The sequence below is a fragment of the Tenrec ecaudatus genome, chromosome 1 (genome assembly GCF_050624435.1).
Source record: "Tenrec ecaudatus isolate mTenEca1 chromosome 1, mTenEca1.hap1, whole genome shotgun sequence".
NCBI lineage: Eukaryota > Metazoa > Chordata > Mammalia > Afrosoricida > Tenrecidae > Tenrec > Tenrec ecaudatus.
In genome coordinates, this window is record NC_134530.1 from 151,167,042 (window position 1) to 151,311,220 (window position 144,179).

At 47.9% G+C, this 144,179-nt stretch overlaps 1 protein-coding gene across 2 annotated transcripts; it reads right to left on the bottom strand.

Moving 5' to 3' along the window:
- Positions 1–1,495: 1,495 nt before the first annotated feature.
- Positions 1,496–76,933, bottom strand: CASQ2 (calsequestrin 2). Of its 2 annotated transcripts, XM_075559787.1 has the most exons (11): positions 76,491–76,928; positions 46,247–46,331; positions 42,995–43,095; positions 41,503–41,614; positions 34,223–34,296; positions 28,596–28,726; positions 27,415–27,460; positions 18,875–18,929; positions 5,655–5,755; positions 3,993–4,067; positions 1,496–2,889 (listed from the first exon to the last, which is right to left on the bottom strand). In XM_075559787.1, the coding sequence occupies exons 1-11, from the start codon at positions 76,722–76,724 to the stop codon at positions 2,665–2,667; spliced, it is 1,239 nt and encodes a 412-aa protein (XP_075415902.1). In that variant the 5' UTR covers positions 76,725–76,928; the 3' UTR covers positions 1,496–2,664. The 2 variants fall into 2 exon arrangements, with proteins under 2 accessions (XP_075415902.1, XP_075415912.1); XM_075559797.1 differs by lacking the exons at positions 1,496–2,889; positions 3,993–4,067; positions 5,655–5,755 and adding an exon at positions 12,867–13,147 and having other exon boundaries at positions 76,491–76,933.
- Positions 76,934–144,179: the final 67,246 nt, after the last annotated feature.

Here is a 144,179-nt window from a genome sequence, read left to right on the forward strand (position 1 = left end):
GCAGAGTTAGAAACAACAGTGCCCTGCTCCACTGTGAGGTCTGGTCATGTCACGCTGAACGTACGTCATTCTCAATGGTGCTGGCAATAATGCAATACCTTCATTGCATTGCTCTCTGGGATCTCAACCTTCCGAATGTCGCCACCCTTTAATCCAGTTCCTCGTGTGGTGGTGACCCCTCCAATCATAAAATTATTGTCCTTGCTACCTCATCACTGTCATTTTGATACCATTATGAATCGGGTGACACCTGTAAAAGGGTCATTTGTCCCCCAAAGGGGTCACGAACCGCTGGTCTAAAGGGTTCACTACACCTTTTCCAAGTCTCCCATTTCAGGGGTTTGAACTTTAATTTTTCATGTTCCAGTTTCATTCCACTTCACCCACAATTTTAAAAGTCAGGTCTGTCCTGACTTTGCTTCAGTGGCCAAGACTGAACCAATTTTAACTAACTAAAGCCCTGTTTCTAACTAGTCTTACAATATGAGTTAGATAGGATGTGTCTTTTGGAGGCCCCTGATAAGGAGGGAATGTTCTCATTTTCATGATGGACCGCCTTCCTTGGCCAGCTGTAAGATTAATTTCAAAATTGCTTTGAAAGTTTCCTTCCCAAAGGACTTCTTTAAGGTGCGGCTGGGCTTGGCTAGCTGACGGTGCAGCCCAGCTTGAGAGCATCTGCCTCGTTTCAGGAAGGGAAGAAATGTGTCAGGGGGGACGGTAAGCTCTGTTGCCCGGCAGTACAGGGGGTTGTAGATACGCTGGTGAAGCAGCTGTTCATGCTCAATACATGAACATCTAGCCAAGCAGCTAGGAGTCTACACTGCATCCAAGTATGTGCTGCAATGCTGAGTACCGCCATGCAGGTTATACGCAAAATGTCATAGGTAAAAGGGTACCTATGGGGACCTTAGGCACCTGGGTAGATCATGATATCACTCATCCAAACTGGGGCCCACGAAGAGGGAAAGAGCGAGCGGGGAGTGTTTGAATTGTTGTGCGGTATGAAAGCCAATACACCCTGAGGCAGTTGAGTCGCTGTTCTAAACTCAAGGAGCCAGGTCGGGATGAGAGACCCAGAGTTGGAGGTCACTAACATGGAGGTAAGAGCCCTAGTTGCATTGTGGGTTATGTGTCGGGCTCCTTACCACAAGGTCAGCAGTTTGAAACCACCATCTGGCCTGTGAGAGAAAGACAGGCTTTCTGGTCCTGTAAAGATTAGAAACCCAGTGGGGCTGTTCTGTTCGGCTCTGTAGGGTCCCAATGAGTCAGAATTGACTCCATGGCCATGGATTGTGAGCACTTAGGTGGTGGTTGGTGGGTGTGGAAGATACTGCTGTAGACGTGTGTGCAGAGCTGACGGAGCAATGGAAACACCAGCATTCCAAGGGCGGGCAAAGGAAGGTGGGTCGGGAAGGAAAGCAGAGAGGGAGGTCAGGAAGCAGGATCCTGCTGAGTGAGCAGGAGCAGAAGAATCAAGATTGGAGTTTCAAGAGACTCTGTCTTCAAAATGAGTTCAATGGTAAAATTGTCAGCCACTGTTCCAAAAACAGGACTGCCCTCCTCTCAGAGAATTTGCACAAAGTCTTACACATGCGTTAAAAGAATGAGAGAATAAATTAGGACATAGTGCACACCTAACACGAAGACTGCTGAGCACACGATAGCTTTTATGACAGCTTAGAAGGCACTTGGGGATTTTTGCTTAGCACCTCAGGGCATGATTATGAACTCCAATTAGTGTTGCATTGGCCAGCGGTGGGGAGCTGGGAAGTGGAGAGTCAATTGACCTCTGAATAAACCAACGTGTACTCTCACTAGCAAAGGCGGAAGGGACAACCAGACCCCAACCCTGGCTAGGAACTCCACTGACCCAGCCAAAGACAGGAACTCATTGGCAAAAGGAGGAAGCTTTCATCCTTTCAGCTGGAGCCCCCTCGTGTGTATATGTGAGACGAGTCACCCAGAGAGAAACCCAGAGAGTAAATCAAGTCCCCACTCCAGCATCTGCCTCTGCTAGACATGAAGGTGACACCCATACATCTACATTTCAAAGACCTTCCTTAGCCACCCAAAGGCTTGGATCTGGGCTCTCCATGGTCTGGCCCACAGGATAAGTAATGAGTTGAATAAAGCTAGGAGAAGCGGGTTTACAAATTGTACCAAGAAGGATCAGAACCCCTTGGCTTGAGATGGGATCCTAAAGGAGATTCTGGGTGCGGGTGTGAAATGGATTAATTGTGTCTCTTCCCTGGACTCTGAAGAGAGTCACAGCATTTGTATTTGTGAGTTAGTGAGCTTTCAATTCTCTTATGGTCTTCGTGAGAAGCAAGTCAACTTGAGTGAGTGGAGGTGTTAGGGGACTCCCCTGCTCCCACTCCCAGACTGCCATGCCCTGGGATGGTCTGGGAATGACCAGAGCTGTTCATGGGAGTCAAGACAGTCAACATTCGGGATAATTCCTTTCTGGCCCCTGCTAGGTGGGATTCCTGCATTCAGCAGGTACTACTTATGGAATTGTACTGCTCCTCGGGCCTAGAGAGTGGGAAAGGAGAAGGGAGAGTTGCTGGCTGAGTGGGGGCATGGCTGCCTGCTGCTACCCATTGCTATCTGTGTGACAGTGGGCAGATGGGGCTGTGTTCTCCTCAGAATCATTGGCAAGTGGGGCTATTCCTCATCATCGCTGTCATCCTCATCCTCGTCAGAATTATCATTGTCATCGTCGTCGTCATCATCATCATCATTGCTGTCCTCCTCTTCCTCATCATCATCTTCATTGTCATCATCCTCAGTGTTTATCTTCCCGGAGAGCACATCCTCAATCCAGTCCTCCAGTTCCTCGGCTGTGGGCAGGTCGTCGTCATCTGGAATCTCCATCCAGACACTGTCAGCCTGCGGTGAGGGAGAGCGAGGGAGGGAGGGAGGGAGGGAGGGAGGGAGGGAGGGAGGATAAGTACTTGTGCTCAGTGGACCCTATGGTCACTTATATTTATTAGGAAGGCCTGCACATTGTTAAATGGAAATGTCAAGTTGCAAACTGGAATGCATAGCATTCTGCTTGTGCCATGTAAACCAAAATGTGCATTCTATTTATCTGCATGAAACGTTGGGTAAATACCCAGGGAGCTACCACAGTGAGGCCTTCGGGAGATGGGACTATGATGGGGTCAGGATAGTCGGGCATCATTTTTCTTTTCATCTTACAGCCTACAGTTCTAAAATGTTTTCTCTTGAGCACATTTTCTTGTTGTTATTATTTTTTATTAATTGAAACAGTTGAAAAAATAAATGAATGGAGAGTCCTTAAGATGACCTAATAAAAAGGCCAAAGGAATGATAATAGTAACTGGGCTCCATTCACAAAAAATGATGGCTTTGGGGACTTTCTGTACCATCATTTGCGATCCATCCTTTGCCTGCTTGTATCTGCCATGCTCTTGTCTGGTTATCATGGAGCTGGATCAACTGTGTGGACTGACATCTACAATTCTGCTCCCTCTGCCAGTCTACCGCTCTAGCCTCTTCCACACTCTGTTCAATGGTGCCGGGAAAGTGACCCTATTCTGACTCTCACATAAGGCTCTTCCTCCCTTCGGGCATGAGGTAGGGTCTGCTCTCCTGGCTGACCTTCTGACTGGGATGGTTGTCTGAGTGGGGCTTATGCACCCCAACTGACCCCAGTACCCCAGGGAAATGGCAGCTCCCAGAACATTTGTTTCAGAAGAAAGTTCCAAATGCTGGGTCAGGCTGGACAGGCTGAGTAAGTTAGGAATAGTACACATGGGAGAGAGAGGGGCAGGGAACCAGTAGGGGACTGGGAGAGAGAGAGAGACCAGGCCTGGGTCTCACTGGCAACTTTCCTCAGCTCCAGCAGGGCCAAGCATCCTGTTGGTGTCCCAGCGACTTGACTCTCCCGCACGCTCTCACAGTGAGCTAGGGGGCAGGCAGCAGGACAGGCGGAGGGGGCCCGTGCAACTCCCACGGGGCATACTCACATCCGTCACATTCACCACCCCAATCTGGGGCTTGAACAGGTCAATCTTGAAAGTCTTTTCCCAATAGGCAACAAGCTGCAGCGACAAAGGCGAAGGTTAGAAGACAAGCAGCGAACCTTTCTTGCCCTCCCATAGATCACCTGCCATCGCATCACAGGAGCGAGGTCATCCTTGGTTGTAGGTTTGCCAAGTCACCACTGGCACTCGGGAAATTGATGACTTGATCCCAACCCGTGAGCACTTTGAACAAGCCTTCAAGCAAAGATGTCAGAACCCAAACATGGAAGACATGGAACACAAACGCTTCCTCACAGAGCCCAGTCAGTTTCATGGCTTAGATTCCTGGTGCCTCTGATCGTCTGTGGATGGCCAAGGAGACATCTTCCTCCGCCTCTTTTAGAATACCCTGTTCCAAAGTCTTTACTTTGCACCACCTTGCTGATGAGGTGGCTGGGCAAGCAACTTTGTGCCATAAATTGGCACATGAGTAAGTTTGAAGAGGGCTCAGAATGCTCATTGGAGTTGGACTAAAGGGGCAAGGGCTCCGGGACTCAGAGGACAGAGATCTTAAGTGGTAGAACATCTCCTAAGGACAGATACCCACTGATGGTACATTCAGGAATATGTGAACCAGAGCGTTCTGAAGATTGGTCCTTGTGAAACTAAGGCAAACCCGATTTGGAAAACTGCGGACCATTTGTGAGCTTGCCTACCAAAATAGGTCAGTGAAACTGGCCACACAAGCAAGCAGAACTGTCCTCCAGGTGGCTTCATGGCCACGGCCTTGTTAGGATGCGCCCGAATGAGAACAGCGGCCTCCGGGGTCACGGGAGGACCCACCTTTGATCCACCATCCTCTACCGAGGACGGCATGTCCGGGTCCCCGACATCCCTTACTAGTTGCTGTTGAATAGATTGCAGCTCAAGGAGCCCTGTGTGTCAGAGTAGAGCAGAGTCCCGCAGGGTTTTCACTGACTGATGTGGGGAAGTACACCAGTAGGACCTTCTGGGAGGACCTGGACTGCCGATCTTCTGACCGACCATTTGTACCTCCCAGGGACTCCAAGAATCACTAAACACGCCCCCCCACCCCCTGCCCTCCGTTCTAGTATGAACAGCCGAAATGAATGCAACCAATGATCGTTCCGGAGTGAGGATAAAGTTGTCATTGACAACCTAATGGTGACAATCTTGTACTGATCACCTGCTGCTAACTTTTCCCTAAAGCAGGCAACCGACGGAGCCTTGGCATCATCCAGAGCGAGGTGAGAACAGCGCGACCAGGGCGGCGTCACTTTAGTCGAGATCATCTTCCTACTAAGGTGAAGGTTAGAACAGCCCCTACGGCAGAGGGCGGTTGTGAAGGTGAAGGGCAACAAGGCCTGTGGAGTGCCTGCTTCCGCTCCAGATGCCAAGGGCACAGCTTCCCCCACTGTCCGAAAGAAAGAAACTGTCCCTCTGAAGCCTTTCATACAGGACAATGGCACAAAGCGACTGAACGATGGCCATGGATTTACATAGGAAAAAGGTGTGCTGGCTCCCAAATCATACGAAATCGCTCAGAAAGCCGAAAAGAACACTGACATCCGATACAAGCGCACTGAACACCAGCGCAGGCCTGTGCAGAGGACCGCGGCTGGAGCCCTGGCCCGAGCTTCTCACCAGAGGAAAGTCATCCGGGTCGATCCACACGATGCTCAGGTCCGGGTTGTCGGTATTGTCCCGGGCAACCTGTTTCAGGATCTCCAGGAACTCGTAGCCATCTGCAAGAGAGAGGAGAAGACCAAGGTACTCCCAAATCCGCACCACTTCTAACTAGGCAAGCACAGCCCATCTGCTCCCCGGTCCCCTGCTGCCCCTGCAGTGCCACCTCTTTCTGTCCCGGGTCCCGGAAGTGCAGCGCGGGGATGATGGCATCTGAAACAGAACCATCTGCATCTCTAGCTCCTTCCAAGAACAGAACAGACCTCCCTTCTTCAGAAGGCAGCATGGCGTGGCCATTGAATGCAGGGCCTCTGGGACCACGTGACCTTGATCCATAGCCTGCCACTCCTAGTGAGACTTAACAGCAGATTGTTAAGCATCTTGTTTCCCAGTCTGAAAAAGGGGGATGATGGCAATTGTACCCACCACGTTGTGTTGTAGAATTAAATGACTTACTGTCTTGAAAATGCCTGGCAAGTATAAATCCTAATGGGTAGACTTTAATTTCCCTCAGTGACTTAACACTTTTATGCCTGAAGACAAGGAGCTGTGTGAACGCCTCTACAACTGGCCGGTCATGTGGTCAGTATCTCCTCTGGAGTAGGTCCAGTGGCCTGGGCACAAGGGTTGACTAGATACAGCAGTCCTAGACCCTCCAGGGAGAGAAGATATAGACATGAGAAAAAAATCACAAGATAGTCTAACCTGGAGTGGTTCCTACTGGCTATTCCTGATTCGTGGCGGATTGCTGGCTTCCAGAATGGTGTGCCAGTTGACGTGTCTCCATCTATGGGCTAGATCAAGGCTTCCTCCATTTGTCTTTAAGCCATTACACTGACTTGGATATTCCTGATCTAAGCTTCCTAGTTTCTACCCTCTCCAGTTGCTAAGCAGAAAAGCAGACAAAAACAAAACAAACAAAAAAAGTAACAACAAAACACAGAAACACCACACCATAAAGTAGAAAATATTAAAAACCAGAACAAATTTTAGATGGGTCAAAAGGGAGATCAAATGCTACAGTGTTAGATTTTCAACCTAACTGTCAACTTTCCGTCGCCCTCTGCATAACTGCACGGCGATTCACACCCCTGGTCTGTGGTCAGAGAAGATTCACTGGAGCCTCAAGCCACATGCATTTCCTCTAGACTTTTTAAAAAATTGAAATAACTCTTAAAGGGAGATCCAATAAGATATTCCATTTTTCACCCCTCTATATCTAACATAATAGACGGTACAGCGCTCTCTATCTGATAACAAGGCAATTCACATTCCTTGTTCACTGGATTCATTGGAGGCTTGGTCTCTGTGTGGACCCTGCAAATCCCGGGCTTCCACTGTCATCCGTACCCTTTTGCAAACAAGGCATCCACAATTTACACTCTGATATCATTTCCTATTCAGACTTAGATTATATTATTCACAATCCTTGGATCACACAGGCTGCCGTGCTTCTGCCATGTGCACTTTATTGATGCCTCACTTAGATGGCTGTTCGGTTGAAGACAAGCCTTTAAGACTACAGACATTATTCTTTCTGGTAGCAGGGCACCATCTAATTCCTTCACCACACATTGGCATAGCACCCATATATGGTGTGATCTCTCCATAAGGGTTAGTGTCAATCAGAGTCATGTAATATGAATGAATTGTTCTTAGATTGGGATTAGATTTAAGCGCAAGCCCCAAATCCATACATATATCCATGGTGTGCATATGAATATGGCTCACCTTAGAGACACCATTGTCATTTTCTGTTAGAGAACATTATCTATCAGCTTCCTGTGTCATAAGGTAGTTCTATTGATAGTGTCATTAGTTTAGCCGATAGTATAGAATTTAGAACACAGTTGAGAAAATGGAATTATACAAGTATAGGTCAGATATGAGCCACAACACATGATTTGTTGGCTGGTACAGATTAAACTCTTGAGGGACTGCTCAAACAACAGGTGTTGGCGGTAGGGCACGACTGGCAGTAATTTCATGGAAAGTGGTGGAACCACTCCTACCAGATTAATATATGTCATAATAAACCAAAGAGGGTATTAAAATAATAAGTATATGGTTGTTCCAGCCCACCATTCCTTGGGCACCCTCAAGGCAAGATATCCAAACCAAAGTCGCATGACTGCCAGTTCTAGACCATTCGGATAGCAGTCACGTGCTTCTCCTCACCCTGGGGGTTCAGCCTCAAGTCCAAGGGCTGTAGGTGAGTTTGAGGTCGTGCCCAGTTGACTGGTAGCAACTAGAGGACTACCAGAGGCCTTCCAAAGGTTCAATGGGAAGAATGGAATTAAAAGATTATAGAATTTCTCTACAAACTTTAAAAGCCCTTTTATGTTCTCTGTAGTTATTTGTCAGTGAAGCAGCAACCCTCAAAGCCAGAGGGAACTGAAAAGCATCCCCAGTACATGGGCAGGTGACTGGCTCCCCATCCAAGACAGTGGCTCACCTTTGCTCTGGAACATTTCATTTCCAGGGCTGAGACTCTGACCTTCCTAAAGGCCCATTGCTGTTCGTTGTTGCTGCATTGTTACTTATTCATGATGACCCTGCATACAACAGAAGGGCCCATTGCCTGGTCCTACACCATCTTCAGGGTGACCAGTGTGCTCTAATGACTAGAGGCTAGTTCATGGGTGAGGCCATTGTGTATACTGACTGTCTTCCCACTTGGGGGGCTCATCTTCCAGTAGCATATTGACAATATTCTGTTGGGATCCATTGGGTTTTCATTGGAAACAAATCCATTGAATAAGTCTTCTTATCCTCTGAAATTTCTCCATCGTGGGGATGTGAGGTGATCTGGTTGCAACATCTGCCACCCATTGATCACCAGGGCTAATTTAACCTATCTGGTTGGTTGGCTCAATGGATGTCCAGTTCCTTCCTCACAGCTCCATGTGTGTCCTTCTTGAAGCTGTGTACTTATTGAAAATGGCCACCTTTCCTGATCAAGGACCATCCTTCAGTCAAGGGTGTATACGTAGCTGTGCTCTGCTGCTAGACCCTCCAACGTTTTCTGAAGGTCATTTGTAGAAGGGTTGTCTAGGGAAACAAATCCGGTGGCACTTATGTGTCTATAGAAAGGGATTTCATATCAAGAAATGGCCCCCGCAGTTGTAGATGTGGATAATTCAGTCTGGTCTAATCCATGCTTCAAATGTCAGCTGAAGTCTTTTCTTCGCTCTTCCAGCTGCAGGGGTTGATGAACAGGAAGCAGAACAATGAATCAGGAAGACCACAGGCTGGTGGATACTGAGTTGAATGAATCCAAGTTAGGCCAAATGAATCCAACCAAGGTCACCCGTCTGCTGATGGGTCCCGAGATCAGTGGGTGGTACAAGAGGCAGTTGACAAAGCAGATCCAAGATCTAAATCCAGCAGTAGGAGTGAGCTAGCTGTGAGTTTACACCAAGAGTAGGCCACATCTTGAATGGTACCTTTTTCAGTTCTATCCAGGCTGTGACAAATTTAGGAGGTCTATCCTCCCCTCAACTGTTTGGCTGCTTCGCAAAGATCCCAACACCTAGTTGACCACGTTATGTTAGATCGTATCGTGGCAGAATCCTGTCCACTCAAGTTGACATAAAATGTAACTATCACAGATAGCATAGGGCAATCAAGCTTCTGAGACTCCAAACCCAAAACCAAACACTGCTACTGAACCAAATCTATCTTAGAGCAATCCTATAGGACTGAGTAGAACTACCCCTATGGGTTTCCAGGACCAAAAATCTTATGGGAACTGAAAGCCTCATCTTTGTCCTGCATAGCAGCTGGTGTTTTTGAATTACTGACCTGGTAGTTATCAACCCAAATCATTACCCACTATGCCACCATGTCTTTTGCCACCTTCCCAAACTCCAGGCATATCCAAATGATGTGTTGCAGATGGCCTTTCTTAAAACAAACAAAATAGCCTTGTCCACAGTGAGTGACTCTGCTTGAATTTGAAATACCAGTGGCATAGCTTCCAGCATTGTAGCCACATGCGAGCCACGACAGCGTGACAAACTGACAGATGGGCAGTGGCAAAGCCCATTGAAGAGGCAAGTCATGAATCCTTTAACTGTAGTCAACGGAATCTTCTTTTCCATAAGAAGTTAGTTTCCCATGTGTGTTCCTTGTGGGCACAGGTTTGTCCTTTATGCATGATCTATAATCATGCCTCCCCCAGCTTGTATGGAGCACTGATTGAACATGGACCGAGCACCAGCTACCTTTGCTTTGAATCTTCATATCTACTGTGGATGGAAATAAGAAACATTTCATTATCTTCATTGTCAAGGGGTTGGCATTTAGACAATTCCAGAAAGGATAGGTAAAGAGAGCCTTGGGGGCAGCATAAGTAATGTGCTGAGCATTCATCACAGAGGCAACAGTTCGAACCCACCAGGAGCTATGAGGGAGGAAGATGAGGCTTTCTGATCCCACAAAGACTTACACTCTTGGAAACCCAAAGAGTGGCCCTACTCTGTTCTGCAGGGTCACTACGGGTTGGAAGTGACTCAAGTTTGACTATTAGTTTTGAGCGTCAATGACTTGCCCAGCATCATGTGGTAACGAACGGTGGAACCAGGAGGACAACTCAGGTCTTCTGACTTCACTACTAGTGTCGTTTCCACTATCCCTCCTCCTTCGGAAGTCTCCTCATTCCTACCAATGGTGCTGCCACCTTCTGTATTTTAGTTTGTGCATGCAATCCCCAAGCCTAGTGTGAAAGGTTCACCATCGAGGAAGCTGGGATGTGGTCTCCAAGGAACCCTCCCTAGATGTAGTCGGTGCTGGGTATGCTAGGCTGCTGCCTCCCCGCGGAACAGGCAGTGTGGAGCCCCTTCCCCGGACTCTAGCCATGCTCACAGGCCCTCTCCTCCCCACAGCTACGGTGGGCTGGGTTGGCTGGCTCACTGCTGGTCTGAATGGAGTCTCAGAGACTTAGAGACCCAGAGACTAACCTAAATTAAGAACCATGCTTCCTTCTCTGCCTCAAAGACTTTGAATCCGGAGACTCCGTTACCAAGGCTGAGGGATGCACGTTCAACGAAAAGGTTTCCCACAGCAAGAGAGGCCTCTGGGAATCACATCTCTGTGGGAGGGCAAACCGGTGATTATGCTGCCTATGTTCTCACCAGCTCCTGCCTGGGAACAAGCCGACACCGGGCCCTAAGGGACTACTTCCTGGCCAGTCCCCACTACAACAGGAGCCAAAAGCTTGCACGGCAGAGACACAGACATCTCAGACCAGGCAGTGGCCAGGAGCAAGGCTGCCCCTTGCCCTTGCCTTGTGACCCCATCCTCAGGGAACTGGGTGTGCTTATTTCAGAGAGGTGTTGCAAGGAGCCCGCCTTGACCTCACCCCATCTGGTGCTGAGAGCTTCGGTGCCACTCACCCTGGGTGTGAGCAGCCCGGCTATGGCTGGTGTGGTCAAGCCGGGCAGTGGGGACCACCATTCAGTCGGTGGCTTTGTCTGGAGAAGCCCTGGGTTTGAAGTTTAAAGGCCCTGCATAAACCATGTAACCTCTCTGGCACCTCCTTTTCCTTGTCTGAAAATAGAGAGACTACTTACCTGGCTTACTTCGCAGTCTCATCATTAATATTAAAGAATCTTGGAGGCAGAGTGGTTAGCACATGGCTGCAAACCGAAAGGTCGGAGGTTCGAGCCCACCAGATGCTTCAGGGGAGAAAGAAGTGGCAATTGGCTCTCATGACTCTATGCGGCACTTCTGCTTTGTCTGACAGGGTCACAATGAGTCGGAGTCAACCTATTGTTCCCTGTGATCCTGTTCGCATTTGTTTGGCTAGTACTGTTACTAAAGACTGAGACATGGGCAGGAAGGTTTGCAAAGATTTCCTCTAGTTCTTTCCCCCTCATTTACCTCTATGATACAGTAAATTACTGAACAGCGTCCTTCAAACCATAATCTTAGCGATTCCTATACAATGATAGGGTGGGACCATGAAAATACGGTGTTTGTGGCCTATCAGGGGGATGGGCAGCTTGCTGCGAATGTAAATAAGGTGCATGGGACCTGTGATGGTTGAGGTTTTGTGTCAGCTGGGCTGGGTCCTAATTTTCAGTGGTCTAGCAGTTGTGCGGTAATGTGATTTGGCAATTACATGACGATGTAGTCATCCTTCATTGTGTGATACATTACGTTATGCCTGTGATCACGTTCCCATTTGGGAGTGACTTGTCCAGTGCACTAATGAGGGAGGATTAGGAGGAGCTGTACCTCGCATCACTGCCTCACTAGCGGGTGTGACTTAAGTCCACATCCTTTGCCCTTTGTTCAGTGCACACCCTTGTACTTCCTCCAGGGAATTTCACTGAGGGTATGGTCTGCATCCAGCATATACACAAATCCTCTGGGAACATTGTCTTTTTTTCTGTACCCTGCGTCTGACTTGTCATCATCCGACCTCTAGTTCTTGAGTCAGCAGCCTATTGTTTCACCTGCTTTGCCAGCTTATACAGGCTTGTGAGCCAGCAGCCTGTCATCTGACTTGCTGATTGAGGTTCATCAGCCACTGCAAACACAGGAGTCAGCAAAAGCCTTCAGCCTCGCTAGCCTGCACCACCGTGCAAGCCATTTCTTTGATGGTTCCTGGGTTCTGTGAGACACTGCAGTGAATTACAGAACCCCAAACTGGAAAGAAGAGTGCTGAGCAGAGGAGGAGGAGAGGATGTTAGAAAAGATTGTGTAGAAAAATATGGACAAAAGAAACATTTGAGACATCTTTAACCTTCATCTCATTGACACCAGCTTAGTGCTGATCCTGATTTAAAAAAACTATCCCTCCCTCTACCCAGTTTTCATTCATTTAAAATGTTTTCCAAGACTAGCCTTGCTCATCGATGCACATGGTTTATTTTTCCATCAGCAGGTAGGTTTTAAGGGCCCACCATTTAACAGCTTAGGACCAGGTGCGGAGACACAGTGGAATGTAGGGGAAGGTCCCTCTCAGAAAGATGCAGTTGATCTTCTGGTCCGAGCCCACCCAGTCAATGTGAAATTCCCAGACAGGAGCATGATGACACCTGACTTGGAAGCCTCGGGGCTGCATGGCTGTAAGTTGTCCCCTGACACTGTCCAATATCTCAGAGGCCCCCTGTGAGACCGAGGTGACCATTTCAACTAAGGAGACCCTGTGTGCGCTCCGTGATCCTGAGGCGACACTCACATCTGATCTCCCCACCCCACCTCCCCATAACCCCCTCCTTGAATTTCTCTTCTTCTATTTGTTGGACCCCAGAGTTGGGGGCGGTGGTGGTGAAGGCAGCCTATATGGTTAAGGAGCCTGGGCTTGAAGCTGGACTGCCTGGGTTTGGGAAATCGCTGGGCTGCTCTGTGCCTGTGATTCACCCTTGTACACAGGAGATGATGATGATGATGATGGTGATGATGATGGTGATGATGATGATGATAGCAGCACACACATCCGACTGTTAGGAAGATTAGAGGCTTTGGTACCCGGCACACGTTGGGAACAACATTTAGCACTTGATAAATGGTAACCTGCAGAAGCGTAGTAAGCGCTAAACTGAATAAATCAAATGTAAACTGGGAAGCTCAGGTAGGCAGTTAGCCTTTCCTGTGTGAGTCTTTAAAACCCCGGGCAGCTGCCGTTCGGGGGGCATAGGGCTTGGAGCCGTTCACCCCGGGGCCTGTCACTAATTCTGTTCCACACGCACAGACACGGCAGCCCGGCCTGGCACTCCAGCTCGTTAGCACTAATATCCCCTGTACCCTTGGAGGATAGGCGTCCAGCGCGCACTCATGTAGAAACACCGCTTTGCCAACCCTTCATCAAGCCTTATAAAGAAGATGTCAGCCCGGTGCAGGCACATCTGGGGGTGGCAGGGAAGAGAGCCACTCATTTTCAAACCTGTCAACCGGGCCGTTACCGAGCCGTTCCTTAGGCCGACATTCTGGGCCCAAGAGCGGAGGACAGGCGGCACCATCGGATCAGGCGAGGGCAGAGAGCAGGGGCCACAGCCAGAGCTACCTGCCCCACAGAATGCTCACAGCAGGCGAGCAGGATGAACATGGATCTGGGATCAGGGCCTTTCTGAGAGAGGAGGCACTGCCCCCTCCCAGCTGTCAGCAATCGATGACTAGCTCTCGGCTGTGAATGTTGGAGGCGCAAAGGAGAAAAGAGACTGTGGGGACCAGGTCACTGGGACAGCCTGTCGTTATACAATCTTAGATTCCATCATCTGAAAGCGTCAGGGTGCCGTGGGGAGGAAGTTTGATTTTTCTCCAGTAATTGTACTCCCAGCCTTCCAGGTGGCTCTGCTTTCTGCTCACCTCCCTCCTCCCTCATCCCTCCTCCCTCCTCCCACTTTCTCTGCTTCCTTCACCACAGCAGTGAGGCACATGTTCAGAGCCTACAGCTGGCAGGGTCGGCAGAAAGGTCCCACGACTGTGTGGAAGGTGCCCAGAAGCTGAGCTCTCGCTTCTGCAGTGCATGTCACCAACAGAGTGACCACGAGCACTCATGGAACACGTGTGGGTCTTGGTGCTCCGGCCTCCCTCGTTGGAGGTGTAGCGTGGTGGAGACAGCGAGAGGAGGGTGGACAGGCTGGAAGGTCAGTGGGTTGGAGTCAGGGCGAGTGGCTCTCCGCGGTACATGAACGCACAGCAGCGATTGGCAGGTAAGGGACTGGGCTAGGAAACTGGACAGTCCTCGACTTAATTCTGGTGCCACAAGCCAACCTCTCAGAGCCCCAGTTTCCTCAGGTATAAAATGGGCATGACAGCAGGACCCTCCTCTTGGGGACTTTATGTCACCTCAGTCCGCAAGGAGTGAGGAGCATCCTCTCGGTCGTGAGGGCTTTGGCGGTCTGGGGAGTCCGCTTGATCGTGAGTCTTGATTTGGGTACAGAGAATGACTTGGGCATGTCTCTCAGTTGACATTGGGTTATGACCCCAATGTGCTTGGTAGTTGGTTGCTGGCTAGTCATTCCCAACTCTTAAGGAACCCACGTTCAACAGAGAAAAGCAGGTTGGGTGTGGATCTGATCACTGTGGCCCGTGGGGCTTTCTCTGGCCGATTTTCAGAAGTAAATAATCAGGTCTTTCTTCCTCATCACGGTGGGTCTGGGGGCCCTAATGAAACCTGTTCAGTCTCATGCACAGCCTGGCACATGCCTTCGATGACGGACGGGTGGTAGCTACAGCAGCTGTGCATCTGTTGGCGATGGATTCAGGCCTCGCACGCAGAAGGGGAGGATTCTAACCCCGAATCGCCAGTGCCTCACTTTGTTGCTGTGGTTTGTAGGTGCCCTCAAGTCCACCGGCTGTTCTGACTCACAGCAACCCTTGAACGACAGAAGGGCACACTGCCCTGGCCTGTGCCACCCTCACAGTGGATTTGAGCCCATTGCTGCAGCCTCGGTGCCAATCCATCTTGTCAAGGGCCTTCCTCTTTTCATGGCCCCTCCACTTTACTAAGCATGACGTCCTTCTCCAGGGACTGGTCTCTCCTGATAACATGTCCACCATCCTTGAAGTCTCACCATCCTTGCGTCTAAGGAGCATTCAGGCTGTACTTCTTCCAAGACAGATCTGTTTGATTCTGTTTTGTAGTCCATGGTACTTTCAAAATTCTTCACCAGCATTATAGTTCAGGTGCCCCCTAGTGTAAGAGGAATCATGTATGCATCCAAGTGGCTTTAGAGAATCAACGTGATCGCCGTGTCAAGCTCCATATGTACCATACAGTACAGCTTCTCAGAGACAGCTCTCTCTGGGAGGGGCCCTCTTTTCTTTTCCTGAATGTGGGTGGGGCCTCCCTGTATTGGTGGCTGGGCAGGAGTTGGACTTGGGCAAGAGGCAATGCACCATGTGAATCATGAGTTAGCAGGAACCAAGGGAGGGAGGAGCTCTTGTCTGTGAGGAATGCAATTCCTCCTCCCACAGGCAGCTGGCCGCCCTCTGCCACAAGTTACCCACCAGACTGGAAAATGACTGACTAGCCTCAGAGTCAGGTCCTTCCACTTCTTTCTCTTTCCCCACCCTGTGCTGGCACGGCCCTCCCCCACTTGGTGGGGGAAATGTTTCAAGCTCCTGCTCTTTCCACCCCATTTCAGAACCTTCCTTCAAGCTTGGAGGTCCCAGGCCCTAGCTCGGGCTCCTGGGAAAAGCCACAGCTTCAGGTGCAGGGATGTTTGTGCAGGGAGGAGGCGGCAGCGGTTTCAGGAGCTCCATTCATCACAGCAGTAATCTCGGTCAAACAGGTTCCTGCAGCTTCAGGGAGGCCCCTTTGTCCTATTGTTCCAGATGCCAGACAGGCCTCCCCACAATCCTAGAAGGGGGCAGGCCGGCCAGGCGTGTTGGGGTCAGGAGGAAGTCCCCTGGAGTCTGGCCAGCAGGCTGCTGGAATGGCATTTTCACCTCTGTTCACACAACACAAGGGACCGATTCTGTTTCATTCTAGCTTGTAAACCGTGGGCAGCTGAGTTCCCCTGCTCCTTTCTCCACCAGTCGAGGGCAGAGTGTGTGGGAAGAAGTTGAAACCACACTAGCAGCTTTTGGACAAAGACTAGACATCCTTCAGGGATTTCCCCAGCTCTGCAAGTCTGTCGTGAAGCATCTGGACTGTCAATGGCTATTGGAAAGAGTGAAGACAAGACTCGGGGCTCAGAGGGTGCTCTTGGATCCTTTGGAACATGCATGTAGGCTTGATACAAAGACTGAAGTGCTAAGTCATGCTACAGCGTGGATGAAACTGGAAAGCATGCTACATGGAGGAAGCCAACCGCAAAAGGTCACACGTGGAATATGCAAATCCATAAGCACTGGAGGTAGCTGAATGGCTGTCAGGGGCAGCTGAAATGGGCGTGACTATTAGTGATGGGGGAGGGGGTGCTCTTTGGGGGTGATGTAAATGCTCTGGAATTAGCTCATAGGGATGGCTGCAGCCTTTTATGAGTGCCCTAAAAACTACTGGCTTCTATACTTTAAGGGGGTGACCTTTATTGTATCTAATTATGCCTCAATAAAAAAATTATAGGAGAGAAAAATGTTGGGTTTGAATCTGTAAGGGACTTGGGAAGCTGCCTAAACCATTCCCAGCTTAAAAACTAAATTCATAAAACTGAAAAAGCTGATCTGAGAGTAAAAGGTTTGGCTTAGTCTTGAGCGTATGACCCATCCAGTAGATAAGAATCTGGCCACCTAGTCCTTCAAAGAGCTTATTGATCACCTACTGTGTGTTAAAGGCACCCTGGTGGCCCAGTAGAGGACACAAAGGTGGGCAGTTTGAACTCGCCAGTGTCTCCGAGGGAGAAAGATCAGGTTGTTTGTTTCCTAAAGGATTTTAAGTCTTGGAAACCCAAGGAGGCAGTTCTGCGCTGTCCTGTGGGGTGGCTATCAGCTGGGTGCCACTCAATGGAAGTGACTATGTAAAAGCACCCTAATGGTGAACACCACAATCTGTCCCTCCCTGATGGTCTCCCACTGTGTACTCGTGGGCAGCATGTTTAATAACTCTGAGCCTCAGTTTCCTCACTGGTCCAATAGAGGTCATCTAGATTCCTCCCCTCTAGCTAATGGAAAAAGTACAGCCAGAGTGTTCTTTAGAGGCAAGGGGAGTGAGATTCCCTCTGGCATGCTTTGGACGTGTTGTCAGGAGAGACAGGCATGTTTGGTGAACGACGTCACATTTGATAAAGCAGAGGGGCAGCAAAAAGTGAAAGGCTGCCCAGGAGATTCGTTGACACCGGGGACGACAGTCAGGCTGCCGCAGGCCCAGCAGTGTTTCCTTCTGCTGTGCAGCAGAACCAACTCCGTGGCACCTAGCAACAATGACAACCGCTAGAGGATGAGGTCCTAGGAGATACTCTGCGTTCTGTAGGGCTTGGGGCAGCGGCTCTCAAACCTGGTGATGAGGCAGACCTTGCCTCGGAGCTCCGTGAAAGGACAGGCTCCCGAGATTCCCTCCGGTAGTTCTCACTCCATCGGCCTGCGGTGGCTCTGACCATGCTGGGGTGCTGGAAAGTTCTAGAACCCAGGAACCTCGTGGTCCAAAGCGTGGCTGCTCACCACTCCTGCTTCCCTGGCTGCATTCTGGTTAGACCCCACCCACTGCCTCTGGGTGGGTGCCAGCTCATGACAACTCAGTTGGACACAGCAGAACTGTCCCCCTGGCTGCCCAGGTGAACCATTATTAGGAAAGCAGCTTGCGTCTTGCTCGCACAGAGCAATGGCCGGGAGCAAACCACCCACCCTGTGGTTAGCATCCAAGCACTTTAAACACTGCATCATGAGGGATCCTCCTGATGGCTCAACCCTTCCCGGAGGCCCTCTAGCCTCCTGGCTTCATGTTCACCCCAGGGACCAACATTGCCCACTGACAAAGTTCACTTTCCCAGGGCTTTCGTCCCCACTGGGGGTGCCAGGGACTAGAAGGAGACAAACGGAAGGCGTTGTCCGAGTTCCAGAAAGAAAAGAAAGTTCCTTGCCCGTGTCTGCAGTCATCGGGTGCTTCAGAAACAAGCTGCTTGTGGGGTGCTCCCCGCTGGGTGGGTGTCCACTGTTGAGCTTCCGGAGCCCTGGAGCTGTGTATGCTCCACGTCAGGGCTCCTTTGTTTCCGTTGCTGTCCAGTTTGAGAGATAGGAGCGCTGGCCACTGATTCAGAAGGTTCTCAATGGCTGATTTTTTAGAAGTCGATCACCAGGCCTTTCTTGGGAGGTGCCTCTGTGTGGACACAGACTTCCAGCCCGGCAGTTGCTAGCTTATCATGTAAACATTTGCACCACCCAGTGACTCCAGAGCCCAAAGTGGACTTGTTATTTTAAGATAAGGACAGCGTTTGGTTTGACAAGACAACAAAATCGGCAAATTGCCTTTTAATTTAGAAAAAAACGTTCACACGCTTGCGGGCACACCCACGCGCACATCCAGGAAGGCTGGGGTGTTACTTTAACCCCTTGCTGGTGCTCAGCGCTTCTTCCTTGTTTGGGCAGCTAACTGGATTGTTTTGAGGTTCTGTGATTTCCACACCTCCTTTCCCTTGGCTGTCCTGCCCAACTGAAAGTGACTAGATGCCTACCAGGCGACCACCAGGGGGTGCCCAATATCTGGCGGCCGCATAGAAAGGGGGAGGGATGGCAGAGGGGAAGAGGGGGCTCTTGCTCCCCTGAGAGAGTGGAGGCGGGTTTCCTACCTGGGTCGCTCTTCTCTGCAAAGGCCACAATGTGGATCCCCTTCAAATCGTCTTCCTGTGGTAGAAAGGAATCAAAGGTTACCCTCCCAGGTGGAGGAGAGCGCCGGGCTGGGGTAGGGGGCACAGGACCAGCAGGCGAGGGTGGAATGGAAGTGAGGGCGGGGAGCAGTGTGGCAGGCAGAGTGGACACCGAGGCATACAGAGTCAGCGGCCGTATCGGGGAAGAAAATGCTGCAGAGTGTGACTGGGGGGCCGAGGGGTGCATGGAGCTGCGCCGGGGAATTTGGATAAATGGGTTTGAAAGACAAATGTACAAGAACCGCCACATGCCAGACATTAGTACTACACAGGTCTCACTCCCTCGGTCCGCAGGGTCCCGGGAAGCAGCAGGAAACGGCAGAATGAGGAAGAAGCCCGAGTCTGGCTTCTCAGGGTTTTCTAAGACCTTGAGCCAGGGGGCAGTGGCTGCAGTTGTCATCCAGCTGTTGGGGGAACGCATCACTAGCCTAAGGACTCGGGGTTGACATTCTCCTTGCACCGGGTTCTGAACGCTGACAGCTGATCCTGAAACCTTCCCCCGAGGGACAGCAGACGGGAATCTTGGGGGTAAGTTAGGATGTGCAGTCTGTTTTGTTCGTACAAGAATCAGTTACAAGCCCACCTCTTGCTGAATATACAGAGCCTGTGGGGGTCCTGGTGGCATAGTGGGCTATGAGTTGGGCCACTAACCTGAAGGTCAAAATTACCGACTGCTCCTTGGGAGAAAGATGAGGCTTTCTACTCCCATAAAGAGTTGCGGTCTTGAAGACTCACCAGGGCGGTTCTACCCTGTCCTATAGGGTCGCTATGAGCTGGAATGGATCGACGGCGGTGAGTTCGTTTGGGGTATGAGGCACGATGTGCCGTTGGTGCTCAGCGATGGAATCCTTGCCTTCTGCGTAGGAGTGGCCGTGGTTGCTGTTGGGTGCTGTGGAGCCGGTTCCGACTCATGGAGGCCCAATGCACAATGGAAGGAAACACTGCTGGTCCCGCACCATCCTCACAATTGTCCTCTTTGAGCCCACGGGAGCACCCACTGTGTCCCAGTCCCAGCCAAGGCACAGCTAACACCGTTCTCTCAGTGGAGGCTCACGAGTGGCTATGACATGGCTCAGGCTTCAGTGGAGCTTCCAGATTAAGATGGAATGGGAAGAAAGGCCTGGCAATCAACTTCCGAAAACCAGTCAGTGAAAGCCTTAGGGCTCACAGCCACCTGGCTCTCCAGTCCATGGGGGTACAAGTTTCCTTGCATAGTTGATGGCAGCCAGCAACAGCAAGAGCATGTGGTTTGCAGGGGACAACTTGTGGCTGGGACCTCCGTGCTACGCTCTCTAGCAGGCTTCATCGCTGGGTGCCCGTCGTGAGCACATTTGGAAATCAGTTTCAGAATAAAGAAGCCACGCTTGCTTTCTTGACATCCTTCTGCCTTTAGACCCAAAGCTTGCGGAAGCAGGTGGGTCTGTAAGGTGTTGCCATGAGTGTTGGAGGCTCCTTCCCAAACCAAAGGCACTGCCATCAAGTCAGTACTGATTCACAGTGACCCTCTACGTCAGGGTGGATCTGCCTCTACAGGAGTAGGAAACCTCATCTTTTTCCTGCGGAGCAGCTTGTGATTTTGAACTGCTAACCTTGCAGTTAGCAGCCCGATGAGTAACCACTGTGCCGCCAAGGTTCCTGCCCAGTGGAAGGCTCCTGGACAAACCTAAAGCATGGGCCTGGAGAAAGCTGGGGGGGGGGGGGTGAGGTAGGGGAAAGTGGTACCGCTGTGGGTATTGAGGGAGGGAGGCCAGGACAAACCAGGCTAGAGGAGTATTTGGGACACATGGTGCCAAGCGTGCAGCACTTCCTGTTTCTCCCTCCTGGACCAGCCGGGAGATGCATGTGCTTTATGTCTCCACGGCATGCACTGATGCTGCGGGGAGAAGGCAGCAGCGAGCTTGGCGGGGCCTGTTACAGGCACCGGGATCCTCAGAGACTTGGGAAGGACGAAGGGTGAGACAGAGGCGGTGGGGACAAGCGAACACTGATTTGTGGCTGACACGGGAGAGGGATTCATTCCCCGAGCACTGTGACTGTCATCCAGCAATTATCCTATGGAGAAAAAAAAAAGCCCACAAAACTCCAGGCTCACCCTCCCAGGGTCTCAGTTTCCATTTCAATTGATTTTAATGCTGGTGCAATTCTATCTAAATGCTAATTTTTTTTATCCTTTGAGTTTGGAAAGGACAAGACCTCCAAAAATTCTAAGAGAGATTAAATGGGAAATATTATTATTAAAAACAAGAGAGTGGGCATCGCCTTTGTCAGTCTCTGGGAAATTGGATTTTACATACATATGGGGGTGTGTGTGTGCACTCGCGGCCGGTTTATTACGCAAATCAGACTGCAAACAGAAGGGGCATTGGAGGTTTCACTGTTTTACATTGGCTATTATCTCCAGACGGACTCTTCCGCTCAGTTCTCATTAGGCTGCCCCGTGTCTGTCTCCTGCCATCAGTTGGAAGTGAGCCGTGCCAGCTCTGCAAAGCAGGCTTCATTCTGGTGTGTGCACGTCTAGGACACATTTGGAAATTGGTTTCAGAATAAAGAATCCATATTTGTTTTCTGAGTCTGTCACTCTGTAGGCCTGCAATAACCCCAGTGTGGAGAGAGAGAGAGAGAGAGAGAGAGAGAGAGAGAGAGAGAGAGAGAGAGAGAGAGAGAGAGAGAGAGAGAGAGAGAGAGAACCCCAGGGAAAGTCTTTCTCTCTCTTTGTGTGTCTGGATGATCCAACCCACAAATATTTACTGAATACTCACTAAGAACCGGTTCTTGTTGGAAACCATATATTTTCAGGTAGGAAATGCAAGGAACAAGAGTTCACGGACCAGCCCCCAAGTGGAGGCTGCTCCGTCAGAATGCAAGGACCTGAGGTAAGGAAGAGCCGAGCTGAGGGCCACCGGACTGAACGCCACAGATCACCCATGTGGTCTTCAGTGCACATTACCTTGGACATGACCTGGTAGCCGGCATGATTCTTGCCATCTCGACTAATAGTAAGTTCTCTGAGGGACGGGATTGCACCTTCAAGTTACAGTGGTGATAACAATTGCCTGCCAAGATCGAAGTGCTTTGTAAACACATGATCTCAGAATCTGAAAGGACTCTTATTTCCATTTATTGCTGAAGACATGGAAGGGACTTACTCAATGCCACAGAGTCAGTAATCAAGCCAACTCTATCTGGCCCCAAACTCATGTTCTTTCTTCTTCACCCACAGCCACTGCCGTTGCGTCAATTCCGACTCATGGCAACCCGATAGGAGAGACAGGGTGATTTGACTCTGTGGGTTCCCAAGACTGCAGTCTTTACAGGAGCAGGTAGCCCTGTTTATCATCCGAGGAGTGGCTGGGAGTGTCGAACAGCTGACCTTGCAGCCCACCGCCCCACCAGGGGTCCTTCCTCCCCAAGAGCAGCAACTGCACTCTCACTCGGCGGGCTGTGCAGAGGTGTTGCATGCTGCTTCAGTGGCTCTGACTTGAGTTGAAATGTACTCGAAAGGTCTCGATGCCAAGTGACCAGGCGCTAACTGTCAACCCCTGGTGATTGGGGAGCTAATCTGGACATATCTCCTGGAATCGCCAGTCGTCAGTCACAGTGAGGCGCGTGCTAGACTTGGTGATGCTGTCATTTGGTTTCAAGTGGGTTTCATTTACTCAGCCCCAAACTTCTAAGGACAGAACGGCAACATTCCTGTTTAGAACCGCGGCGCTTAGCATAATGTCGCAGACTCTCAGTTCAACTCTCTGCCATCGAGCCAGTGCTGCCTCAGAGCAGCCCAATGGGACAGATAGACCTGCTCCTGTGGGGTTCTGCGACGGAATCTGTCTACAGGAGTAGAAACCCTTGTCTTTCTCCCAGTGAGAACCTGGTGATTTTGAACTGCTGAACGTTTGGGCCCTAGCCCAATGAGTAGCCCACGACACCACCAGGTCTCTTACTTATTAAGTATGAATGCTTATTGGGTTTTCATAAACACCACGTGATGACCAGCATCTTGCACATTCGCTGAAGAAAAGTGGAGAAGGTCAAGAGCACGAAGGAGGCGCGCAACATCGCAGGGATGCAGCTAGGAGCGTGGCCACTGGTGCGCGTGGTGCTCTGCTCCTGTCAGGCTCATGGAATGCTGACCGCCAAGAGTGAGCTGGAAGGAAGAAACGCTCTTAGAATGAGCAAGCACCCCGGGAGAGGACAAGGAAAGAGCGCCCTGCAAGCCTCTGGCCCACGGGGCCTATGGCAGAGTTTGCTGTTCTAACAGTCAGGGGATTTTTTTAGGCCAGGGAATTGCTGACTCCCACACTCCGTGCTCTACGCAGGCCCCGGCTGACTGCTGGGAGGGAGAGGTGGTTTGGAGAAAGGAGCCTCCAAGGGGAATGAAAGGTCAAGACTGGGCCTGGATTGTCTGCCCACTCTTGCATTCTTTGAATAGTCTGGTGGGGGCGGGGAGCTAGTCCATGTGTCACATAGCTAATCTGACTAGGCATTGTCTTTTCTATGGCTTGGCGCTTTAAGAAAGAATATGCCTGGGCATTAAAAAAGGCAAACAGTTCTTTTAGCCCTAGCGACCTTCCTATCTTTCCTAAGTATTTGGCCTTGTCTGGCCGTGGATGCAGCTAGAGGTAAATGCATTACTGGTGAGGCCCTGACATCTGTGGTCGCAGCAGCAGTGAACACACTGCGCTCCTCCCGGCTGGGGAGCGGCTCACAGAGGGTCTTCTCATGGACTGGGTCCTGCTGCTGCGTTTGACGGCTGTGGAGAGGACCCAGAGGCCCTGTTCTATCTTCTCTCCCGTGTGGGAGGCTTGGACACTTGGACTTGGGGCTCATCAGGCCTGATTAGATCTCTTGGGGAGTCATGTGGCTATCCCAGAATCGGGGGTTGGGGAGGTGCATACCATTCCAGTTACCTTTTCCTCTCCTTCGTTAAATTCACCGTATGTCCCTTCCTCCACTGTGTACTAATGAAAGAGATACGCCCTCTCGGTTGTTTCCTATGACAGTGGAAAGTGGGAACATCTTATTCAAGGAGTGAGAGAGCAAGCAGAGGGTAAGTTCGAATGAGGCCCGGCATTGAGCTTCTGCTGTGACTGTGTTCATGGTAATTGCAGCCGGGGCCAGAGAGGACCAGAGGGACCGTGTCTGCAGCACTGTGAGGGCACTGTGTGGTGTCCGGGGACGGGCGAGACGCTGGCTAGACTTTGCAGCTATCGAACCTGCTGCATCCGTGAGAAAACCCTGGGCGAATGGGTCCACAGTTGTTGACCATCTCCCTTCCACTAAGTCATCAAAATCCACCGCCACCGAGTCGATTCTGGCGCACAGTAACCCCTTAGGACAGGCTAGAAGTACCCCATTGGGCTTCCAAGGCTAACTGGTTACAGGAATTGAAAGCCCTTCTTTCTCCTGCAGAGCGGCTTGTGATTTCAAACTGCTGAACTTATGGGTCACAGTCTCCTTGCAGCCACTACTCTGACCCACATACTTGGGAGTTCTCTCTCTCTCTCTCTCTCTCTCTCTCTCTCTCTCTCTTGCTTTTATTTATTTATTTAAATCTTTTTATTGGGGGCTCGTACAACTCCTATCAGAATCCATACATACATCAGTTGTGTAAAGCACATTTGTACATTCATTGCCCTCATCACTCTCAAAACATTTGCTCTCCCCATAAGCCCCTGGCATCAGCTCCTCATTTTCCCCCTGCCTCCCTGCTCCCCTTCCCTCATGAACCATTGATAATTTATAAATTATTAGTTTGTCATATCTTATACTGTCCGACATCTCCCTTCACTCACTTTTCTGTTGTCCATCCCCCAGGGAGGAGGTCACATGTAGATTCCTGTAATCGGTTCCCCCTCTCTACCCAACCCTCCCTCTACCACTCTCACCACTGGTCCTGAAGGGATCATCCGTCCTGGGGAGTTGTCTCTAAAAGTGCAAAATACCTACAGGACTAAGGATAAAGGCACGGCAGAGCAGAACACTGCAATTCCTCTCAGTTTAAAATGCTATGGAAGAAAATGTCGGGGGCGGGATTTCATGACGGATGTGGCATCAGGCTGGGTGGGAAGACAATTGCAGTGGGAAAATGTGCAAAAGACTTCTTAAACATGTCATGAAGCAAGGATGTCACTTTTGAGGACTCGTGTGTGCCTGACTCAAGTCATGGTGTTTCCAAACCCTTCATATGTACACGGAAACTGGGTAATGGATCAGGAACACGGAAGAAGAAATGATATCGCTGAATCATGGTGTGGGCGAGGAATAGTCAGTGGACCGATACGACAATGAACAAAACGGTCTGATCCTTCGCAGTGAGGACTGTCCCCCTTACTGTGGACATATCACTAAGACAGACCCATCCCTGGAGAAGGACATCACACTTGCTATAGCAGAGGGCCAGGGAAACGAGGAAGACGGACAGGAGATGGATTGATACAGTGGCTGCAGCCAGGGGCTCAAGCAGAGCAACACTTGACGATGGCTCCGGACCGGCCGTGTCTCACTCTGCTCAACACAGGGCCGCTATGGGGTGGAACTGACTCTGTGGCCCCTGACAACAATAACGACATTTAGCGTTAGAGTGGAATTATGTCCGCGACTTACTCTCAAACAGTCGAGGGGAAAATATACATACATCTATAAATAGTATATATAGAGGGACCGGGTAGCCAGTCAGCAAAGGTCATATAATGAACATCATGTGGAGAAATCTGGGTAAAGATATAGTGACGTCTTCATTGTATGTGACCATTCATTACAAACAATGAGATGATTTGTACTGTTTTTCTAAGTCTGAAATTTTTTCAACGTGGAAAAAAGTGAAAGGGAATATTATTTTTAGGGGGTATTATTTTTAAAGCACTGTTATAACCTTAAAAAAAGTATTGCTTAAAATCCAAGACAAGCTCTGAAACCTTTGAATTTTTCCAATGGTTTAAATGTGAAGAAAATATGTTTATTTTATGCTGGGTTGTTGTCAAATAGTTTCTTTCTCTAGTTTGTATGATTTGTTCTGCAGGGTCTTGTGAAATGTTTGTCCTGCCTTCAGACATCCAACTAAGTTACATGCCAAGAACAAAGCAAGAATCAAGTTACTCCATGTATCCTGGCACCCCTCACTTCAGACTGAGTTAAAGAATGCTTCCCTGTCAGTCCCGTTTGCTCCTACCCCACCCCCCTCCAAATGGTGCCCCGCAGCAACATGACCCAATATAGGCATAAACCACATGAGCTTTTGTGCTAAGTGACCTTAATTTAAGTCTCGAAAAAAATGCTTGTACCCTGGAGTAATTAACTGAGTTCACATGATAGTCAAGGAGCCTGAATGGAACTGTCAGGTCAGTGTTGGGCTGCCAACCCCAAGGTCAGCAGGTCAAATCCACCAGCCCCTCTATGAGGGAAAGATGAGGCAATCTGCCCCCGTGAAGCCTTACAGTGTGGCATTCCCTATGGAGTGTCTCTATGAAACAGAGTTGACTCAGTGGCATTGGGTCTGGTCTGTTATACGATAGTCAGTTTCCCCATCTATCAGATGGGATGAAAACACTCCGTGTTCAAGATGGCTTGCTAGAGGGATTGAAAAATGCAAGCAGAAGGATGAATGGAATGCTTTGGAAACTCCCCCCACAGATTTATATTATTATTTATGTGATTTTGTATGAAGTGTGTAGGAGGTGGGGGTGAGGGTATCGTGAGTTATCTTTACAGCCTTTTTTCTAAGAGCGTTGGACTCTCTGGACATACTGCGCAGTGACAGAACTGCAAGCCCACATTCAGTGCCTTGAGCTGATATTCTTGAAAGCAGCTACCATCCACTAGGTGACTACCCCCCATGCGTTCCAAAGCCAACCCAAAGTCAAATTCAAAGTCGCGTCAATGCTGACTCATAGCAACTCTATAGGACAGAGTAGCACTACCCCTCGGGATGTCCGAGACTGTCACTCTTTACAGGAGTTGAAAGCCTCGTCTTTCTCCCATGGAATGGCTGATGCTTTCAAACTGCTGGCTCTCGACTATCAGCCCATGGGCAGCCACTAAGTGACCAAATGCTTGTGCTCTTTAAAAAGCTCTAGTCTCGGGGGAGGGGGGGATATTAAAGCTCAGACCATGCACTTACTGCAGGACAGAGCTGACAACGTGGCAGATTTCAGGCACCCGGAGCTCCTTGTAGTATGTGGCCTTGGGTCACTGGTGGTCAGTGAGTGGAAGCCGGTAGTCACTTTGGAAAATGACCTCAGGGACGGAATAATTTTGTTTGTGGGTATGATCAAAGAGGCTTAAGCTGAAACCATGCTAACTGGCTCTTAATGGAGTACGATGCTGTCCACGTTTCGGACTGTCCCATTCCAACATTCGCCCCGACAGAATAAGACTTACTTGAACATAGGACTTAGTCAAAAGGGCACCTCTCCTGGGGAACATACGCACCTCCCTAAAGCAGAACGGGCTTGCTATCTCCTTACCCATGTTTCGAACATATCCTCTGGGCGCAGGCGACGCAGCGTAGGTCTGCAAATGAACAAGAGAATTGTCTTTAGCAGGCACCACCGCATGGCAGACCCTGCAGCCTGAGTGCACGGGGACATGGTAAAAAATGAGACGGTGCTTTGTTTCGAGGAACATGCGTTGCTTGGAACCGCTTCTCCCCCAGGGAGATGAAGGTGCTGTACCCTATTTCTCACACAAAGACCTGCGCCAGCAACCAGGCCAGCCTATGGCTTTCCATCCTTGGGTACTTTCATAGGCCAAGGATTATAAAGTCTGTAACAAACAATGGGTAGGAGATCGTACAACAAAACTCGCTTTGGGGGCCAAATGCCATTTCCTTCCTTCTAAGGACCCTCTCGCGAGTCCAGAGCAGGTCTATGATGTGGAGACTGCGGAGATAGGGGAGCCTTGGAGATTTGGTGCTTTGACCCCCAAACTTCAGAAGTGCATCATTCAGGTCATCCACTGGGTTCCCCCATTCCTTAGAGCCACTGTAAGTAGTTTCAAATACCCCCTTTCCTTTAGGAAGTTCTCGGTAGAGAATGTTTGTCTTTGTATAAGTGACTTAACTTCTCTGAGACTAATTCCTTAATCTGTAAAATTGGGATAAAAATAAAACAAAAACAAACTCAAAGGGGACAAGGAAGGTGGAGTGCGACATATTTCTAAGGAGAGCTTGCCAGGCAGGGCCTTCTTGGTGGCTTCGGTATTGGAGCAGGAGGATGGCAACCATAACACTCAAAGTCACTGCCGTGGAGTTGACGTCGACCCTCGTGCACAGTAGAACTGCCCCTGCGAGTTTCTGAGGCTGATCATAGCAATTACCCAATAAACTTAAAGATCAGATAAAACACTTCATATGGTATTTGGCATACGGAGGCTGTTACTAAATCGTTAACATTATGATTGCAGAAATCTACCTCTACCTGGCTATGACTTTGATGGGATTTGTTGATGCGGGTAAAGTGTTTTAGCCATGGCTGCAAGCAAAAGGTCAGAAAATTTAGTAACCTTCACGGTCGGTTTATCACTGAGCACAAAGACCTACTGTTGGCATCAATTCTGCTGTGATGCTAACTCCCGACTGCAGACTGAGAGCATCGCCTCCATCCCCAGGCCCCAGTCGCCGCTAACCCATGCACGCCATGTCCGGCACCTTTGATGGTCTCTCACGAACTCCACGAGCTCCTCTTCGCTGTGAGGTTTGTCAGGAATGACAATGGGTTCGTCCATAAATGGCTCGTAGAAGTCAACCTCGTTCATCTTCAACGACAGTTTCTTGGCGACCTGTAAGAATTAGATATTGAATATGCTAATGTAGAGAGACAATCCCAGAGCTTTGTGTGTGTGTGTGTGTGTGTGTGTGTGTTCCAGAATGACTGTGAGAATGCATGAACAGCTCCAACGTCAATATTGAGGTGAGTTCATCACATTAGGCCTGGGCTGGAGTGGCCTCTCTTGTGATCAAAGAATGACAGAAGGAGGGAAACAATGTATCTGGTAGATGGGGGCCAAGCAAGAGCAGGGAGCAGCTGAACTGCAAAGTGGGACCTTTAATTCTATCGTCACCACGATCCCATGGTATTTGGCAGGGCTGAAGAGGGAAGCACATCCCAAAAAATGTGTGAATTTAAACCAATTTATAGAACAAGTACTCAAAATCAGAGGCTAAGCCATGCTCCTGTCCTTGATCAGCTCATAAACGCTAATTGTTCTTTAGGTTGAAGCTCTGGCCCTGGGGTCAAATGTTCCCATGCTGGGTTTGCTCGGTGGTTTGTCAGCTGGTGGCGACTGCCCAATTTGCAGCTAAACAACTCTTACTATTCATCATAAGGTGCCCAACAGCCATAACTGGCCCCGAACCGAGGGTGTCCTGGGACACAGGACCCTCAGTGCTAAACCCAAGCAAGTCTCAGGCAAAGCAGTCACAGAAGGAAGGCACTGCTTCTCTTGATAAAGTGACCTCAAAGCCAGTTGTCACGGAAGAATTGTTGCTGTTTGCCTGCGGGACCTCTCTTGGTGACATGATGCGAGAGGCCAGGAATGTGCAAAGCGCGGTAGAAAAGCAGATGCTATTCTTTCCTAGTTCGGAGCTGCGGTCCAAGAGAGCACAGGCATGAACAGTGGGTCCCTTGAAACTAAAGAGGGATTGCCTAAGCGCAGATACTTTGTGGTTGTAACCAAGGGTGCCCTGGCCCAGGGCACCGTGGCGAATGGGGAAAGGGAGGAGCGCAAGTTACACAAGCAGTTGCACAAAGAGGTCTAGCCGAGGAAAGTGCTGTGCGCTGGTGCCAGCTTGCGATCACGGGCTGTGAATTCCATGCCACGATGCTAACTGGTTGAGCCCACCAGCCCACTCTGTGGGAGAAAGACCAGGCAGCCTGCTTCCAGAAGGATTTGCAGCCTTGGAAACCCTATGGGGAGAGTTCTACTCTGTCCTATCAGGGTTACCGTGGGTTTGAATCAACTGTTTGTCGCCTTATTCCATACAGTGCTTTAAGGGGAAAAAACACTCCGGCATCCGACAGAGCAGACTAGTCAGACGAGACAGAGTTTGATGTCTTACTAACTATGTTTTGAGAGGCATGGAAGCATTCTTTTTTCCACTTGTACCGGGGTGGGAAGGAGACCCAGTGGCGTAGTGGATTACACATTAGACCTTCTGACCATCTCCAGCTCCAAGTGCTCATTACAGAGCGGGCCCTTGTGTGGGTTGACCTAGGATCAGGAACAGTAGATTTCTCCTGTGCCCAGGAATATCACCCGGGAGGTTTTGTTGAAAATGCAGATTCCTAGGCCACGGGACACCCTAAGAAGCCAAATTTCTAGGGATGGGGGCCTGAAACCCATCGTTTCATAAGCTCCTTTGGGTAGGCCAGCATCCAAAACTGCCTCCCAAATGGATACAGCAACTCTGACTTCTCTTTTCGTTCTCTTTACATTTCTCCAACCCAGATACTCATTGGTTTGCTAACTTATTTGCTCTAAATTCTACAAGAGCAGGAATCTGCTTTGCTCTGTGCTGCGTCCCACCACGCAGACCAGTGGCCAGCATGTGAACGCCTCTCTGTAAACTTTTGGTGAGAGAATGAAGGAATAACAGAGCCTCCGGCTGGATGTCTCCCAAGCCGCAGAAAACAGGACCCGTCCCCACACTCTGTGCCATGTTTTGGCAGCTTCACAGTCTGTGGTGCCTTGAAGCTGAGGCCTGGAACCTAAACGATTTCCAAGTCTTCTCTCTGCGTTCATCTCATCAGTGGCCGGGCTTCTACGAGCGTGTCCTCTGCTGGCCTGCCCCCATCTCTGACCCCAGCTTTCTGACTGCAGCTAGTCCCTTCTCGACCCTTGTCTCGCCAGATTACAAACTTCTACACAGCACTTCCCCCTCCCAGGCCCCTCCAGGGTCCCCTAGGAAGTGTCCCACAGATGATCTCCACCGTTCAGCACCACGTGACAGCACCTCTCGCACCTCTTACTGGACACCACGGAGGCTTTCACCAGATGCAGCCTTGCCTTCAGGATGCCACCTCTCCCATAGAGCCTTGTTGACTATGCCCCACTCTGGGTGCACGTTCTCAAGTCTCAAAGGGCACTGGAGTGCTCTCAGTGCCACGGGCCCTCCATCTACATGCATAGGAACGGCACTTATGATTCAGTGTCTTGCAGAGTTCTAAGTGAGGGCGGCTTTAGAGTCTTAATTATAGCCTGACCTCATCTTCTTCACGAGCCATAGACATGAAGCCGTACGGTTGGGTTGGGAGGCGCTTCTGAGGATAGACGCCACCCTAAATTCAGAAGTGGGCCGTCCCTCTAAGAACTAAGGCTTTGCTGATTGACAAAGCTTGGCTGCCTGGCTCTCTTCAGCGGAATTCCTACCCTGGAGCCCCCTTAGGCATTGCTGGCCCTCATGACTAAATGCCCGTGATGGATTCACTTTAGACTTCATCTTACCTCCCCCTTCCACTGACACTGTACCCAACCTCTCTCCCCCGACTACAGAAGACTGACTTCTTATTGACAATATTAATAACTAGCAAACGTTTACTGTGCCCAGTACTTGCTGAGCATTTTATGTATATGATTATATCCTTTCTCTGAAAGGTTGTAATTCAGAACGCTGGCTTGGTAGTCAAGGTAAGCTGTGATTAAATCAAGCTTCGATACTCACTAGCTAGGTGGTCCTGAGCAAGGCTTTCAACTCCAAGTGCCTCAGTTCTATCCTCTGTAGAAGGTGAGTACTAATCCTTTTCAATGCCACGAGGAAACGTATACAAAATTTTTAGCACGGAGCCGGGCATATAGTATGTGCTTAATAAATAAGAGTTATCACTCTTTGGGATTCTGGCTCAAGATTTCACCGGACTCAAATACAACCAGTTAGCGTAAATGTTCTTCAGCACCACTTAAATGCACCTGTGGTAGTTACATAATCTGGTGTCAATTTGGGACTTGAGAGGATTAAGAGTGAAGAGTGGAGTCTACTCTGTCAATCAGATCATAGCCAATAAGGCCTCTGTGTGGTCACGGCCTTCTCTTGAGAATTCTGGGAAATCCTGGTTTTCCTCTTGGAGGCAGGAGACACTGCTCTCTCTGTTCAGTTCCCGAGACGATGCTCTACTGACAAGACCTGACGAGACACATGGCACTAAGATGATAGACCCCATGCCCTGGGAACTGGGGAAGCCATGCGGAGACCCCTGCCAGCGAGAAGATGCTTACAACGCCACTGGATCCAAAGACTTTCTAACCACTGGCCTGTGATCATCCTGTATTCAGTGTCACTGCATGTGTTTCATGACTCTGAAGAGGACTTTATAGAATGGTATCAGACATATGGGCTAATATCGGACTTATGGGCTTGGACTGGAGTATATTGGGATGTTTTCTGAATGTACAATTACCCTTTATATAAAACTGTCTCTTATACACATATGAGTCTCTCTGGATTTGTTTCTCTAGTCAGTCCAGACAAATACACACCCCTCTAAATTATAGGCTTGAAGACAGGGGCCTTACTCACTGAAGAGGCTCAAGGGTTATATGAACTGAACCTGAGTTCACTCATCAAGTTCCTCCCTGTGCCAGCACCTGGAGGCTTCTTCTTCCTTTGCACACAGTATCCGGATCTTCACAGTGTATGGCCCCTGAGCACTGCTAGTCATGGGCTTACTCCTTAGCAGGCCACTCTCTGATTAACTTTTACTTGACTTTAATCAAAGGCTTAGTTTGCTCTGGAGTCATTTGTTCTAGCAGAGATGGTGATTTCCGTTGGGTGGAGGCATGAGGGGCTGGGGGAAGGGCAAGTCTTAAATCTTAAGGGCAGGTATAAAAAAAAACCCAAACAACTCCGGATAGGGCAAGATATGACAAAATAACAATCTGTGGATTATCAAGGGCTCATGAGGGAGGGGGGAGCGGGGAGGGAGGGGAAAAGAAAAAAAGAGGACCTGATGCAGAGGGCTTAAGTGGAGAGCAAATGCTTTGAGAGTGATTAGGGCAAAGAATGTACGGATTTGCTTTATACAATTGATGTATGTATATGTGTGGATTGTGATAAGAGTTGTATAAGCCCCTAATAAAATGTAAAAAAAGAAAAGAAAAGAGAGAAAATGATTAGGGAAAAGAATGTACAGATGTGCTTTATACAATTGATGTATGTATATGCATGGATTGTGATAAGTTGTATGAGCCCCTAATAAAATGTTAAAAAAAAAAACAAAAAACAAACAAACAAGCCAAACTCACTGCTATTGTGTGGATTCCGACTCACAGAGTAGGCCAGGGTAGAACTGCATTTGTGGGTTTCCAAGATTGTAATTCTTCAGCGTCAGAGAAAACCTCATCTTTCTCCTGAGGAGCAGCTGGTAGCTTCCAACTATCCAGCGCCTCAACAAACAACCCACTAAGCCACCAGGACTCCTCAGGGCAGGTGTAAACTCTTCTATTTAATGATGTCATAGAGAATAAATGCCCCCATTTGGGGACTCAAGTTACCCTGCAGTAGAAGTTCAGGGCCCCTATTAATTCTCTGGGGACTTTCTATACCCCATACCCTCTCCGAGCCTAACCTCCTATGATGACCGATTCCCTTTCAGAGTTGTTTTAAAGGATTAACCATAGCATAGATGCACTCTGTTTCACAGTGCCCCCGCACAGAAAGCACCCAGTAAGCAGTAACCACGGTAATACTAACAGGAGCCAGGCTAGAACACTCTGTCCACAGGAGCCCCAGATAAATCAACCATCGATTCAAGGTGCCCCTGTATCTGCTGTTCTTATCTTGGGAAAGAACTTGCCATATCCGGAATGTAAAGAAACATGGAAGGACAGCAAAGTGCAACAAAGTTGCCTGCAGAGGGAGGAGTCCTCAGTGCCTCCCTTTCTTCCCCACCCCATTCTCCGTCCAGAGGCAGAGGTGGAAGTAAGCAAACCTGGCAGGGAGAGGGTGCCCCCTCTAGGTCAAAGAAGCAGTGACCCAGCGTTTGGGCACACCCTGGAGCTCCCACATTTCTTCCTCTTACTGGATGAGAAGATCAGAGGCCTGTCAATCATTTTCATTGGGTCTTTTGAAAACTATCTTTAGGTCCTCTGTCCTATTTTGTTCTCATCTCTCATTGAATCGTGATTTAATTGTCATTTCTCTAATTCTTCTGGAGAAATAAGAAAAGAAAAATGATAACAATAATAAAAGAAAATGAGGGGGGAAGAAAACATGGGCAATCTACAAAACGTCTCCCTTTGTGCCTTCAAACGTGCTCACGTTGGACTGTCATTGGTACTCACCCCTTTGTTGAAGGTGGCAAAGAACTTGATGTAAGGCTGGAAGTGTTCAGCTGCCTCTTCAAAAGCCTTGTAGTCTAAGAGGGAAGAGATGAAACGCAAAAACATTTTTCAAGATGCTCAACCCAGCTATTTCTCTTGTCAAGTGACGTTGAGAGAATAGCAAGCCAATTAATCTTGAATCCTGAGGGGGCTATTAGTACATAGTTTCCCAAGTTTATTTGGCCTATATCCCCCTTTTCAGAAAAATTAAAATGACCCTGCGCACCCTGGCAGTTAGACACTTTTGTAACACAGCAGAATAAAGTGTAGTATCTGCTTCTGCAGCTCCTGCACTGATCATGCCAGCGCCCCACGGGGCGATATCGCCCACTTTTTGAAACTCTGACTTAGTATAATCTAAACCCCCGAGTGCTCCCTGCCACGAAAGGAGTTTGAGTCAACTGGCATTGTGTAGCCCAAGAGAAGAATCCTTCGTCATATTTTTATGACATCGGTGGAGGGAAAGAAAAACCGGATGAACAGAGTGAACAAAGGGGAGAGCAAGAAACGAAGACATCCAAGCTAAAAGAAGTCTCGTCACTCAAACTCACTACGAGAGATCGTTGTGCCCTGCCAGAGAGTGTGGTGTGCTTCAGAATGAGCCTTAGGTAGGACTATTCATTCACACGCTCGAAAAATGCTTTACACTTCGGACCACTCGCATTGCTGTTGGTGAATGTTAATTTTCCTTGTTCTCTTTTTAAGAGTTTTTGTCTTCTTTTGTTTCTGATCCCTTTGAGAGAGTGATTCAAAATGGATCAAGTCTAAACTTGACGATGAGCCCAAAGGTGAGTCCACACTGCCTCAGGTAGGCATGGAGCCACGCGAGTGTGGCAGCGGGTAGAACTCAGCAGGCACTTGGTAGAGACATTTGGGATGTGAAGGTGATAGCAATGGCGATATTGGTGAGGGTGTGAGTGTGTGTGGAGCTGGGAGGGAGGGCAGTTTGTTCTTCTGAATCCATTATATACAACTCCGGGAGTCAATCATCCTCTGATTCATTCTTAACAAGATTCCCCCCCCCCCACACACTTTATAGAATTCCATTTCCCTTAATCATAATTCAGACAAGCTTTTACTAGAATCCTGGAATCATGAAGAATTTTCCGACGTTCTGCTTAAAAGCACATCATGAATAAAGCTGGCTCAGGGACACCACGATGAGTGAGACAAGGTCATTCATTTGTAAAGGTTCACAGCCCAGGGAGGGTCAAGGACCTTTAACTGACCCCATTGCTAGGTGAGAGTTGATGTAACAGCAGCAAGGGCAACAAGTGCAGGTAAGAAGGGGGCGGAGCATTTCACAAATATGCTCATACAGGAACATAGTGGGACACACAGCAATTTATCCTCAAAAAATAATTGCACAATCAGGAAAGATCACATAGCCTAGTAGCTGGGGTGGAAGATTGGATGGAAGATGATAAGAAGGGTGGGTGGCTGCCTGGAGAATTTGGAGAGTGAATGAAGAGAAGGTGGCGATAGAAAACAGAATGGCTAAAGCACTATGCCAGTGATTTATGTCCACAGCTTCAATAAACTGCATAAGAACCTTGGTTTCTTTTCTCCCTGACCCCTAAGTCCCCGGTGCATGTCTCCCCTAGCCATGAACTCCTTCCTACCCTGATGGAAGGAATGGTTTGCACCTGTGTCTGAATCTTTTCTTCTCTTGGGGAGCCTGTCTGCATCCTTCCTAACATGAAGAAGGGTGGAGCCAGGTGGTTCTCTACAAATTGCTTCAAAATGCGATTTTACCATCAGCTTCCATACATGTGTGAAAGCAATATTTATGTTTTGTTGCTTTTGCATAATGTTAACACCGAATAAAGTGAAACCACATTTATGTCATCCCTTGATGCTTATTTTTGAACTTCATCCAAATTTTAAAACACCGATGACTTGAAAAGTTAATTTCTGAAGCTGATAATCTCCAGAAGTAGCTTCATTTCAATCGATTTCATTTTTAAAGTCATTTTATTTTTCCACAAGAGGGCACCCACTGGAAAATCATCCCAGTCATAAGTGAAATAGTCCAGGAACACTTGTGACTAATTGGGCACTGACTCTGACTGCTCATTATCAGTAGGTACTAGCGCAGTGTTGGTCCTTTGCCCAGCCTACATGCTGCGCGGAAGCATCGTGTCTTGGTTGTGCGGAAGCATCAAATAAGAAATGACGGAAACCATACTGGTTCCTGAACACAACTATCAACCTCGGGGAGAGAGGGAGGCAAGAGATCGACATGTACTGCAGTCTGTGGATGGTGCTGGTGTTCATTGCCATTGAGGAGAATAGATTCCTACTCATGGCAACCCAATGTGGGCAGAGCAGAATGCTCCAGATGGTTTCCATTAAGGCTGTGACCTTCCGGAAGCAGTTCTCCAGACCTGCCTACCAAAATAGCTCTGGGTGGATTTGAACCACCAACTGTTTGGCTAGTAGCTGAGTACTTACTCATCTTTGCCACCCAGGGACTCTGGAATTGAAGGTTCAAAATCTGCCACCTTTGAAGTGATTCTTAGTCATAGAAATGCCATAGAGGGTCTCTGAGGCTGAGAATATTTATGGGAGTGAAGAGCCTCATCTTTCTCCCGTGGAGCAACCGTTGAGTTTGAACTGCCAACCTTGTGGTTAGCAGCCCACTGCCTGCCCAACAATACTGGCAGAGCTCTTTGTATTAAAGCACAGGCACAGGTAAAAGGAAATTGAAATTTAAAAAGAAAAAACGGATTTTTTTTTCTGGTTTGCTTTTTAATGGGTGAGCGAAGAGAAGCAGAGAAGCTGTTGGAAAACTGCTTACACTACATCTAATGCCTAGCCCACAGCGATTCCTCCCACAGTGTGGACACACTCACTGCAGAGACTACCGTGGAACTGCCAACACAACATGCGGAGCAGCTGCAGTAAAGGAAACGGAAAAGGCCACCTGTTGAAGGGCCTATTAAACCTTGTCTTTGCGATATAGTTGGTGTTACAGAGATGGTGCTGACCCAGAACGCAGTCACACCAAGCCATCTCCATTGCAAATTAGTGATGGTACTGGTCCTGGACTCATTAGTAGCGCCCATGAAAGTCCTGAAGAGAAATGCCTGAAATAACATCATTTGTTTTGTAGAAAAGACGCAGAACAGCTTGGTGGGGATGAAGCACCAAGAGGCAGAGGAGCGTGCGGAGAGAGACTACGGGACCACAACTGGAGCGTGCATACGGATTGATGGTGGGGCTGCAGGGACAGGAGGGTGGGAATAATGCCCATTGACCTTGTTTTGAGCATCCTGAGGGGCACGCACTATTCAGTCATAGACAAGTCGGGATTACAAAAGCTTACCTATGAGTCTAAATTCTCCATAAAAGGCTGTTAGGACAAAGGTGACTCCGGTTGCCTATAAGCAACCTTCTCTTTAAAACTGCAGGTGGGGCAGTCTTTTCAGAATGTGTTGCCTCTGTTTCACACTAAGGTGGTTCAACTCTGCAAGGCTTATGACATTATTTTAAGTGAGAAAGGGAGCGTCATTCTGTCTCTGAAATTTTTGTTGGAAGATAGTTATTGGTTTGGGGGGATTTTGTGGAGCACTGGAGAAAACTGATTAGACATGGAAAAGATCACTGGACAGAGATAATGACCTGAATTTAAACCAAAATTCATCTTAAGAGGTTATAATGAAAAGCTAGAGTTTCATTCTTTAAACCTTAAGAATCATTTTAAGGCCAGTGAAGCAATTTTTTCAAGGTGTCTATATAAAGTTTTACTGGTTGGTGCTCATCAGAAGTAGATGGCCAGGTCCCGTGCCTGGCCTGTGTTAGTCGTGAGAGCGCCGCAGCACTAGTCCACCGCGGTGACTCTGCTAGTGGTCGGAATGCGCGTGGTGCAGCTTCTAACCTCGCGGCAGCATGCCAGTCACCACGGTGCGGCGATAAAATGGGAGTCAAGTCGTGGACGATGTGGACTGGACAACCACATGGTCCGCCACGCTGAGATGTCACACTGCAGAGCGATGGCATGCTGTTCATCCCCAAAAGGCTATTCCAGGAACTATCCTGAAGTCACTTGGTGATGGGATAATATGCAGAGGCCTCGAAAACAGATCGACACAAATGTATGACTCAGCTCCTAACACCAAAGTTAAAGAAATTGACTCCACGGAAGAGAGATCTGGCTACTGACTTCTTTAAAGCTCATAGGCTATTGCCTGTGGATACTTAAGGGGAAATGTAATCCAAGAAAGGCAAGGAGATGACAACTAGCAATAGTGCTTTAATCTTATGCTCTTCATGTCTGCAGCATCAAAATGATGATAATACTGGGCACCCTCGCACAGGCGTGCCTGGAGAATTAAATGAAGGGGTGCCCATGTAGTCCCTGGGGCCCGGTGATACAGTGACCGAGTGGAGCTGCCATCCCATGGCCGGCAGTCTGAGCTCACAGCAGCTCGTCAGGAGAAAAGCCGAGTGTCTGCTCCTGTAAACAGTCACAGCCTCAGAAATCCGCAGCAGGACTCTGAGTCAGCTTTGTTTACATGACAGTGAGCTGGTTTTGTTTGGATGGAGGTCCATCTAGCATAGAATCTGGTACATGATATGTGTCTACTAACTAGGGCTCTGTTATTACTATAGGAGCCCTGGTGGCACAGTGGGTTACGCATTGGGCTGCTAACAGCCAGGTCAGCAGTTTGAAACCAACGGAGATTCAGTCACAGAAACCCACAGTTTCACTCTGTCCTACAGGGTTGCTATGAGTCAGAATTGACTCGATGACAGTGAGTTTGGTTTCTTGAACTTTGGCATGATTATTAGTGGCCTTTCTAGATGGCGTAAATGGTTAAAACAGTCAGCCACTAACCAAAAGTTTGGAAGTTTGAATCTACCTAGAGGTACCTTGGGAAAAAGGCCTGTTGGACTACTTCTGAAAAGTTGGCCATTGAGCATTCTGTGATGCTCACCTTCCCAACATGATTGCTGAAAACAAAATGGGTGAATAAGCAAATGTGGTGAAGAAAGCTGATGATGCCCAGCTATCAAAAGATATAGCATCTGGGGTCTTAAAGACTTGAAGATAAACAAGCAGCCATCTAGCTGAAAAGCAACAAAGCCCATGTGGAAGAAGCACACCAGCCTGTGTGATCCTAAGGTGTTGATGGGATCAGGTATCTGGCATCTAAGACCCAGAATAAAACCCTACCCAAGATGAATGGTGTGGGGGGCATGGAGTGGAGACCCAATGCCCATCTGTACTCAGTTGGACATCCCCTCAAAGAGGGGTCACATGGAAGCGATGAGCCAGTCAGGGTGCCGTATAGCACCGATGAAACACACAACTTTCCTCTAGCTCTTTGGTGCTTCCTTCACCCCGCTATCATGACCTCAATTCTACTGTACAAGTTGGATTAGACCAGAGCATGCACACAGCTACAGATAAGAGCCCGCAACACAGGGAATCCAGGATAGATAAACCCCTCAGGGCCAACAAGGAGAGTAGAGAAACCAGGAGGATTAGGGGAGGGTGTGGGGAGAAAGGGGGAAATCAGTTACAAGGATAAATCTAGAACCCCCTCCCAGGAGGATGAGTAATGGAAAAGTGGGTGAGGGGCAACGGAAGACGATGTAAGATATGGAAAAAATAATCTATAACTTATCAAGGGTTTGTGAGGGAGGGAGGGAGAGCATCAAGGGAGGGGGAAGAAATGGGGAGCTGATATCAGGTGCTCAAGTGGGAAGAGAATGCTTTGAAACTGATGATGGCAGCATATGTGCAAATGTGCTTGACACACTGGACGAATGTATGGATTGTGATAAGAGATGTAAGAGTCCCCAATAAAAGTTTGGTGTTTTTTTAATGGTCATTGAGAACTCTACGGAGCACAGTGCTACTGATATTCGACTATTGACGGCAGTGAACAGCAAGAGCAACATTATTATTGTTGTTGTTGTTGTTATTATTTTATGGCAGGGGAATAAAGGAACTGGAAAGGATACTCTTAATCGAATCGTATCCTTGCTTCATGCCTTATTTTCCATCCTACGCTTAATGGAGGAGGAGAGAGAAATGGAAGGGTAGAAAAGGTTGGAAGCAAACTGAGAGTTAAGGTGTTAAAGGAAAATGGGAAATGGAAAGAAATGAAGACAAATGGAAAAAGTAGAGGGATGCAGGGAAAATGCCCCAACCTAGTCATCACCTACGCAGAAACGTGTATATTAAAATTAAGTCACCTAAGGAGAAATGGGGCAAAACTCCCTGACTTGCCACCTCCCACCAACACTTTTGTTTTCAACAGTGAATGGTGGCCTTCATGAAGCAACTGACGAGATGGTCACTTGGGGACCTGAGAGAGGAGGAAGGGTTGCTTGTTGTTGACGAAGTGACTAAGGATGCAGTTGGCAGATGGGAGGAAGAAATAGCTGTGTGCCTACTTTCAAAATATTTTAGGGTTTCCAGAAATAGTCATAAGCAGCCCCTATGTGTACCTCCCACATGAGCCAAGGTTACCAGATACTCTTTCATCGTGGTGACCACTCCCCCTGAGACTTTCCTGTTCTCGAAGACTAAGCGAAGCAGCAAACGCCTGACTCATCGAGGCTGCTACCAAAGCAGTTTGAAAATGTCCTCGACTCCTCACCCTTCCTGGTCTGCCCCCCCCACCCCACCCCCAGTGCCCCTTCTCTCCTACTACCATCTGCTCGTTTCCACTATGGACTGCGGTGATATAATGAGAGAGCTCTGTGTGTGCCCAAAACTTGACCACAAAGCTTGCAAAGGGAACATGCTGAAGCGAGTGGCTGGGCAGGGCAGGCAGTCCCTGCGGTCAGCCGTGGGCTTGGTCAGCAGTTTTAGATGGTGTGCAGCAGCTGTGGAGCCCACCCTCCCCCATGTTCCTCCGGGCTTTCCGAGGGACCGAGAAGCACTCCAGCTGGTGGCCATGAGAGCGGCCAATGTCCGAGAGAAGGCCCACCGTTCGCCCCAGTCTCAGAGTAGAATCTGACAGGGAGGTGGGCCCGTGGGAAAAGTGGAAGGGGAGATGTTCTCTCTCTGTAAAGCAAGCACTGGCCCGCTTTCAAGGTCAAAGAACCTGGCTCACCCTTCATGGTCTTTAAGCTCTTTTGCAGGTTTTGTGAATTTTTTGCACACAGGTTTCACTGTTCAGGTGCAGGTGATGCTGGTGATGCAGCCGCCTTAGGGGAACTCTAACCTCTCTGTCGGGAATCTGGCCTTGAGACTGGCAGGCTGGGGTGGACACACAACTTACATTCTGAGTCCTCACTCTTGAAAAAGCCAATAAGTTTGATCTGGTCCTCGATGCGTTCAAAGGCTTGGACTTCCAACTTGCTGCTGATGATCTCCACCGGGTCTTCAATTAGCTGAAATGTCACAGACACGTGCATATCCAAATTAAAAAGCTATTCTTTCTCCATCAGGGAATCAGGCGCATATATAGTATCCTTCAACATGACATTTTAATGAACTTTGTGCTTGGCATCTCAATACTCATCTTACCCCTTCGCAAATGAGCAGCATCGGCAGTACCTTTTGAAGAAATGGTCTTAATGCAAGAGGTGGTCTATGGGAAATTCTATTCCTCTTGCCTATTGATTCAAGAAGGGACATTGACCCAATTCTGGCTAATGATATTTTAGGTTAGATTTGCCGAAGGCTTTTGGAAGATTCTTTATTACTGTGAGAGCAATGGGAAGATATAAATGGAGTATGAAACATCTTCTGCTGGCCATTTTGTTAGTAGATTGAGGACAAAGGCTCTCCACAGAAAACAGCATTATCTTGGATACAAAGAAAGAGGGACCAGAGCCCTGATGCAGCCTGAAACCTGACCTAACTTTGGTTTGTATCGGTCAATTGTATTGCTCGTTGCTTAAGGTAGTTCGAGCTGGGTTTTGTTACTTGCATTTAAAATAGATCTACTGAGGTTTTTTAGGACTTGGATGATGGGTTAATGAGATAGTGAAGCAAGGTCTATAGGCACTTTGATGTAGCAGATGGCCTTCAACTCATTTCTCCTTTCCTTAGGTTTGGAGGGTTCTGGAGAAAAGCAATAGACCACTGGGTGCCAGTTGGCCAACAGTAATTAACAAATATGGGTGTTCAAGCATAGGTCCTTGATCTGTACAGAGATCTGCGTTCACAAACATTTAGTTTCGTGGCTCTTATTCGAAGTGTGAGTTTATCTACGGAGAAAGTATCTTCATACTATTTGCCTCTCTGTTTGTCATAGCACATGGATTACATGTTGTGTGTGTGTCTTTAAGACTGAGAGTAAATAAGACAGTGGGTGTCCCTGGAGTCCGGCCTCCTCTTTTTTCAGCTCGGAGGGTAGCTCAGAACAATTTAGCTCACTGTTGCTGGTCTCCCTAGCCTATCTTCACATCTCTTTCCCACACTCACAGCTCTCTTTAGCAGTACTGGAATAAAGCCAGGAGAATTTCTGTAGATGTCATTATCTCGCTGGTAAAAGAATCAGTGTGGTATTACTCCACAGTCCTCCTGACTTGTGACCTTCTGGTCACTAATAAAACCGTTTCCAAGGTGACTTCAGGGCCAGATTCCTGGGAGAAGTAAACACCACTCTGATGCTGGAACTTCTGGTTTTGCTTGTTTGTTTTTGTGGGAAGACTGTGAGCTCTTCCTTAGCCCAGGCCCGGTTCTTACTTGAGTAGGGGTTTCACCTCCCTACTCTATGAGAGGCCACATAGCTCCATCCAGGACCACTGAGCGCATATACTTACATCCAAGAGAAATTCCACCAACACATCAGCTGCAAACTCGCCATCAAACTCAATGGTGCGATCACCCTTAAGGACATACAGGCTTCCTTCTTCTTCAAAGCCTGAAAGAGACCAAGGGGTCAGCAAAAGGTCAGCCCCGTATAACAGGAACTGTTGTGTTATCCAAGTCTGGCTCTGGGTTTCCCATGACAGGGGAGTCAGGATCAGGGGGACCAGCATGAAACCCAAGGACAAGTTCCTTGGAAACACCAGCACTGAAGAGCATCCGGATTGGAAATTGAATTTGGAATTGTCAAGAACCAACCCAAATTCTTGTTAGGCAACACCCACCCACACTTCTCTATCCCACCACTGCTTTGAATTGTTCCCCAAACACGGTCGACCCCATGCTCCGCTCATTAAAAAGGCTTAATGATCCCATTGCCCACCTGACTCTTAAGCCTGACAGTCAAGTTCCTCCACAATTTAGTGCCAAACTCCTCTCCTGCACCCTTCCTTGGGTAGACCTGCTCTCCTTTGAGAAATGCTCTCTTAATCCCTCATGCCACTCCCCTTGTTACTTGTACACATGGTGATATGTAAGGGCTAGAAAAGGAAATGTCCCAGAGCATGATATAATTCTCCTGTGCCCATGTTTTCCCTGTGCCTAACGCTATAGGTACCTCCATCCTGTACAACCCAGCTCAAGTAGCTCCTTCAGACTTCAGCAAGGATTCTTTTCCCAAATAAGGACACTGCAATATCCCTGGACTTTTGCCTTTATGGCTCCAGTTAAATGGGTCTACACTAACAGAAAGGGGGCCATGGTGGTTCAGTGGTAGAATTCTCGCCTTCCATGTAGAAGAGCCAGGTTCAAATCCTGGTCAAGGTACCTTGAGCACAGTTGACACACTTCCATCAGGAGAGGCCTAGGCGTTGCTTTGTTGCTTCCATAGGCTTCACAGAGCTTCCCGACTAAGGTGAGCCTGGAAAGAAGTCCTGCTGATTCCCCCGCCCCACCCCCCCCCGGCTGCCAAATAAAGCCCTGTGGTCCAACCCCGTTGCCATGAGTTGCAATGAGCCCAAACCTCTGAATGTGCATAACGACCCAAGCTCACAACCAAAACAGAGATGCAGAAAGGTCTCCAAGTGGAGGACCACGAACTTCGTTAGGCAAGTTGTTTTACACAAAACCTGGCCACCAAAGGCACCCCAGAAGTGTTTGTGGGCAGAATGAGTCCCTTGATTTTTCTGTTCTAGCTGAATCCAGGGCGTCTTCTTTTCCAGTTTTCTGGTAAACACTGCAGGGACGCCTTCACCGTTCCTGCCTCTCCGTGCCCTTGGTGTAACGCTGTGTACTTCCACGAATGCTGCTGGAAGACGGCATTTCCCCCTAGGACTGCTAAGTAGCTGAGGCTGCCATCAACATCCTAATTCCTTAGACTAAATGTTTTCACCATCTCTATTAGCCAGGGGATGCGTCTCCAAATGAACTCTTCTGCAGAACCTCCAGGGAATGGGGGGCTGGATTGGGGCTTGCTGTCCCCCAAGGCAACTCTGAGGACCCACAGGCACACTGGGCAGCTCGGATTGTAAGTCAGAAGGAGCAGCAAGACCGCTGTGCTTGAAGTCAACCTTGGCAGATCTCAAAAGACATCGGCCAGTGCCCGATTTTTGGATTTGTTCTCAGTGGACCCAGTCAGGACTCTCTTGCCCATGCCCACTGAAATGGTGTGTGCCTAACGTGCATAGTGCTTGTAGGAAGCGAATGCACTAGGGAAATGCATGCTTGCAAAAACCACCTAATGTGCATTATTTTCGTAAAAAGCTGGTAATTCAGACAGAGCCCGATGGGAGTCAACCTAAGGCAAATGGAGAAGGGAAGGATGTGAATGAGCAGATTCCTTAATTACAATCACTACCCAGTAAATCCCAAGGATCCCACAGCTAGAAGAATGCTACCCGCATTGCTGAGGTTGGCTGAGATACACCATGCTCCATTGCGCCTTTGCTGGTCCCTTCTTATGTTGGCTTCTCCCAGCTCGTCCTCCCCAGCCTCGTGAGTCATTGGAGCAACAAGTTTTCCCTCTAAATGTACTGGAAAGCCTTCCAAATTTAATTTCTCATGAAAGCCAAGGGTAAGGAGGAGACAACAGAATCAACAGGCTGTGGGGGGAGCCAGCAGAACTTATGAAGTTGCTGTTGACTCTAGAGTACAGGTTTAACATACTTTGCTTCCCTGCTCAAGGTGGGCAGGGTGGGGGGAGGGGGATACTCCTTAATTTATCTCCAGGGACAGAGGTGCTCCAGACATTTGGAATCACCCATTATCATGTTAGGGTCGTGAGTTCTTCTTTGAATCAAACCTAAATCTAGACTCCTGTCATTTAAATCGGCTTTAAAATATTGGCCTTCTTAAAAATAAAAGCGAAAGCAGTTGTGTCTACTTCTCTCGGATGATGGCTTTCACAGAGTTGACCCACCTCTGATGTTACTGTGCACCTTTTTCCAGGGCTTATGTCTCAAATCCAATTAACCTTTCTTCAAAGGTCCTGTTTGGTAATCCCCTGCTATTTTTGAATGGACTTTCTTCGCTGGCCATGCGGAAAAAGCCAAATGGGCAGTCCACGTGTAGGGGTGCTTGAAACCCAGAGGAGTTACCTGTGTTCTCTGACCGTGGGTTGAGAGGTGTGAGAAACTTACCGTGCACTCGCACTTAAGCATGAACTGTTGACACGAGAGATTACAGCTTGCACTGTGTAGTCACTTAACCGTTCCTCTGCTAAATCCTCCCTGTCACCCTTGGTGATAAAGCCCAGCTGGGGCCTAGCCTTCCATTGAGAAGCCACTGAAGCCCAGCATCACTGCTAGGAGAGCTGCCTTTTGTGACATGTTTCAGCCAAGAGGCAAAGAAATCCGAAGTGATGGAAGAATAGCCCCGACCCCATCATGGTGGAGAAATAGGGAAGCTGGCCTTTGAACTTGCTGGCCTTGCTGGAATAAAGGCTCACTTCTTTAGTGATAACACTTCCTTTCTCTGGGAAGCTGCTGCCCACTCTAGGGATACAAAACCACCTCCGAAGGTTAATGTGAAACTGTCCCACTCAGGCCTGTATTGATTTGTATGAAACTCATTCCACCTGAGCGAGAGGTAGGCTTCATCATGTTATATGTATCTTAAAAACCGTCGACTTATCATCTGGGAATAAATGTGCTTGTGCTATTTTTTTAATCTTTTCCCGAGACGTTTGTTTCTTTTAAAGTCACACTTACCTAGCTTCTTGGCAAGCTTGGCTTCTTTCTTGGCGTCCACCATCACAAAGCCTATATCTTTGTGTTCTAGGACCTGGGCCACGAGCTGGAGGGAAAGACGAAGGAGAGGGTAAAGCGGGCTGAAGGGAGAAAGCTGGTAGAGCATAGCGGAGAACAAGATTGCCATGTGTTGACAGACCGGTTCTCCTCCCCACTCCCTGTCTTTTCGGCTGATTCAAACAGCATCCGGGGAATGCTAGGCTTAGTGCTTCCGTGGAAGGATGACTCAACAGAACACCGAGGACCCGGCTGGCGATGACATATTTGGAAGAATCTATTCATGTTTGGCTCTTTGCTGCACTTGGTTTGGATGCAACTCGGAACTGGGAGAGGGGAGAACCTGAATGGCAGCAAAGGTACCTGAGAAGCGGCTCTGAGCCCTTCCTCAGCTTCCAGACCAAGCCGGGGAGTGGTGGGGACACCGAGGACCGCCGAGAGGCTAAGAGATCTTAGAACCAAGGAACCCCTATCCCTCATAATCTAGTACCAAGTCCTCCCACCTAAGGCTGATAGCCCAAATTGAAGACATTTCTCTTTCTATCCTATATTATGGGTGAATCGGCTACAAGCAATTATGCACAGGCTTCTGCGTGAATGTGAGTCCTAATTTCTCTGAGATGACTGCACAGGCAGGCAATTGCTGCATCACATAATAGCTGTCTAGAGAAAGTGACAAACTACTGTCCAGAGTGAATTTTTTCATTTTATAGCCTGCTAGCAATATGTGGGTGATTTGGTTTCTCGGCATCCTTGCCAGGAAGTGGTGTTGACACCCTTTTGAAGTTTCACCATGGTGTCTGCTGTGCACTGCTGTGCCCAGTCCTGGCAGGAGCCCTAGCGACGTAGAGCTTACACTTTGTGCTGAAATCCGCATGGTCGGACGCTCAAACCCATCCGCAGCCCCTCAGCAGAAAGACCGGCCTTTCGATTCCGTAAATAGTGCCAGTCCCAGAAACTCACAGGTGCTCGCTCTCAGTCACACGGGCTCGAGGGCAGTGAGTTTGGGGTTTCTTATACATAGTCCTTAATGTATCACCCACCATTCCTTAGTAGCCAATGCTATTGATTTTTTCCTCATGTGCTCTTTTGCCATGGAGTGTACTATTGGTGTGAAGTCTCTGACTCCTCCCAGACCGCGATCTCAAAATTTCTCTTAGGTTTTCATATTTTACACCCCATCCCCTGGTTCATTTTGACTCAAATTTTGTTTTTGGTGTGAGACTTAGTCTGGCCAATGGACAGCAGATTGCTCCATCGCCACTTGTTGAAAAGGCTTATCTTTCCCTCATTGCTGGCTTTCACTCCTGGCGCAGACCGGCTGGCGTATTTGTGTGCATGCATTGCTGGCTTCTCAGTTCTGTTCCCTGGTCTGAGGTCCTACCCGTCTGCCAGTACCGCAGCGTCTTTACACAAGGAGGTTTCAAGCGTTCATGGGAAAAGCCCATTGTCTTTCAATCCCATATCCCACCTACTTTTGAAAGAAACCTCACAGGAGGAAATGGGGTAGAAAGGCTTTCTCCCACTTATTACTATCTTTCTTCTCAAAATTGTTTAGCTAGTCTAGTGGGTTTTTAACCTTTCTGTGTGGCCTTAAGAATAATCTTATCTAACTATGAAGACCTAGAGATTAATTTAGGGATAACTGAAATGATTTTTATTTTGAGCTCCTAATCCATGAAGATGGTATGTCTCTCCATTTATTTAGCTATTATTTGATTGCTTTCATCAGTATTGTACAGTTTTTATCACACAAGCCCTGTGTATGTTTTGCTAGAGTGACACTTAAATATTTAGAACTTTTTCACCCTTCACCCACTTTTCTGTTGTTCGTCCCCCTGGGAAGGGGTTATATGCTGATCCTTATAAGATATGAAAATAATAATCTATAACTTATCAAGGGCTCATGAGGGAAGGAGGGTAGGGGAGTAAGGGGGAAAATGAGGAGCCGATATCAAGGGCTCAAATAAAAAGAGAATGCTTTGAAAATGATGATGGCAGCATATTTACAAACATGCTTGACACAATGGATTGTGATGGGAGATGTAAGAACCCCCAATAAAAGTAGTTAATAAAAAATTTTTTAAGAAAAAAAGAAAGTGGGAGCATCTCCACAAGCTCTGAAAAGAATAAAATAATATGTAAATGATATTTTAAAAATATATTTAGAACTTTTTTTTAGAAATGATAAATAGCCTAGTACTTTTTATCTTAATGCCCGCAAGTTCACTACTAATTTACAGAACAACTGAGTTTTGTAAGTTTATCTGTGACCCTGTTGAAGTCACTTGCTCATTCTAGACGGGGGCTTGTGCTTTTGTTTTCTTGGTTGGTTGGTTTTGTAAATTTCTGAGAATGTTCTACATAGACAGTCGTATCAAGTGCAAATAGAGATAGTTGCACTACTTCCTTTCCAGACTGTGTGCCTCTTATTCCTTGTTATATTTGCCAGAACATTAGCATTGTGCTGAAGAAGAAAATGAGGAAGGTCATCCTTGTGTTGTTCTCGGTCTTGATGGACAAGCACCCAGTCTGTCACCACTAGGTCTACCGTGAGCTGCTCTTCATCCAAGTTGAGGACACTTCAGCATTTCTCTTCCTTATTTGATAAGATTTTATTTTCTGGAAGAGATTTTGTAGAATTAGTAGTAATTCTTGTTTAAATACTTGGTAGAGTTTTCCATGAAACAATGAAGGGCTGGGTTCTTGTTGCTGTTGATCGTTTTGAAATGATCGGTTCCATTTCTTTGAGAAATTATCATTGTTTTAAACTTCGTATCAGCTGAGCTGAGGACGTTTGTGTTTTCCTAGGAGTGAGTCCTTCGGAGCCAATTTATTTGAACTCATGAGAAATCTACGTGTGTGCTTTTCCCCCTAAGACTCTACAAAGTCAATGTGCTACAAACATTCCATAACCCTGCTCCTGGTCTGGATAGGAAGTGTCAGACGCATGAATATTTCCATAGTGTATTTACACTAAGTGGAGTAAACACAAGCTATAAATACTCTCACATCAATTCAGGGCAGGTTTTGCCTCCAAATAAGCTTCCAACTAAAATTACAAAAGCGATTGTTGGAATTGTGGGTAAGGGCTTGTGAACCGGTTGTAAGTGTTATGAGGTGGATTAGAGTTGGATCTATATGTCTCTGCAAACTGCTGTCAACCCTTCCATTGTGTTCTATAATTGCTTCTCTCGGTTCTCCCTCACGCTCACATCTTCCCACTCTCTGCGTCTTCTCCCCTTAAATTCCTGCTCTTGTCAATGGCTCTGAGGTCTTCCTTTGCCTATTGATTTGTTTCTCTCTAAGCTTCTCCCCTGCTCCTCAGTTTCTGCCCCCTAGACGCCCTACCCTGGAAGCACAGGGCATTGGGTGAAGGAGCTGCGCTGTGTGGTGCCTGGTGCTGGGGAGGCGAGAAGGTAACACAGGACACCCTCCCCGCTATTGTTTTTGCCTCCTTGCTAGGATTTTAGCTGAGAAGAGAAAAGTATTAAGATGGATGGCAGGCATTATTGCAAGTGTTTATGTTATGACTCATCTTGAGTTGTCCCGCAGTGTCTGAACACGCCAGTCTTTCTGCAAACTCACTTGGCCGTAGTCTATTGCATTCAATCTGTTAGGCGAGGCAATTTCTTTCCTTTTAAAAAAAATCATTTTATCGGGGGCTTGTACAAATCTTACTATAATCCATCCATCCATCCAGGTGTCAAGCACATTTGTACATTTGTTAAGGCATTTTCTGAATGCGTTTTCTGGCTTTCAGTGTAAGCCACTCTGTCCCACTTGCAACTGTCAAAAACCGTCTCTGACCTGTTTTATTGTCTACCATTCAAAGCTAAAGATGCTGAGACCTAACTGCTTGCTGATGTGAGTGAGTGTCTGTACTCCTGGTAGGAACCTCTAACAGTGGGTCTAAAACCTCAGTGGGCTCATAGAATGGAGCTTCCTGGGCTGCAGCTCCTGAGAGTGGAGGCAATATGGGGTGGAGCTCAGGAATTCACATTTTTATAAAACCACATCACCGCACCCCGTGATCTGAGCCGCCCTCTGGAAAGCCTGGCTATAAATGGCTGTCCCTTCATCCAAGAGTAATCTGGCTTAGTGCTCTCCCGATTGTTACCCACGGGGCTGTGCGTGGATCTCTTGTCCCCTCCACCTTTCATGTAGGAGAGAAAGATTAGTGATAATAATAAGATAAGAAATGCAAGCGTAAGTTGCAAAATTAAATCTGAGAATGAAACACAGAATTTAACTCTGACCTCTCCCAGGCATATACAGTCACATCCTGATTTTGCCCCCTCTCAGTTAGATGCAAATGGTGTGCTTCTCCCACACATGTAAAGGGTGGCCTTCCTAGTTGTGTGATGGATAGCTAAGTGCCTTTTGAAGCCATGTGAATGGAAGGTGCTGTCTCGGACAAAATCCATTTCCTTGTTTTACTAATAAACCTGTGTTTATTAGTTTATTACTGTGCCACCAGTGGCTGGAATCACCAGTGATCACGCTGGGCCAGGACCTGACACTAGCTGAGACCTGCCTCCCCTCCTCTTTGGCACCCTGCGGTGCCCTGTCATTCTTGCCTCCCACCCTGACCAGGCCCAAAGCCTCCACTTGAGCCCTGTCATCGCTTTCAGCAGCCCTAGCGGGCACCTGATGGGCTTAGTGCAGGGCGGCTGTGTGGGAGGAGACAGGCTGTGGAGAGAGGCGAGAGCCTTCTGGGCTGACCACTCCTGACATGGTCCAGTCTTCTCCGGACCGGGAGGGACCCTGCAGGACCCAGTCGGGCGGGTGTACGCTTGTCTGTCTATCGCACTTGGCTGGGTCTTGCTTCCATCTTTGCTCAGTCTCATACTCCCTAACTCACAGGTCAACTTCTCCCCTTTGATTTGACCCAACCCTTGCAAAGTGCCACCTCACTGCCGTGTGGGACCGTCGCCGCCGTGGGGTTACCTAGTGACTCCCAGTTCCCTGTGACAAGGACGCAGCATTTGGTGGGGTTGGAGTCCACCCAGATATGTCTTGCAAGAATGGTCTGGTGACCAACCTCTGAAAATCCATTCCCTCAAACCCTAAGGAGCACGGTGCTTCCCTGCTGACGCACAGGGATACACTTTTCAGCAGCTGACGGAATGGCTCTCAGTCTCTTCTGGCTTGTGAATCTCTCCTCCTTGAAGCACCAGGGCCCCTGGTGTGCTTCCTTTGTGTTTTGCACAGTTCTTTGGAGACACTCAGCATGCTTGTGGATGAATAGAGGAAGTGATGCAAGTCATTGGCATGTTCAAATGGGGCTTTTGAGGCAAAGGGGAGCTAGCGATTGCATGGATCACAGTGACTAGAGTGGTGGCGATTAGGAGAGAGCAAGGTAGAATCCTATCAGTCTCCCAAATTCGCCAACAACTGGGGTCATCTGGTTGGTTTCTTTCCACATGCTCTTGCTGATTGTAGGTCTTTCCTGGGGATCGGGGAGTTATCTCTGACGGCCTGGAATCCTGAGCACAGGCGCCATGCACGCTCTTTCCAGAAACAGTAGGATTTGCTTTCATTATTACTGATTCATTGGGGTGCCACGGGTCAATATTGAAGCCTCTGTCAAATATGCTTGATTCAATAGTCAGGAGGAGGAAATGGACAGCCTATTATTACTTTTCTTCTTTTGTGTGGCAGTGTGCATCTCCCTACTGCACTGGAGGAAATTTAATGGAAAAACTGTGAAGCTCAGGCACACCTCCAGGGAATCTACTCCAGTGGGAAAGAGCACAGGTCTTGAGATCAGAGACCCGGACTCCTGACTCAATCATGAACTTGTGCTGTCACTCGGCTTGAACATGTGGACATAGCAATACTCGCTTCATAACATCCCAAGCCACAGCTCCTGCCACCGAGTCAATTCCAACTCATAGTGGTCTGAAGTAGGGTTTCCGAGGCTTATGAATCTTCAGGAGAGCAGCCAACCTCATCTTGCTCCCAAGTGTCTGGCAGTTTTGAATGGCCGGCCTCGCGGTCCTGCGCCACTGGGGCCCCTTGGGTCAGAGGGCTGTTTCAAGCTTAAATCCTAGGAGGGGGGGCGTCAACAAGTTCATGGAGAAAATGCAATGAAAAGAGAATGGCATTTTCCCCATGAACTTTTTGAACCCTCACCCCACCCACCCACATAAAGCAAGTAAGGTACAGAGCAGTCCTTGGCTGGGAGAAAGTGTTCTTTAAATGTTAGATTTTCTCTTAATAGCACGGCAGCTGGATGGGTTCTGGGCATGGAAACAGAACAGTAAGTGTGGACAGAGGGCTTGATGTGTTTAAGACACTCTGCTGAGCCAACCATGTGCAAGAAGCATCTCAGCACCACGGACGCTGGCCTTCCGTTGGGCCGGTGCGACCAGAACACCTGAGGAAGTGAATGAAAGATTGCAGGGGAGCTAAGTGGTCTGTGCTGTGGGCCTCTCAGGCCACCCTGAGGCCAGCGGGCTGGGTGAAGTCCTGCGGGTGAAATTTCCATGGCACGCAGGGCCCGGCGTGCTCTGAGCCACCCACCTCCCAGCCTCACTTGGTGTCACTCTGCACTCACTTCATAGACGTTTTAGTTCCTCAGCACATCAGGCCCTTTCTGCCTTGCGTCTTTGCATAGGATCGCCTTGCTCAGCTGTGTAAGCTGTTTACTGCGGAGCAATATGAGATCTGAAATTAAGGGTTAGTATTATGTGCTATCTTGACCTCTGTTAAAACCAAGAAGATCTCTGATAGTCTAATATTGAGCCCCTAATCCACTCCGCTCCCCAAAATTGAGTCCCCCAGCCAAACAGTCTGCTTTATCATGGCGGCCAGGCACAGTGCCTGCTTACCCCCGAGCAACGGGGCTTTAGTGCCTTACAGGCCCGTGGAATTGTTCAAATGAGTCCGTCATCCTCCTGAGAAACTACACAGCCTGCCTTCCACAGCACTGAGTGATCGCTTTGTTCCCACATTTAATGGCCTAGTGACCCCTTCTCCCATCGACTGTGAGTCCATGTGGCTAATAAAGCACCGTGGATTTCCCTGTACAGTGCCGGATGTGGTGTGTGGTACCACCCCCACGACCCTAGGACTTGAAGCACTTGCCGATGAAGCTCAGGACTGCAGCCTCCAGTACGGATTACAACTCGATGTGACGAGAACTAGGGAGTATCATGAGACATGGAGAAAATACTAAAGTTGTCCAAGATTTCACTTCGCTTTGTACGCTGGGTCAGGAAATGAAGTGGCGTTGGATTGGGTCCATCTGCTGCATGAGACCCTTGAAAGTGCTGCCGAGCAAGGGGGTCACCTTGAGGACTAAAGTGCATCTGTCCCAAGCCCTGGTCATTCCAATCACCTCGTCTGCAGTGAGCGTTCACAAAAAAGGAAAGCCCAAAGAGGAGCTGATGCGTTTGAATGGTGGAGCTAGGGCAGAACATTGAAAGCTCCTCCGACTGCCAGAAGATCAAAGAAGCCTGTCTTGAAGGAGGCTCCTTAAAAACACGGATGATCAGATGCCATCTCACATACTTTGGACCTATTATCAGGAGAGACCAGTCCCGGGAAAAGGACATCATGCTTGGTAGAGAACCCGTAAAAAAGAAGGCCCGTGGCAAGATGGATGGATACATTGACCACCGTAATGGCTCACATATAGGAACAAGGGTGAAGATGGTGCAGGGTGGGAAGGGTGTCATTCTTCAGTGCAGAGGGTCGCTATGGCTTGCCAGCACCTGAGAACAGCAGCAGCAGCAGCAGCATGGCCCTGGGGTGAGCATCCCTCTCTCAGCAATGCCGTGGAAAGGAGGTGGTCAAGATGACAGAGTTCAACCTCGAGGCAGATGCGGGTCACCTGTGCTCTGCTCCCAAGAGCCTGGCCGGGCAGAGGCCACGGCTGCCTGCAGGCCACACCGTGTCCTAAATCACAGGAAGGCACACACACAGCTCTGCTTCCATTTGCGGGGCTCTATCTGGAACACCCTTCCTCTGTTCTTTTGTTTAAATCGTTTTATTGGGGTCTCGTACAACGCTTATCTCAATCCACACATCCACCCATTGTGTCAAGCCCCTTTGATGCCATCATCATTCTCAAAACATTTCTGTCTACTGGAGCCCTCGGTATCAGGTCCTCATTTTCCCCCTCCCTCCCCGCCCCTCCTCCCTCACAAACCCTTGATAATTTATAACTTATTGTTATTTTGTCATGTCTTCACCAATTCCTACATCTCCCTGAATCTCCACGTTAATGCCCGTTTCCCCAGAAAGCATTCCCTGGACTTCTCATTTGCATTGGCACCCCTTCTTACACATGCTCACACCACCCTGGGCTTTTCTCCCATAATCCTTTCTCAATTTACAGTTGCAAATTGACTTCTGTAACTTTGTCTACCGACAATCCATTTGAGAGTCTGCCCGCTGAGTGCCGGCAGCGCTCAGGTCGGTGTCGATTCCCAGGCTAGCTCCAGCAGCGAGTACAGTACTTGGGCAGAGCCGATCTCAAAAATATTAGTGACATGATTTAAAGAGTGAAAAGTGAGACTGAGTGGAAGAAGTGTGTGGATAGGTGTAGGGGAGCAAGGGGAAACCCCGAAGGGGAGCCGGCATTAGCAAAGGGTTGAAGGTGCCAATGGGCAGTGTGGGTTAGGCATCTGGTTGCCAACCAACAGTTCAGTGGTTCAAAGGACCTGCTGCACCTCGGAAGAAAGCTGAGGCTCTCTGCGCCTGCCATGATTGACAGTCTTGGGGTTTGGGGGGCGGGTTGTTTCTACTCTCTCTGTACGGTTGCTCTGAGTCAGAATTGAGTCCGTGTTTGTTCTGCAAGATAGTAGTGAGTCTAAGGCATATTCGCAAAAGAATGGGGAGGGCTTGGAGAATCAGGACTAGAGATTTGGGAGGCCAATTTTTGAGGAGAATACTGTGACCCTGGGGAGGGATCACTCAATGGCGTAAATCAGATGGACAGAAAGAAGGCAAAGGAAAGAAGACCCAACTGGAGGCTGCTGCTGTGGTCTGCGCGGGAAAGGACTTGAGGACGCTGGCAGTGAATGGAGAAGAAGCGAATGGTGCAGGTGATGCCACGAGGAGAGGACCAGCAGGACCCCCTAACACTCCCTCGTCTTGGAGAGAGAAAGGTGGGAGGCCAAAGAAGAGGACCAAATGAGAGGAGGAGGAGGAGGAGGAAGAGGAGGAACTGAGTGGCTGCAGGCAGGGAGCAGGGGGAAGGACAGAATGGGGGCATCAGGAAGGCATGTCAGAACTGTAAATAAGACTCTCAGGGTCGATTTGGAGGCAATGAATTCATGGCAATAGAGGAAGTCCCTAGAGCTCAGGGAGGGTCCCGACCAGAGCTGTGGAAGTGAGGGCCAAAGGAGGGCAAGTGGGGTCACCTTTCGGGAGGAGCGTGTACAGAGTACAACTCGGTCAAGGTCACGCTGTCTTGCAGAAGGCGAGCACCGCCGGAAGAGGAGCCTGCGTAGGAAGCAGAGAGGTAGAAGCAGGGAGATGAAGGCCATCCCAGGACGTGACTCTGAAGTCAATGGTGGGGAGAAGCTCCGTCAGAGAGTGGCCGTGCCCCATGTCCCTGCGAGTCCAGGAGGGTGACACCACCAGGAGGGCTCTCATTTCAGGGCCGGTAAGTCACGCATGGGTGACCTTTCAGAGAGGAGCTGGGAGAGAAGCCAAAGCCCTGGGACTTCAACAGTTGAGTGGGTGACAAGGACATGTGAGAGCAGCTGTGGATCGCTTGTTCAAGACGTTTGCCTGTGACGGGAGGGGCCAGTGAGCACAGCAGCCAGAGATGGCATGCTCCCTGGGCGCTGCCCTGACTGCCCCTGCCCAGAGCACAGCACGGAAAGATGCTCAACCAGGCACCACCCGACTCGTGGTGCGTGTCACAACAGAACTGTGCTTCAGTGGCAGAGTTTTCTGAAATAGGTCACCAGGCCTTTCTTCTGAGGCACCTCTAGTAGGACTTAAACCTTTCGGTTAGAAGTGCAGCACGTTAACTATTTGTATGACCAAGGACTCCTTGGGGCCTCTATGTCTGTGTCTGTGCTCCAAGCCCAGTCTGCTAGGCAGAGTTTTAGCAAGCCTTATCCAGGGACTAGAGGAAGGAAGGTCCATTGGCACCACTTCCTGAGAGCGGCCTTCATGGAAAAGGACTGCATTACTTTAAGGTCAGAGGGAAGGTGGAGGGGTCGGGTAGCACAGGAAAGAGGAATGGTTCTATCGGAGGGAGGCGATGCTCACACAAGACCCACCCAGGGGCAGAGCCCAAACAGTCTCTGAAGGAGGCTCACTCTATGGTCACCGCAGCATCAAGGATCTGAGAGAAGAAAACCTCATGATTGGAGGATCCCTGAGGGAATATGTCACGGCTCTTTGCTCGAAGTGAGCATCCCTCAGGCCAGGCATTAAAAATACTCTGGCTCCAATCCTCCTCTCTCCTCGTCAGCCCAGAGTCGAGCGGCTGTTTTTACCCACTGTCCCTGATACCACCTGGCTGCCTGTCAAGCAGTTCAACAACTGTATGTCCGCCCCTGAAACTGGAGAGCCCACGTTTAGCTCCGGTAATCTCCTGGCGCTTTCCACCGCTCTCAAATCAGGCCTAGGCTATGTATAGCCTGGCAGGGGGCGGGGCGTGGGGTGAGGGGGATGGAGACACACACACACGTGCTGTGTCCATTGGAGAAGGCCGGCTCTTTTTTGATGCCCAGTGAATAGTGAGGTGGCACCAGAGGTGAAGATGCTCCGTTGCTAATGGAGAAGTTGGTGGGTGGAGGATAGCCATAGGTGCCTCGGAAGAAAGGCCTGGCGATCTGCTTCTGAAAAACAAGCCGTTGAAAGCTGTAGGGCGCACAGTTGCACTCTGACACCCATAGCATCTGCAGGAGTTGGGGTCGGCCCAATGGCATCTGGTTCTGGAGGCTGCATGGGGTAGCCTCTGGAAGCCCCGAGGGAGAAGGAAGTTGATGGCTGTTTTCATTGGCACCTTTGGGGCTGTCACTTTGGAGAGAATGATAGGGCTTGGTCAATGCTAGGGAAGAGACCCACTGGCCAATGTTCGTTTCCCTCCACCAAGCCGAGAGGCAGTAGAACAACCACCACAAAAGCAGAGTCTATTAAATGTTCATTAATTGACGGGTATCCTGCTCTAACTACCTGACATGGGTTATCTTATTGAATGGAGCTCTACAGATGAGTTAATGGAGGAACAGAGAGGTTAGTCAACTGGCCTAGGGCCACACAGCTCTTAGGTAACAATGTTGGCATAGAACCAGGCCCATGGCTACACAGCCCAAGCGCTCATCTATTGCATTCTACCTCAAGCACCTGGACCTTAGGGGGCGGGGGTGGGGGGGCTGGCTCCAACCCCGGGTTCTGGCATTTAACAATATGAGAATCAGAACAGGTCACAACGTCTTACATCTCAATGTTCTAGGCTGAAAAATGAGGTCTGAGTTCTGCCAGAATAATAGTTAGGCAGAAGGCCCTCAAAAAGATGGACGCCCACCGTGGCCATAGTAATGGGTCAAACACAACCAGTGCGAGGATGGTGTAGGGTCAGGGAGCATTTCACACTGCTGTGCAGAGGGTTGCTCCGGGTCGGAACCAACCCCATGCCACCTGCTGCAAGACTCCCGTGCGTTCTTCTCACGGAAAGGTGCACAGTTTGAGTGCGCCCACCGGTGGCTCAGAAGAAAGGACTGGCACTCTACCGAGGGGTCCACCCTGGATAACTCTGTGCAGCAGCCCAGCACTCCTCTGACCCACGTGGTCAGCTCCCATTCCAGGACAACTGCTTCCGCTCCGCTTTGAGGATTTATGTAAGTACTTAGCTCCCTATCAGCCCACTAGGGGCAAACCCTGTTGCTGTGAGCCAGGCAGGCTCACGCCTCAGCATGCACTAGCATGTGTGGAGGGAGGGCCTGTGAACACACAGGTCCCTGCCCACCCCCCACCCCGCTCAGAGTATCTGATTCAGCGATCCTAGCAGCCCTGGCCGGGTAGTGGGTTACACGTCGGGCTGCTAACTGAAAGGTCAGCAGTTTGAAACCACCGGATGCTCTGCAGGGGAAAGAGGAGGCTTTCTACTCCCATAAAGATTTACAGTCTTGAGAACCCACAGGGGCAGTTCGGCTCTGTCCTGTTGACTCTCCATGAGTCAGAATCGAGTTGATGGCAGTGACTTTGGAGGTGACGCTGATGCCGCTGGTCCTGGCACCACAGCTAGGGGACCGCTGGTCTATAGCGGCCTCGGACATGCAGCGCACACACTTTCGTTGTGTAGCATTCGGTGAGATCTAGGCAGACTTAACCGGGGAGATGATTTCTTGACGTCAGGCTTGTTCACCACCCCCACCCCCCACCCCCGCCGCTAAAAATAGCATTGCAACAGGATGCTTTAAAAGTAACCAAGGACAAAGTTGAGAGGGTGAGAGGAGAAGGAGGCGTGGAAACAGGAGACGCCAGGAGGAAGTCAGGGATGTGGTGGGAACGGCAATCAAGGACATGAAACAAAAACGGATTCGCTCTGTGGGCTTCCCCCCAACCACAATAAATGTTTGTAAGCAGATTTGACTGCTACGGAGGGTAAGGCCATATCCGTATCTAATTGTCCTCAGCGGAGTCTGGTGCCCTGGGACTTTGGAGAGTGGCCAATAGGTGTGCTGTGGTTACCTTCCCTATCGGCCTGCACAAGGACAGAGGCAAAGCCTTGTCTGAGGAGGAAGTATGGTGTCTTCCTTCAGGAATAAAAACAAATCGGGGGGCGCCCTCAGCTCATGTTGCTGTTGTCATCGTCGTCCTTAGGTGCTGTTGGTTTCAAAGCAGCGGCCCTCTGACAGAGGAGAACTGCACTGTCTAGGGTTTGCCATGCTGCCAATCTCTTTAGGGCGAACACAGCTGGGTCTTGCTCTTGAAGAGCTCCTGGGTGTGTGGTTCCACCGACCTTTCCTTTTACAGCGTGTGAACCTTGTCAGGACAGGGCTCCATTCAGCTCAGGAGATGGCCTCCATGGACGACTGGGAAGAGAGACCTTTGCTTTGGCTCTCCCACCCCTCACATCTTGTTCTCAAGAGTAGTCTATGCTATTGACTCAGCTAATGGCGCTCTCAATAGAATGATGACTAGATGCTCCATGATGCACAATGTTCTAAGACAAAGTGATAGGCTTGGCCCGAAAGTGGGGTAGGGACCTGCAGAAACCATACCTCTGTGAATGGATTCTGTGCTTGCACTTAATCAGAGCCCCAGTCAAAGAATGATTCATTCTTTTGATGTGGCCCTGCTCGATACCTGCCTTCAAGAAGAGATCACCAAAGAGATGGATGCCGTGGCAAAGTGTGGTAAAGACGCCAAATGGTGGCCAGGTATCAGAAAGAACAGCATCTGGGGTCTCACAGGCTTGTCTTCAGACAGGCAGCCACACAAATGAGGTGTCGGCCAAGTGCACGAAGAAGAAGCACCCATTTGCAGAAGGCTATGAATGCCCGTTGAAAGCCCCGTATCCATTTGCAGCACAAATCAAGCCCCGGAGAATCCATCCCCTCTGACCAGTGACCAGCGAGGCGAACCACTTTGCTATCACACAGAGCGCATTGGAAAGAGTATTATTGCCGATGCAGTAAGGTTAACATTTACATCTTATTATTAGTTCTCCCTTTGGCTCCCTTTTTCATTTATTATACTTTTGAATGTATGTTGTATTCATTTGTATTATAATTAAGGTTTTTCTCTGTGTTATTTTGTTTGCTGTTGGGGTTTGTTTATTTTGTGGATTTGGGGGGTAGGGGATAGAATGGGTTAGTTGTATGTTTTTCTGGATATGAAGTCCAGGATCGGTAAATTTAGAGACAGTAACTAGATGGACCGTTTCTTCGAGTTATGGCCAGGGGCCATGGGAAGTGACTCCTAATGAGTGTGAGAAAGAAGAAAGCGTCCTAACATTGGTTGTGGGGACGCTTGCGCAGCTCTGTTCACTAGGATCAAACCACTGATGGCACGCTATGTGAATTACACGTCACCAAAGCAGTTCTTAAAAGCCAACAGAGGAAGGGCTTGCTCCTGCCCGGCTGAGTTCTATGACAAGCCAGACCAGTGTTTGTCTGAGATCATCTGCTACTGGCCACAGCTGCCAGCCGTGTGTGCCTAACTCTCATGGAGAAAGTTCCCTAAGTGCGTTCAGACATGTAGCAGCCTGGAGACCAGCCCTTTGCTGAGCAGCAAACACATGCCAGTCCCTGTTCCCAAGGTCCCGTGGGGGAAGAAAGGAAGGTTTACCCCTGCTCAGGGGCGACACCGAGGGGTGGAGCGGTCCCGAGTTGAGCTGGGGCAGCACCGACACTCACCCCAAAGTGCTTCTTACTGCACGGCCTGAGCCGCTTCCTTGCCACGAGATACTGTGCGCTCAGCTCTGTGCATGGTCCGTCCTGTCACTCCTGGGGTTTCATTTCCTTTATAAATACATCAGATGTTTGTGACCCGCGTCGGAGTCCCTGGGTGCTCACTTGCTAACGGAAGGGGCACCTTGGAAGAAAGACCCGGTGATCCCTAAGGAGCACACTCAGGAACACATGAGGTCGCCACGAGTCAGAGGTGCCCCCGTGGCCACCGGAGGAGTGTGGCCCAGAGAGCAAAAGGTCTGAGCCAGCGTGGCTGCATGAGTGGCAGTGTAAGGTAGAGGCAGGAGAACCTGTTGGCCTGCCTGGCTTGTCTGTCTGCCCAGCAGGCAGCAGATGGCAAGGAGAGGCCCGCCTGGCACGGGACACCCAGGCAGCAGGCGGGTGCTCCTGGAACAGGCATGCGGGCATTCAGAGGCGGCTCTGGCCGCCCAGCCCATCACGCTGCAAGATGGCCTGCTGGCCATTTTCCTTCGTGGCCGTCCAAACAGAAACAGCTACTCAGGTGACTGGCCCAGCAAGGCCAATTTGCAGAGGAGAGCCTCTGTGAACAGGCGCAGGACTAGGTGGGCTGGGTGGGGAGGGCGGCGGGAAAGCTGGCTTCCTTGGCGGGAGAAGTCATTTCAGCTGTGTGCTCAGACGTACTTGATAACCATACAAAAATCCTCCCTGCCAGCCAGCAAAGCGCAAAGTGCAGAAGAGCGGGGCTGCTGCTTGTACAGAAAAACAATGAATGATAATGGGATTCTGAGACAAATCGTATTTCATACGGTCGTATCTTATGGCTGAGCATACGATTAGCTCTTTAATCGTGACTTTCATGAAAGCTCCTCTTCCGACTTCAAAAGGCACAGCTTCAGGAGGGGTGGAAGGCTCGGAGCTCCGAGGCCTAGATAATTTATTGGAGGAGGAGGATTGGGAGGGGGGTATTGAGAGAAGAAAATTCAAAGGGTCTATAGGGAGTGACCAAGGGCAAGGTAACTGAGAGGAATTACTGAAACCAGAATCAAGGCTGAACATGGTAGTGGGACGGGAGGAAAGCGTAAGGAAATAGAGGAAGGGAGTAGGAGGCAAAGGGCATACAGAGAAGCCTAAATACAGACATGTACATATGTAGATATATTTATGATTATGGGGGCAATAGACTTATGTGCATATATTTATAGGTTCAGTAGTAGGGTAGCAGTTGGACATTGGGCCTCCTTGCATGCACTTCCTCAATACAAGAGCACCTTGCTCAGCTAAATGGTCATTCCATGATACCCACCTTCCCGACATGTCACTGAAGACAGACATGTGCATAAGCAAACATGGTGAAGAAAGCTGATGGTGCCAAGCTATCAAAAAGATATAGCGTCTGGGGTCTTAAAGGCTTGAAGGCAAATGAGCGGCCATCTAGCTCAGAAGCAATAAAGCCCACAGAGAAGAAGCACACTGCCTAAGCAAATACAAGGTGTTGAATGGACCAGGTAGTTGACACTAAGGAACAAAAACAATCATTGTGTGATCACCTTCCTCACATAAACGCTGAAGATGAAGGTGTGCATAAGCAAGTGTGGTGAAGAAGGCTGATGGTGCCCGGCTACTGAGAGATATAGCGTCTGGGGACTTAAAGGCTTGAAAGCAAACAAGTGGCCATCTAGCCCAGAAGCAACCAAGCCCACACGGAAGCAGCACAGCAACATGGGTGATCATGAAGGGCAGAGGAGACCAGGTCTCAAACAACAAAGGCGGGGGGGTGGGGGGATCACATCACCATGAATGAGGGGGAGTGTGTGATGGGAACCCAATGCCCATCTGTAGACAGCTGGACATCCCTTGCAGAGGGGTAGTGGGGAGGAGATGAGTCATTCAGGGTTCAGTGTAGCAACAATGAAACTCAAAACCTTCCTCTAGTTCTTGAACGCTTCCTCCCCTCCCAATTATCATGACCCCAATTTTACCTTGCGGACCTGGTTATACCAGAGGATGTACAGCTGTGCAGTAGGGATCTGGAAGCACAGGGAATCTAGGACGGATGAACCCCTCAACACCAGCACTGGGAGTGGCAACACTGGGAGAGAAGGGGGTGTAGAAAGGGAGAACCGATCTTGGAGATTTATGTGTAACCTTCTCTCTGAGAGATGGGCGATGGGAAGGTGGGTGAGAGGAGACGCCGGACAGTGTAAGATAAGATAAAATAATTATTTATAAACTATTAAGGGACCAAGGGGAAGGGAGGTGTGGGGAGGGAGGGGGAGGGGGAAAATAGGAAACCGAGCTGATTCCAGGAACCCAAGTGGAAGGCGAATTTTGAGAATGACGAGGGCAACGAATGTATAAGGGTGCTTTGCTCAGTTGATATATGTATGGATTGTGATAAGAGTTGTATGAGCCTACAATTGATGTATGTATATGTATGGATTGTGGTAAGAGTTGTTTGAGTCCCTAATAAAATGTAAAAGAAGAAAAGAGAAAAAAATGATTAGGGCAAAGACTGTACAGATGTGCTTTATACAATTGATGTATGTATATGTATGAACTGTGAAAAGAATTGTATCAGCACCAATAAATTGTTAAAATAAATAAATAAATTAATTTTTAAAAAAGAGTTGTATGAGCCCCAATAAAAAGATTTATTAATTTAAAAAAAATAGAAAGGAGAATGGACACGGAAGACACTAGGGGGAAGGGGGATAAGTGATAAAAAAAAAAAAGAAAATTCAAAGGGTCTAAAAAGGTCTGGGTTTCTGGTTTGCAGACCCTCTGCTGCCCTCCGAATACAGGAAAGGAAGACTTTCACTGCAGCCCACTCTGCCCAGGCTCTTACCGGAGCCCCACTTCTCCCTTCACCGAGCTCCGTCTCCTTAGCGAAGAGCGCATGGCAAACTCACCCATCGGCTCTTGGGCCCTAGGGAGAACTGCAATTGGAGCGTGAGCACAGGTAGGGCCAGAGGGCTGTAAGAAGGGTGCCACCATTGTGGAGAGTGAGGGGGGGCTTCCTCAAAGAGCTGAGACCAGAAACAACAGTGACCCCACAATCCCTGCACTTGGCGCAGCCAATACCAAGCTCACAGCCATCGAGTTGATACTCTCCAGGACACCGAGTCTCTGAGACTAGAACTCCAGGGCAGTAGAATGAGCCTAGACACAAAGAGGGTGTGCACACCCATCTCCATTGCAGCAGCGTTCACTGTAGCAGAAAGATGGGAACCGCCTACGTGCCCAGCCGGGGGAACATAAATACACACAGTGTAGCATCACACAACATGAGAGCGTGACCACAAATCCAGGTTATTCTTGGATGTGAACATGGATGGACTCGGAGGACATTATGCAGCGGGAAATTACACAACCACAAAAGAATAAGTATGGTAGGAGACCACCATTGCGCAAAGCCAAGGTCAAGTTTTCACACTAAAAACATTCCTCGATGGTCACCGCGGGTGAGAGGGCATGGGAGAAGGAGAGGTCATTGGCTAGAGCACAGACAAGTGGCACCTCGGGCAGAGGGGAAGGCTGTGTGCAGCGAGATTGAACTTGGCCAAAGATGAGGGAGACAGGAAGGACCCTAGCAGGTTTGCAAGAGTTAAACTCAGCAGAGGCAAATCCTGCCATCCCCACCGTCCTGCTCTCTTGGTTGACCTAGGAATAGAAGCTTGGATAGACACACAGTATGAACAGGAGCGGAAGAGAGAGGGGCGGTTCTAGTGTGTGGTCAGAGTTTAGTCACTGTGAGTTGGTGCCAAGCGTGGAGGCACCCAGCTGTTAACCACTGGGTGGGTGGTTTGAGTCTACTCAGAGATGCTTTGGAAGAAAGGCCTGGTCATCTACCTCCAAAAAAAAAAAAAGCAGCCTTCTATGTAGTCCTACCGTGGCAGTTCTCTTCTGGCACACATGGCGTTACCAGGAACCGACTCATGGGGGCGGTATGGGCATGCACCAGCTGAGTGAGGAATGGCTGGCTGTATGCTTGGATGAGTTCTCAACGCCAAACCAAAATAAGCCTGACCTCATCTGATTTTTCCGAGGGAAGCAGGTGGGAGTTTGGAGAGTGCCATCTTTGGGCAGCGAACAGTTGGAAAGGATACCTGGAATCATGTTGGTGTGCTATTCTCCGCTCAGTGTTCCCACATCGCTCCATCCGCACACTTGCTGGGGTCCCGCAGTTTCATTTTGCCTTCCTCTCTGGGGGGGTTAGAAAGGCAACCGATGGGACATTAGCCAGTGCTAAAGAGACTTGGAAGGTGGGTCAGCCTTATAGCACCCAGGGGTTTCTTTCTAGGCCATGTAACTATTTCATTTCAACTGAGGGAGCCATGGGAAAGAAAGATATAGATTAGATAGATAGATAGATAGATAGATAGATAGATAGATAGATAGATAGATAGATAGATGATAGATAGGAAGGAAGGAAGAGAGAGAGAAAGAGAAAGAAAGAAAGAAAGAAAGAAAGAAAGAAAGAAAGAAAGAAAGAGAAAGAAAGAAAGGATTCTGCTTTAACTGCATTTCTGGCTACTCAGGAACCCTGGGCCACACTGCATAATGGTTCAAACCCACCAGTCCCTCTGAGGGAGAAAGCCTGACAGGCTGCTCCCATAGAGTACTGCCTGGGCAACCTTTGGGGCAGTCCCCCTCTGCCACATGGGGGTCGCTGTGCATTAGCATCGACAGCACCCAGCAACAACAAGGCAGGGTGACAAACAGCTCCCTGAACCTGAGAGTCAGTCTAACTCATTATTATACCACCCGGTATTAAAAGCAATAATAACGAGATGCCCGGTCACTGCCACCGAGGTGATTTTGACTCATCCAGACCCTTCAGGACAGACTAGAACTGTCCCTGTGGGTTTCCTAGACTGTAACGCTGTATGAGAGTAGAAAGTCCCATGTGTCTCCCTCGGAGCAACTGGTGGTTTTGAACTTCTGACCTGGTGGTCAGCAGCCCAATGCATACTACTGTGTCACCAGAGCTCTTAATAATAATATGAGATAATTCATCAAAATTTGAAAGCCACCAAGGAGAGCTATGTATTCGGTCAGGCAGCATTTATAGCACCTGGCCTTCTCCTTTCTCCATCCACTCACCCATCTGCCAATCAAACATCCAATAAATATGAATGGTGTATTTACTCACTCACTCTGGTCATCACAGTTCCCCACATAGTCTGGCTGTACAAGTAAGTTTCACTTAAGAGCGAGTGAACATCCAGAATAAAGACACTTGTCCCTTTATCAGTCGGCACCATTTACAAATGGGAACGATCCTTCCACTGCTGACGGACTGGAGAAGAAGATGGCATTTAGAACCAAATAATTGTGGGTGCAAGTCCTGCCTCAAGCTCTTGACATTCTGTAGTTTTGTGACTCGGGGGTGGGGGCTGCAACCCAAATCTCCAGACTTGCTTCTTTGAAGTGTGAGACTATGTGAGACTATGTTCTAGGAATTAAGTAGCACAGCATATGCCAAGTTCTTAATTTGAGATCCATGTAATTTCCTCTTTCCACTTTCCCCTTCTGTTCATCAACATTCATTCAGCAAATATTGCTAAGTGAGTCAGGCACCAAGAGGTGCAATGAAGAGAGCCACGCCCTTGCCTTTGTGAATTCACATTCCGCAGGGGAGCGCCAGGCAGCGGGATGGGTGCCTGGGAGAAATCTGAATTGGGGTAGGAGATCAAAGAGGTGTTCAGAGAGTGCTTTATGTATTTAGATAGGGGGCTGCAGCGAGGACATCTTTGAAAAGGTGACATTTACCTACAGACCTGAAGGAAGAGAGTGCCTGTCACATCTAAAAGAACATGTCCTTCAATAGCAGGGGGCATGCCATCTGAATCTTTGTAAGTGAGCAGTGATTGAACACTCGGTGAATAAATGTCACAGTGAATATTTCTACTCAGGGGTTTATAAGACTTAGTTCCACGATATGAAACGCTCTCCAGCTTGCTCAAAGACACCTACCTTTCCACCACTTTCTGCTACACCCAGTAACATCTTAGTGTCCCACATTCGTGTCCCTTTGGAGTTCTCAGATGTGCCTCTTTTGGGGGGGGATGGGTGAGTGTGGCCCAACCACATCTCCCTCTCTTTCTGAAGATGAATCCTTGACTCTGACCTAAGAGTGGAGCCCTCCCACTGCCATTAAGGCAATTTTGGCTCATAACGACCCTATCCCAAACAAACAAACTCACTGCCTTGAGTTTGTACTGACTCATAGTGACCCTATAGGACAGGGTCAAACTGCCCCTGTGAATTTCCAAGATTGTAACTCTTTACCAGAGTAGAAAGCCCTGTCTTTCTCCCTAGGAGCCATTGGTGGTTTCGAAAAGCTGACCTTGTGTAGTGCAGACCCACTCGTAACCTATATGCCACTGAGCTTGCCTCTGGGGGTTTCCGAGACTATAAATCCCTGTGGGAGTACAAAGCCTCTTCTTTCGCCCAAGAAGCGGTGGTTGGTTTCAAACTGCTCACCATGAAGTTAGCAGCCCAGGGTATAACTCACGGTTCATGTGCTTGGCCGCCTACTGCAGCTTGGCAGTTTGAGTCCGTCCAGACTCAAACTTGGGAGAACGGCCTAGTAAGTGACCCCTGAAGAAGCAGCCATGGGCATACCCCTGGTCACAGTTCTCCTTTGCACCCATGCTGTTGTCACATGTCAGAATCGACTCCGGGCAGCTGGGGATAAGCTGGACCTAATGGTACAGAGAAGGACGCCTTCTGCTCTGGCCTTAGGAGTGTGGGCTCTCTGCAGGAAATCTCTCAAGTTGGGGAAGGCTTCCCAAGGACCCAGTTCATGCTCTTCCCAGAATGCCACAGGCTCCTTCACGCCCTGTGGGAGCAGGCTTCAGGGGGAAGACTCCTGGGAGGACGGCTGAGCCCCCATAGCAGACTGGAAGCCCTGCAGCCCCTTCAAACCGGAGACCTGCTGACAAGACCAGAGCCATTCAGGAGATTCCACAGAGCAAGGATCAAACGGGCAACAGGACTCTGGGCATCTGTGCACAAGCTTAGGCATTGGCACCAGGCCTCTTCAACTTTTGTGCACCTGTTAGAAACCCACGGCCCTCATTAAGTCAATGTAGGCCCTGATGCTAGGGTGAGGCCTGAGATTCTGCATTTCCAACAAGTCCCCAGGTGACACCGTTGCCCTGGTTACTGAGTAGGCATTTTGAGCATTCAAAAGCTAATTGTCCTTAAACTCGATACTGGCTCAGCACCTTCACGCCCTTTCCTGAAGTTCTCTCAATTCGTTGAGGCAGTTGATTTTGCAGATGAGTAAAACAAGCTGAATCTCCGTGATTTCCCCGGGGACCGAATGCAGAGTATGTTGAAAAGAAACGCCCCCAGTTCAGGAGCTCTGACTTCCTGTCCTCTGCTTTTCCCAAGAACCACAACTTCACTTGTGTCTGATGTGGCAAGGTCAAGTCTGTGACCTTGAAGTGGGCTGGCAATGCTGGGTGGATTATAGACTCTGGCCAGGCTGCAGTCACTATGCCCAAAGAGATACACAGATCAACTCTGAGACCAAGCCAGGAGCACAGAAAGGGGCTCAGAACTCCAGGAGCAGTGACCGATGGACAGCTAGGACTGTGAGACATTGACTGAGAGCTGAGGCAGAACCCATAGACCTTCTCCTTTCTGATTTTGTCACAGACGAGGGAGCATCCCCCAGGAGTAGAGTGATCAACCCTGCTGAAAGATCTCGGGGTTTGTCCCACTGGAAAACTGGTCACAGTGGCACATGTGTCTGCGAAGGAGTGGGGGTGCAGGGTGGGGGACATTTTCCAATGGTGATCCTGTCATCATCTATCTGAGAGGGTTTAGGAAAGGGCCCTGGAGCAGGTTGTGGAAGAATGACAGTAGAGTTTCCCCCACAGCTTTGGGGAGACTTTGAGAGTGGCCTCAGACCTTGAACCCTAACTGTTGCCAAGTGAAGAACAACAGCAGCTGCAGGTCAGTCTGGTGGGCAGCTACCAGGGAGGACGTGACTATTGTGTGCCTCAGCCCCAAATGGCTTGCCAGTCCAAGGGACTTCCCTCATGTCAAATGAGCCAATTCTTGTCATTCCCAGTATGTCATAAGTTGTGCATTCACCATCCATCCATCCATCCATCCATCCATCCATCCATCCATCCATCCATCCACCGATTCTTCCCATTCTTCATGCTAAGCGAAGCTGAGAGTTTGCTAACTGCCACAAAGTTTTGATGAATGGCTCTTTCTATTAAAGGATTCACAATGCTGGTTTTCACGTTATAAAACTCACTAACATGTCCTGGGTACATCTTCCTTAATTAAAAATAAAAAGCTGTATTGGTAGCAGACTGGTCTATTTAGTTTCTCCATCCCTCATAATCTGTACCCCCAAATGCATGCCCACGTATCAGCATTCACTTTGAGTATGAAATGTGATGTCTGGGTCCAGAGATCCTGAAATGGAGCTTGAAGGCCAGTGTGGGTCTCCTGTCCTCTTTCCTTCCAGAGACGGCTGAGCTGCCGTGAAATCGTGTCTCTGTGTGTGGAGCGGAGTGTGACCAGGTTAGTCCTTTCCCTGCCTTCTCTTTCAGGCTAGAATGCTGGTGCCCAGGGGTGGCCTGCTGTAGAGGGAAGGATGTGGGTTTTGGAGCCAGGGATGAGACCCATGTGTATGGGGGTGGGGGAGTGGTATGTGCAAGGAGTAGATGGTTCCCCATCCCTGGCTTAGGTGTTAGAGAGAAGCGTGGCCCCATTTCTAGAGAGCTCGGGAACTGGTCATGGCCATGCCATCCAACCCATGCAGGACCAACCCAGGCTCCTTCTGGCTCCTAGATACCTTCCTACTGCACTTTAATACCAATAGCACCAATTCGGTCCTTCCAAGTTATTCTGATCCATCAGTAATTAGTCATCGTTGCCCAGTATGAACTTGATTTCAGTGAGGGTTACAAAGACTGGATGAAATGAAATGTGTGTGAATTGTTGAATGTAAAACCGAAGATCTGCTCTATAAAAAGTTCACTCAATTCACAATCAAAAATCCACAACCCACCAAAGCGTGCCCTTAAGATCTAAAATAATCTAGACCGAAAAATCCAACACATGGGTCCAGGAGAAGAAAGGAGAAGTTGAACGGAGTCGGAAGCAAGCGAAGCGTGTGGGCTTTGACTTAACATGTGAAAGGGGCATCATCTAACAATTGCTATCGACAAGCTGTGGAATGTCCAGACACAGACTGAGCACAGCCTGGGAGACCAGAGGGAGCACTAACCATGGGGGCCATCATGAAGCTGTGACTGACCCTGGGGCTCAGCTGGTGCTGGGGAAGCAGCATGACGTCCTTATGCCCAGTCTCTGAGCTGTGGAACGTGGCCTGTGAAGCCGTGGGGTTGGCTGCTGGGTGGTGTCTGTAGTCCTGACCGAGACGGAGGGTGTGGGCTTGCAAAGTCGGCAGCATCAGTCAAGAACTCTCTTAGTGCCAGGAGGTGTGCTCTTGTGATGTCGCCTCATTTAATCTTGACAACACTGTGTCCGCGGCCTCCACTTGATTCAAGGGAACTAGATGCGGAGAGTGGTTCACTAGGGAACGGAATCCAAACCTGTCTAATTTGGGAGCTCGTGTCGGAGCATACCGGCTCTCAAGCACTCCAACCAGAGAGAAGATTGGTGAATTTGGAGGACTTTCTCTGGCTATATTCATAGAGCAGGATGTGAGCAGAATCAAAGAAATAGAATTCGTCACCAATATATTCTTCTTGTGTCTCGGAGTCCTGCGATGCTAATAGAATTTAGCCACTGTGGTGCGATTACGTTTGCTATCTTGGTTGATGCTGAGGGATACAGCGTGTGAAATTTTAACTCTTCTTATAATTTGTGCTGACCCCCCATCCCATCCCAACAGAAAAATTGGAAGGGGAAAGTACAGAAAAATAATTCATGAAAGAAAATAAATGGAGACTCACTCACTCACTCCACTCACTCATTACACTCACTCACTCACTCACTCCACTAAAAGAAAGAAAGAAAGAAAGAAATTGGCAAGTAATTTTATGGAAAAACAAAACAATCTAGTAATCAAAGAAATTAAAACATGGGAAAACATTAAAACATATGAAAACTGATGAAACACACAATGTTCCTCTGGTTCTTTAATGCTTACTCCCCACCACTATCATGAACCCAGTTCTACCTAACAAATCCAGCTAGACCAGAGCAAGCACTGGTACAGATAAAAGCTCTCAACACATGGAATCCAGGACAGATAAACCCCTCAGGAACAATAACGGGAGCAGCAATACCATGAGAGTAGGGGACGGTGGGGGGAGAAAGGAGAAACTGATCTCAATGATTGACGTATAACAGCCCCCTCACAGGGTTATGCACATTAGAAACCTGAGTGAAGGGAGACATCTGACAGTGTAAGATATGAAAATAGTAATAATTTATCAAGGGTTCATGAGGGTGGGAGGGAAAAAATGAGGAACTGATACAAGGGTTCAAGTAGAAAGAAAATATTTTGAAAAGTATGATGCCAACATATGTATAAATGTGCTTGACACAATGGATATATGGATTGTTATAAGAGCTGTAAGAGTCCCCAATAAAATGATTTAGTAAAATTAAACACACACACACACAAATACCTTAATAGACAAAGAGTTAAAAAACCCTGAAATTTCTACCAGTCTCTAAAAATAGGAAAATTATTTTAAGAATATGTATTTTATATAGAATACTATGCTGGTATTGAAATCATTTGGAGAAAGAAAAGAAACCACATAAAATTACTTAATGACACAGAAACATTCACAATGCAATGGAAACTTTTTAAGACTAAGAAACAAAAACTGTATAAATGTCATAATTCCAATGGGAAAATGTATGTTTACACCCAGGATAAAGGCACTGGAAGAAATCTGCGATACCTTAGCCATGCTAATTCTCAGTGGTTAATTTCTTTATTATTTTCCCCATTTTCTAACATTTCTAAATTAGCATCACTATTTTGAGGATCCAAAATGCCCTTACCAGCTGTATAATCTTAGGTAAACCATGCCATTACAGGGTAACGTGTACGCAATGATGGCTCAAAGTAAACTACAGGATTTAGGAGGTTCTTTTGAGACCTCATACTTTTTTCATTCATTGAACAAACATTTACGGAATATCTATAGAGAGCTATAGATTCTTCACTGCTCGATCAGTTTGTTGGGCTGTGGTGGTTTTTCCTGTTGCCGTGCCAACAGTGTTTCAAATACTATCAAGGTCACCATGGTGAACAGGTTTCAGGGAGGCTTCCAGATTAAGAGCAAACTAAGAAGGGGTAGCATCGTCTGATCTAGAGCAAGGACGTGCTTCTCCGGTTGGAAAGCACTCAAAATACGACCGAGGAAGAGCTGCCTCCTCAATGTGAAGTCAACCTTAATGATGTGATGGAGGAACGCTTCCACTGGCTGACAGGACAAGACCAAAATGAGCCCATGTGTGGTACAGTCGGTGAAAAAGAGGAAGACCTTCAATGAGATGGATTGACACAGTGGCTGCAACAATGGGCTAAGACATAACAACCATTGTGAGGATGGTGCAGGCTCAGGCAGCGTTCTGTCATACACTGTGAGTGTCGCTGTGAGTCGAGCCAACGCGATGGCTCCTAACAACAACAACATCAAGAGCTGTACACCGTGCGCTGACTCCAGGGCCCTCCAGAGTTACGCTGAGGCCAAACTGGGAAGCAGAGTTTGAGGATGGTGCTTCTCGCAGTCATCTTACTTGCATTTTTTCTGATTAAGCTTTTAGTGTCTTTACATCCTCTCCCTTCTCTCCTTTCCCTTATCAAACCCTATTCTCAGGAGAGAACTGAAACGTGGTCATATGGAGTATGATAACATCTTAAAGTACGCTCTTTCCCGGAGGCATTTGTCTCTGTAGGGTCAAAATCTATAGGAATGAAGCCCTCGTGGCCCCCTTTGAAGAAAGCTTTAGACAATCACTGCCATCAAATGATTCTGACTCACAACCAAGAAGGACGGAGGAGAGTTGTCTTGTGAGTTTCCCAGATGGTAAAGTCTGACGGGAACAGAAAGCCCGGTCTTCCTGCCTTGGGGCATTTGGTGATTTCCAACAACTGACCTGGCAGGGAACAGCCCAACACATAACCCACGATGCCACTTGGGCTCCCAAAGAAGACATGAGTGGGTAGAAAAAATATTTAAGAGCTCTGAGAATGTTGGAAACCTAGATAATGCAAATGGTTACTATTTTGGCTGCTAACTGAAAGGCTGGAGGGTCAAGTCCAACCAGCGGTACCTCAGAAGAAAGGCCTGGCGATCTGCTTCTGAAACACCAGCCCCCGAGAGTCTGAAGGAGCATCATTCCACTCTGACATGCCTGAGTCACAGCTGATTGGACGATGACCGGTGGATCAGAACTTGGCTCTCGCGGGTCCATCCCCTCCGCCTTGCTTATTTGCCTGGAAAATTCCCACCTATTCACAGCGCGGCTCTTCCACATGGCTCCCAGAGTCAGCTCATCGCCTGCCCTCTGCACTCAGAGAACCATATAAATAGCTCTACTGTTACAGTGACCCCGTTGCACTGTAGCTTTGTGTTTGTGTAGCTTCTTCCATATTAGGCACGAAGCCCCGGGAGCACTCCTTTCCCTGTGTCCACACCTCGTCGACCCCCAGGCCCACCATAGAGCCAGTGCATGACTGGGAGGTGGCTAATGAGACTGGATTCCTGAGGGTGGGGCATTTTCTGAGTTTTCTCATTGATATCTCTTAACCTACGCCCCCACCCTCACTGCCATTGAGTTGTTCACGACTCATAGAGACCCTATAGGACAGAGTAGAATGGACCCCGTGGGTTTCCGAGACTGTAAATCTTTACTGGAGTAGAAAGTCTCATCTTTCTCCCAACAAAGAGTGGTTGGTGGGTTTGAACCACAGACCTGCTCAGTGCATTGCCCACTACCCCACCAAGGCTCCTTGGTATCCTTCAAAGTACAGAAAATATACATGGCTGCCTATAGTTCATGCCTGGAAAAAAATAGTAAATAAATCATTCCATCGGGGCTTACAGCTCTTATAACAATCCATACATCCGTTGCATCAAGCACATTTGTATATAAGTTGCCATCATCCTTTTCAAAACATTTTCTTTCTCCTTGGGCCCTTGGTATCAGCTCCTCTTGTTTCCCTCCCTCCCCCCCCCCCACCCTCATGAGCTCTTAAAGTATTATTGTCTTCATATGGTACACTGTTGGCTGTCCCCCTTCGCCCATGTTTCGGGGCCTGGGAAATTGGATCAGGCAGGGATAGGCCTGCGTGCTGAGGAATGGACGCCGGCTGCCTCGGGCCGGGCTTTTCACTGAGGGCAGCCTCTCATCATGAAAGAGGGGCACCTGTTTAATGAGCTGGGGACTGCTTCTCGTGTTGTGTAGGTGAAACATAGACAAGAACAGGATAAATGGCAACAGAAAAGAATAACGACAATGAGATGTTCTATAGGTCCTATAGATAAGTATTGCCCTCATGAAACTCTTGTTTCAGTTCTGTGTGTGTGTGTGTGTGTGTGTGCGTGCGTGCGTGTGTGTGTGTGTGCGTGCGCTCATGGGCACTGGGTCATCATGGATTATGAGCCCAGAAAAGCACTGTCGTAAACTCCCAGAAGAGTAAGGTGCCCTGCCTTCCGCCGCAGAGCTGGGTAAATGTGTCCTTCCATTAATTGCCTCTTCGCCTTCCCACCTGCATCAGGTACACAGCCCACTGTGTTTAGCTCAGGATTTGGAGCCCCAGGGAGCCAGAGGACAAAAACACTTGCTTTGGCCAAGTAGAAAATGTTGCGGCTCACACCCGCTCCCCCTTTCCAGCCATGGGCTACCAGTGCTGTTCCTGCCAGGAGAGACAGCCCGTGCCTACTTGGTAAACCAGCCCACACCACACACCCTCACTAATGGGCGCAGGCTCCTCCGGAATGTGGACGTTTTCATGAGCAGAGCTTCAGGGCGAAGCGGTGCCATTTAATGTCGGCGTCGGTAGGCCTCTTGGACAGGCTCGACCAGCTATCTCTGCACCTTGGCTCATCTGATTCTGGAAGCAGCACAGGGTCCGGACCCATAGCCCCTGGGTAGGGTCTCTGAGACCATCACTCTTCACGGGGCAGACGACCTCAGGGCTGTCCCGCAGAGCAGCTGCCGAGCTCGGACCATCAACCACAGCCAAGTCACAGCGACGTATGTTCACGTGTGTTCATTGCCAAGAGCACAGAGCTGGGAGGGCACTGCTCTGGCTCCCTGAAGGCAGTGTTTGGGGGTTCAAGGGGAACTACGCAGGGAGAAACTGTCCTGATGCCTCCAAGACATATGTTTGTGGAAGACAGAAGTATTTGTCTACTTTGTATGTCATGGATGATATGTTGGCACACTATATTACATAACACATAACTTTATACATATGAAGCTTGTACAGGTCAAGTGCATACGCAGCTATAAACACTCTCAGTAACTGCACTGCAGGGTGAGATAAGCACGATGATGAATCCACGGTCTCAGCAGCTCTGTTGACTGTGCTGTGTTTCCCCAGCCAGAGGTTTTCCACTTACACATGCGGTACAAAGCCCTAATCGCTGTCCCTCTCTGATTTGCAGCCCACAGAGGGAACTGAGCTTTCCTCTGCCCACCACCTCACCTTTCCCCCCGCCCCACCCGACCAGAAGCTGAGGAGAAAGTACGTGGACCTGGAAACAGGCACAGCACGGTGCTGGATATGGATACGAAGTGGAGACATTGTCAGCAAGGAGCACTGTCACCGAGAACTCCCCTTAGGGCGCACCCTCCATGCGCAAATCCTGTAAACGGAGATGTGTGCATGATGGTCAGAACCAGGGTTCTGAAGTGCTTTTCAAAATCATCCAAGTTCTTTTGCCGGCATTCGGAATACTTTTTCTGGATTTAGTAGTCTGTTTTCCCCGTGAGAATTCCACTCCACATGGGCGTTATATGGTAACTCTGGCGATCCAGGGACTGATTAACCTGGGTCCGCTGGCTGAGCTGGTCACCAAAGTGCTGGGGGTCTTGCCCAGACGGGCGCTGGGCTGGGCTGACTCTGGGGCCGGCTGAGGAATTCCTGGCCCCTTTGGACACTCAGAAGTGTAAGTGATCTTAAACTGTCCAGGAGGAGCCGGGCCTGGGCACGGGCACCCGGGATTAGAGAGCCGGCCTCACTGCCAGTTTAGAAACAGAGCACGCCATGCAGATAAAATAAGAACTGACTTCAGCAGCTCCTCCGAACCCTCACTAAAAATGTTCTGAGAGAGAGAGGGGAGGGGGAACAAGGCCTATTTCATGAAGGTACAGTAAAGCTCTTCACACGTGCGCTGCACAAGGCTGATCGAAACTAGCTCACCCGAGGGGAACATCAATGCACGAGACTCCCCGCCTAACCTGTGCGGAGCTGCCGGGTCAGATGACCTCCCTTTCTGCAGGATCGTGGGGCACTGGAAGAGACCAGGAGTCGGGGAACAGTACCGGGGTGAAATCCACAAAGACTCCCTGAGGTTATTTCGGCCACCAGGCTTAACAAGAGTTGTCATAGAAAAACAAGGGACCGGATGATCGAGGCAGTAGCGTGAAAGACTTTACATGTGACCCAGGCATCGTACAAAGTCCCATCGTCTCCATTTTAAGAGCCTGGGCCCGCCCTGCATTGTGTGTACATCCCAGCTTTGAGATCGGACTATCTTGAGATGCATTACGTGAGGCTGAAATGCAGACAGCCTTCAGCATGAGTCCCTCTGCCCTCGGGGTGCCAGACCCGGCGCTGGCCCCCAAGCTGCCCTGGACAATGTAGGAAGCGTGGCCCTGCTTACCTCAAGGACAATTTCCTTCAGTTGGAACTGTTTCTGCGCCACCTTGTCTGCAGGCACGGGCTCGTGGTAGTAGATACACAGCAAGTCATGTTTCTTCAGAATCTGCTTGAAGTTCTTCTCCGTGAGGCTGACCACTCGGTCCTTGCCATCGTATGTGGGGAAGTTCAGCCCCTCCTCTGCGCTGCAGGAGGACAGCACGTAGACCCCCAGGAGAAACAGGTGCATTCTCTTCATCTTGGACAAGTTTCGGGCTTCTTCCCTGGGACCGGGGCCGGAAGACGGCTGGAGAAGTCTTGCGGAGCCCTGCGGGGACAGAGCGAGGCTGCCTTTGCTCCTGCCTTTTGCCCTGGCGGACTCGTCACCTAGCTGGGTCTGTGATCATCTGTCGGCTCAGGACTAAGAGACCAGCGGCTCTCACACACATGCGTGTGCAGAAAAAGAGCCAGGCGAGGGAGGCTGGGAGGCCAAGCCCTAGATAACTTACATAGTTCTGCCCACCCCTGTCTCATCAAGAACTCCATTTTTAGGAGGCAGTTGATTCAGGCTAAAAATAAGTCATGCAATAAATAAAACAAAAAATGGAAGTGACACTGTTGAGGGATTCGCTGATACAGTCTGTCAGCGTGGGGGAGTGGGAGGGGCAGAGAAGAGCGAGTGCTGGAAGCAAAGGTCGGAGGAGAGCACTGCCTGGTGAGGAGGGGAGGCGAAGGGAGGAGGGGTCTCCAGGAGCGAGCGCCCAGAGCAGGTAGAGCACACATTATTGAGCTGATCTATTCCTCCAGGGAACTAAGTCAGCCTGGGGTCCCCGGGCAGACAGCTCAGCTCCCCGCCTACTCACTCCCTAAAACAGAGCTCTGCAGGAGGTGGACCTGGTGCTCCCCAGACCCCTAACACCCCACCCTGTCCTCTCCGTCTCTCTCTCTCTCTCTCTCTCTCTCTCTCTCTCTCTCTCTCTCTCTCTCTCTCTCTCTCTCTCTCTCTCTCTCTCTCACACACACACACACACACACACACACACACACACACACACACACGGGCTATCACTGGGCAGGGCTCTGTGAGGCCACCTTTCCCAGCCCCCTGCCCTGCTCCCCAGCTGAACTAGTTGCGAGTCTTCCCCCTTGGAAGGTTCACAACCCCCTCAGAAACTCTCTTGGTTTTTCACTATTGTCATGTTTCTTTTCACTTAACCCCCAATGTGGTCACTCTGAAGGAGCCCTGGTGGCGCAGCTGTTAAGGACCTGGCTGTCAACCAAAAGGATTCAACCTTCCCGCAGCTCCAGGGGGGAAGGTGGGCAGTCTGCCTCCGTAACCATGCGCAGCCTTGCAAACTGGCGGTGGCACGGCTCTGCTCTGCCCTCCGGGTCGCTGTGAGCTGGAATCAGCTCTGCAGCAGCACGGTGGGCTTCTCACTGGTCATTTTTCCCCTTTCCTCGTCATTCATCAGCCAGTTCTGGAGTAGAAAGCCTCCTCTTTCTTCCATGGAGCAGCTGGTGGCTTTGAACCGTGGACCTTATGGTTAGCAGCCCATCGCATAACCCCCAGAGCTCCCTGGCAGTGAAGTGGTTAGTGGTTGAGTTGCTAACCATAAAGTCCATAGTTCAAAATCACCAGCCTCTGCGCGGGAGAAAGACCGGGCTTTCTGCTCCTATAAAGAGTTACAGTCTCGGAAACTGACACAGACCGTTCTACCCGATCCTCTAGGGTCGCTGAGTTGGCCTCTTGATGACAGTGGCTTAGGTGTTCCTCTGGATTAGAGACCAGAATTCAAACCCAACCTTTGAGGTTCGAAGCTCCCTCCCATGCACAGCGTGGAGAACCGCAGCACCATGGAAAAGTCTGGGGGACAGAGTTGGAGCAATGACACTGGGCAGTGCCCAGCAGTCAGCCAACATGAGGTGTCGTGGAGACCCTTCTGACTGTAGCGACCGGAGCAGCACCACGCTGCCCAGGGTTTCATTGGCAGATTTCCAGTCGATTGCGAAGGAGCCTTGCCCTGGCATCTACCCCACCGTAAGCGGTTTGCTTTCTAACTTTCACGGCTTGCTTAGGATCTGAAACAGACTCAACGGCAACGGGTTTGTTTGTTTGTTTGTTTGTTTTTCATGACTCTGGCCAAGTTTCCTCCAGCCGGGAAATCGGTTTTAAAGAGAGTATGGATGCCATCACGCTCAGCATTTTCCAGGGTGGGTAGAAGGCAAAGCGAAGGCCCATGTGGGTGCTGGGGGGGGGGGTCGGCACTTTCCTGCAGCAGAGGGACATCTGAGGAATTTGTTGGGAACGGAAGTGGTCATGTTCGAGGGGCCTCGGCCCAGAGCCCATCACCCGAAAACCGCATTCGGTTTTCCCCAATGGCGTAGCCTCTGTGTTTTTTAAAGCTGTAGCCAAGAACAGTGATTCTGAAATGCGGTTAGCGATCCAGGTCTCGGTAAACACTGCCGGCTGCGGTTCATTTTAGAATATTTGTCTGGAAGGGAAATTTCAAAGTGAAACTGTTTGTCTTTTCTGTTCAAGGTCAGCTTCCCAAATTCTTCCCAGTTCTCCTCTCATCAAATCAGCTTTATTTAGAAGCTGTTCCATTTCTTGTAATACATATATCTTTTTAAAAAACAACTATTAATGAGAAGGGCACAATGGATTAAGGGTTGAACTGCTAACTGTAAAGTCGGCAGTTCAAACCCACCAGCCACTCCATGGGAGAATAATGAGGCTGTCAGCTCCATAAAGATTTAATGCCACCCAGTCACTGAGCCGCCCCCTCGCTTCCTGACACTCCGTCCCCCCTGCCCGCCTTCTCCAGCCGCCACCTTCCGCAGGCCGTTTCCACCAAGGAAAAGGAATCGAATCGTATGTCCGCTATCCAGAACCTCCACTCTTTCGACCCCTTTGCTGATGCAAGTAAGGGTGATGACCTGCTGCCTGCGGGGACAGAGGATTATATCCAGATAAGAATTCAACTGCACAACGGCAGGAAGACCCTGGCCACTGTCCAAGGGATCGCTGATGACCACGACAAAAAGAAGCTGGTGAAGGCTTTAAGAAGAAGTTTGCCTGCAATGGTACTGTGATTGAGTATCCAGAATACGGAGAAGTGATTCCGCTCCAGGGGGACCAGCGCAAGAACATATGCCAGTTCCTTGTAGAGATTGGACTGGCTAAGGACGACCAGCTGAAGGTTCGTGGGTTTTAAGTGCTTGTGGCTCACGGAAGCTTAAGTGAGGATTTCCTTGTAATGAGTAGAAAAATTCCCTCTGTCCCTTGTCACAAGTTTAAAACCTCACAGCTTGTATGATGTAACCATTTGGGGTCCACTTTTAACTTGGACTAGAGTAACTCTGTCATGCAATAAACTGAAAAGAGCCATGCTGTCTAGTCTTGAAGTCCCTCATTGAAACAGGTCAAGCAGTAGGCGCCTGGCAGTGCCCAGTCTGAAACAAAACAATAGCATGTTGCAGCCAAGCGCAGAGCCCCGAGTTCTCAGATGGCTATGTCTGGCCAGAAACTCCCCCGCCCTCAGGAAATGGCATCCACCACCTGGACAGCCGGCCCCAGTGGGGGGGAGGAAGGGATGAGGCAGCTGTACCACTCACGGGACACTTTGGTAGCAAGAGAAAGATCCCCTGGTGTGGCGGCCAACCAGACAAGGGGGTGGGCCTTCGGAGATCAGCCCCTTCCCTCCGGTAAGGTGATAGGGCTTCTGGCTTTGCCACCAAGGTCTTGGTTCTTTTGACCAGACATATCCTAGCAAGGGGGTGTCCAAAGATCGCTAGAATGTGAGGCCAATCTTCGATCGGCATTAAACTTTTGACAAGGGAACACATTGCAAACGGATGTAGCCAGCTAGAGCGCTTGCAGCTTCATTGCCACAGCTGCCCGATGCCACGTGAAGTAACAACTGGTCCCCCCCCCCTTCAGTTTTCATGTGATGTGATGTATTTAAACTTATTTAAATAAAACTTGTTTGCAGAAACAAACAAAAAAGATTTAATGCAGTGGACACCTTATATACAGTCTCTGTGAGTTTGAAGGTTGGTGGTTCAAATCCACCAACTGCTTTGTAGGAGAAAAGTGAGGCTATCTTCCTCTAAACCAGGGTCCTCAAACTACGGCCCACGGGCCACATGCGGCTGGCCGAGGACATTTATCTGGCCCGCCAGGTGTTTCCCCCCTTTTGTTCTTTTACTTCAAAATAAGATATGTGCAGTGTGCATAGGAATTTGTTCATAGTTTTTTTAAAAACTATAGTCCGGCCCTCCAATGGGTCTGGGGGGCAGTGAACTGGCCCCTGTTTAAAAAGTGTGGGGCCCCCTGCTCTCAAAGGAGCCCTAGGCAACGTGCTGGGCTGCTCAATGGAAGGTCAGCAATTTGGAAGCACGAAGCGCTCCTCGGGAGACAGGGTTTTCTACTCCAGTGAACAGTCACCATCTTGGAATCTCACAAGGTGCGATCCGCCGAGGCCGAATCCACACAACAGCAGATGGTTTGCCCCATCACGATTCAGTCTCAGGTGTCCATAGGAGCAGGGCTCTTCTTTTCTGGCGGTGGGTGGGTTAGGAGGGAGACACTGGGAGATATTTAGAGCCTTCCCACTGACCTGCAACTGAGGGAAATTTCCAGGGCAAGAGGGTCATTTAAAAAAATCTTAGTGCAGTCCTCAAGCTGGGCTCACAACTCGAAGTACATTCATGGGAAACGTCCCAATACAGAAAGTCAGTGTCCAGATTTGGGGTTCGTTTTTTTTGGAGCCTGAGGCAGGGCCCTGAGACCACACAGCCTGACCCTGATGTGGGAACCTGCTTCCCTCCACACCCGCCGCCAGACGCAAGCCCCACTCTCAGTGCGAGCGGGGCTCAGTGCGAGCGGGGCTCAGTGCGAGCGGGGCTCAGTGCGAGCGGGGCTCAGTGCGAGCGGGGCTCAGTGCGAGCGGGGCTCCCTGGGCTACTCTTGACGTAGTGCTTCTTCTCAGGAGGTCTTTCATTTTGTTTTAATGCTTTCTTTTTAAAAACAATCTTAACAGATCAACTCTTTCCTTTTCCTATGAAAGCCCCGAACTGTACAAACCTTTCAGAGAAGAGAAATTCAAACAGTTTCCTCGAGAAGAGAGAGATAGAACAGTGTTAAGGTCCACGAGCGGTCAAAGGCGAACGACTTTTGAGATGGGGAAGCTGCGTTACCGTGGAGTTCCGGCTCCTCTCCCCGAAGTTGTTCTGGGCCTGGGGAGCCCTTTTAGCTGCTGCTGCCTGAGCCAGCCTGGAGGCCCCTTCTAGTTTATGTGATCTTGTGGGTGTATCTGTTGATACTAGACTAGAGCTTTTCAGCCACAGATTTTTGAAAAAAAAGATCAATAAAACAAACTGATCAGTAAATGTTTGTTTTTGTCACCATAGATGAGGTACTTTTTATTTTTGCTAATCATTCTCATTCTTTTGCTGAGTGAGTGGACACCACCCAAATTGGGCCTCATCACCACAATCAGCTCTAGAACACCGGAAAGTGGATTTCTGCAGATGCAGTTAGGTTAAAATTCAACATGCTATCATTTGACCTCCCTGATGGTCTATGTAAATGTGTTCCTGTTGTTAATATTTTTCCGCTTTCTTTTCGATTGAGGCGCTTGTCTCTTTTACTCTGCTGTGGTTGTTGGTTGTTCAGAATGCTTTTCTGCATCTGAAATCCAGGATACGCAAATCTAGAGACAGGCTCTGGATCAACGGTTCCTTGAGGGCAGGACAAGGGAGCTGAGGGGAATCGGAGAGCTAATAACGGCGAGTCCAAGAATGAAGCCGGTGTTCTAGAGCTGATTGTGGTGAGGAGGTGCGCCAAGGACTGAATTGCAAGATACCTTAATTACAACCGGACACTAACGACAGGGCCTTGCGGCAGCCACTATGCAAGCCATCGTCTGCCTCGACCCCGTAAACTCCCCTAAAAAGCAAAACAACAACGAAACAGTTGCTGTCCAGCTGAGCCGGCTCACGGTGGCCCCATGTGTATGAGACTCTCCTCCATGGAGTTTCCGGTGGCTGATTTTTCTCAAGGGACTAGCCAGGCCTTTCTTCTAAGGCACCTGACTCCTACCTCACAGTGGAGCACATGCCTCCTTTCCACCTCCCACTCACCCACTTCCTACCTTGGAGTCGGTTCTGACTCACAGGGACTCTGTGGGACAGTTAGATGAAAACTTCATCTTCCTCCTTTGGGGTGCATGGTGGTTTTGAACCCCTGACCTCTCGGTGAGCTGCCAAAGCATCACCCACGACACCACCAGGGCTCCTCTATCCCTTTCCCTGGGTGGCAGAATGATTTTGCATCCTTGACTGAAGTTTATCTTTGCAGATGTTCGTGTATCGCCAGGATGTGAACCTATGGTCTTGCACTGGACACAGGGGTTATTGATACCAAACCTGAGCTCACTGAGATTGTATCCCAGAAGGGAGGCAACCAATAAGCAAACAAAATGGTCATGCACACAGAGAGAGAGAGAGAGAGAGAGAGAGAGAGAGAGAGAGAGAGAGAGAGAGAGAGAGAGACATGACGTCAAATGAAACTCACTGCCACAGAGCTAAGTCCAGCCCATAGCAACTCATAGAGCTGCCTGGGTTTCCAACACTGTGAATCTTTACGGGAAGAAAGCCTCCTCTTTCTCCAGTGGAGAAACTGGTGTGTGGATCTGCTGGCGTTGTGGTTAGCAGCCCCACTATGTCACCAGGGTTCCCCAGGCTGTGTGCGATCAGAAGAGACAGAGTACCTGAGCCAGAAAACGGGGCGGGAGTGGCCATGGGTGGCCTAGGGACCTGGAGCAGGAGACGGGAGTGAGGTGCAGGTTGCTAAGGAAGGTGTCCAGGGGTGAAGGACTGGGTGCCTTGGCTCTTGAGCCCTCAGGGGATCTCAGCAGCTGTCCTGGGAGACAACCTGGGGAGGTGCAGCCTCACATTGCCTCCTGAGCTGTCAACATGAGTTTTCTCTCTCGGACGGCCTTCCTTTGAAAATCCACCGTCAGGGTTCATGCCTGCATTCTGAAGTTTCCGGGACAGGGTGCTGGGGGACTTGGTGAGAGATCACAGGAAAAAAGGAGAGCGGGCTCTGGGTGAATTCTGACCCTGCTCTTGTCTCCTTTCGGAGGCTCATGTCTAATTTGTGAAAAAGGGTACCGACTCACTCAGCGCCTAAGACTCCTGTGTGACTGTGAAATTTTAAACATCTGCAGAGGATTTTCTTTCACCAGGATTGGCCTAAGTGCCGCCCTCAAGCCTGAGGAATTTAGATGACTGTTACCGGTGGAGGGGGAGCTAATGGTTGGATGCTGTGGACAGGACCAAGCTTGCCTCCTCTCCAAGCTTAAAGGGGGTTCTTCTTTGGCTAAAATGCTCCACCCAGTGGACAAAGCCGAGTATGGCATCTTCCTTTGGTCCCCCTTCCTGCCTAGGCCTATGTGGGTGCTGCCGGCCACTGGCAAGCCTGGTAGAGCAACCAGCTGGCGGCTTCACTTCTGACTCACGGCGGCTCGCTGAGTACAGAGTCAAACTCCAGCTAATGGTGGTTTCATGGCGGTGGTCTTCCCAAAGCAGATTGCCAGGCCTTCGAACATGCCTCTGGGGGCTTTAGAACCGGAGCTGTTTGGTCCAGCAACAAAGCACTCAACCATTTGTGCCACACAAGGGCTCCTGCCTGGTAGTACCAACAAAAACCTCACCAAACTCTCCAAAGTCAATGGTGACTCAGTGATCTGCCGTGGATTTCTGACACTGTAACTGTTTACAGGAGTAGAAAACCCAGTCTTTCTCCTGAGAAGCTGCTGGTGGTTTTGAACTGCCAACTATTGGTATCACAACCCAATGTATGACCACTAGCCATCAGGGATCCTTGCCTAGTACAAAGAAGCCCAGGAATGCTTTTATCCAGAGTGACCCCTGTGCTCTGCGGGCATCCTCTGGTCAGTGCAGAGTGGACCCGGGTCTCCCTACTCCCAGGATCCTCCCCACCCCTCCACCAGGTAACTCCTGAAAAGAACTAATAGGTTGAAAAGAGGAATGTCAACATTCACCAGTAACACTTCTTTTTTTTTTATAGCATTTTAATCATTTTTGGGTGGTCCTTACAACTCTTATCACAACCCAACCCATATATATATATATATATATATATATATATATATATATATATATCCGTTGTGTCAGGCACATTTGTACATTTGTTGCCATCATTTTCAAAACATTTTCTTTCTACTTGAACCCTTGGAATCAGCTCCTCATTTTCCCCCTCCCTTCCTCACCCTCCCTCCCTCTTGAACCCTTGATAATTTATAAATTATTACATTTTTCATGTCTTACACCTACCACTGTCTCCCTTTACCCACTTGTGATTGGTTCCTCCTTTCTACCCCACCTTACCCTTACCCTCCTGGTATCCCAACTCTCATAATTGGTCCTGAGGGGTTTATCTGTCCTGGATTCCCTGTGTTTCCAGCTCTTGTCTGTACCAGTGTACATGCTCTGGTCTAGCTGGATTTGTAAGGTAGAATTGGAGTCATGATAGTGGGGGGGGGCATTAAAGAACTAGAGGAAAGTTGTGTGTTTTGTCAGTGCTATACTGCACCCTGACTGGCTCATCTCTTCCTTGTAACCCTTCTGCATGGGGAGGTCCAATTGTCTACAAATGGGCTTTGAGTCTCCACTTCACCCTCCTTCATTCACATCAATATGATTTTTTTGTTCTGGGTCTTTGATGCCTGATACCTGATCCCATTGACACCTTATGATCACACAGGCTGGTGTGCTTCTCCCATGTGTGCTTTGTTGTTTCTCAGCTAGATGGCCACTTGTTTATCTTCAAGCCTTTAAGACCCCAGATGCTATATCTTTTGATATCCGGGCACCATCAGCTTTCTTCACATTTGCTTATGCACCCGCTTTGTCTTCAGTGATTGTGTCGGGAAGGTGAGTATCACAGAATGCCAGGTTATTAGAACAAAGTGTTAATGTGTTGAGGGAGTACTTGAGTAGAGGCCCAATGTCCATCTACTACCTTAATACTTAACACATAAATATGTATACATAGATCTATTTCTCTATTGTCATATATAAATATATTTACATATGTACATGCCTGTATTTAGCCCTCTATAAATGCCCTTTGCCTCAGAGTGTCTCTAGAAGGCACAGTAGACTGCCCTGATGGGTTTCTGAGACTATAAAGTCTAGTTTCCTCCTGCAGAGCAGCTGGTGGTTTCAAACTGCTGACCTTATGGTTAGCACCTCAATGCCTAACCAATGTACCACCAGTTGGTACAGTTGGCGATTTGAGCCAACTGCCTTTATATTGCCTGCTGACCCTGGGAACTATCTATATTGCCTGCCAACTTTATTGTCATTAGACTGCAGCAATGACACTGCCCTGCTGACTTGGATTCACCCACCTCTGACCTCACCAGCCCGTGATTTCCTGGCTTCCTGCTGCTTCTTCCTTCATCTGTCCCAGCAGCTTCCTGAGTCAGGAAAAACCTGCCACTTAACTTCTGACCCACAGATTTGAATCAGACTAGAATTATCCACTTCTACAATGGTGTAAGCCACCTTATTGATATCAGCTTCTCTCTCTCTCCCTCATAGTGACCTTATAGGACAGGGTAGGATTGACCCTGTGGTTTCGGGACTGGAAAGCCTCATCTGTCTCCTGCATACATGAATCGTTCTGTTTAACAGCTAACTAGAATTACATTGTATGACTAGCCACAATTTGTTGATCCATTCTCCACTGCTGGACATTTCGGTTGTGTCCACTTGTAGGCTATCAAATAAAACTGGATTCAACAGCTGACTGAAACGTTGGCAGTGCAAAACCATCCTGGCAAACAACCCCATAAAGATTACAGCCCTGAAACCCATGTGGGGCGGTGGACTCTGTCTCGTGGGTTCACTGTGAGCTGAAATCAACCTGACGGCACACAGCGCAAGCAACACGTGTCTCTCTTACCCATCTTCTCGTGGCAGCACTAGAAGGGCACAGGGAAGCGCAGACCACCGCACCAGGTGACACCGTCCGACGCGATGACACACAGCACTCTCTGTAAAGTCCCTGTGCCTCGTTTCACAATTCTTGAAATAAAAATATGTCTATAGTTAAACAACCAAATGTCTTTTTTGTAGGCCCAGCTTCTATATACCAGTATAAGGCTAAAACTCTACGCTGATCGACTTTTGGAAACATCTCGTGGCCTCCACTCAGATGGACGCTGTCATTCAATGGCACTTTGAATGCTACAGTCTCAGCTGTGTGGACCGTGCCGCGAGCCTGTGCGGCTGGTTTCCTAGTCTCTGATTGGGTCTCTGATTGTTGTCTCTGGCTGTGTCTCTGGTTGTAGTCTCTGATTTTGTGGTTTCTGATACTGTTTTAGCTACAGTAGCAGGGTAATTAGGATTTGTGAATCTATATCTATAACCTTTTTTGAGGATGAAGTAGTAATTACAGGAAAAGGAGAAAAAAATTGAAGCTTCCACTCAATGACTAATAATGTTGTAATAGATCATGAAATTGGTGCACACAGATTTTATGGAACCATTTTGCTGTCAACCCCTACGTCATGTAGGAAAGACTGTATTTAAAACATTTACAACAATAACCAACCTCACACCCACCACCCTTGAGTCAATTCTGACTCGTGGAGACCCTACAGGACAGAGTAGCCAGAACTTCCCCCGTGGATTTCCTAGACTAACTCTTCACGGGAATAGAAAGCCTCACTCGGGGCTGCTTTTATAACTCAACACACAACCACTATGCCACGAGGGCTCCTTTTAAAACCATGTACAGCTATGTCTGCCAAAATATTATTCTATGATTAAAACTGATCATCAGCATTATAAAGATTCTGCAGGGACTCAAACAGAACCACAGTTGTGAAGACAGTGCAGGACCCTGCAGTGCTTGGCTCTGTGGAAGCTACACTATGATTCAGAACTGACTTGACGTCATCTTCATTGGCAACATAATAGCAAGGATTCTCCTGTTCTGGTCTGGGAGGAGGTGCAGCGTGAAGTGCAGTGTGTGTGTTGCTGCTTTGTGTGACACCACCCTAGTGATGGGACTGTGTCTTAATAACAAAAAGACTACCAACCAATCGTAACACAAGCAACGGGTTTGAACAAACGTTTTGAATAAACATTTCACCCAATAAGACGTTCAAATGGTCACCAAATGCATGAAAAGATGCTCAGCGTCATTAGCCATCAGAAAGATGCAAATCCAAACCACGATGAAATGCCATTTTACCTCTAGTGGGATATGTGGGGGTAGCCAGCCCCCCCCCACAACTAATCACGGGTTCAGTAAGCACAATTGTACGGTTGAGATATGTAAAGATTATAGTAAAGTCATAGAGGGTAGGAGAGAGAGAATAAAATAAAGAAGGCAGGCACATTTCATGGTAGCATGCTCACCTCAGCCCTTCTTGGTAGTGCCCTTGGAGACGGGAGGTGAGAGCGCAGGAGCAAATGTGAGCGCTTTGTTATTAACCATGGCTTCTGTATCTTTGGGGGCATGCATATGTCCTAATTAAAGGGAAGGACATACGTCACAGAAAGGGAGGCAAAATGGGCATAAGCGTAACAGGAAGGGGATGAGCTAGGGGTGGACACATAATAGGAAGGGGAGGGACTAAAGGTATACACATGACAAGAGTGGACCCTAGATTCATGATGGCAGCCTAACCTTGGTCACCCTTGAGTGGGCTTGACCTCCCTGGGCTCTCTTTCAGGGAGACAATCTACTCCTATCCTTATCAGAAGGGAGTGGGCCCTGCTTCTGTGGGACAGACTATACAGTCTGATTGCTCTTCAGGGGTCCTCAAACTACAGCCCGCAGGCCACGTGCGGCCCACCGAGGACATTTATCCAGCCTGCCAGGTGTTTTTGCCCCATTTGTTTTTTTACTTCAAAAATAAGATATGCTCAGTGTGCATAGGAATTTATTCATAGTTGCTTTTGTTTTTTTAAAACTATGGTCTGGCCCTCCAACGGGTCTGAGGGACAGTGAACTGGCCCCCTGTTTAAAAAGTTTGAGGACCCCTGCTAGATGACTGATAAACCTAAGGGAGCATAACCTCTGACCTACTTTCGTTGACCTCCAGCTGTATAGTCCTTTACCATGTGCAGCAAGCAGCTAGGTTTGGCATATATTTGGGGGAGACAGCTTGGGAGAAGTCTTTCCGTTTCCCACAGGGATGACTAAGAGCCCTTGTGACATTGTGGTTACTTACGCACTGGGCTGCTAGTTAGAAGGGCGTTGGTTTGAAACCACCAGGAGAAAGACCATTCTTTTTCCTCCTGTGTTCTCACCTGTTCTGTAGGGTCACTGTGAGGCAGAATTGACTCAATGGCAGTGAGCTTGCTGATTGTTTTTCTTATTTTGTTTTGGGGATAGCTAAGATTAAAAGAAAATAACACATCTTGACAAGGATGTAAGGACATTGGAGCCCACACATATTGCTGTGGATGCAAAATGGTACAGATGTTGTGGAAAACAATGGATGATTCTTCAAAAAGCTAAAGGTAGTACTACTCCATGACTCAGCCAGTCCAGTCCTGTGCATCTCTCTCAAAGGCTTGACGGCAAAGGCTCAGAGACTCACACCAATGTTGCTTGCAGCACTCTTCATAATAGCCCAAAGGTGGAAACAACCTAAACGTCCATCAACAGATGAGTGGCTATAAGAAAATGGTCCTTACAATCCATTCCGTGGACTACTACTTCATCAGAGAGAGATACAAAGTCTTGGTAAAGGCTACAACACAGATGAAGTTTAAGGACATGCTAAGTGATATGAGTCCATCAAACAAGGGCAAACATTGTAAGTTCACACAAAAAGGCTAGAGACCTGTAGTAGTTACATAATCTGGTCTCAACTTGAGACTGAATTCAGCCTGTCAATCAGGTCACAGCTTGATGACTGCGTTTTGAAGGAGATAAGTAGCTCACTGGAGGCCAGACACACTCTCTCACTTCGAGACATTCCTGTTGACAAGCCACATGGAGCTACTGTGATGGAGCCAGAGCCCTGCAGCTGGAGGAAGCGCTGAGATGCTTCCACTGCCACTGGATCCACAAGACTTTCCACCTACTGGCCTGTGATCTTCCGGCATTTGGGGTCATTCCATGTGTTGTGTGAGTCTGAAAAGGAATTTATAGACTGGTATTGGACATATGGCCCAATATCACACTTATGGACTTGATCTGGAGTGGGCTGGGATTTTTTTCTTAATATACACTTACTCTTTGATATAAAGCTCTTTTTATACACAGAAGAGTATCTAGGAATTTGTTTCTCTAGTCAACCCAGACTAACCCAAGACCTAAGAGACAAGTAGTTGCTAGGGACCGGAGGGAGGGGAAAGATGGCGGATGGCAGTGACGGAAACCTTGTGTTAATGAAGGGTCGGGCCGCGCCAGTGATTATATAGTAAGTGTTTCCAGTAAGCTGTACCACTGCAGAAAGTGGAAGTGGAAACATTCGTGTGACAAAAATATTTAAAGCAATGACATTTTTAAAAAAAAAAAAGAATGGCTACTGAGACTGCTTATGCACACCCCAAACCTCACTGGATTTGTTTTCTTGGTTTGGAAGTGTCGGGCCATGATTTCATGATACATTCGGTTGCCTGGTGTAAGAGCATGTTTAGTGTGTCCACTCTACCTCCTCGTTTGTTACAGAGTCTTAAAAGCTTGCAAAAAAGCCATTCAAAGCAAAATGATTGGTCTTCATTTTCCTGGAGCAGGAGAGGAAGATGGAGGCACAGCAATAGGAAGAAGATATTAAATGCATGGCTAATTACTGCTATGAACAGTTGACTGCTTGGTCAAGAGACTGGCAAAACCGGTCGGTACCTGACTACCATTAGAGAACATTTTGATGCAAGATTCTATAGAGAAGTCCTGACCAAAAGGGGAGAAATACAGATGGAATTGGAAATTTTCACAGAGTACAGACTTTCTGGAAAGAGTGAGGCTGGATGAGCCCCTGAAACTATTTTCCTGAGATCATCTTTAACCCTTACACCAAAAACATCCCCAGAAGCCTTTCTACAGCCAAACAATTGTGTGGTTGAACTAGTAAAAACATACCTGCATTATGCTCTTTAACAACTAGTTATATGGGAAAAAGGGACGGCAGCAGCCCAGAGATTGAATAGGAGCTGTCGGAGGCAGGAGTTCATGTTAAGAGAGAACACCTCGGAACAGCGGTGTGACGCTGGCGGCCCATCTGAATGGCACACATCGAGTTGCACAGTTGAATTGGTGTGTATGTCTTGCTGTGTAAATTATTGGCAAGGACAAAATATTTTAATTATATATATATATTTTTAATTATACATCTTTCATCCATTTTGAGTTAAGTTTTAAATGTGGTGTCATTATGGGACAAGTTTTTTTTCCCTCTTTGGTATATGACTATCCACTTGTACCCACATCACTTCTTTAAAATATTGTTCTTTACTATTCGTATGTTTATAGGTCAATTCTGGGCTTTCAAATTTCTTTCTGCAATTAATTTATCTTTCTTTTTATCAGTGTCACACTATCTTGATTTTCACAAATTTATAAGTCTGAGTCTTGGAAGGTGATTTTTCCAAGTTTGTTCTTTTTCAAACTACACGGCCTGCTCCTGGTCCTATTCATTTCCACGTGAACTCCAGAATCAGTGTGGCGATGGTGTTTGTAGAATTACTGGTTGAATTCTCAGTGAGGTTGTGTTGCACTGACAAACCCCTTTGGGGAGAATTTTCAACTCGCCAAACGGTGTCTTCTGAGGCATGAACCAGGCAGGTTGTTGTTGGTTCCGACTCATCGCTGCCCCAAGTACCATAGAATGAAGCACTGCCCGGTCCCATGCTTCACAATTGGTTTGCTTGAGCCATCATTGCAGCCCCTGTGTCAACCCACCTCGTTGAGGATCTTCTTTTTACTGCCCTTCTACTTCACCGAGCACCATGTCCTGGTCCAGGGATGCATCGCATTCCTTCTGATGACACGTCCAAAGTAGGTGAGGTGAAGTCTCGTCATCTGCACTTCTAAGGGACATTCCAGCTGAACTGCTCCCCAAACAGATTCGTTTGGCCTTCTGTCCGTCATGGTACTTTCAATAGTCCTCACTAATGCCATAATTCAAACACATCCCTTTTCCTTTAGTCTTCCTTATTCAATGTCCAACTTTCACATGCAAACAAGTGAGGGGATTGAAAATCCCATAGCTTAGGTCAGGTGCTCCTTAATTCTCAAAGAGACACCCTTCCTTGTCCACACTTTAGAGAGGTCTTGTGCGGCAGATTTACCCTATGCAATCTATCTTTTGTTTTCTTGAAGCATTGATTGTGGATCCAAGAAAGATGGAATCACGGTGACGTCAGTATTTTCTCAGTTTATCATGATGTAGTTGTGAAGATATTTGTTGTCTTTACGTTGAGTTGCGGTGGTCCACTGACTATGCTGTGTTTACCGACTCTGCAGTGAACTACCGGAAGAAGAAACTCAGTCTTAAAACATTTCCACCACAATGCTGCCTTTAAGTGAGAATGGTAAGACTTCTACTTGTTAACTGTAATGTGCTGAACAAGGCATCTCTCTCCATAGATCGTGGTCTTCTTTAATTTTTCTCAGTAATGATTTATAATTTTTCAGTATACAGATCTCACACATCTTTTGTCAGATGTATTTCTAAGTATTTAATATTCTTGGTACCATTAAAATGATAACACTTTCCATATTCATTGTTTGTTTGCTGGCAGTAAATAGAAATACAATTGATATTTATAGATTGACCTTGTGTCTTGTAAATTTTCTAAACTGACTTATTACTTCTAGATGCTTTATTGGAGAGTCTCCTGAGTTTTCTACATAGACAATTATGTCATCTGCAAATGAAGATGTTTTATTTCTTCCTTTAAACTTTGGAAGCATTTTGTTTCACTTGCCACCCTGAATGCACTGACCACATCATCTATTATGATGTTGTATAAATATGGTAACAGTGAACCTCCTTGCTTTGTGTTCAATCTCAGCAGAAAATAATTACTGGTAAATATTTCACTATGAAGCATGGCGTCCACAAGTTTTTGGCAGATGGCCATGACAGGATGATAAAGTTAACTCTTTTTTATCTGGTTTTCTGAGTCTTGAACAGAAATAGAGGTCCTGGTGGCATAGTAGTCATGGGTTGGGCCGCTAATTGCAAGGTCAGCAGTTCAAAACCACCAGCTGCTCTACTGTAGAAAGATGAGGCTTTCTACTCCCATAAGGAATTACAATCCAGGAAACCTACAAGGGCAGTTATACTCTGTTGTGTTGTGTTGCTATGAGTTTGAATCGAGCCGAGGCAGTTGTTGAAAGTTGCTATCAGAAACTTATGCTAAAGTTTGGCAATGATTTTTCTCTGTGTATGCTAATGATTGTGCAGTGTTTCTTGTTTGGGGAGCTGCCAAATTCACGAATTGGTTTTTTGGAAGATAAACCAAGTAGGATGCACCACACTTGGTCAGGATGTGTTACCCTTTTTATATATTTTTGGACACTTGCTGCAGTAACTGCCATAAATTCTATCTGGATTCAGAAGAGAATGTGGTACGAGGGATATCTTTGCTGACGTCAGAGGATCTTGGGTGAAAACAGCGCATGTCAGAAAGGTGTTCAGCTGTGCTTTGTTGACTGTGCAAAGGCATCTGACTGTGCAGATGATAACAGAGTATGAGTAGCACTGCAAGGAATAGCAACCCCAGAACCCTCCGTTGCGCCCACGAGGACCTGTGCGTGGACCAAGAGGAAAACTCCAACAGAACAAAGGTACAAAATCAGGAAAACATGTTTGTCAGCGTTGTATCCTTTCACCATACAATGTGTATGCTAAGCAAGTCACCTGAACGAAATAATCTGAGAAAATCAGTAGTGTGGGGAGATTTGTTAACAACCTGCACTAAGCAAAGGGCACACTGTGTTTGCTGGAGGTGCAGAGAACTTGAAGCACTTACTGATAAAGATCTTTGGCCCTTATCTCTAAGTGGTTCAAAGCCTCTTTGAGCTTGCATTTATCTGAAAGGTTTTTAATTTGCCTTTTTTGGTATAAAAATGTTATTTTTATTACAATTTAAGAAAGACAAAGCCCTTTGGATTCTCAAGTCATCATCATATTGTTGAAGCTAGATTGGAAATTTATTATTATGACTTTATAAATTCAGTCTTAGGGTCACCAAAAAATCCAGCAAATTGCCCGTGACTGTGATGTTGCAAGCAACCCTTTGCCTCATATGTTACTTGGGGTTTTGTTTTTTCACTTTTTATTCTGGTCTGGGTGAATGTCTATAGAGAAAATCCATTTCCCACTCAGGAATTCATACACAGTTTGGGTCACGACACTGACTGTTCTTGCTTATGTTTTTTAAAGTTTGGGTTGGTGTCGGGGTGAAAGTTTTAGGATGGCAGTTTTGTGTTTGCTGGCTTGCTTGTTTTCCAGTAAGTATCTTTGGAACACTAGCTTCTTGATTGCCTTATTCCCGACAATTGCTATCATTCTTAACGTTGTTCCTCTGTGCATCACTTATCTTGTCCTTAGACGGTTTGCAGGATATTCTTCTTATCAGTGGTCCTGGGCATTTGATTCGGATAGGCCTCTGTTGAGGAGGCCTGGGGCAGTAGTGGGTGATGAGTTGGGTTGCTCGCCCAAAGGTCAGCAGTTCAAAACCGAGAGAGATTAATAAGGCTTTCCCTCCAGGGAGATATTTTCAGCCATAGAATCCCTCAGGGCAGGCAGTCTTCTCTGTCATGTAGGGCTGCTATAATCAGACTGGATCCAAGGCGGTGTTTGATTTGAGTTTGCCTCCATTTAGAGATCATGATGATTCATTCAAAATGCTTTTTCTGTCTCCTACCTGTAAGGATTCAATATTTATATACCATATATACTCGTGTATAAGCTGAGTTTTTCAACTCATTTAAAATGCAGTTTTTGTGGTAAAATTAGGTGTCTCGGATGATATTTGGGTCAGCTTATACTCGAGTATATACGCTATATTAAGAGCTTGAAGTTGCCTCGCAGACCTTCAATGCTTTTCCTAAAATTCTTTTTTTTTCTTCCTGTTTCAGTTTCATTTGGGATAGTTTCTATTGCTGTCTTCAAGTTCACTAATCTTTTCTTCTTCAAAATGTAATAGTTTGGTAATCACAAAGTATGTTTCATCTCAGACATGATAGTTTCATCTCTGTAAGTGTGATGTGGGCCCTACTTTATGACTTCCATGTCTCAATTGAATTTTCTGAACACATGGGAAGGGTCATCACAAGAGCTTTATTGTCCTGATGTGCTGATTCTAACATCTGTATCACTTCTGGATTTGTTTCCACTTTGGGTCTTATCCTTATTTTAGGTCATATTTTCCCATTTTATTGGGTGCTGAACTTTTACATTTAAAGTGAATCTTGAGCTTTGCTCTGAGGTACAATTACTTATGAAGTTTTGCGCTAGGGTCTTAATCTAAGATTTTCGTTTTTGCTGTACCAGACCAGCAATTAGCCTGCACCTCATTAGTCTCCATCACAATGATGGCAAGAAGAAGGCGCTGTGGGCTCCAGGCCAGAGTTACAGTCTCAGAAACCCTGTCTCAGGTTGCTAGGAGTCCCAATTGACTTGATGGCAGTGGGGCTGTTGTAATTCTTGTTTTGCTAGTTTGGGTGGGTTTTGTTTTGTTTTGGCTTGGTTTGTTTTGGTTCATCAAGGCATTTCCTTCTAGGTATACTGCTTAATGGCACATGAATTAGGCGGTTTTCTGATCTGACTGGCAGGAACAGACATCTTTGCTGGCTCTGGGCGAGCCCTGGGTACCGCCCCCTCTGGTCTCGTCATTTTGCCTTATTCTCTTCCCCAGCCTTGGTTTCCTTGCAAACAGACACTGAGCAGTATCTCCCTCTGAACAGTAAAGAGGGGAGTCCTCTGCCGGCCGGCCGGCCAGGCTCTCTCTCTCTGTGTAACTGCTCTGTCTACTCCAGTCTGTGGGCTGTCATCAGGGACCCCGCTGGGCTCTACCTGGAATCCCCGCCCTCTCTGTTGAACTTACACGCTCTGCTGGCAGGAAGTTTCACCACCTCCTTTGCTCCTTGTCTTTATCTCCCAGGCAGTATTCGCTTCACTTGTCTAAATGTGAAATGTTTTCAAACCATCATTTCCCGTGTCTCTCTGGTGCTTTGTTGCCTCTGGTCTGTCAGTCTTTGCTACTCTCTCTTGGCTGGCTGTCCAAGTTTCAGACACTCAAAATCAACACCCCAAATAGAAGAGAACCACTTTTAGAATCTGCCATTGGTCATTTTTGCAGGTTTCACTTATCCTAACTAGTTTGTATACATAGATATATGCATGTTACTTCATTTCTAGACAAGCAGAAACAGTAAAGTTTTATCAGGGAGGTCAGGTTAGAACACAAGAAAACAATAACTCAGAGCAAAGTGGCTTAAGCAGTCAAAAGGAATGACTGGCTTGGGTAAGTGGAGATGCAGAGGAAAAGTGTAGGAATCGGTGTGGTTCAGCTGCTTAGACATATCAGCAGTGGGTTTTCTGTTCTTATTTCCATTCAGCCGTCTTTCGTCTTAAACTCTTGAAGATGCCCAAAAACAACTCAGGGGTTCAGTTTTCTTTTCTACCCCCCACCACCACCCCCGCCTTGGAGACCTCCAGAAACCATCTTCTTCAGGCTCCAAAGCCCACCTCAGTCACCTGCCCACTTCTGAGAAACAGAGTCCAGGGGATGTACTTAGAGTGAATCACACGAAATCTGGGGGAATCAGCTTCCTCCACCGCCCTGTGCTGCCAGGAGGCGAGGGGCTCTCCAACAATACTCAGGTCAGTGTTAAAGTCAGGGACACGTGGGGAAGCAAAGACGTGTCCACTGGACCAGGGTCAGACTATTTGTAAGCACTTGGAGAAAAATAACACAACATGGGCTTGGGGCTCTTTAGTCCTAACAAATGAACCGCCAGATTCATCCTGAATGTAGTAATATTTATGCACTAAGTTTAGCTATTTTGTTGATGTCAGTCTGATTGTGCATATTGCGCTGAAGATCATCCCTCTAAGGTTGCAGCGGTACATTGACAGGGAGCTGCCAAGCAGAGGATCCCAGGAAGATGTTCACTTTTTTTAATTGACTGTGTTAAGTCATTCACTGTGTGGATCATATCAAACAATGGATAACTTTAAGTGTGTGTAACACTTAATCGTGCTTACGCACAACCTGTACATGGATCAAGAGGCAGTTGTGCGAACAGAACAAGGGAATACTGCGTGGCCTAAAATCAGGAAATAGGTGTATCGGGGTTGTATCCTCTCACTAGACATATCCAATCTGTGTGCTGAGCAATTCATAAGAGAATCTGGATCGTATGAAGAAGAAACACCGCATCAGGATTGGAGGAAAGCTTATTAACAACCTACAATATGTAGATAACACAACGTTGCTTTCAAGTAAAAGGGACTTGAAGCACGTGCTGATGAAGATCAAGGATGCAGTCTTCAGTATGAATTAGAACTCATTGCAAAGAAGACCCAAATCCTCGCAACTGCACCAGTGGGTGACATGATGATCAACAGAGAAGAGATCGAAATGATCAGAGGTGTCCTCTTGCGTGGATTCACAATCAGTGTGCTGGAAGCAGCCGCCACGAGATCAAAAGGCTCATTGCATGGGGGTAAATCTGCTGGACAAGGCCCGCTATCAGGAGAGGTCAGTCCTTGGAGAAGGACATCATGCTTGGTAGAGGGCCAGCAAGAAAAGAGGAAGTCCTTCAGCAAGATGGATGGACACAGTGGCTGCAACACTGGGCTCAGGCATTAAACAATTGAAAGGAGGGCGCAGGACTGGGCAGTGTTTGTCCTGCTATGGGTCGGAACCGACTTGATCACACCTAACGGCCACAGTACATCAGTGCGTGAGTGACACGAATGAAGTTTACAACATTGGGCAGATCGCCTCCAGCTTTCCCTGAACTTGCATTTCAGCACCAACGTTACTTGCATTTCTTGTCTTTGCACAGGGAAGCATAAAAGGCACGCACTCTTGCTAAGAGGATATCGTTCCTGCGTGTGAGAACCCTTAGGCCTCTCGATGACTCAGCACAAAGAGAGTTCATTCTCACCCCCTCGTCCGAAATTGTTCCTTCCTGATGACCTTAAACCCACCGCCCCCTAAGCTGCCTATCTTGCCCTTCAAGTTGCTCGTGTCAATTTGATCCCATCCAAATTGTTCTCTAAAGGAGCCCCCTGCTCAAGGCACGTACTGATTACGTGTTCTCAACGACGACACTGTATGTCTGAGGGAGTGCTCGGGGAGATTGATATTTATATGGCTTTGACTTCACACACACACACACACACACACACACCATCACCATCACCATCATCATCATCGAGTCGATCCCGACTCTTAGCAATCCCATAGGACAGGATAGAATTGTCCCGGTGGGTTTCTGAGACTGTAACTCTCTACTAGAGAAGGAAGCCTCATCTTTCTTCCACGGAACTGCTGCCGGGGTGGGTTCGAACTTCTAACCTTGCAGTTCTCAGCTCAGTGGATAATGCCTGTAACACCAGGGCTCTCGCACAGCCATTGGTGAGTCAGTGTGGGGGTTTTAGCAAGGTTCCTGTAGTAGGCCCTAAGCTCTAGTCTCAGGAAATATTATTGAAAGATTACCATTTCATCCGAAGATTGGGACTAGAATGCTAATTCAGCAGTTCTCTTGTGCCCAATCCCAACTCCACCCACCCCACCGCCCCAGAAGACTTTGGCCCCACCCCCACAAGATGTTTGGCAATGTCTGGAAACATTTTGATGGTCACCACCCAGGGGCAGGGTGGGGGATGTCCCTGGCATCTGGTGGATAGGGGACAGAGATACTGCTAAGCATTGTACAGTGCACAGGACAGCTAGCTGCCCACCCCCATGGCAATGAAGAGTTGTCTAAAACATCAATAGTACCAACATTGAGAAACTCCGAGTTCATCATGTGCTAATTGAGAGTCCCTACCTGTGGACATTAGCGTTGGGGTCCTAGTGACTCAAATAGCTCTAACCTCAGTGGAATATAACCCAAAGACTATGTGAGACCCATTCGCTCCGCGTTTGGCATATGAGCAGTGTTGGGGGAGGGGGGTGTCCCGGACCCTGGATCCGTGGTTTGTTGATACTGACAGTCTGTCTCCTTACTTCCCAGCCTATGGAGGGAGTAAGTTCACATCGGAACAGCCCCTGTAGCCCTCCCGGTTCCGAGACAAGTATGTATCGTGTTTGCTTCCTGTGCTTTGCCTGGCGTGATGCTGCAATGCCACCCTTCCGCGAGTCCTGTGCCATGCTTTGTTTGCTGCGGCTCATTCTCTGAAACCTCACATCCTCCGCATCCGTCCAACCCTGTCGCGGGATTCAGCTGGCTCACACTGGTCTGACAGAATCAACAGCACTTTCTTTGTTGAGTTGGTGAACCAGTGGCTAAAATGGCACTTGTAACCCGGGTTCTTCGCCCGTAGGTAGGCGGCCAGGTAACCACCCAATGTGGAAACCACAAATCTTCCTGCCTTATTCTTTTCAGCGTTCATCTGCGCAGCGGTGAATCCTAATCGCCTGTAGTAATGTTCATTCTGTCCGTGGGTATAAAAATTAGATGAAACTCTGCTTGCAGTATTTATTTATTCATTTCATACACTTGTTCTACTTTCGGTGAAATATTCCTATTTTTCTTGAGTTTGTCCCTTTGGTAAACAAACGCATAATGTAAAGAGAAAAGGTGCCAAGCATCCAGAAGGGGACATGCTGTCATTTGCTTCAGCTTTGAGCTATGCTGTGCGTCCAGGAAGATATTCTGAGCGAATTATGCAATTCCAGGACGTGTTCAAAGAGCTGAAAATACCGTCAGAACAGTTGCTGTAAGTTCAACATAAGTGAAAGGCATTTTTTGAAGATGAACATAATATATGCAGGGAAGAGAAGTCGCCTAACTATTTCTAATATAGCAAACACAATGACCATTATCTAATTGGCCTGCCTCTAAAGGAATGGAGTCCTACTCCTGTCCTGGAAAGATGGTTAAGGATAAATCACATAGCCATTGATGTGCAGATAAAAGCAAAAAATACTGCAAGTGAGGAGGCCAATCAGGAGCAATATATCAGAGGAGCTGATACCAGGGGCCCAATAGAAAGTAAATGTCCAGAAAAGAAGGATGGAAACCTATGTGTGCTTACACCTGCTACAATTGATGTATGGATTATAGTAAGAGTTGTAAGAGCCCCCGATAAAATGATTGATTTTTAAAAGCAATATGGAAATAGCTTAAATAGCAGTTTTATTGGTTTTGTCGGGTATTATCGAATATTTTCACTAACATTTTAAAACTTCTATAACATAATCTAGTTTTGTGTACCTTTTTCTTGTTCTTATTTAAGTATTGTCAGTCTGAAACCATAAACTATCTTTCAGTGTTTCATTCTTCAAATACTTAAAATAGTTATTAGGGCAGCAAACTGGATGTTAAGTGATTGGAATCGTACCACTGGTCCAACTAGAGGAAGCAGGGGTACTCAAGCCTCTCTGAGCTGTGTTCTGGGAGCAAGGTTCCAGGAGCGGGCAGGTGCGTGGCTACAGAGGAACATGGGGCAGACATCTCTGGCGTTGATTGGTGCCACCTTTCAGTCCGTGGGCTCTCAAAGCAGAGGGGACGCCCCCTTGATCGTCATGTCCATAAATATCCACTGTATCTTGCAATGTGAGGTAGGAGTTTGCACGTGCCATTGCCACTCCTCAAAGGGCACAGGGACTGCTGATCCCCGCTCTGACTCACGGCCAAACACAGCTTCCAAAGCGCTGCGGTTGCTGAGCTCAAGGAAAGGGGCTATGAGGCCTTGCTACTGTCTTCCAGCGTTCTTATCGTCAATCCCATTTTATAGGTGGAAACTCTAAAACACTGACAAGTTTTGTGATTTTCCAGAGGTGACACAGCCAATAAACCAAATTTTCTGTTAAAAAAATTTTTTTCCCATCAATAAAGTAGAAAGCAAATGTTTGGGAATGATGAGGACAATAAATGTACAAATGTGCTTGACATACAATGGATGGATAGATGGATTGTGATAAGAGCTGTATGAGCCCCCAATAAGATGATTTAACATAATAAATAAATAGATAAATAAATAAAAGAATGCTCCAGGACCTTGAGAGAATGAGTCGCTGGCCCTCTGGGTGAATTGGCCTATCATACCACAAAGACAATGTTCTATATCTTACTTTGCTGAGTAGAAACTCTAGCTTGAAAGGCTTATAGGTGCCCATCTAAGATACAATTATTGGTCTGTCACTGTATAAGGGGAAGAAATGTGATGAAAACTGAAGATACACTGGGGTCATAAAGGCTTGAAGATAAACAAGCGGCCATCTAGCTGAGAAGCAACAAAGCCCACCTGGAAGAAGCACACCAGCCTGTGTGATCACGAGGTGTTGAAGGGATCAGGTAGCAGGGATCAAAGAACAAAAAATCATATCTTGTGAATGAGGGAGAGGGCAGAGTGAGGACCCAAAGCCCATCTGTAGGCAACTGGACATCCCCTTACAGAAGGGTCTCAGGGGGGAGATGAGTCAATCAGGGGGCAGTGTAGCAACGATGAAACATACACTTCTCCTCTAGTTCCTAAATGTTTCCTCCCCCCCCCCCCCACTATCATGATCCCAATTTTACCTCACAAATCTGGATAGGCCAGAGGATGTACACTGGTACAGATAGGAACTGGAACCACAAGGAATCCAGGACAGATGATCCCTTCAGGGCCAGTGCTGAGAGTGGCGATACCGGGAGGGTAAGGGAAAGGAGGAACCAATTACAAGGATCTACAGATAACCTCCTCCCTGGGGGATGGACCACAGAAAAGTGGGTGAAGGGAGGCATCAGACAGTGTAAAATATGACACAATAATAATAATTTATAAATTATCAAGGGTTCATGAGGGAGGGGGAGCAGGGAGGGAGGGGGACAATGAGGAGCTGATAACCAAGGCCTCAAGCAGAAAACAAATGTTTTGAGAATGGTGATGGCAACAAATGTACAAATGTGCTTGACACAAAGGGTGGATGGATGGATGGATTGTGGTAAGAGTTGTACGAGCCCCCAATAAAATGATTTTAAGAAATGAAAGAAAACTGAAGACACATGGAAACAATTAGCCCAGTGGACTAGTAGACCACGGGAACGTTGGTCTCCATGCCTCTGCGACTGGAAGAACTAGATGGTGCCTGGCTTCCAGCCCCATCTGCTAGGAAAGACATCACTGTAAGGTCTCGGATAGAGTGAGAGGAAATTGGGAGCAAAGCTCCATCTTCTTTATTTGTTTGTTCATGTGTGTGTTTATTTGCTTATTTTTGAAAGACCAAACGTAACGGAGGACTAGACACTGGTGGGACCCCTAAGACTAACGAGTGCATCCTCATGGCTCAATTTTCAGCCAAACAACCGACAGGTCTGTGGAGAGAACAGGAGCACTAGGGAGGTGCACGCCTCTTAGGAGAAGCCGCCGTCTGAAGCCAACGTTTAAAGGGTGAGGCGAGGAAGAATGGAAACAAGGACCACAAGAAGGGAGTGGGATGAGTGGTGGGACTGCAGTAAACGACATGAACTAAACTGTGCATGAATTGCTGAATGGAAACCGATTCTGTTCTGTAAATTTCACCCAATTTAAAAGAAAAAGAATGCATTGGGCCTGGCTGGCTTCACATGTTTAAAATCCTTTTATTGGGGGCTCTTACAGCTCTTATCATCCAGCCACCACCCTGTGTGTCGAGCACATCTGCACATTTGTTGCCATCATCAGTCTCTAAACATTTTCTTTCTTCCTGAGCCCTTGGCATCAGCTCATTTTTGCCCCTTCTCCACCCACCCTTCCTCAGGAACCCTTGATAATTTATAATTTTTTTTTCATGTCTTACTCCGACCACTGTCTCCTTTCAGCCACTTTCTACTGCCCATCTCCCCAGGAGGGGGTGATATGTAGATCATTGTGATATGTTCCCTCTACCTTCCCCCTTCTTCCCCTTCCCCTCCTGGTAGCGCTACTGTCATTATTGGTCCTGAGGGGTTTATCCATCCTGGATTCCCTGTGTTGTGAGCTCTTATCTGTACCAGTGTACTTGCTCTGGTCCAGCTGGATTTGTGAGGTAGAATTGGGCTCATGATAGCTGGGGGGGGAGCATTAAGGAACTAGAGGAAAGTTGTGTGTTTCATCGGTGCTGTACTGCACCCTGACTGGCTCGGCTCTTCCTTGTGACCCTTCTGTAAAGGGAGGTCCAGTTGTCTACAGGTGGGCTACACATTTAAGGAAGAAATAATCCTTAATCCTAAAGAAAATCTTCCAGAACCTAAAAGAGTAGGGAATACTTTTCTACTCATAAATATTGAAGCCAGTGTCATCCTGTTGACAAAATTAGAAAAAAGATACCACAAAGAGGCCAGTGCTCATTCTGTACATAGACATAAATATCCTTAAAATTATTTTGGCAAACCAGATCCAGCAACATTTTAAAATGATAGATAAAAACATCATGAATGGTGGACTTTCTATCCAGAATGTAAGTTTGATATTGAAAGTCAGTCAACATAATTCCCCATGTAAACAAAAACTGAAACAATCTATAATATCAAGAGATGGTGAAAAAGCATTTGATAAAATGCAACACTCATTTATGTTAAAAATTCTCAGCAAATAAGAAATAGACAGCAATTTCCTTACCTTGTTAAGGGACGATTTTGAAATTGTCTACAAATAGCTTCATGTTTATTAGTGAAAGATAGTGAAAACATTTATTTATTAGTGAAAACATTTTTCCTCCTAAGATTTGACAAGAATTCAGCTGTCATGCTTTTGATGAGCATTATACTGGAGGTTCTGTCCAAACAATAGAAATAAATAAAATGTATGCAAATTGAAAAGGAAAACATGGTGTCTATTCCTAAATGAGATGTTTACTTAGAAAACCTAAAGAGTTTATGATAAAGGCGTCTAGAATTAATTAATGCTTGGTGAACACACTCAGGTCATGGGATACAATGCCAATATACAAAGATCAGGTAATGTCTATACACTAACAATGAAAACTTTAAAATTAGAAGAAGATATGGAACAAGGGGCATCGCCGCTGACTTCAGAAGGATCTTGGCTGAAAGCAGAAGGTACCAGAAAGATACTGTGCTTTATTGACTACGGAAAGGCATTACCCATAACAAATTATGGATAACCTTGAGAACAAGTGGAATCCCAGAGCAGCACACTGTGCTCATGTAAAAGTGGTACCTGGAGCAAGAGGCAGTTGTGCAGAGAAGAAAGGGATGCTGCCTGGTTTCAAGTCAGGAAAGGTGTGTCTTAGGGCTGTATCCTCCCACCGTACTTGTTCGATCTGCATGCTGAGCAACTCATCAGAGATGTTCAGGATTACATGAAAAAGAATACGACAGCAGGACTGGAGGAAGGCTTATTAACAACTTACAAGATGCAGATGACACACCTTGCTTTCTGAGAGTGAGGAGGACGTGAAGCTCTTGCTGCTGGAGATCAAGGTCCACAGCCTTCAGTCTGGTTGTCAACGCAGTGTCAAGAAGGCCCGTATCCTGCAACATTGCGATACATGGGGAGAAGATGGAGGTTGTCACAGATTTCATCTTGTTTGGAGCCACCGTCAATGCTCATGGAAGCAGCAGTCAAGAGATCCAAGAACGTGTTGTACTGGGCAAATCCGCTGCACAGACTTTTAAAATGTTGAAGAGCGAGGATGTCACTTTGAAGACTAAGCTGCACCTGATCCAAGCCACGGACTCTTTAAAAGCTTCATCTGCATGTGAAAGTTGGACACTAAGTGAGGAAGACTGCTGAAGAATCGGCGCGTCTACATGTTAGTGAGGACTATTGAAAGTGTGTGAGCTACCAGAACAAACCAGTCTTGCACATGGAGATCTCCAAGGAATGAAGGCACCCCAGATGTTGAAAAGAGACCAGTGCCTTCCCCCCCACACACACACCGCCCACCACCCACTGAACTCCCCTTTTTCAATGGCCATGGCTACAGTTCCATTTCCTGTCCCCTACTCTAGAAGAGAATAAATACCTTGGTAAAGCCAAAAAAAAAAAATCTGTCTTGTAAGAAATGAAGTCATAATGCTCCTCAGTTTTGAGGTTGGTGAAATGTTGTCTCACATACTTTAGACATGCTATCGGGAGAAAGTGGTCACATGATAAAGTAAAGCACCGGTGGAAAGGGGAAGCCCATCAAGGAGCTGGCCTGGCCCAGTGGTTGACACAGTGGTTGATGGTACAGGGTTGGGCGAGGTTTCATGCTGTTGAGCATAGGGTTCTTATGAAGTGGAACAGACTAATGGAACTTAATGACCACAACAACATCATCCCTAAGCACATCACAATAAACCTTAACAATCACGACTAGAAAGACTTGTGTCTGATAGAATGCAATTACATGTAGAAACTGCCACCTAATTCCAGACGGAGAGCTTGAAGGCACACTCATGCTCCCCTCCCAGTGAACTTCCAGGTTCTTCCTACTCTCAGCCCAGTGGTTCCTTAGGGGAAAATATGTCTGAAAAAACCCATGCGAGTCCCTGAGTGGGTCCATTCAAGCATTCCGCTGCTAACCAGTGAGTTGGTAGTTCAAGTACACCAAGAGCCACCGTTTTTTTTTTCTGAGAAGAAAGACCTGGATCTAATTCTGAAAATCAGTCCTTGAAAACCCTGCGGAGCAGTTTGACTCGGACACTCTTAGGGTTCCCAGAAATAGAAACCAACTTGACAGCAACTGGTCTGAATTTGTGTTTATTGTCAGACAGCTCTGATTACAAAGCTATTGGGCGGGGGTAGGTGAAATGGAGCATAATCACCTTCAAGACCAGTCCCCTAGGGCCCCCAGCTTGGTACCTGAAACTGTCTGCCTCCAGACTTGATCTCCACTAACGCCTGGCTAATGTCGCCACCTGCTATATCTTTAACCTGGTGATGTGCCTACAATGACAGTCTCATTCCCTCTGCCTGTTAGCTTCCTGACAGAAAAGGAACACGGTTTCACTTGTCAGCATTGCTCCCGGCACACGGAAGCAAACTCTGGATTTGAACAAGATTTCCAACGATCCTCACACCCACTGAAGTCAGAAAGAACCCTTGCACACTGGAGCTCCTTCGGTCTGATGTTGCTAATCATGCATTTCTTACCGAGCTGCTTCTCAGCTCTCAGTGGCCCTAGCTGCATCTGGGGGCTGCCTGGAGTTTTGTCTTTTCAAAGTAGGCAGCATGTTTCATAGAGCACATCAGAATGGTTTGACTTGGGAGCCCCATTAAGGGAACTAGACGTTGCCTTAGACAAATCTGTTGCAGATCAAGGGAACTGAAACATTGGACTTAAAGCTAAAATATCCTAGTGTGAGAAGCAGCAGAGGACTGTCAACCCAAGGTCATGGATCTGCAAGTCAGTGGACTTTGGTTCAAATCTCTTGATTTTTGGGTTGCCCAATCATTGACAACTTAAGACTACTATGTACATGAGATTTTCATACTTTCTTTGCTTTTTGTGCCATACATGTCTTAGTATTGAAGACATAGTTCTGTTTAGTGAATAAGTGTTATTGAACTTTTGGCCCTAACCTTTAATGTTTTGTTCAGTAGGATTCAGTCACTTACACTTTTTAATATAAGTGAACATTTCCATGTATTTTAGCATAAAACATTTTCCATATATGTTTATTCCCCTTAGCTCAATAATATTTTAAATCCTATAACATTGGCCAGTATAATAATATTATTAGAATTACCAAAGGGCCCATGGAAGTTACTCATGTTATCTCTTTAAAACTGATAATACTGCCAATAAAGTAGAACAGATATATATATATATATATATATATATATATATATATATATATATATTTCATGGGTTTTGAGCTCTCACTTAACCATAAGGCCTAACCTAAATACAATCAGTTCTTATCACAAAGCCCTGCTTGATACTTAACCACATGAAGGGATACTATAGCAAAGTGTGGTGAAGAAAGCATGTGGTGCCCGGTTAATAGAAATAATAGTGTCTGGGGTCTTAAAGTGCTTCTCTTAAAACAAGTCATCTAAGTGAGGTGTCAGCTAAACCTACACAGAAGTAGCACATCAGCCTGTGTGATCCAAGGATTGTAAATAATAAAATACAAGATCCAAGAAGGGAGTTGTATTAGAGCTCAAATTCTACATACCCAGTCTATGGGTGACACTGAGAGCCTGTATAAGAAAGAGCTTTATATACAAGAGCAGTTGAATATTGAGAAGACATCCCAGCCCAGTCCAGATCAAGTCCATAAGTACATTATTAGCCCACATGTCTGATACCAATCTATAAATTCCTCTTCAGGCTAAACACATGCAATGATGCCAAATGCAGGACGATCACAGGCCAGTGGGTGGAAAGTCTTGTGGATCCAGGAGTGGTAGATGCATCTCAGTGCTGGCATGGGTCTCCACTTGGCAGTTCCAGCTCCAGAACTCTAGCATAGTTCCAGGTGTCTTGTCAGAAGAAAGACGGAGCAGAGTGTGTTTCCTACATCTACTGAGCTATTTATCTCCTTAGCACCTCAAAATGAGGTCATCAAGCCGTGACCTGATTGACAGGCTAAACTCCACCCCTTTCTTAAGTCTCAAATTGGCAACAGATTATGTAACTAACACAGAGCCCCAAATCCATATGTAGAGTCCCCATTCGGATTAAGTCTCCATTGCTTTCCCTTGAACCATTGACCAGAGATGTAAGTAGTCTTGCCCTCAGACAGAGTACATTAAGAGTGGATTGCTGTGGGGAGGGAGGGGGGCATGAGGAGCTGATTCCGAGGGCTTAGGTGGAGAGTAAATGTTTTGAGAATGATGAAGGCAATGAATGTACAAATGTGCTTTACACAATTGATGCATGTATGGATTGTGATGAGTTGTATGAGTCCCCAATAAAATGATTTTTTAAGTGGATTACTGCAGATAAAGTTAGGTTAAAATTTAGCACGTTCTCATTCCCCCCCCCCTTTTGATCCATGCTTAATTTGTTCTGGTTTTTATGATCTTCTGGGTTCTCTTGGAGTGAGGGTTTTTTTTTTGTCTTTTATTTTGATGTCTTTGTTGAGGTTTTTTGGTAAGATTTTCTTTAGATGAAATCCAAGATAGGGCAAAAAGTCCGAGCCCGCAGGGGGCTGCCTGGGAGCTACTTAAATCTATGGCCTGCCGCCTCCGGCCTCTGTTGCGCGGGCACCAGCGGGCAGCGGACTGCAGGCAGACCTCTACGTTATGGCCTGGCTACTGGGCTACGTGAACCCCTGGGACCCCAGCTTTGTGGCTGCAGTCCTAGCCATCGCCTTCAACCCGCTCTTCTGGAATGTGGTGATTATTTTGGGATCCTCAAGGAAGCCAGAGTGATCAGGTTCCCGTTCAGTGTCCTGGACAACCCCATGTACTGGGGCAGCACTGCCAACTACCTAGGCTGGGCCTTCATGCACGCCAGCCCTGCCGGCCTCCTGCTGTCCGCCATCGTGGCCCTGGTCTATGTGATTGCGGTCTACTACGAGGAGCCCTTCACAGCAGAGATCTACCGGCAGAAAGCCGCCAAGTCCCACAAGCAGAGTTGACCGGCCAGCTGGTGGGCCTGGGAGGGAGGCAGTGGCTGTGCTGGGGTCGAGCCCTCTGCCCACCCTGCCCAGCCCACCCCGAGGGGCGCGACCTCCACTGCTCAGGCTCACACCTCATGGCTTCTCCAGTGCCTTGGAAACGGCTGTCGTGGGGGCTGGCTGTTACGCTTCCTCTGAGCCTCCACTGCCCCTGCACTCAGACTCCCCAATAAAGGCCTCTGTCTCAAAAAAAAAAAAAAAGAAATCCAAGATAGGTACATCTATACAGACAGTAACTAGAATTAATAGTTCTGCAGGGTTATGGCAGGGGAGTTTGGGGTAATAGGGAGCTAACATGAAGGGGTACCCCGCAAAACCCCGGAATTGTGCTGGGCAAAGCCGAGCTTCTGTAGTATGCATTTGTCCCGCTAGGCAAGCATGAAGCATTGGTGCACCCAGTGGCATGGCCTGGGAAGGTTCTCTTTGCTCACCATGACTTTTTTCATAAAAGCAGTTTCTCTCGAATCTTGTTATTTTGTGTTGGCTGACTTAAGAGAACAGTGTACATCCGTGAAATTTTGTTTCCTGCTCAGGAAAAGTGCCGCAGGCAGTCTTGTGATGTTGAACACAGACTACAAGGACAGCACCAGGGGAAAACTCAGGTGCACGGGTGGTTTTCTCATTTCAAAAATGGTGAAATGTTGACTGATGACAACCTTGTTCTGGACATTCATTAACTTCCTGAACAGAAAAACATGTCAACTTATAGTACATTTGGAGACCATTCCACCAGCTCAGATTGTTAATCAACCTTTCTGTTTAGAAGTTCTGAAAAGATTGCATAACAGTGTGTGACCAAAAAAGGCCTGATTTGTGGCCGGCACGACAGTGCACCTGCTCACACAGCCATCTCAGTGCACCAGCTATTTTGCAAAAAACCGCATGACTCTCTTGCCCCACACCCCTTACTCACCAGACCTTGCTCTCTGTGACTTCTTTTTGTTTCTGTGAATTAAAAGGGACCTGAAAGGACAGTGATTTGACAACACAGAAGAGGTGAAGAAAAAAATGAGGGGGTGCTGTCAGCCATCCCAACAGATGTATTGGAAAAATGTTTCCAAGAATGGAATTGCAGATTTGACAAATGTATTAAGTTTAATGGAGAGTACTTTGAAGATGATAAGGTTGGAAGGTATAGTTTATATCTCCACAGGGGAAAAGGAACCAGATTTCAACCTGGTGCTTCAAGACGTGACTGCAACATACCGGCCTGAAGGAGAGAACCAATAGAGAGGTCTGAGGGGCCAGCCCCAATCTCAACTACGTGGACAGTCCCCCCTCCCCACAGAAGAATTCACTTCAGAGGTCAGCAATGAAGCTACAGTTCAGGGAGAGGGACATGTCTGATCAGAGCACACAGGAGCAAATGAAGGGGGAGGAAGAAAGTGGACCACATCCTGGCCCACCAAGCCCTGAGGACGATATTCCCACTCAGAGCAGCCAAAGCCCAGAGAGGACCATAGGGCCAGCCCCACTATGAGACACGACGTTCCTCACTGACCCACAGTGCTATGGGGACAACACTGGAGACACAGTGTGGGAATTGCGCCTGATCTGATCCCACAACACTGAGGCAAAACACTAAGGGTATGCAACAGAACAGCAAGAAGAACAGAGCAATGAAGTCTCCAGGGAATACCAAAAATAGACTTTGGGGCCAGGGAGTGACACCCTATCAGATTTGACCAGAAAATACTCCTAAAAGTCAACAAACAGACTTTGAACTATTTACAGGTTTTTCTTTTCTTTTCATCATTGGTGTTTTCTTTTCTTTTGTTGCTTTGTTTTGCTCTGTCTTGTTATTTGTGCATATTATTATCTCTACAGGTCTAGCTAGATAAAATAGGGGATAAACCAGCTGGAGGAAAAAACAATGGGACTGAAGGTTCTGGGGGGACATGGGAGAGGAGGAGGCAGGGGAAAGGAAGTGGGTGTTAGCAAATCCAGGGACAAGGGAACAACCAGTGATCCAAATCGGTGGTGAGGAGGATGTAAGAAGCCTGGTAGGATGTGATCAAGGGTAATATAACCAAGAGGAATTACTGAAACCCAAATGAAGGCTCAACATGAGAGTGGGACATGATGAAAGTAAAAGGAAATAGAGAAAAGATCTAGGAGATAAAGGGTATTTATAGAGGTCTAAATACAGGCATGTATGTATGTAAATATATTTATATATAACAATGGGAAAATAGCTCTATGTGCATATATTTATAGGTCTAGTATTACAGGTAGCAGATGGACATTGGGCCTCTACTCAAGTACTCCCTCAATGCAAGAACACTTTGCTCTATTAAACTGGAATTCCATGATGCTCACCTTCCTGAAACGATTGCTGACAACAAAGTGGGTGCATAGTAAATGTGGTGAAGAAAGCTGTTGGTGCCCGACTATCAAAAGATATAGCCTCTGGGGTCTTAAAGGCTTGAGGATAAACAAGTGGCCATCTAGCTGAGAAGCAACAAAGCCCTCATGGAGGAAGCACACCAGCCTGTGTGATCACAGGTGTCAATAGGATCAGGTATCAGGCATCAAAGAACAAAAAAAATCAAATAATTGTGAATGAGGGGGAGCGCAGATTGGGGACCCAAGACCCATCTGTAGGCAACTGGACATCCTTTTACAGAAGGGGTGTGGGGAGGAGATGAGCCTGTTGGGGTGCGATATAGCAGTGATGAAACATACAACTTTCCTCTAGTTCTTAAATGATTCCTCCCCCCACCACTATCATGATCCCAATTCTACATTACAAATCCAGCTAGACCAGAGCATGTACACATGTACACTGGTACAGATAAGAGCTGGAAACACAGGGAATCCAGGACAGATAAACCCCTCAGGACCAATAATGAGAGTAGCAAAACCAGAAGGGGAAGTAGAAGGTAGGGGGAGATAGGGGGAACCTATCACAAGGATCTACATATAAGCCCCTCCCTCGGGGGTGGACCACAGAAAACTGGGTGAAGGGAGACATCGGTGTGCTGAAAAACTGGGGTTCAGCTTATACACGGGTCAGTGGTACCCCAGCGAGGTGTATCATCTCACTGGGGCCCCTCCGAGGTAACAGGACGAGCGCCCGTTATTTCGTGGGAGATTGCCGTTTCTCCGCTGTTCATTCAAAACCCGCTGACACTGCTGGGCTTTCAATGTTTGTTTACTCACATCTAACCAATCAGAGCCATCCTATGACGTGTATCTTTGAATAAGCCTTTTAAAGACCGTGTGCGAAGGATGTGGCATGAATGGATGTCATCTGGTCAAGCCCGACTAACAAAGGAGGAAATCTCATGAAGCCTGACATAGAGTTAATAGCAAAGTGGGTTCGAGATGCATGGGAAGACATTCCAGAAGACATGGTGCGACGTGCCTTCCAGAAATGTAGTATTAGTAATGCTATGGATGGCAGTGAAGACTGCGCTTTGTATGAAAATGACAGCAGTGATGGTGATGACGGTGATCTCAGTGAGGACAGCGGCTATGATGACCTCACACCAGCTGAAGCTCTGCATTGGGATACCGATGATGATGAGGAATCCAGTTTTGAAGGATTTTAACTCATTACATTTTAGCTTGGTTGCTGATTGAGCTCAGGGAATAGTACTCTTAAGGTATCATTGTTGATACCTTATTGTTTTTGTTGAACCTGTTTTCCACTTACTGTGCTGGTTTACTAATGTTAAATGACTTGTCCTTTTATTTATGTTTTTTATTTAAAATAAATATTTAAATGCATTACCCCACCGATGTCTCAATTGTTAGTAATTTTATTTTCATTTGTTTTGATTACTGAAACTCACCAATAGCTTCTGCATTTTCCACGCTAGGCTTATACTCGAGTCAATCAGTTTTTCTGGTTTCCCAGGTAATAATTAGGTACCTCAGCTTATACTCGGGTCGGCTTATATTTGAGTATATACGGTAATTTATAAATTATTGAGGGTTTGGGAGGGAAGAAGGGTGGGCAAGGGAGGGGGGAAAATGAGGAGCTGATACCAAGGGCTCAAGTAGAAAGAAAGTTTTGAGAATGATGATGGCAACAAATGTACAAATGTGCTTGACACAGTGGATGGGTGTCTGAATTGTGATAAGAGCTGTACAAGCCAATAAAATCACTTAAATTTTTTAACTATATAACTTTGAGGGGAATCCCATTATTTGGTGGGGGGTGCCCTCTCAGAGGTACAAGAATGAAGAGAATTTCCTAAAATTGATTGTGCTGATGAATGCACAACTCTTTTTAATACATTCAAACCATTAAAGTATATAGTACACGAGTTATATGCAATACAGCTGTTTAAAACTAGGGGCAAGAGAGGCTATTGCTGTTCCGTGGTAGAGGCTGCACACCTCCACCATCCTCTTTCGGCAACAGGATGTATATGCCGATCACTTCCTGATTTCTCCCTTTCTACAGTCAGAGCATTTGGGGACTCACTTTGCTGGGCAAGACATAAAATCCTGCCTCAAACCAGGCGGGCAACTTGCCAGGATGATTGAAACCGCTGTGATTAATTGCAGTTTCTTGTCTTAACGGTAGGAGGTCCGTGTAACTCAAATGGTTAAGTGCTTGACTACTAACCTAAAGGTTGATAGTTCAAACCTACTCAGACGTGCCTCAGAAGACAGCTTTCTGCTTCTGAGACATGAGGGCAGCTAAATTGTTTTTTAGCTTCTCTTGATGGCAATCTGTTGGGGGGAGAGAGCCCTTAACAAATCTTCACAGGTCCTGCAGGCGGCGTTGTGCGGCGATAATAATAAAGATTCTAGTAAAGTCACAGCGAGCATGAGAGATAGAAGAGAGATTGAAAGAATGGAGTCAGACACACGTCGTGGCAGCATGCCCACCTCAGCCCCACTTTGTGGTCCACGCGGAGGGAGCCGGAGAGCACAAGTAGGGGCAACTTTATTGCTAACCAAGGCTTATAACTACTTAGGGGGGCGTGATTACAGGTAACAACACGTCACAGGAAGGGGCAGTACTATAGGCATGCACATCATATGAAGGGGATGTACAATAGGCATGAGCATGACAGGAAGGGGATGAGCTAGGGTGTGCATGTGACAAGAAGGGCGGACCCTAGATTCATGCTGGAGGTCTAACCTTGGCCACCCTTGGATGGGCTAGACCTCCCTGGGCTCTCCTTCAGGGAAACAATCTACTACTATCCTTATCAGAAGGAAGTGGGCCCTACTTGTTGTGGGATAAACAGTGGTGACTGCTTGCTCTAGATGGCTGATAACCCTTAGACAGAATAACCGTTGACCTACTTCTGTTGACCCCCAAGTGTATAGTCATTTGCCACATGTAGCAAGCAGCTAAGTTTGGCATCTATTTGGGGAGGACAACTTGGAAGAAATCTTTGTTTCCCACAGCAATCCAACTGAAAACATGTGAGCATGAGATTGACTTATGCTGCCATTTGGCCCATCATACCCCTTGCAAGGAAGCTGTGCTTTCATGGAAGCAAATCCCGGGACCCTCCCAGGAGTGAGCAGAGAAGGACCCTGAGGAAGAGTCCACCCAAAGGGGAGGGGCTGCTGAACATGAGTTCCGTGAGATTGTTCCCCTGGGCTCTGTCACTCACTTGAGATTCTCACCCCAGGGTGCTCCAGTTTCCACTTAAAACTCAGGCTCAGGGGTGGACGAAATTGTTTTCCTTCAGTTCTTGGGAGCACAGCTGAGACCGCCTGACATTTTCCAAAAGAATTTAGCTAAATGCTAAGGGAGAACAAAAGGAAATAATAGCAGACAATACAAATAGCGAGTTTTCAGAGTATTGGTTTCTGATCCTAAGACAACCACACACCAGTCTTAAGGATGGTGTGATAATTTGGATGGTTGTTCAGGAGATACTCGGCGTCCTCCCATTTCCACTGCAGGCGGTCTGTTCACTCCTGTCCCTTCGAGTTGGAGTACGGCCATGCCTCTTTGGCTCGTGGAATGTTAGTGGACAAGAAGTGGGTGGAGGCCGGAGACGGCCTTGCATGGCGTGGCTTGGTGACTGTATCTGGTGGTCCACTGTGACAGGACTTGCCTTGAGGATACTAGCCTTTCAGGCTGGGCTCACAGAGGACACATTGAACAGATCTGAACCCCATTTGGAGCCAGGAGGCCAGTCTAGCTCACCTGCAGCCTGAAGTGGAGCCTGCTGGGATCCGTGGTGGTGATGCGCTGAGATCTGGCTTGCTTCTCAGCATTATTGAGGTTAAAACAAAAGCAGCTGATGACCGCGATGATGTAAGGTAACGGGCCCTGTCTGCAGACTCTTCTTCAGCCCTGCCCACCTATCTGCTGCCCAGAAACTCTATCAAAGCAGTTTGAACAGACCAATACTGCCCAGGTGACTGAGAGAAGCGTAGGGACTGCCTCCCATCTCCTGATAAGGGGAACGTTTCTAATTCATCCTCAGGAAAAGCCCCTGCTTCCCCCATTTAGTCCCACTGGGAAAAGCTATGCTACTGACTCAATGTCTACCACCCATCAGTCGCTTTCTTGTACTGTGGTGGCTTGAGTGTCATTGTGAGGCTGGGAGCTGTGCCTCCAGTATTTCAGATACCAGCAGGGTCACCCATGGTGGACAAGTCCCTGTGGATCCCCCAGACTGAGAACAAAGTCTGGTGATCCACTTCTGAAAATCAGCCAATGACAACCAAATGGATCCCAGCAGACTAAGGTGCACTCTAGAGCTGGGAGGTGAGCCCCTCGCTGAGAAGGCACCCAGCACAGCCAGTGGTCACAGCAGGTTTGAACATCGTGAAGAAGGAGCAGAGCCTGGCGTTGCTTCAGTCTGTTGTACAGGGGCCACCGTGAGTTAGTGCTGACTCAGTGGCAGCCAACAACCATTGGCTTGTCATATGCAATGTCCAAACCAGACCATCAGTGACGTAGTGTGTTAAGACGCGGTGCACTCTCGGAAGGTGGGGTAAGTTGTTTTCATTTATTGAATGGAAACACAGTGATCTGATATGCAGATCTCCATGTAATTCACAACCAAGATTAAAAAAAAAAAGACTTGGCAGCATAAGCCTTTCTTTGCAATCACTGTTCCAGCAACTTGGAATGTGAGGGGTACCCCAAAACCCGGAATTGCACTGAGCAGAGTGGAGCTTTCGTAGTATGAATTTTCCCCATTAGGCAAGCATTGACCACTCGCTCTGAGTTAGTGCACCAGTGGCATTGCCTGGGAAGGTTCTCTCTGGTCACAGCGATTTTTTTCCTAAAAGCAGTTTCACTCCAACCTCATTTTTTGTGATGACTGATTGAAGAGAACAGTGTGTGGCTGTGAAATTTTGTTTCCTGCTCGGGAAAAATGCCGCAGGACCTGTTGTAATGAACACAGCTTAAAAGGATAGTGCTACTGGGAAAACGCAAGTGGACAGGCGGTTTCCTCGTTTCAAAAACAGTGAGCTGTTGATCGATGACAAAGCTCATTCTGGACGTCTGTCAACTTCCCCAGTGGATGAAAATGTTGACTTGTAGAGCATTTGGAGTTCATTCCACCAGGTCAGTCTGTAAATGAAGCTCTCTGTTTACAGGTTCTGAAAAGATTGCGTAACAGCGTCTGACCAAAAAAAGCCTGATTTGCAGCAGACAGAGACTGGTTTTGCCACCACGACAATGTACCTGCTTGTGCAGTCATCTCAGTGGGCCAGGTTTTCCACAGCCTGTCTCTCTGCACCTTACTCACCTGACCTCGCTCCTTGGGACTCATTTTTGTTTCTTTGAATAAATAGGGACAATGAAAGGACTGCGATTTTATGACGTAGAAGAAGTGAAGAAAAAATGAGGGAGGTGCTGTCAGCCATCCAAACAGAAGAGATTAAAAACATGTTTCCAAGAATGGAATCACAGATTTGACAAAGGTAGTAAGTGTATTGGGGAGTACTTTGAAGGTGATAAGGTTATGTTGTTAAAAAAATTAAACACATAGCTTTGAAAAAAAAACATCCAGTTTTGGGGGGTACCCCCTCATGTGTCCATCCTCCCTTCCTTGTGGAGTTAACTCCAGTTACGCTCCAGCTGTGGGCTCAGTCATTTTCTCAGGGAAGCTCTGCCCGGCTGGATCAAGTCTCCCCCTAAACACTCACATAATTCTCCACTTTTTCACAACACAGGACGGCGCACTTTCACACCGACTGGCTCCTTGATGCCCAGCCGGGAAGATCCATGAGGGCAGGCTGTTTCTCACGGTTGCCTGTGCAGTGGCTGGCACCCCTCCACTCACGCCTCTGACGCATGGGCGAGCCTGCTTATGACAGAGTAGAACTGCACTCCACAGGGGTTCCAATAGCTGATTGTTCTAAAGAGGGTCTCACCAGGTCTTACTTTTGAGGCACCTCTGGGCGGACTTGAATCCCCATCCTTTTGGTTAGCAGCCCAGTGCGTAGACTGCTTTATCCCACAGCTCATGGTCCCACATGGTTCTGCTCACAGTTTCAAGGTCACGTCCAACCCTCACAAGATGGAAAAGGCAGAAAAGGATCCTCTCTCACCAAAAGGCCTTATTGCTTGCATCTTGGATATGAGGGCACAACTAACCAAGGGGGAAACTGAGGTACCAAGCCTGATTGGAGTTGACTCCGCCTGGCAGTGGTGAGCGTGCGCACGAAACTGGCTCTGGCCCCTTCCATTGTCTGTGCGGGCATGCATTGTTTTCCTGCTCCCATGACGGCTTTGGCACCAAAAGCCTTTGTCTGGAACACCGTCCCTTGTTAAGCCGCACTGGCTCTGCGAGGATAAGGATGGATTGGGAGCTGTCCCCCGGCCAGGTGTTTGGGAGCAGCTGCCACTTGCTTTCCTTTTGTTTTTTCGGCCTTCGCTGCTTTTCACCCTCATCTAGAAGGCCACTTTATGTGCGACGGAGAGATCATTCGGTCTCCTGTCTGTTTGGCAGTTCCCTGCTTACCAGCTGAGCCTGATTACACAGTCTGTGTGCCTGTCCCAGGACGGACGCTGCCGCTGCCAGGACGAGAACCCAAGGCAGCTCCAAGTATGAAATTGCATTTGGATTCTCCCTTGTAGCACTTCTGGGCGGCTGCCCAGCCCAGGTCCGGCCAGGCCAGGCTACTTGTGCTCCCTCCTTCCAGGGGCTGGGGGTTGGGGAGAGGGGGCAGGGTCTGGCGTGAGCTTCCCTCCTCTCCTCTCCTCTCCTCCTGCCCCTTCCTATGCACTCCCTGGATCTCCTGGACATCTTGCCTTTCTCTAGCAAGAAGGACTCCCAGTCATGAATTCGAGAAGTTGAACGAAAACATTTGCTCAGTATTTGTGGAGGTCGTTCTGTGTCGGCAACAGGAGAGCCGGGTGGCGTGAGGCACAGTTGGGACTGCTGGGAGGCTCACCGTGGAGATGGGGAGACAGAGCAACCTATGGGGAGTCAGAGCAGTGGAAACCAAGCTCAGAAACATTCCTTCCCTGGGAGATGGAGGCAGGGGAGGGGTCCCAAGAACCTGCACAGAAAAGCAGTGTTTCTGGGGCTGCAGGAACCAAGCACCACACTCTGGGTGGGCCTTCAAACAAGAGTGTATGGTCACACAGTCCTGGACCTCCGGTTTTGAATTCAGGGACATGCTGTGCCTGCAGCCTCTAGAGAGGAGCCATCCTTGCCTCGTTCTGTTCTATTGCTTGCTGTGTCTTTGGCGCTCCTAGGCTTGTGGGTGCACAGCTTCTGTCTCCGCCCCTGGTTGCACATGGCTGTCTCTTCAATATGTCTTCTCCTCTTCCTACAAGGGTCCAGTCCTACTGCACCCCCATATCTAGTCCGACCTTATCTTCACTTGATCACATCTGCAAAGACCCTATTTCCAAATGCCACCGTCCCCTGGGGGTCGGAATTTTAGCACATCTGGGGGGAGGGTTGGAGAAGTCCATCCCTAACATGGTGCCGTCCTAATTGCATCTTTCGGAGAATAGTTGTGACTTTTCCAAATTAGGAAGTGATGGAAGGACAGAGAGAACATGAAAATCCTTGGGGGGTGTGGCGGGGGTTGCGGGGAGTAGGGGACAGTAGGAGTTATCCTGCTCAGGGTGGGTGCACAGCGGTGAGAGGCCCCCTGTGTCTGGAAGACACTCCATGGGAGGGCCAGGAAAGGGGAGGAGTCAGAGAGGAGAACAGGAAAGTCCAGTTGTGAGTAGAGGGTGGATGATGGCGTTGTGGGTCCAAGATCGAGGTAGGAAGGCAGAGTGGCTTACAGTAGTACCTGTTCTCACCGTAACTGGAGCGTAGTGTTTGTGAGCCTGAGCTTGTTTGGAAACAGCATCAGTGAACATGAGGGGGTACCAGAGGAGGATGGCTCTGATTCCATCCGAGAGGTGTCCCTGTAAAATACATGAGGCACGGCGGCTACGCAGCCATGGGAACACCAGCAGTGCTTGGATCTGCCAGGAGCTGCAAGGGACAAAGCAAAGTTCTAGCGAGGCCCCACCAGTGCCCTGAAATCAGACTCCCGGCCCCGGAACTGAGAGACGGTGGGTTCTGTGAGGAGCCAGTGGAGTGTGCTACTTTGTCGTGGCGGCCCTAAGAAACCGGGGGAGTAGTTGACAGAGAAATAGTAGGTGTGGTGGGGGGAACAACCAGACATACACGGGCCATCTGGATTCCACAAGGCAATGTCACTTTTGCTGGCTCTCTCCTCCACTGCTGGTGGGACTGTGAAATGGTACAACCACTGTGGGAAAGGGTACTCATGGTCCTCCCTCTGAATGTCAGAAAGAGAAGTAGCATGTGCTCCAGCGATCCCTCGGCTTGACATAAGACGTGAGCAGACATAAGCACACGTGTTCGTCGAAGTGCTACTCACAGTGACAAGGAGATGGAAATAACATCACTGCCCGGCAGTGGAAGTGGGAATAAACAAAGTGGGGTGCAGACACGCACGGAATCTGAGAGAATCAGCTCAGATCGGCGAGACACCGCATCACATGTGTGAGCCCGGAGGACATGCGGAGTAAAAGGAGTCCATCACTAAAGGAGGAATATTTCATGAAAAGACCACCACTGTCTACCACCAGGACAGGTAAGATAAAGAAAAGTGACCGTTTCATATGACGGATTTAAATGCTATTCCTGGCAATGGCCACTCCTGGGAAAGAAGCCATCAGCTATCATAAATATGTCCCTGAAACTGTTCAGTGAGTTTTTTATAAAGTATAACATCGCAAAAGTTATAAGGTATTTTGCAAACGGTGTTTTACATGGGGAGATATCATACAAGGATCGCAGGGTCAGGGTGTGAGTAACATGGAAGCGGTGGGTGGCTTCCATCAAGCACGCACTGTGTCAGACACCGTAAGAAGACTTTGAATGTTGGCGCCATGGCTTTGATTCCGGGACTCAGATGCTCTCGGGGAGTAAGAGTCAAATCTTAGGCGAAGCACTGTTGAGGTGGCTGCAGGCAGCCACAGAAGATTCTGAGCAAATGAGAGCTCTGCTCAGTTGATGGAGGAGCCCTCGTGGTGTTGGCAGGTAAGTATTGGCCTCCTAACCAAAAGGTGGGTGGTTCAAATCCACCAGCTGCTCAGAGGGAAAGCGTTGGGGCGATCTGTCCGGGTACAGCTCCACAGCCTTGGAAACCCTGTATGGAGTGACTACGAGTCAGAAGAGGCTCCATAACCGAGGGTTTTAATCAGTTTTGTCTCTTTGATGAGCAAGAGGGGCGGCAGAAGGAATGTTTGCAAGACTCTCAAGGACAGGGATTCCAGTGGGTCAGAGATGTGGCCCTTTGGGGAATGTCAGTCTTCTTCCTGAAAACAGACTTTGTGTTGTGTGTGCATCTCATGTGCCGGCTGCATTGGGCAACGGGCCCTGAGGATGGGGCTGCTGGGTCATGAGCACCAGCCTTCCGTGGACCCCACTGGCCTTTCCTTCCACCACCCACGGTTTCAGATCGCCCTCAGCAGTAACACCTGCAATGAGGACGTCCGTGCCGGCTCTAACTTAATATGCCTTTTCCTTCTTCTAACTAAGATCTGCACTTGGATGACATCCTCATAGCAAGAGATGGGAAAGAGCTTTGTCTTGCTAGTCCAAACACCCAAAGGGCCCGGTGTGCTCCCTGACAAGCAGAGAGGAAGCCGGTCTGTTTTGGTGCCTGCTGCCTGGGTGCTGCCCGCACGTTGGCACCAGGAGATGCCCTTCACCCACTGCAGCGTCCCCACAGCCTGCTTCCTTCCCTCCAAGCCACCAGTTTACAGCTCCCCAGCCCGGGCTTCTTTGTTCTCCGGGACCACCTTTCTCAGCTCACCTCTGCATTTCATTTCTGCTCTTCCCGGGAAGAGCAAATCCTCTGTAATGAGGAGCCATCTGCAGATTGCATTTTTATGCGGGTTCCCCTCCCCCCGTGGATTGGTAATAAAAATATTAAACAGGACTAAACCCCGAGCTGACCCCTGCTGCACCCTGCTAGACAATCCCCCTGGGGATCCGCTGCCTTTTGTCACTGCCCTTGTTCTCTCTCTCTCTCTCTCTCTCTCTCTCTCTCTCTCTCTCTCTCTCTCTCTCTCTCTCTCTCTCTCTCTCTCTCTCTTCCTTTTCATCCAGTTGTAATCTCCCTGTGCTCACAGCCCAGTCCATCTGAACCAATTTTGAAAACAAAAGTGTTGAGAGGCAGCGCCAGCTTCTCCATGGAGGGTCCAAATCTCTATCTTTTGGCAAATGGGCAATCTCATCATCGATAGCAGGAAACAATTCGTGTAAAAGCTAAACAACAGAGCCAATCCTCCTACTTTCCATGACAAAAAATTAAAGATGAGCAGACTGGGGTGTAATCTGATGGTTACAGAAATGTACTGTCAACAGGTTCTTTTGAGTCCCGGGGAGAAGGGACTATACCCTGCACTCAGTTTGCCTTTCCCAGCACAGACCCGAGCTCCCTGTCATGTGCCTCAGTTCCTCCAGAATGGACACAGCAAGCAGGCTGATTCACACTGACCGAGAACTCAAGGGATATCGGCTAGGATTACAGAGAGTGTTTGTCTCCCTGAAATGCCTTTGTCTTAGGACACACCACAACCCCTGGGGAGAGCCATTCCCGTCTTCCGTTCTTGTCCCGCATCGCCCACACTTCTAGACATCTTAGAAGAAAAAGGGGTCCTCTTGTTCCTGGCAGGGGGGGGGGGTGGCCTTCTGAATGTACGGAGTCGCTGGGGAGAATAATGTGATTGTTCTCTGCCCTCCTGAGACTGGGGCTCATGGAGTCAGGGTCTATGTGGCAGCAGCTGGCTGTGCGAAGCCATCTTCACGGGCTCGGTGTATTTTCACGTCAGTACCACCATCTGGGAAAAGTGCATAGATGGAGGTCAGGCCAGTTTTCAATCCAGCCTGAGGAACAAAAGGTACCATCTCCAGGATTTGCTTACCAGGAGCATAATGTATTCATCCAGTTCTAAGGACATCTCCCTTCCTCTCAAGATGTTCACAAAGTCCCGTCATTTTAGAAGACTCAGAAGGTTCCAGAAAAATAAGAACCTTTGATAGTTGACCTTCTGCTTTTTTAAAAAAAAATTGTGACATTTTTCTGGGCCACGAATGTCATGTCTTCCAAGTTGGGAACTCGAATAACCATTTCTCATAACAGCTTAACAAAAGAACATAAAATAGTAGAAACCCTGCTCTTCTTTGCATATTTAACTACTGTATAAAGAGAGGAGATGCGATAAAAGGGAAAAGGCTTGCACAGTTCTTAGAGTAGTGATCTCGACTCTCATTATAAATATATCGCTCACACTCTTTATCACATATAGTGAGTTATCGCTGTACCTTATAAAGGAATGACTGACAATATCCCACTAGTCCACACATGCATAGAATAGCTTGATTTATTCTGTACATGCAAGGTACTTGTGCTGTATTGCTTAGGCACACATTGTATAATTCTGTTTATAAAAACAAGAGGCCCGGTGACATAGCGGGTTACACATGGTGAGCGGTGCAAACCCACCAGCCACTCCAAGGGAGACAATTGAGTCTGTCTGCTCCGGTGTGGATCTACAGTTCTGGAAACCCTAAGGGGCATTTCTACCTGTCCTATAGCATCGCTATGAATCATAATCATCAACTCAGTGGCAGTAAGTTTGATTTGGAGTTTGTTGTATTTATAAAACCGTAGCATATATAAATGTCATTTCCACATGAGACTCCCAGAGTTCCACTGGCTAGCTGCCTCATTGATATGGGGATGTAGGTCCTGGGCAGGCTTTCTTTGTATCTTGGTACATCAGGCCTCAAAGGCAATGGAGTGGAAGCTGTCCCTTGTTGGAGTCCCGAAGTCCAGGTCTGTGTTTGTGTGTGGGGAGAGTTAATGAGGACAGAATGGCTCTCTTTCCCTGGCTTCCCCAACCCCATCTGTTCAAACAAAAGGCTGGAAGGGAAAGAGAGCAGGGACCCTGCTGGTCAAGGGGAAAGGGAGAATAGCACATATCCTTGGGCAGCATTTCAGCACATGCAACCCTTTCACACTGCCTGAAGCTTTGATTCAGACAAAAGGACGCCCGCCAGAGCAGCCTCCACGGAAAGGGACAATCACTTTTTCTTTTTAAATGCATTTCGCCTAAAGGTTAGTTAGCTGCTGTTGGGGTTTTGTCTTTTTTTTTTCCATCCCTAACTGCAGATTTTAAAAACAGGAAAGAGTATAAAGACTAATTTGGGCTCGGGTGTCTGAAATCAGCGGAGTAACCCTCCTGTGCGGAAAGCTACACAAGGTCAAATTTCCCCTGACTTTTCATGAAGTTCAAGGTCCCAGTAATTACCATTCTAACAAGAGGAGTAAAAGAAGTCACTCCACTCTCTTTCCAAGAGGAGGGGACGAGATCATTGTGATTTCCTGGGGCAGACGACAGAGTCCTTTGCCTAGAGTATCTAAGTGACCTTCTGGAAGGTCAGGACAACCCCTCCCCCACGGTTCCCTGAGGTTGCCAGGAGAGAGATAGCCCTACAAGCCCCTGGAGGGATTCGGTTTACAAGACTTAGAGATGCTCTGATAGCGGCTGCTGATCATCAAGGCCGAAGAAAAGATATCCTGAGTGTCAGCCGTACTCTTACCAGGGATGGGAAATTGAACTTGCCATCAACATATTGATTTGCTTTTGTCCATATGACAAACCTCATATTTTAACAAGTCAGTTGTCCCAGTAGCTGGGCGGCGAGGTGAGAGCATAAGATGAGAGGCACCCGTTACTGGGGTTAATTCTGACGCTTCTTCTCTCAGCAAAAGTGATATAAGAAAGGGGTGGAGGGACTCAGCCAGTAATATGGGCAGTTACTAAGCTTCCTCACGGCCATCGAATGGATTCTGACTCACCGTGACCCTACAGGACAGGGCAGAACTGCCCCTGCAGGTTTTCAGATGTCATTGTTGACGAGAGTAGAAAGTCTCATCTTTCTCCCCCAGAGCAGCTGGTGGTTTCAAACTACTGACCTTGTGGTTAGCAGCCCAATGGGGAACCCCTATGCCCCCAGGACTCCTTACTGTGTTTTACGTCCCTGTGTATCTTGGGAAGGGAGGAGACTATGTCTTCCAACTATTTTCCAAAGGATAAAAAAGAGACAGCGAGCAGAAATAAAAAGCAACGCGAGCTTTAAGAAACGGCCTCTTGGGTGTCCTGGGAACGGTGCAAGCTCAGGAGATTTGCTCAGTTGTCAGAGCCTCGAGGACAGGTGTGGAGGGCCGATGCCTCCTTTGGAAGGTCCTTTCAAAAGGGAAAAACATCCCATTGCCACTGAGCGGACCCCAAGTGCCAGCTGCCCTGTGCGACAGAGCCCTGGTGGCACAGTGGGTAACTCCATGTGCTGCCAAGCCCAGGGTCAGCAGTTTGAAAGCACGGGCCACCCCAGAGGACAAGGCTTTCGACTCCCACAGTCTCAGAAACCCACGGAGCAGTCCTACCCTGTCTTACAGGGGCACCACGAGTCGGAATCGCCTGGCTGGCCGTGCGGTTTTGGTTTGATGGGACCCAGTCAGAACGGCTCCACAGTGTTCCCGAGGCTGTCACCTTTACCAAAGCAGCCTGCCACCTCCTTCTCCCAGGAGCACCTGGAGGGCTCAAGCTACTGACCTTGTTTGGATTAGCACTACGGTGCCCCAGGGATTCCCAAAGGTCCAGCCACACTGAAAAGCAAACTCACTGCCACGGAGCCCATCCCCACTCATCACAGCCCTGTAGGCCAGAAGAGGACTGGCCCTGTAGGTTTCCATGGCTGACCTTGCCCTTAGTCGCCCAACATAGACCCACTATGCCACCTCAAACTCTCGGCCCTGGAGTCAGTGGGGATGCACAGTGAGCCCACAGGACAGGGGAGAACAGCCCCAGTGGATTTCTGAGACTAACTCTTCACAGGAGTAATGCCTTGACTTTCTCTCTCAGAGTGGCTGGGGGTTTTGAATTGCTGACCTTGTGGTTAGCAGCCCGATGCATAACAAGTACACCACCAGGGCTCCCGTAATCTCTTAAGCAGGGACACTCTTCCAAAAGGGCTTTTGATAAAGCAGAACTTCAGCAGCTCTTGATCATCTTGGTGGCTAGACTTGCTCCCAGATGCTAATTCGTCACTGCGTAGTCAACACTCAATTATGCATGCAAATGTGAGAGGGAACAGGGAGAAGGCAGTCCCAAGCGGTCATTCATTAAAGCCGTTTTTATATTTCTGGACTTCTGCATTGTATTCTTCTTCTTCTTTTTGCAGTGGGTTTTCTGTCCTCATTATTTATTTTTGCTTGGGCTAATTTTAAAATGAGTTTATATTCCCCAGGCACACTGGTCAGTGTTGGCCCAGAATGAAAAGCCTGCCCCTGATAATCCACAGAGAATATAATCCACCACCTTAATAAACGGTGGGCTGAAGTCATTTGCCTGCTCCATCTCTCTCCTGGCTCCCTTCAGAACCGGCACACGAGTGCACCTAGTCTACAAAATAGATGAGTCCTCAAAGGGTTGGCTGCATACATATCTATTTGTTGCTATTTAACAGGGTTATGTTTTCCACTCTGTCCCTCTCAGAACTAAAGTCTGCACATCCGAATAACCAGCCATTTGCGACCCAGCAGCAGGACTCCCTGAAGTACAAAGCTCAGAGAGTTAGGAGACAGGCAGACTGAAACGTGGACGCGCGGGGAGGAGGTGGGATAAGCCATGCTGCAGATGGGGTGCATCAGAATGCGTGTGGCTTGTTGAAGGTAGAACGGAGCTGCCCAGAAAACCTTCACCTAATTCACAGCAAATGGTTAAAAAAAAAAATCACAGCCAAAGTGGTCTTATCCTGTGAGAAATCGTGTCCAGCAGCAATTTCAAAAATGACTTTTCCCAGCTGTGCCACCACATCGAACATTTTTTTCTTTGGAAGTAATTTAGGCCACAAATAAAATGGAAAAAATAAATAATAACTAAATTAAGATAACTTGAACAGGGGGGGGGGTGTCACTTCCTTGGAAGCCCCCGACTCCTCCCCTCGGAGTGACGCCAGGAGGAGGCAGAGAAAGTACAGCCAGGACAGACGTGGGTTCAAGTGTGACATACAAGTTGGTGGCAAAGAAAGCAAGAATGCTTTTTTCTGTTTATTGCTCCCTCTGTTCTGTATAAGGTCACGTTCGGGCCCCTGTGACTCATTCTCTCTGCCGGCACTGACAAGGTGGACAGGGGCTTCAGAACGTGTATGGGAAACGTGAAAGAAAGAGAATGGAATCTGTCCCCCAAGGCTTTCTGAAACCCCCTCGTAGACCCATTCAATGGGGTGGGGGGACGCAGCGATGAAACGCTCCTGGCCAGTGCACCTGAGGCGCAGCCCCTCTCTGTCTGTCATGCTGCTCAGGCTGGTTCCAGTTATGCTTTTAGACCAGGATGCACCTGGACATGGGCTACCTCTGTACCACAAAGGCTGGTCAGCAAGCAACCCTGTGGACGGGGCAGGGCGGGGCAGCATTTATTGTGCTGTGCACGAAGTTACCACAAGGTGGACTCTGAGTGACAGCAGCTAACAACAATACACAGGTGGTCACTGACGGACAACCTATCGGAGCCGTAATGAATGACGGATGACACTGACTGACCACGATCCGTGTATCTGGATCCCTGCATCTGCCTGGGTGCAGGCTGTGGGAACTCACAGGCAGTGGGTATGGAAACATTCACTTAGTGATAATAGGATGGAAGAGATCAGTGGGAAGATCAACGATACTGACTTTGGAGCTTAAATATTACCAATGTGGAAAAACTCATAGATCATGGGGTGGGGGGAGGTGGACTGACAGATTAGGATTTAGGGAAAGATTAGCAGGAGTTTTATTTCCGAGTTAATTATTTATTTATTTTTGTGTTTTAAAAAATGTAAAGCACACTTATACATTCGTTGCCCTTATCATTCTCAAAACTCGCTTTCGGCTCCTCATTTTCCTTTTCCCCTCCCCTCCCTCCCCGCTCCCCCCCTCCCTCATGAACCCTTAACAGTTTATAAATCATGATTTTATCTTATCTTACACTGCCCTGGCATCTCCCTTTACCCACTTTTCTGTTGCCCATCCCCCAGGGAGGAGGTCACATGTAGATCCTTGTGATCCGTTCCTCCTCCCCTCCCGGTGTCGCCACTCTCACCACTGGTCCTGAGGAGCTCCTCTGTCCTGGATTCCCTGTGTTTCCAGGTCCCATCTGCACCGCTGTGCATCCTCTGGTCTCACCAGGTTTGCAAGGTAGAATTGGGATCATGATAGTTGGGGGGAGGAAGCATTTAAGAACTAGTGGAAGGTTGTGAGTTTCCTTATTGCTACACTGAACCCTGAGTGACTCATCTCCTCCCCACTACCCCTCTGCAAGGGATGTCCAGTTGTCCACAGATGGGCATTGGGTCCCCATCACGCGCTCCCCTCATTCATGATGATATGATTACCACCCTTGCCCCACTTTTGGAGCTTGAAACCTGGTCCTCTTGGCCCTTCATGAATGCACTTGTTGGTGTGCTGCTTCCATGTGGGCTTTGTTGCTTCTGGGCTAGATGGCCGCTTGTCTGCCTTCAAGCCTTTAGACTCCAGACGCTATATCTTTTGATAGTTGGGCACCATCAACTTTCTTCACCACATTTGCCTACGCACATTTTGTCTTCAGCAATCATGTTGGGAAGGTGTGTATTATGGAATGACCATTTAGCTGAGCAAGGTGCTCTTGTATTAAGGGAATGCTCATGAGGAGACCCAATGTCCACCTGCTACCCTACTACTAAATCTATAAATATATGCACATAGGTCTATTCTCCCATAATCATAAGTATATTTACATATGTACATGTCTGTATTTAGGCTTCTCTGTATGCCCTTTGCCTCCTACTCCTTTCCTCTATTTCCTTTCGCTTTCCTCCCGTCCCACTACCATGTTCAGCCTTGATTCTGGTTTCAGTAATTCCTCTCAGTTACCTTGCCCTTGGTCACTCCCTACCAGTCCTCCCATCCCCTCCCTCCTCTGGTTTTGAACCACTCATTGTTCCCTTGTTCCTGGGCTGGCCAACACCTCCTCCCTTCCCCTACCTCCCGTGCTCTCATGTCCCACCGGGAGCAGGAAATTTTTTTAAGTTAAATCGGGGGCTACAATTACTGGCAAACATGGGCCCAAATGCTGGACTCTTTGCTGAAGTGGACAGAGAGTCAGGAAGCGATGAGATGCTGACTGAAGATATGTGAAGAAAAGACGAGAAATGAACCACACCAACAACCCTCACTAATTTTCCAACTCAAATCGCCATTCCCATTCCCAGGAACCACCTAGATGCTCTGGAACTGCTTCCGTGGAATTATTATCTAAAGTGACGAAATCCCAATGTCAACCAACATGTCTTCATGGTCAGAGTCCATGTTTTCTGTAAATGAGTTTTTGATGTATGTGTTATAGATGGAAATATGCCTCCCTAAAATAAACCCTCAACCAAACTCACTGCCATTGAGTCATTTCCAACTCATCTAGGACAGGGTAGAGCTTGTCCCTGAGTGAAAGCCTCATCTTTCTCCTGACGAGCTGCCGGTGGTTTCAAACTACTGACCTTGCCTCTAGTAGCCCAACACATAACCCACTCGCCCACCAGGGCTCCTTTAGAAACCCTACCCTCTGTGCCTGTTGTCTCTGTGATGTGAATGGAACAGGGTCGGTGTAGGTTATGTCATGTTGTTGTTGTTGTTAGCTACCAGCGAATCAGTTCTGACTCACAGTACCCTGCGTACACCAGAATTAAGCGCTGGCCAGTTCTGCACCAGCCTCACAGTGGTTCTTGTGCTTGAGTCCACTGTCACTCCATCCTGTTGAGGGCCTTCCTCTTTGTCTCCTCCCTACACTTGACCAAGAATGACCTCCTTCTTCAGGGACTGGTCTCTTCTGATAATATATCCAAAGGACGTGAGACAAAGTCTCTCCATCCCTGCCTCTAAGGAACATTCTGGCTACACTTCTTCCAAGATGGATCATTTTGTTCTTCTGGCACTTCCAATATTCTTTGCCAACACCATGATTCAAATGCATTCATTTTTCTTAGGTCTCCTTACTAAATATTGAAAGTGTCCCACTTTCACATGCATAGGAGGCCATTGAAAATACCATGGCTGGGGTCAGTGCATCTTCGTCCTCAAGTAACATCCTTGATTTTCAACACTTTTGTTTTTGCAGCAGATTTACCCAGTGCAATGGATGTGTCCTTCAGTCTCTTGGCTGCTGCTTCCATGAGCATTGACTGTGGATTCAAGCAAGATGAAACGCTTGGCAACTTCTATTTTCCTTTGTTTATCATGATGTTACCTATTGGCCCAATTGTGAAGATTTTTGTTTTCGTTACATTGAGCTGTACTCCATCCTGGAGGCTCCACTCTTTGATCTTCATCGGCAAGTGCGTCAAGCCCTCCTCACTTTCAGCAAGCAGGGTGTGTCATCTGCATATCACAGGTTTTCAGTAAGCCTTCCTCCCATCCTGAGACTGCATTCTTCATCATACAGTCCCGAGTCTCTCATCATTTGCTCTGCACACAGATTGAATAAGTATAGTGAGAAGATATAACCTGGGCACATACCTTTTTTAATTTTAACCCATGCAGTATTCCCTTGTTCTGTGTGCACAGCTGCCTTTTGATCCATGGACAGGTTCCACTGGAGCACAATGAAGTGCTCTGGTCTTCCCATTCTTCTCAAGGCTGGCCATAGTCACATTTGACACAGTCAAATGCCTTGGCATAGTCAATAAAACACAAGTAAGCATCTTTCTGCTTTCAAGCAACATCTACCTTATGTCAGCAATGATATCCCTTGTTCCACATCCTCTTCTGAATTTGGCCTGAACCTCTGGCAGCTCCCTGTCAATACGCTGCTGCAACCATTGTTGGATGATCTTCAACACAATCTTACTTGCATGTGATTATCAATGATATTATTCTAGAATCTGTGCATCCTTTTGGGCCACTGCCTCTTTTTTAAATTAAAAAAAATTGCTCAGCAATGTGCTAGCAATTAAAAACATTTGTACTATAGGTCATCATCCAGACTGATGATGATGTTTGTACTTATAGACATTGTTTGTACTATATAGGTATAGGGAGACCCACACACACACCCAGGGGCAGTCTTGCCCACTTTGAGACGCTGCATAGAGTATGGTCTATATGGTGTACATAATACCTTCTAGATATGAAGTTTGTGTGTCTACCATGTCTGCCACCAAAATGTAGCATGGAAAAAAGCTGGAATTAAATCAGTCCTTAGACTTAGGGCAGTAACTGCATCCACCTGCTCACTGAAAGGCTGGCGCTTCAAGTCCACCAGAGGTGCTGTGGAAGGAACAACTAGCAGCCAGCTCCTAAAACATCAGCCATTGGAAATCTGATGGAGCAGTTATTCTGGAAACACAGGACACCACCATTCGTGAGAACTGACCCCACAACAACTGGTGGTTCTCTTAAAGTGCTGAACACGTTTTCTTCTTCTTTCTTTCAAATAAGCTAACGTATCTTCAACTAAGGACCCCTGGTGGTGCAGTGGTTAGGTACTAGAAGGTTGGCCATCCCGTGTAGCATTCTGCGTCCATGAATATTACTGCCTTGGAAACCCTGTGGAACTGTTCCAACCTGTCCTGTAGGAACGCTATTGGGAGTCACATCCTGGTGCCCATTCCAAAGAGAGTCAGCCCAACAGAATGAGGACATGATTTAACAATCTCATTAATATCACTCGCAAGGAAATTTCTCTGGACGTAATTTACTATGGCTGCAGTGGGACATCAGCATGGAACTACCAGAAATCCTGGGCGTAGTCAAGTGAGGACCTAGAACAAGTTGTGTCATAGCAGCGTTCTCTCGTCTTGGCTGAAAGTAGAGGACACCAGGAAGATGCTTAGCTGGGTTCGATTGACTACGCCAAGAAATCTGATTGTGTGGATAGCAGCTCGTTCTAGAAAACAGCACAGAGAACAAGAACATTTAATATGCTCTTTTAGAACCTGCACATAAACCAAGAAACAGGGGATACTGAGGGGTTAGAAATTGGATACCCAAAGTGGGGGGGATAAAGGCATGAAGTGGCTGGCTTACAAACTTTCATAGGTGGAGGAACATATTCATAGGATTACAGGACTAAGGTGTAGGTGTTACTTAACTGCAATTGTTAGGCTAAATAATTGTGTACAGGTGTCAATTTGGCAAGGAGTAGATAAAATAGTTAAGGTTTATTGTGCCAATCTGGCCGATAAACACATGTGGGATTAATTGAAGCGTAGAGGGATAAATGGCTCGGTGAGCCTCGCTTATCGAGTTCTCAGGACTCTTGCTTTCTGATGGTCGGATCAGGGTGCAGCTGCCTTAGCAGTTCCCTGCTTCAGCTGGGAAGGCTCACTTGCTGTGAGACATTCCTGAGGAAAAGCCACACGGACCTACCCTGATGCAGCCCTGGGTGCTGGAGCAGCTGTGTGGAGACCCCGGCCAGCGCTGAGATGCTTACATACTCACTGATTCTTTCCTTCTGCAGTCAGCATCACTGCATGTGTTTTACGAGATTGAGGAGGACTTTGTAGATTGGTGCCAGACATATGGGCTAATGTTGGACTTATGGGCTTGGACGCACTGGGTTGGGATGCTTTCTTAATGTACACTTACCCTTTATATAAAACTCTCTCTTATAAGAGTTTCTGTGGATTTGTTTCCCTAGTTTACCCAGACTAACACAACTATACCATTTAATCTGTATGCTTAGCAAAGCATCCAAGAAGCTGGACTCTATGATGATGAAGACAGCATCAGGATTGGAAGAAAACATAGTGACACCCTATCATATGTGGTGACATAGCCTTACTGGCTGGAGCAAAGAGGACTTAAAACATGTCTGATAAAGATCAAAAACGACATAGCCTTCAGTATGGAATATATATAAATCCTCACAAGTGGATCAATTAGTAACATCCTGATAAATGGAGAAAATATTGAAATCGTCGTGGGTTTCCTTTTGCTCAGATCCACAATCAAGGTCCAGGGAAGCAGCAGTCACGAGACCAGAGACCGTGTTGCGTCTGGAAAGTCTGCTGCAGACGACTTCTTGGAAGTGTTGGAAAGCGACTGTGCCACGTTTTAAAGCGATCTGACATGCTGGGGAACGGTGAACAATGAAACGGGAATCAAAGAAGAAAGGGTGCATTTGGATTATGGTTTTGTTGAGATATATATACATATATGCATATATATGCTTTTAATATACAACAGACTGTCAAAAGAATGAACAAATCTGTCTTGGAAGAAGTGGAACCAGAATGCCCTACAGCAGGAAGGATGGCAGGACGCTGTCTCACATCCTTTGGACGGGCTATCGGTGGTACCAGTCCCTGGAGAAGGGCATCATGCTCGGCAGAGAGACCTTCCATGAAGTGGATGGACACAGTGGCTACAACAATGGGTTGAAACACAGCCATGGTCATGAGGATGGTGCCGCACAGGGCACGCTTCGTGCTGTGGTACACAGGGTCCTTAGGAGTCAGACAGACTGTATGGCACCTAACAACAGCAAGAATATTAGAGAAAGAGGGGACCGTCTGCTCCCGTGAATGCTTACAGTCTCAGAAACTGTAGGGAGCTGTTCCACTCTGTGGAGCTCATAGGAGTCACTATGAGTTGGAATGGATTCTGTGACAGTGGGTAACAACAACTGACAACTGTCATCAAGGGCTAATTCACGGTGGGTTTCCTCATCTGTAAAGGGTGTAGTTTTCCTAGTAAACTCTCAAATGCCTTCAAGCTCAAAAAGATTACAATTCTCCAAACCCCTGAAACATGGCTCTCTCTGGGTGGTCAGGGTGAGGATGGCGACCTTGATTGGTGGTCTGGGGCAAGTTCTGACTGAACAGACTACTGTAAGTTTAAGAAAAATAATTTAATATATAAACCAGTCTTCTTATATCCACAATGCCTGGTATATTAGTCTGGGTAGACCAGAGAAACAAATCCAGGGAAACTCAAATGTATAAGAAAGAGCTTGATATACAAGAACAATTGAATATTGAGAAAGCATCCCAGTCCAGTCCATATCAAATCCTTAAGTCCAATATTAGTCCATATGTCCAATCCTCATCTATAAATTTCCCTTCAGACTCACGAAACACATGATGCAATGACTCCAAGTGCAGGAAGTTCACAGGCCGGTGGGTGGAAAGTCTTGTGAATCCAGTGGTGGTGGAAGCATCTCTGCTCTGGCGTGGGGCTCCATGTGGTGCCTCCAGTTCCAGGGCTCTAGTGTAACTCCATCTGTCTTGTCATCAGGAATGTCTCCCAGGGAGAGTGTGTGTGTCCTGCCTCCAGCGAATTATTTATCTCCTTAGAGGCTCCAACTTAGACCATCAAGCTATGACCTGTGTGACAGGCTAAACTCCACCCCTTCACTCTGAATAGTCTCAAGTTGACAACATATTATGTAACTACCACACATGGTACAAAATAAATGCTCATAATAGTAACAGTGAATGCGTGTGTGCCACTGCTGCTGTTGCCAGCTGCCATAAAGCAGGCTCTTCCTCCAACTGACCTTTGTGCAAGAGAAGATGCACCACAGAGAGCAGCCTGAAGATACAGCCTGGGGAGAGTGGCAGGTCTGCCCAGATCACATGGGAGTAAACTAAGAGGAAACGAGAGAGAGAGAGATAGAGAGATAGAGAGAGAGAGAGAGAGAGAGAGAGAGAGAGAGAGAGAGAGAGAGAGAGAGAGAGAGAGAGAGAGAGAGGTGGGGGGAGGGAACATCTGGCCCACCAAGCTTCAAGGACAACATTCCTGCTCAGAGCAGCCAATTCAAAGAAAGGACCGTAGGTTCAGCCTCACCACGAGACACCACGTTCCCTTACTGACCCACAGGGCTACAGGGGCAGGACCGGAAATAGTGTAGAAATTGTGCCCTGTCTGACACCCCCTGACCCACCCACACACACACACACCACACCCCAGGGTGCAACATAAAGGGAGCACAATAGAGCAGCAAGGGGAGCAAAGCACAAAGACCCCAAGGAGATCTGAAAATAGACTTCATACTTGGTGGACAGAGCTTGACACTGCATCAGACCCAACTGGAAAACATTCATAAGGATCAGCAGACAGACTGGAACTTTTTATAGGCTATTTTTTTCTTTCTTTTTCATGTCTATTTATATAAGATAGGCAGAATGAACAACAGGATTGCTGGTTCCAGGGGGACAGGAGAAAGGAGGAGGTGGGACAAAAGGAGGAGGAGCCAACAAACCCAGGGACAAACCACTGTGCCTCTCAGAGCGAGTGGGGAAGAAATTGCCATATTACACAGATGGTTAGGGTGAACCTGGCATTGGCACATTAGACATTGGGCTTCAGAGTCCGTGCCCAACAGTCCCGCTGCACAGCTCCACTCAAACACCAGACTCACTGACAGCAACCCTACAGGACAGCATAGAACTGTCCCTGTGGGTTTCCAAGACCATATTTTTTATGGGAATAGACAGCCTCCTTGTTCTTAATGTGGAGCAACCGGTAATCTCAAACTGCTGGCCTTGTGGTTAGCCACCCAACACATACCCACGGTGTCACCGGGGCTCCACAGAAAGACGCAAAAGTAAAAGAATCAGACTTGCAAATGGAGCATATGCCAAAGATCCAGAAATATGGAAGACGTCTCTTTGAGACATTCCATGAAGAGTGGGATGTGGTTGCCAGTTCCCTGAGAATTGACCAGAAGCCACATGCCTGCCTCAGCTCTGCTCCGCTCAACTCGGCTGTTAGGTGTGGAATTCCTGACACCCCATTAATCAAAGCAATCACCAGAATCAATACTCATTTAACCGCCATGTGCATGAACAAAAGTTAATCAGAAAGAAGACATTGATGCTGGCCCCAAGTTGGTTCTGCCCAAAGGGAAAGAAAACACAAATGGAGACACACTTTCCTCCTGGCTTGGGAGAAAGGCGGACGAAAGTCTGTCCCATTTATCCAAATGGATGTGAGGCCCTCCACAGCTGTCCCCTATCCCCTCCTCATCTCTCTTCATATGCAAAGTGTTTGCTATTTGGAGGACAGAGCAAGACTAGATTAATGGCAGGGCTGGTGACCCCTATCTGTAAAGGGCCTTGGCCTCTCATAAAAATACTTAATAGAGTTCTTTCCCTTTAATTGCATGCCACCATCTTTGGGGGCCCATCAGTCTCTATGGATGCTCCAGGCACTGGCCCCCCTCTGTCGTGTGGTCTGCCTGAGTGTGGAATCAGGGGTCCCAAGGCAGACCACCATCTGGTCAAGGTCATGGGTGGCAGCTTACCAATTAGGAAGCATGGCAGGGAAGTTGTTGTGTGGCTAGGGGCCAGGAATAGATGGTGGAGCAGGCATCAGGAAGGGAACCGGTGTAGGGGTTGCAACAGATGAGGACAGCGATCTGGGCTCTCTGGGGATCCTGCATGAAATCTTCATGCTCAGCTCCAGCAACTTTCTGAGGTGAGTAAAAAAACAACTTTATGAAAAGATGAGCAGGCACTCAGAGCAGACTGTCTCAGATTGGATGTGCTGAAGAATCCCCGGGGGGAATCTTGTTAAAATGTAAGTTTTGATTTAGCGGGACTGTGTTGGGGCCTGAGAGTTTACATTCCTAACAACCCAGGAGATGCTGCTGCTGCTGCTGCTGGCCTGTGGACCACACTTGGAGTAGCACGGGCCTGCAGCACACCCTGCTAGTTTCTCTGTTACCCCTCCAACCCCCCTCCCCCCCTCCCCCTGCCAAAATAATCTGTGTGGTACAAACTGCCCTCTACCCCAAACCCTTAGGTTGAATGAGGTGCCTAGTGAATAAATAAAGCCTGGCCCCTACACTTTGCCTTTCTTTGACCTTTGTCACTTACACGGTAATGGCACGAACAACACCTGACTACAACTGGAGCATTTTGGTCCAGCCAAACATCGCAGCATTTTACCTGTAGATTCTGCCTGATGTGTATCTACGGGACTTTTTAATTATTTTGGTTTGTTTAAGCAGAACCATAAGATTATTGGCAACAATGTTAATCACCATTCTGTAACATCATGGAATTTCTGGATCATGTTCAATTTCAGATCATTTTCCCCCAAAATGTCCCTTTATAGTTGTTTTTTTGTAATCAAGATCTGAACCAGGTCTGCATATGGCATTTTCTTAATCAGTCTGTTAAGTCTCCCCAATCGCTAACAACATCTCTTCCTTTTGAAAGTTCGTATTCAATTTAATTTACTTATTGAGTTGCCCTGTAAAATGTCCCTTGTTCAGATGTAGTCTGATCACCGCAGAGATGGCGTCACTTAGCATGCTGCTTTGTCACACGTATTTTCTGTAAGTGGGCGGTTGGACACAGTGGTTTAGTCAGATTCAGGTTTTGTGTTTACATTTACATGTTTTTCAATAGTACTCCATTCGCAGTGCTGAGTGCTTTGTGTCCTCTGCGTCTACGAGGAATGTAATGACTGCTCGTTTGGGTTTGAAAACCCATCGCGACTGACTCGATTCCAGCTCGTGGTGCCCCGTAGGCAAGGGAACGCCCTCGCTAGAGCCGCGAAGGCTGTCATCTTTGGGAGGGTTTGAACTGCTGGTGTGTGGGCTGGCCGCTGAGCCTTCACCAGGGCTCCCTGCTTCGCTTTTAGGGTTCAAACTGATCAGAGAGGATGAGTGATGCTAACCTGAACCATCCTCAGCAAATCCTCCATCAGCCTCCCACTCACGGTGTAGCAGTCATTGGTAGTCATTGTCTGCTCCCCTGAGACTGTCCCTCTAGCACCATAGGCCTCCTGACTGCACATCCTACAGATTTCCTCTGCTCAACTGGGCATTCCTTCAAGGGGGGATTATGTTTCTGTCCTCAGAGCCTACCCGAGTAGGCTCAGTACGTGGCTAGAAACGAAACTCAGTAAGTAAGTACTTATTGAACAATCGGATCCTTCCCTTATGAGCTCAGTGGACATCCTTCTCATAAGCCCAGTGGACACCTGCCACAGGTTAGTTCTTTGGCAACAATTTTTAGGGTTTTCAGAGGGCTTTAGTGCACTACTATCAAGTAGATTCTGATACAGAGACCTTAGTCGCACAGCCCCTGTGAGTTTCTGAGACCGTATGAAAGCCTTGTGGTTCTCCCTTGGAGCAGCTGGTGGTTTCGAACTACACACCTTGAAGTTAAGCAGCCCAAGGCTAACTATGGAACTACACCATCCTGGTAAAATCATCCTCAACATGCCTTCTAGTGATGCTGCCCCCTGTCGGTCTCGGTGAGTGCCTCAGACACAAGCTAGTTCAGCTACGGGTGGTGTTCCTGAGGCCCAGGTCTCAGAGGGGAGAATGGGACTGAGTAGAGCCCTTCCCAGTCTTGGAATCAAGGAAACACGCACATCTCAGGGTCAGATGAATGACACAGACGGGACCTCCTGTGGTGCGCAGTCGTGACAGAGAAGCAGGTGAGCCCTCTGACAATAGCGTGTTGCCTGGTTTATTTGCTCATTGGGACCCCTAAGACTGATTTTCACTGATAAGCATCATGGATGCTCCCAGTGAACCCCTTTTCCTTTTCCCAAAAGCCTCTGAATTTGCTCAGCAGTCGTTGGAAACCATTTCATGGAACAGTTTTCCCCAACCGTTAGGACTTCTCCGGTACATTTGTGACAGGGAAAGAGGAGTGGGATGAGGTGTGGGTGGGATATTCTAATTGAACAGCATCCATTGTGGGTTTGGGAGACTGGGGGGTTAGTAACAGCATGCCCACCAGGGGAAGACCTTACCAGTGAAGCTGCCTGTGGTCTTTTGGAAGGAAGAGAATGTATTAAAGGGAGGGGGGTTCTGAAGCAAAGAATATGTCATAATTAAAGAGAAAGTGCTAATGTTTTAGGTTTCAAGTGTCAGCATCCCAATTGGCTACCCCGTTACTGCTTGTCAATGTTAGTCCATGCACTGATGATCAAGCTGATATCTCACAATAGTGCTTCGCAACTGGAAACTGCTTGGCCCTCAAACTCACTGCCATCAAGTTGACTGTGACTCGGGAAGACATGTCTCAGTGCCAGGGACCTGGTGCGGCTGTCGGCAGGTATTGCACTGTTAGATGCAAGAGGTGCTTCAAACCCACCTGGTGCTTCTTGAGCTGAGATGCTCCTATGATCGACTGGTGGCAGCGAGTTTGGTGTCGTGGGTTTGGGTGGTGCTTGTTTGTCTGTCTGTTTGCCTGTTTTCCTGGCTGTCTGAGGGCATTCTTGGCTGCCCTGACAAAGAGGGGGAGGGGAAGCACTAACAGCACTAGGGGCATCAGATGAGTGGACGCCAGGGAGGTTGCTCCATATCCTGCCACAGTCCAGAGAATCAAGACTTATCTGGTTCAAAACGCCTTCAAATCATCACCCCCTCATGAAGCATAGTCATCATTTGTACGAACAACTCCCAACGCCTCACCTTCCTTAAGTCTTACTTATGTCCTCCTTAGGCATGCCTCCATCCCCAAGCTCAAGTTCAGAATTGTCCAGGGACAAGCAGTTTTCCTATACCCTTCAAAATCAGAGGTCCCGACTTCCACCTGTAAATTCTTCCACGTGTACCTCTAGCATAAGAAGTCCCCTTAAAAATAAAACAAACAAAAAGAAGAAATAGATGCATTTCTGTCTTATTAGACAAGCTTCCCTCTGACCTTTCCTAGACTCTATTTGAATCTCTTTGAATTCTGCTCCTCAGACCGCAGGTTGTTCACGCACAGACAAACCAGACGCCTGCCGATCAGCTACTGTGTTTGGATGAAGGGAAACATGTCATTGGCTAAAGCATCTATTTCCTATGAATACTCTCAACAGAGCATATTTCCGAGTTAAGGATGCCTCCCAAAAGCCCAGTGGAAACAGGAATTCCAGGCTCTCTGGGGACTCAGCAGGTCACTTTGGGGTCACTCGAAATCAGAGATTTCTATTTGACAGAAGGACTAGGCAGATGTCGCTGTTACTGAATTTAAAACAGAAAGCTAGGTTCTCTCTGCCATTGCCAAGTTCCTCTAAAGAGGCCACCTAAGTGGTAGAAAAGCAGACGGTGGCGTTGGCGAGTTCCTGAAACTCTCAGGTGCTAGCTCTTTTCCTACAAACCAAAAGGATTTGTCCAGGACTCCCTTTCAGCTTTAGACTCGGCATCAGTGCCCCCCCCCTTCTTGGTAACAATGAGTGGCTGCATTGCAAGCATTTGTGGAACTAGTTAGAACAGTTAGTGAGCTAAGGAGCCAGGACGAGCTGGGTTACACACAGGAAAATGCTCCACTAGAGTTGGCTCATTCCTTCTCCTCTTTTCCTAGTAATAGTCAGGTCTCCTGACATCGTCATTGTCCCCGCTCCCATCTGCCAAGTGCTGACATGCTACCCTCTGATCCTCAATCCTCAAAACAGGTTTGGATGAATAGCAGAATTTAAATATTCCCCCAGTGGAGAACAGAGGAAGAGGTGTCTAGGAGTTTGGGGGAAGCTTCGGGAACTGACTAAATGTCGACTGAGTGGTTTCAACAAATGGATGCGGCGCTCGAGGAACAGCACACTTGTGCCAAGAACTTTGGTAACGGCGACCTGGCCGAACAACAAAAGAGATCCCTGTCTGGGTCCATTCTGTGGAAAGGTGTCCCAACAATATGCGGAAGTTGTCAAACAATCTGCATGCAAGTGAACTTTTGACAAAGAAAGCTAAAAAAAATAGTGCACCTACCAGAGACTTCCAGAAACGCAAGCTAGATTTAGCTAGGGACATGGAGCAAGGAGTATCAGTGCGGATGTCCAGCGGCCCCAGAGACTACCAGAAAGATATTACCCACGTTTTAGTGACTATGCAAAGGAATTCGATTGTGTGGATAACAGCAAACTGTAGCCAACTTTGAGAGGAAGGGGGCCTCCACAAGACTTCACTGTGCATCTACGGATTTAAGTCTGGTGAGTGCAGTCTGAGGCCGGAAAAGCATATGACTGGCCATCTAAATTATAACTATTCATGTTGTTCTGTGTGGAGCAACAGTGGATAAAGGAAAACAGACACTCAGAGAACAATCCGGTGCACAGAACGAACAGCCCACGCAAAGCATGGTCTCATCTGGCCTGAAACCAGAAGCGATAGATGGTCCCCTACCACTGTCACCCACCATTCTGAGTAGGGTCAGAATAAAAGGTTCTGGGTAAAAAGGAAGACAAATGTAGAACAAAATTCAAATTCCTAACATAGACCACACTTAAGAAGATGGTGAGGACTCTTATCCTGAGCTACCCTTTTTAAAAAAACATAAATCATTTTATTGGGGCTCATACAACTCTTATCACAATTCAAACATACATCAATTGAGTAAAGCACCCTTATACATTCGTTGCCCTCGTCATTCTCAAAATTCGCCTTCCATTTGGGTTCCTGGAATCAGCTCATTTTCCTTTTCCCCCTCCCCCACCTCCCTGCTCCCCCCTCTCCCATGAACCCTTAATAGTTTATAAATTATTATTTTATCTTATCTTACACTGCCCAGCGTCTCCCTTCACCCACCTTCCCATTGCCCATCTGCCAGAGAGGAGGTTACACGTAGATCCCCGAGATCGGTTCTCCCTTCCTATACCCCCTTCTTTCCCGGTGTCACCACTCTCACCACTGGTCCTGAGGGGTTCATCCGTCCTAGATTCCCTGTGTTTCCAGATCCCTACTGCACCACTGTGCATCCTCTGGTCTAACCAGGTCCGCATGGTAGAATTGGGGTCTTGATAATTGGGAGGGGGAAGCATTCAAGAACTAGAGGAAGGTTTTGAGTTTCATTGTTGCTACACTGAACCCTGAGTGACCCATCTCCTCCCCACTACCCCTCTGCAAAGGGTGTCAGGCTGTCTACAGAAGGACATTGGGACCCCATCCTGCCCTTTTACCTTGGATCCGAAGCTGCTCCTGGAGGGTGCCTTTGAACCAGACCACAGATAGGTTTATAAACTAGATCATAGTGCCCGTGAGTGAGGTGCTCCCTTGAGCAATCACTGTATAAGACTAAGTGGGAAGCGCATTTTCCCAAAAGCAAAGACCAGAAGGACAGACAGGAAAGGAAGCTAGATCGGTGAGAATAGAAGGGAAAAAATGAAATGAAAATGTTGACACAGAACAACACGTACAAAAATGGTTAAATGAGGACCTAACTTGCTATGTAGACTTTCACCTAAAACACGGTGGCAGTTACATCATCGGTGACCAATTTGAGAGGATTAAAAATGAAGGCGTGGAGCTTAGCCTTTCACTTAGGTGGCAATATGATGACCTTATTTAGAGGTAGGACACATGCGCAGTCCCTGGGAGATGTTACAGTTGACTGGCCACATGGAGAAAGAGTGATGGCAGCCAGAGCATCAGAGCTGGAGAAGCCACATGAGACACCTGCCAGGGCTGAGATACTTATACTGCCACTGGATCTGCAAGACTTGACAGCCACCAGCCTGTGATCATCCTGCATTTGGCATCATTGCATGTGTTTATGAGTCTGTAGAGGAATTTATAAATTGGTGTCGGACATATTGTCCAATACCGGATTTATGGACTTGATCTGGACTAGACTGGGATGTTTTCTCAACATTCAATTGCTCTTGTATATAAAGCTCTTTCTTGTGCACATATGAGTGTCTCTTTGAATTTGTTTCTCTAGTCTAACCGGACTAACACAAATACATTAATGTTTTTTAAGGAAAGAAAGACAGCCCTCCATAGCTCAGTTGTACTCTGTACCACATGGGGTTCCCATGAGTTGGAATTGACTTAATGGCAATGGGTTTGTTTGGTTCCAGTCTTTTAAAACGGCATCCCTCGTGGCACAGTGGTTACATGTTGGTCAGCTGTTTGAAAACAGCAGCTGCTCCTCAGAAGCGAGGCAGGGTTTTCTACTCACCAAAAGAGTTACAGTCTAAGAAGCCCACAAGGGGCAGTTCCACCCCATGCTATAGGGGTGCTATGAGCCAACATCAACTCCATGGCAGTGCGTTGGGTTTACATTGGATTTGGGAGTGCCTTCATCCCTAGGCTGTACTCATTCGGGGAAAGGATATCATCTTACTGATTTTTATATCTCAAATACCTCTAGCACAAAGATATTTGATAATTGCTTAGTGTGACTTCATGAATGGATAAAGTAAGTTGACATGAATAGATGAATGAATGAACTCATTTTGAGCCTGATTTCTCTTGCCTCCCCTTTGTTAAGTCCTTCCCCCTTTTAAGCAGGCTAGTCCACTAGCCAGTCAGAAGCATTGGTGCTGGGTTTGTATCTAAACTGCCCCTGAGTGGCTGTGTGTGCTCAGACCAGTTACCTAATCTCTGGACCTATTTGCGTCCAGTAGAGTGAGGATCATAGTGGTAAGTTTATTGTCAGTATTAAGTGAGCTGAGGTCTATCAAGTGCTCCCGCTCTATCTAGATCCGCACCTAACATGCAGTGGAAAGTGCTCTTCTGACTCCGAGTCAATTCACCTGGGTATCATGCCTGGTCTCCCATTTAGACCAAGTAGAAAAGCCCACTTTGGCATATCTCTCTTAAATCTCCAGGTCTTCTATGCAGCTCAGGGTAAATGCTTCCTTCTCCTGAATTTGGGTCTTGGGGAAGGGGACTAGAGTCATATTAGTTCACGGGGCCCCGGACTGGATTCTACTGGCATTGATTCCTTGGGGGCCTTTCCCTCTTGATCTCCTAATCACTTGCTGCCCTTGACTTCAAAAGTTAACGGGTCAACAAACTCTCAGATACTACCACCTCAGCGTTCCAGCTCCAGTTCTCATCGCTGCTGCTAGGGAGCCTGAGAATTTAGGCTTACCTGCAAACCTAACCCATTGAAATCACGCCCACCCCTACTGTCTTGCCCCTACCTATTCCAGCCATGGTTCATCCTCAAACTACTGCCCACCTTCACCATCCTCATGAGGTCACTTTGAATGTTAAGCATGCAAATGCTTGGGAAGCGTTTGCACCAATGTCTGAGTCATTGTGAGAACTCACTAGCTGTTCATTATTCTCAGGGCCCTCATGGCTTAGTGGTTATATGTGGGCTGCTAACCTCAAGGTCAGCAGTTCAAAACTACCAGCCACTCCTCAGGAGAAAGACACTACCGGAACAGGTGACAGTCTCAGAAACACACAGAGGCAATTCTACCCTGCCCTGTGGTGTCGCTACACGCCAGAATCAACTCGATGGCAGTGAGTTTGTTTCTGTTCTGTAGTCAGGCCTAATGATGCCACTCCTCTACTGAGAAGCTTCCACTGACACACCGCTGCCTCCACAACGGCGCGCACCTTCCCTCCAGAAATCCATTCTCACTTGGAATGCCTTTTCCCCATTCAGCCTGTGGAAGCCTGCCCATTGAGGCCAGTCCAAATACAATTTCCATGATGCCTGTATTAAAGCTCATCACACTACTAGACCTTGGAGTCGCATGGGATGTCATTTCTATTTCCATCCTACCCCCTCTGCCCTATTTATAGTGTTCTGCGCCTGACTTCTTTTGCTCCCTCTGATTAGACAGTAAACACTCAGTGCAAACAAATGCTGGCCGAATTGCTAACTACAGGAAATGTGCGGATGGGTGGACAAAGTTCACGGAAGAAATGGACAAGAAAGGAGAAAATATGAGATAAATCTCAAATGTCTAATACTCTGGACCACTGTCATGAATCCTGGATATTAGTTATTCCGTTGTGCATAAATTTTGACCAATGAACAATCTCTAGCACACACCTTCAAATCCAGGAGCACTGAGAATGGTGAACACGTGTGCTTGGTGATTGGAGTCCATCCTGGGCGCCACAGAAGAAGTGCCTGCGTCGTAACTCGGGCAAGTTCACTCCTCAAGGACTGTACGGGGCACATTTGTTCGGTTTTGTTTTCAATTACAGCGTTTGCAAACCACCCTCTAAAGTTTCTTTTACAGGCTTCTCATTGCTGTAACATGGGGTGGTTCTGTCTCGTTTATTGTTGGATACACAGTAGTGCTGCGAGGTGTGACATAAAGCGACAATGTGCTCATGAAGGTCAAAAATGCTCTACCCTACACGGGCCATTATATACCGACACGCTCACCGGTGTGGTTACAATCCCGAAACACTTTCATTTCCCATGATAAACTGCACGGCTGTTAAGTTCTCAAATGTACTCTTTGCTTCTGAGAGATTCTTTTTTTTTTTCATTCACCAGTATGATTGTGCTTTATTATATACTCAGAGGGAGAAAAGTTCATTGAAAAATCCATATCAAAATAAAAAGAAAAATTCATATCAGACACTAACTGAAATTATGGGAGCCATGGCTGACCTGCTCTAATTTTTTTTCTTTTTTTTTTTAACAATTTATTGGGGCTCATACAATTCTTATCACAGTTCATACATATACATACATCAATTGTATAAAGCACATCTGTACAGTCTTTGCCCTAATCATTTTTTTCTCCTTTTTTCTTTTTTTACATTTTATTAGGGACTCATACAACTCT

What these genes read in the sequence shown, in the direction of transcription:
- CASQ2 (XM_075559787.1), bottom strand. Translation starts at nt 76,724, where the DNA reads ATGAAGAGAATGCACCTGTTTCTCCTGGGGGTCTACGTGCTGTCCTCC. An exon ending in TGAAGGAAATTGTCCTTGAG is followed by an intron (nt 46,332 to 76,490) that starts GTAAGCAGGGCC and finishes CTTTCCCTCCAG; the next exon opens with CTCGTGGCCCAGGTCCTAGA. An exon ending in TGGTGGAATTTCTCTTGGAT is followed by an intron (nt 41,615 to 42,994) that starts GTAAGTATATGC and finishes GTGACATTTCAG; the next exon opens with CTAATTGAAGACCCGGTGGA.